Source organism: Schistocerca americana, chromosome 2 (genome assembly GCF_021461395.2).
Source record: "Schistocerca americana isolate TAMUIC-IGC-003095 chromosome 2, iqSchAmer2.1, whole genome shotgun sequence".
Taxonomy (NCBI): Eukaryota; Metazoa; Arthropoda; class Insecta; order Orthoptera; family Acrididae; genus Schistocerca; species Schistocerca americana.
Genome location: NC_060120.1, coordinates 521,386,391 through 521,530,569, shown reverse-complemented (window position 1 = coordinate 521,530,569; position 144,179 = coordinate 521,386,391). Strand labels below are relative to the sequence as shown.

The following is a 144,179-nucleotide window of genomic DNA, read 5'->3' as shown; positions in this document are numbered from 1 at the left end:
ATGTGAGAGAGAAGAAGAAAAAAACACATGAATGACAAACAACGACAAAATATAAACAAATGACACAATAACGAGCATGACATCTAATAATAAGCAAACTGTATAATAATGAAACAAGATTCACAATTCATTACATTAGCATATCAAAATACTTGGAACAAATGATGAATGGCCTAAAAAATGTAAGTTAATGATAAACAAAATAGACGAAATGGCTCAGTAAAGAGCCAAATATATACAGAGAGTAAGGGGTGAGAGCTGCAGAGTCAGAAAGAATGAGAGAGGGCGAGTGAGAGAAAGTGAGAGAAAGAGAGAGAGTTTATAGGGAAAGAGAGACATAGAGAGAGATTTTATAGGGAAAGAGAGAGATAGGGCGCACTTATTTATTGGAAAACACTATTTACGTGAGTGACGTTTTTAGAGTGAAAACGTCCGGACCCTCTGCCTAGCAGTCAGATGCACTGACCACTTAGCTAATGGGACGGATGCCATTTAGTGGATGACGTTGATGGCTCCAAGACCCTGTTCGCGAAAATTGCTATTGTCTATGGGAAGGCTGTAGCGAAATTCAGGGGTACAAAGGATCGTGACTGGTGCAGAGACTGACACTTGATCCCGAACGTAAATTAATGCAACAGATTGCGCATAAATAGGCAAAGAGATGCACTGCTATTCGATTTCTATTTAGACGAGAACCAACCGAGATCAGTAATTATTGTGAAGTATCTAGCAGTAATGATCCGGAAGGATCTGAAATCGAATGACAACATATACATAAAAAAATCAGATGCCAGGCTGAGATTCCTGGGAAGAATATTAAGGAAATACACGAGAGCGTGCTGCAAAGTAATCCCTCCGATCTCTTTTATGTTAAAACTCCTAAAATTTTTTAGACAGAACAAACGTCTACATATTTATTCTTCATATCTACAAATATTTTACGCCCGTTGCCGCTAGAGGGCTCCGGATTGTAGCGAGTAACATGGCGGTGTGTAACGTAATTATGTGAGAGAAAAAGAGTACGGGAATCGAATTTCGAATTCGAAGAGTTCGTCCACGCATGGAGCACCCTTCCTTCACCTTGACAATGCCAGGCCACACACGATCGCTGCTACATCTGCAGCCACCTGATGCCTTGGTATCAGCGTCATAGACCATCCTCCTCACAGTCCCGATCGGGAGCCATCCGATTTTCATATGTTTCCAAAACTTAGAGAACACCTTCGAGGACTTCACTTTGATGCTGACCAAGCGGTGCCAGCAGAAATAAGATTATGGCCCCACAAACGAAGTCAAACATTCTCCAGTGTCGGTATCAACAAACTGGTGTTCTCAAGGTGACTATATCGAGGAATAAATACTTGCACACGAATGACACAAATGCATAATGTTAATAACGTTTGTTTTATTTAAACAGATTTAAGAACAATTTTTGCGTGGAAAATTCGGAGATATTACTTTTCAGCACGCTTTCGTAATTCCATGAACGACGTGGCTTACAAAACACTTGTACGATAGGATTGATAGATGATGTAGAGAAGATCCACTGAAGAGTGGTGCGCTTCGTCACATAATCGTTCAGTCGATGCGAAAGCATTGCGGAGATGTTCAAAAACACTACTGGAAGTCGCTACAAGAGAAGCGTGTTGCACCTATGGAGAAATTTACTGCTGAAATTTCGTGAGCGGATGCTCAAAAGACCTTCATTGCAGAACTTCCTTCCACACACATCTTGCCAAATGACCACTAGGAGAAAATCATAGAAATCAGAAATCTTCTTCCCAAGAACCATCGGCGAATAGAAGATGGAAAGAGTGAACAGATTATGGTACCAAATGTAGCTCCCATCACACTCCTCAAAGTGGTTTGTGCATTATAAATTTAGGTGTAGATGACAAGATGGAGCTTCGAACGGGGCACGAGCAGGACCTCTGCTTTTGGCGGGTGAAGCTCTTCCTATCGGCCCAGTAGTGCTCGGCTTCTTGAGGCGGAGTTCTCCCTTCTGAATACATGTAACCAAATTTGCAGTACTAAACGTTGCTTTCCAGCTAAGCACACTCCGTATAACTAAAACAGTAGTTCTAAAATGCTTACGCGAAACAGTTGTGGAGAAGACGTACTGGAAACCATCGTCACAAGTTGTGTGCCAAAATTTACGCCTAGAGTTTTGTATTACATACCAACTCAAAGCCCTAACTGGCCACTGACACCTCTTTTACTTCATAACCTCGCAGAGGTTCTCCCAGAAATATGCAGAGTTACCGTATTCAAAGTGGTTGACTTCACTGCAGACCTAGCGGTCGAGCTGAAGTGAAATTATTTTACTGGATGAGGGTGTGCAACGGTTACGACATTGCATTTCATGCCCAACAACTGATCCAAATCTCCGTTCCGATTCTATGATTTCCCTAAATCAATGAAAATGATTCCTTTACAAGACCACTAACGATTTTCTCACAGTTCGCTGTCTAGCTGAGCTAGTGTTCTGTTACTTACGATCTGGAAGCTGACCTTTATATCGTCACTAAATTAATGAAACTGTAAGCTGTTTGTCACGATAAGATGTTTTGTGTTGCTAATTAGACCTCACAGTTCTGAATCGCGTACTATGTAATTTTGTTGGAAGTCGATGTGATACCTGATCTATATGCTAGGCAAATTCACAATTTCCATCTGGCTCCTTAAAGAGCGCCTATGACTCCGTACGAACAAGTGGTTCTTTTCATTACAGAATGAGGAAGGTTAAAAATTAAATTATGCACTTACTAGAGTTCAAACGTCTCAGTCTTAATCCTCCCCATTGGGTGAAGAACAAAATGCCACTTTATGATCTTTATCAGTGCCACTCAACTTCCTCGGGAGGTCTCCAACTACAGCTACGCGGCTGAATTTTGTTCGTGGTGATACTGATCCTAATTTTTAGCAGTTCTATAAAAGCTTGACATAATGTCGATTAGAGCGAAATATGCAATGGCTCTGTTATTATTCTAAGATTTTTATTCCATTCTATTGTTGTATTTGTCTTTACTGGTTCTGTTCAAATCCTTCATGTCCCCAGATTTGTCAAAACAAATAAATAAATAAATAAAATAAAATAAAAGTCATGCTAAGATCGATCATACGTAACTACTCTGAAAGACACATGTAATAAATATATTATGTATGCGATGTACCCACTGTAGCTGCAGAGCAACCCGTTAGTTTTATGTGCTGTAAGCTCCTTCCACGAGTTACTGATGTACATACACAACAACGTTAGAAATTATGAAGAGTTGTGGACAAACAAGTTACGATGTATCGCCATCTCTATGTGATTACATAAGCTGGTACACTGATTGTGTTAAAGCAAAACAACTACAGAGATAAAATAAAATTATAGTCAGTGTACACCTACGTCATTTTAAATTTCACCTTGAAGCACAACTAAAACTAGAATTTTTTAAAGGACATCATTTTCGCCATTGAGTGCAGGAATTATTTATTTCACAATTGAAATTTAAGCCTTTGGGCATTTTTCCAGTGGCACTGCAAAAGATTTTGCCGCAGCACATGTCAAACTTTACAATTCTCCGACATGTATACAAGCCATCGCCTAAACTAATCTTTTTCACGTTACAAATACAGACTCGTCTGATGGTTCTATGAGAACGATTGCGTACTGCGTAGAAGCTTTGTACCACGTGAACAAAACTTTATTATCACGGGAATATTGCTTCAGTATATTACTTTCCCATTTTCGAGTAATGCATTACTTTTTTCCCCAAGATGGATGTTGTTTAACTCGATGGCTATGGTAAAAGTTGTTCAGAGAGACCGCAACCAGCCGGAAATATTTTTAAAAAGGTCTTAGTTCATCGTCATTGTCGGTTTCTGGCAACTAAGCCCTTCTTCAGGTGGCTATAACTATACTGTCTCATGGTTAGGTCTTCTACATATTGTCCTGTGCTCCTGCAGTCTGATCCATAGATTGATGTTACACGAAATGCTTGAAGGTGAAATCGAAAATGACACAGGTGTACACATATTTCTTACAAGAGTCACAGCTTTAGACATGTGCTTGACAAATAAATGTTGATGAAATTTCGTTGTTCTAAGCTTCATCTAAAGAAAAACCAGTGTACACCGACAAGAAACAAGAAGGCAATGGTGAGAATTATTGAAAAACTGTCCCCCCCCCCCCCCCCCCCCCCCGGTAGCTGAATGGTCAGCGTGACGGATTCTCAATCCTCTGGGCCCTGGTTCGATTCCCGGTTGGGTCAGTGAATTTTCTCCGCTCAGGGACTAGGTTTTGTGCTGTCCTCATCATCATCCTATCATCCTCATCGACTGCAGGTCGCCGAAGTGGCGTCAAATTGAAAGACCGGCACCCGGCGAACGGTCTGCCCTAGCCACACGATTAAATTAAATTGAAAAACTACAACAAAAAATGTACACATACGCCATCGATAACCATATTTCTGAGGAAAAATAGCTTGTCTTAGAGAATACGGCTCATTTCAGAAAAAGCAGGTAATTGTATCACATGTGAAATTAAGATAAAAATAGATAATAAAGGTAATAGGAAGTACGATTCCTTCAACCGTTTCGTTACGTTTCATACTGGGTTTCTTCTCAATATAATCATGGTGAAAAGATACCTGATATGTTCCTTTGTAAGAGCTTTATTTATCAAGCCGATTTAATTAAAACAGCAGGTCAGTGCCTCGCAGAAACAGTGTAACTGTAAAGTAAGTGAGCACGCATTATAACCCACGAATTAGCGTACGTTCCTGTGTATTACGCTCACGGAATTAAGGGTCCTTAAAAGATTAGGCAATTCATTTGTTTCTGGCAGCATTTAAATATGAGAGGCGCACTTGTTTCAAGTCACCTGTAGAGATAAAAAAGTTTAAAGAGGGGGAAAAAAGAGAAATACCTGAGTTACACGAGAAATTTAATTGCTCCATACGTTTTTCGGCCAATCGCAGTATCTACACTCCTCCAGAGCTGAGATAGCGGCCGTGAGTAAGGAGCGCGCTTTCTGGGGCCGTTTCACAGCCAGTTTGAGGGCTGGAAAACGTGCCACTGCGCCGTCCGGCACCCCTATAAATCACAGACAGCCCCGATAAAGTGTTTATTATTCGCGGCGCTGCCGTATCTCACGCGAGCGCCAGCAGAGGCTGTGCGCGGTTTCAGGTTCTGCTTCTGCGACAGATCGCTATCTGCGCACCGTCGTTCAAACAGTCGCAGCGATACCGCCGCTCGAGTATTAGGCGCCGGTGCGCCCGGTTCACGCTCGCGAGAGCTGCCACCGGCTACCGGCTTCGGGAAAAAGCTGAGGGGCCTGTCCAATAAATATCCACCCATTTAAACAGAAACCTTTTCCCTGCCCTGGCGGTATTCGACCTCGTCCCGTTTACGTTTTTCTTCTCTCTCGTTGGACGCCGTTCCCAACTTTTCTGTGAGTGTTACTTTAGGGTGCAACTGAGTCATGCATATACAGGGTAGTCCACTGATTGTGACTGGGCCAAATATCTCACCAAATAAGAATCAAACGAAAGAACTGCAAAGAACGAAACTCGTCTAGCTTAAAGGGAGACACCAGATGGCGCTATAGTTGGCCCGCTAGATGGCGCTGTCATAGCTCAAACGGATATCAAACGCGTTTTTTAAACAGGAACCCCCATTTTTCATTACATATTCGTGTAGTACGTAAATAAATATAAATGTTTTAGTTGCACCATTTTTTTCGCTTTGTGATAGATGGCGGTGTAACAGTCACAAACGTATAAGTACGTGTTATCACGTGACATTCCGCCAGTGCGGACGGTATTTGCTTCGTGATACATTACCCGTGTTAAAATGGAACGTTTACCAATTGCGGAAAAGGTCGATATCGTGTTGATGTATGGCTGTTGTGATTAAAATGCCCAACGGGCGTGTGCTATGTATGCTACTCGGTATCCTGGACGACATCATCCAAGTGTCCGGACCGTTCGCCGGATAGTTACGTTATTTAAGGAAACAGGAAGTGTTCAGCCACATGTGAAAAGTCAATCTCGACCTGCAACAAATCATGATACCCAAGTAGGTGTTTTAGCTGCTGTCGCGGCTAATCCGCACATCACTAGCAGACAAATTGCGCGAGAATCGGCAATCTCAAAAACGTCGGTGTTGAGAATGCTACATCAACATCGATTGCACCCGTACTATATTTCTATGCAGCAGGAATTGCATGGCGACGACTTTGATCGTCGTGCACAGTTCTGCCACTGGGCACAAGATAAATAACGGGACGATGACAGATTTTTTCACGCGTTCTATTTAGCGACGAAGCGTCATTCACCAACAGTGGTAACGTAAACCTGCTTAATATGCAATACTGGGCAACGGAAAATCCACGATGGCTGCGACAAGTGGAACATCAGCGACCTTGGCGGGTTAATGTATGGTGCGGCATTATGGGAGGAAGGATAATTGGCCCCCATTTTATCGATGCCAATCTAAATGGTGCAATGTATGCTGATTTCCTACGTAATGTTCTACCGATGTTAATACAAGATGTTTCACTGCAGGACAGAATGGCGATGTACTTCCAACATGATGTATGTCCGGCACATAGCTCGCGTGAAATTGAAGCGGTATTGAATAGCATATTTCATGACATGTGGATTGGCCCGCACGTTCACCGGATCTGACGTCACCGGATTTCTTTCTGTGGGGAAAGTTTAAGGATATTTGCTATCGTGACCCACCGAAACCGCCTGAGAACATGCGTCAGCGCATTGTCAATACATGTGCGAACATTACGAAAGGCGAACTACTCGCTGTTTAGAGGAATGTCATTACACGTATTGCCAAATGCACTGAGGTTAACGGACATCATTTTGAGCATATTATAAATGATAAGTTCACAAAGGTACATGTATCACATTGGAACAACCGAAATAAAATGTTCAAACATACCTACGTTCTGTATTTTAATCTAAAAAAACTATCTGTTACCAACTGTTGGTCTAAAATTGTGAGCCATATGTTTGTGATTATTACAGCGCCATCTGTCACAAAGCGAAAAAAGTCGTCCAACTAAAACATCCATATTTCTTTACGTTCTACAGGAATATGTAACAAAAAATTGTGGTTCCTATTTTAAAAAACGCAGTTGATATCCATTTGACCTATGGCAGCGCCATCTAGCGGGCCAACCACAGCGCCATCTGGTTTCCACCTTCGAGCTAGACAAATTTCGTTCTTTGTAGTTTTTTCGTTTGACGCTTATTCGTGAGATGTTTGGCCCGGTCACGATCAATGGACCACCCTGTATAGTCGAAGCTGCGTGTGAGAGTCTAATAATTATACCGGCAGGAAAAGAAATAGTACACCTGGAACGACGACGTGCATCGTATGTACATCGCATGTAATATGTTGATACTGATCCGATGACGTCATATGCCACCTGTGATATAGTAGATGTACTGATAATGGTTTCAACGTCACCACAGTATATCTACCAAAGCGCCATCTGTCGCTATCGTTTAACAGGGTATGTTCACAGCTAGAAAGCTCAGTGTGGTGCAAGTGTCTAAAGCAAGCAGGCGCCAATGCCATGGTGACTCACTCTCGCTTCCTACAGCCAACTGAGTTTCTCTGAAAGGGATTAAATTGTGGCTTTCCGAGTGGCGGGATGGTCGTTTCAGAGAACTGCCACACAAATTGGACGTGGTGAATCAGTTGTGCAACGATGCTGATATTACTGATCACGTGAACATTTTCACACCCGTAGATGAGGTTCGGGACGTCCACGCAGCGCAGGCACCCAACACGATCGTCATATTGTAAGGACGGCAGTGGGAAATCGTTCAGTAACCACACCACGGATAAGCGGGCTTGTGAGCCCAGACGTGTCATCGGGAATTGTGCGAACCAATTATCAACAGTGAGACTACTGGCACTCAGTCCCAAAGCCCTTCTTACACTCAAGCCTCAGCATCGACGTGCACGGCTCGACTGGTGCCGTCAGAGTATCACTTCTAAGATAGAATGGCGCGCCTTGGTCTTCAGCGATGAAACCACGCAAGTATGGTCATCCGCGCGTCCAAGACACGCCGACCTCACCTCAGGCCTTGTGGTCTAGGGTGCAATAACCTGCAACTCTCGTTCACCTTTGGTGTTTCTGGAGGGACTCTAACCAGCACTCGGTACGTGCAGCATGTTGCTAGACCTTTTCTTTTGCCGTTCTTCGTTCAAATGGCTCTGAGCGCTATGCGACTTAACCTCTGAGGTCATCAGTCGCCTAAAACTTAGAACTAATTAAACCTAACTAACCTAAGTACATCACACACATCCATGCCGAGGCAGGATTCGAACCTGCGACCGTAGCGGTCGCTCGGTTGCAGCTTGTAGCGCCTGTAACTTGCCGTTCTTGTAACAGGATGGTGATGTGTTGTTCCACCATGATAATGCTCCCCCACTCATTGCCCGTCAAATTCAGTGTGCTCTGTGAGACGTGCAGCAAGTTCCTTGGACAGTGCGATATTCAGACTTGTCTGCAATCGAGTACGTGTAGGATGTGACGGTTCGGGAAGTGAGTCGTGTGACTCGTCAACCAACAACTGTTCCAGCGATACTTGAACAGGACAGTATTCGCCATCTCTGCGATCGGCTGGACGCCAGTGTCAGCGCCTGCGTTGCCATCCGTCTAGGCACGTACTAACATGGGTATATCAGCATGGATCGTTACCTGGTATCTCAGAACAGCTTTTTCCTTTGATATGTGAATGTAATAATTTCATGTTCTCCATATGCACTGTTGCGTCAAAAAATCTTGAGTGAATTGGAAACCTCTGAAAGGGTTTTCTTCAGACAGTGTATAATTAAAACCACTGTAATGATACGAACATTCCGATTCGCTGCCATAAAGTGAGTACTGGATCCGGCGATGCTGCAATCCCGTGCCACGCAAAGAACAGCTTTCAGCACGCACTGAAAACCTTTGTAGTTTTATGTTAAACACATTTGATGAAATCATTAAGTTAGTAATATATCATACCGCATAACGTGTAGGTGGAGAAGTTGTCGATGGCGCCGCACTATTTTTGTATCACTCCAAAATGAGTTGAGACTTTTAAGTTCAAATATGTTGGATAACACAAACATAACAATGTCAGACACAGGTTAAAACGCAAAGTCCCTCTTCTGTATGAAGCCTTACCATACTTTCTCAACTACAACTAAATGACTGTCACTGCACTTGTTACTTTCTTATTAGAAAAAAGGGAAAATAAATACCTGTTCTGTACTGGTATGTGGCAACGTCTCAAGTCTTCACTTGTAAAAAAAAAGGAAACAGAAAGCCCCCCTCTCTCTCTCTCTCTCTCTCTCTCTCTCTCTCTCTCTCTCTCACACACACACACACACACACACAGACACACACACACACACACATAGCCACTCACCGAATACAACTAAATTTCCAAACAAATACAGTTATAAAAAACACAGTACAATTATTTCCAGTATTCAAGAAGATGAAACAGATTACGTTTCAACTCATACAGAGCCACTATTAGTATCGTCAATGCAAATTTTCCTAAAGTGAAACTATAGATGTCTGACCTGTTACGAACGTACTGCAGTTCTATAAAGTAATCTTACGTCATTAATCGTATCTGACTGATATTGTTAAGAGAAAAATGCGAGACTACCCTATTACTATGTTCAAATCGCTTATATCTGAAATGAAGTCTTCCGTTAGTATGTCAATTTAGTGTCACTATCGAGCAAATCGCTCGAAATAGCTAGGTTGTTAGGAAAACTGTAACAACTTTCACATGTTCCAATGGGAGAGAAGACGTGTAGTGCTTTTATTATTGAATTTCGGAATAACTAATACAGCTTAAGTGTAATTTGTTGTTAACTCATTGAAATACTGTATGTGGGCCATTATTTTGTTCTCGTACACATACTCGCCTGTTCTGTTATCGAAGCGCCTTATCCAGAGACGTACAGTCTTTCTTCTCACCTGAGACTGTGGCAATGGCAGTAGTGGAAGATGACTGCTGATCTCTGGCCTTGGCCGATATTTTGCTGAAACAGCAAGTCCACAATATGGGGATGAGTCGTCACTTGAAGCGTTGAAACTTATAAAAAAAATTCTTCTTCAAATAGCTGCTTCAGAAGATAATTCGCTGACATGAAAGTGTGGAATAGCTTCATAGAAGATGCTTAAATGGGCTTCACTGCATTTTTTTTCATAAACGTATACACTTATTAACTGCAACACTGCGCACGCAAACAATAATTTATTTGCGTCTAGCAGCACCAGTTATTGGATATTTTCATTTTCCAAATTAATATCTATCCCTCACAATAAGTGACTTTGACAATTGCTGCACCATTCAAAGTCTGTTTTCGGAAGCACAAATGATTGCTTAACAGTCACATTTCATTTGTACCGTGCACTGCCGCTGTAGTTTGCGAGCTCTTTTCTCGTCTCAATTATAACAGATAGCTGTTATCTTCTCTGCTATTGTTTCGGATTGTGACATGTCTCTGACGAAATTCGGCACAATTCTTGTCCTTCCGTTGCCTTGACTTCTTGTTTCTTGATCATTTTCTGAGATCATTCTGTTCTTCTATTAGTCGTCTGTTCTCTTTCAGATTCTTCCAGGTTTTTGATAGTTTGTATTCATAAAACTCATATGTAAATGAAATTACACGTCCAACCATGAGTCCATGATGATTCTCTGGTAAATTCTACACTGCTCTCAGACGGTTGTTCTAAACCTGCTTTAAATGGATCGATTCACTAGATGGTTCCCTTGTTGCACTCCGCTCATTACTCTCCACATTTGGTTTGAAATACACTTATTCTTCACGAAATAGCCGAACTTTCAAACTTCCAGCTGTCCGTCTTCTGATTTTTTAATTACGGAGATTAAACTTTGCCCTACTGGGCAGTAGCGCTTTGTGCTACATTAATATTACACAAAATTTACATTTAATTTACGTGAAACACAAAAAACGTTATACCTGCTGTTAAATTTTAGTATTTGTGTATATTTTAAAAAGTAAAAGAAGATAAGTATCATAAGCAAATCAGTATTTAGATTTTTGTCCCTAATTTGCAATGGAGAAAAATTGTCACAAGGTCTCGTGCAAAACCGACCGTACCGCGAAACTTAATAGAGAAAATTTTTTCTGTCGTTCCTATGGGAAGATGAGGGCTACAAAGCTGTTGCGTTAGCAATATGGATGGGGATAGTGCAGGAGATAACCTGAAACCAACCGGTGAATACATACCTTCGAACAAGAACACACTTTTATTCGGATCGTGTTGCCGAGGATAGTTCCGGAATCGATATATGGTCGCAATATTACTGTCAAACAGTTGGCACAGAATCGAGTTTATGCCCTCTATCAAAAGCACTTCTCTTTTCATTAATGCGAGGGATTACTCTGTCAGAGGAATCGTTGAGTAATATTAATCAAGCGGTCGTATATTACTCAATTGCTTCAGCAGAACATACAGAGTTGGTCGGATGAAGTAATCATTGTGCCGTGAGGAATTATTTAATCTTTTGAGTCATTAGTATTCCACCTAGCATACAAAGGAAACCAAACATAAGAGAGAAAGAGTGATTTGGAAATGTTAGTTAACACTTACAAGTGCTGTCTTGTCAATTTTCCCACCAAAATGACTCAGGAAGGTAGGGCACTAGTAGAAGACTTTTTTTGCGGGTGAAAACTTAATCATTGACATAAATGTTTATCCGGCAGCGAAGAGGCTCTCTGATCATAATGCACAACTATCCATACCGAACAACTTAGCCGATTACAATGAAGTGAAATCATGGAAAACAAAGCAGTTAATGAAGGAACAACAGAAGGCAGAAAGTAGGATGCTGAGCTGAGCGATATGTATAATGTAACAGAGGGCATTTCCAAATTTAACGTATGAGTTTCTATCACCCTTTAACAGTTACTTTCCCAAGTATTTTAACTAGTAACATTCCATAGAATCACTTGACAGATTTTGGTGTAAAGATTCACTTTACTAAATTTTTTGTTGAGCCCTGTGAATCTCGCTGCAGGACATCATTAAAAACAAGGCGTCATAACACAATCTGGTCGCTTAGGAAATTAAATTATCGCAAATCACATGGCATGAAGTAGCAACATGATGGTGAAGGTGATATCGTAAAAAATTCAGATAGCGTAGCGGTTATTTTCATTTTTTAGAAAAAAAGGCCGCGAAAGCATGTCCAAACCGTCATACAGATCCCACAATTCAAGATGGTTGACAAGGAAATATTCAAAACTACTGGGTGTGCGATGAGTCGTATAAGGTCTGCAATTAAGGGCAATCTCTTCTCCTCCTCCTCCCTTCATGATGGATAAAACTTTGAGCTATCACAAAATATTCTGCCGTTATGGTTATACACTAAAATATTACTTTGACCGCACCAATAGAAATAAAACGCGTTTAGTCATATTCGCGAGAAAAACTCTCATACGCTTTGAAGATGAGTTATGAGGAGCATACTGGTGTTCATGTTATGCCTTCAGAAACCGCCCTTGTCAGACTGCCACAAAAGAAATGCTTACCGTCATAGTTATGAAGAGAATACTCATAAACACTTCTAACTGTTCTCTTTTAATATTCTATATTGGTTTTATGCTTTTTGATACTACGTAAGATAAGATGTTAGCATTAATAATTTTCTTTGTGTAGTTGAGATCGTTAAAAGCAGAGTATCTCATCAGCGGCCAAAATAAATGTTTGTTTTCAATTCAAATGAGCGCCAGGATCCTTACAAGATTATCATAACTGGTTTTCATCTAAATACAGTCAAGGCCGAAGTTCACAGATCTAAGAGAAATGGTATCTCTGAAAGTATTTGAACTCTCGCAAAATTAACTCATAGTACTATTCAGATTTAAATTAAATAATGTTTTAAATTGATTTTATCACTTCTGCTCTTGTGGAAAGCTGTAAGAAAAGTTAATATTAAGTCCGCCGCGTAATGGTGGCCAATTGTTGCCAGTCAGTGATCTCCGCTTCCCTCTTCTTGAGAGCTGAAAAATACTAATTATTTTGTCTTTTCAATTAAAACATTGCGATTAGTGGCTGGCATGTTCTTGAAATAATACGGTGAACGCACTTTTACACATATATTTCCATGAACAACATGATACACACCTTTTTTTATCGTCTAGTCGAAAGAACAAAAAGGACGTCTGCTAGCGTTTAACGCTACACACAATCTCTATCTAACAATAGTAACATGAGAATCAGAAAAAGCAGAAGAGCGAGTAATAATTTATCTTTTCCATCTTCTATAGTTATACAAAGATATAAATGTTTTATTTCACCCTATTCTTTACTGCGATATTGTTTATCATCGTTATTGTCTTTCGCTACCGTAGTATCGACGTTATATTTTTTGTAAATAATTTTATATTTTTTTCGCAATTGATTTTCAGTCTGGTCTGTTTGGTCTTATTCAAATTTTTATACACACTTCACACGCATTATTCTTAAACATCGCAAAAGGGACACTACACATAGAAACCAAAAAAGTGCTGCAAAAAATTTCACACACTGTGATTATGCAGTGAATAATGGCTTCCATGACATCGCTATAAATGAAATGTTACTCATCATTCGGAAACAGATACAGCTCCCTCAATCAGCATTAATTTCCGTTTAAAGATTAAAAGTTTATTGACTTTGTGTCCATCCTATTAGTGACATAACCGCAAGTGACATGTTTATCATCATTGTCAGGTATTGTTTTGTTGCACTAGTGAAATGGCTGAGCAGTAGCTCAGAAATGAATTTACAGATTCTTTAGATATAAACATTCCATCAACAAATCAGCTGCAGAATTGTAATGTTGATCAGTTAAAGTCAAAGCAATAATAAACACATATTGAATAGATATTTTGTGATTTATAGCGTACTGTTCCATACATATATGTATATAGAGTCCATACATAAATGGTTACGCAGTTCACGTTATTTAAGAAATATTATCCTCAAGAAAGGGACTGAATACTTCAACATTTTACATGGTAGGCAAAATAATACTATCCTGTAAAAAAAATTGCATGCGCCTTAAGATAGGCAACCCAATTTACGTAATCTGACTTGGTTGCTGATGATGTACGTTGAAATGCCTGTCTCAACATGCATGAAATATTTGCCGGTCCCGTTTTCTTTTGCCCACCTTGTATTATGTATTGGCCTGTGTCACATGATTTTATCCTCGAAAACATGAGTTCCATGAGGTACATAGACCGAACGTTGATTCTTCATATTATTTTTTATTTTTTTTAAATCTTATGGGACTTAACTGCTAAGGTCATGAGTCCCTAAGCTTACACACTACTTAACCTAAATTATCCTAAGGACAAACACACACACCCATGCCCGAGGGAGGACTCGAACCTCCGCCGGGATCAGCCGCACAGTCCATGACTGCAGCGCCTAGACCGCTCGGCTAATTCTGCGCGGCGATTCTTCATAATTTTACACAACATAGCGAACGAATTTGGTGCCAAAGGACACAAATTTACATTTGACTGAAACGCACTCCACGACAGATTAGCAAAGATAGCACCAAACGCAGACAGTAATTGAGACACTTAGTATTTGAATGGTAGCCGACAAAACATTGACCGTTATCGTATGCCGTAGTCCATCTCACCTTAAAGTTTATGTCCGTTGTCTACAAAGAGTAGTTATAATGGTCTTCAGAGTCTGATCAACGACAAACTTTCGTAAGAAAAATGAAGGTCAACGATAAGTATTTCGTCGACATCGCATTCATAAACAGTGAGACACATAGGAGTGAAATTTTTCCCCGTCCACTAAAGAAATCAACGCTGCTATCGACAAAAGAGACGTAGAAAAACCGCAGGTACATGCAACAAGGGTGTGTTAGGGTTTGAAATGCATACTTCCAAATTGCGAGATCAGAGTCATACTCTCTACAGCAGATCGCTCGACATCTCAGCTGTAGCGTCAGTTACGTACTTCTCACTGAGATATTTCTGTTTATTCTACTCCGCCATGGCCGGCTGGTACAGCACCCGTTTGAATTATTTGAGACTGAAAAACAGTCTGGGCTGCAAAGTTATTTATTTTAATGAGGCGTTGCACCATTTTGGGGCATCATCAGAGTGTGTAAAAGCAACTGGATATAAAACCCATCCATCGCATAACTGTATGGTGGGCATCATCATATTGTGTAAAAGTAACTGGATATAAAAACCATCCGTCGTCTGATTCTACAGGTATGACGAATGTGTTATACTTCCAGTTGCTTTTATACAGTCTGATGATGCCCCAAAAGAGTGAAACGCCTTTTTTTTTACTGAAATAAACAACTTTCCAACCCAAACGGTTTTTCAGTCTAAAAAACGGTATTTCTGCTTTCCCGACCTTTCTCCTAATTTATGATAATCAGTGTAGGTTGTTGTTTTGGATTCTGTTGCTTCTGCGTGACTGCGACTACTGAACTTATGCAACTGCTAGGGAGCTGGTGCGTGACTTTTCCTCAAACAGTCGCTTTACGTTTACGCGTAAAGCAATTTTATCGAGAGAAATGTGCGGCCGAGTTAATCACTTCTGCCGGCGCCAAATATTGCGGTAGTAAGAAGGCAGTATTTGGGGATCATTATTTTATGGAGGAGCAGCACCTCGCGTGAGCCGGCAGCTGGTGTCTGTGGGGATCCCCACCGTCGTGGTGGCGGCACTTCATCGGTCAGTAACTGGCGGGTGCATTAGCGCGCTGCTGAATATGCAAGAGCCGGCAGGAAATGAGCTCCGGGCCGGAAGGCCGGCGTAAGTGGGACGACCCACGACACCGTAACTCACGCCGCTCAGTCCCAGCCGCGCGGCGACGCGCCGTGCCCGCAGGAGTCGCGCGCTACCTGTTGGCGTAGCTCGCACGAGGCAAGTTTAGCTCTCTCTATTGCGGTTACTCCACTTATATCAGGGTTTGAGATTGAGAGCTACAGGGTGACTTCGTGCTATGTGGAGAAACAGCAAGAGATGCTCCATCAAAGGGTAATGGGCTCGTTACGTCTGATGAAGGAACTGATTAACCAAACGTTTTGACGACTGCCCATTGCGAGGGTGAATGCCACCTGGTGACGATGCAGTGATGTAACGCTGTTACGGAAGTGTATAAGCGGAACAGAGAGGAAAGGGGAATCATTCTAGAGATAATGTGGACCTCAAGTGGGAAATCCTCTGACATAATCGCTTTGACAATGGGCAGATTTTTGTCGGCTGGTGTTGGGCAACGAGGATCTCCGAATCGGCAAAGCTTATAGGCTGCTGGCGTATACTTTCGTAAGCATCTATGGAAAGCGGCTGAAGGACGGTAAAACAAAGAGTAGGCAGTAAGGTGTTTGACTCCCACATCTCATCACAGAATGTCGAATCGGACGCCCAATGGACACTCTGCGCGGGAAGCAGTCCGTGGATGATGGGGAGCTAACTGACGCAGCAATACTTCGGCTCCGATGTCTACCAGTGGAGTGGTACCATAGGGGCGTACATTCTCAACCAGTAAGGTGGTGTCACAGTGAAGAGACATTATGTTGAAAAATAGTTTTGCACCCAAAATAGTGGATAATAATATGGTGTACTGAAATACTGAATAAAACCCATCTGATTTCAGAAAAAAATCTGTTGCATTACTCGTTGAACCCCCTTCTCACAATGGTAGTGCAGCACACGTGTTTCGAAACACATCGTCCCGTGCACATTTTTGAACACGGGATTCCGAGCAGACGACCTCCATGTGTTTCCACGCCGACCCATCGACAGCGTGGATTACGAAAACACTGGGCACAGGATCGTCTAGATTGGATGAATTGAAACGTGTCGCCTAGTCGGCAGAATCACGTTTCTTGTCACATCAGATTGATGGTAGTGTCTGGATACGTTATCATCCAGATGAACGGCTGTTGGAAACACGCAGTGTGCTACCGACTCAGGCCGACGAGGGACATTCGCCTGGGCTTCCGTGGTGCACGTGGTAGCCATCAAAGGCACTGCAAGTGCTGTGGACTAGGTGTGTGTTATTGTGGATCATCTACATCTTTCATCACTTGATATCTACTCCAATGGCGAAGGCATCTTCCATTAGATACCTGCCCGTGTCACAAGGTGAAAATCATATTACAATGGTTTGAGGAACTGACAGTGAACATACGTTGATGTATTATCCACCAAAATCACCGGTTCTGAACCAGATGAAACACATCTAGTACGCTATCGGTTTTCTGCTCCACGCCCACAAATCACCGGCCTGTAATTTATGGGAACTGCGTGACGTGTGCACATACATCTGATAGAATCCATGCGGCGTTGAATCGCTGTTGTATTGGTTCTATAAGTGGACCAACATGCTGTTAAGCAAATAGTCACAATGTTCCAGCCCTGTCCTCTATGTCTGAGAATGTGGTGAGATGTACACTGACGTTCCGCCATAAAACTGCATAAAGTTTAGCGAATGACGCACATGGTAGAATGAAGACTGCTCTCACTTTCAAACGGGATAAATTCGTATGATTTTGTAATTGAAATGCGCTGATTTTGAGTTTTCAACCACATCCTAAACCGTAGCCATTCGTAGGCTATCATCAATCGCCTTTGTCGGGCGGAGTGGCCAGCGGTTCTAGGTGCTACAGTCTGGAACTGCGCGACCGCTACGGGCATGGATGTGTGTGATGTCCTTAGGTTAGTTAAGTTTAAGTAGTTCTAAGTTCTAGGGGACTGATGACCTGAGAAGTTGAGTCCCATAGTGCTCAAAGCCATTTGAACCATCAATCCCCTTTTAGTGGTAAGCATGAACCACCTGCGCCGCTTCAGCCTCAAATGAGTCGCGCCTATAGTTACTTCACCACTCCTCTCAGGCTGCTTCGAGAAGTGTATTTGACGTTAAAAGGAGTACTCCAACCTGATACCATGGTGTGGTACCTCAACAATAACAATGTCTTCAACCGCAGACTATTCGACGCGGCGGTCCCGTTCTACGAACTGAACAAGGTGGTCGAGTTTCATGGTCCGCCCAGTCGGCAGGCGTCAGCCTTAGTGCCTTTCACCACTGTGGGCACGAAAACATGTTTAGGTAGAGACCATGTGAGATGTGCAGACATTGCGACGTTGCTTTCGTGCTGCCTGTAAAATCATTTGAATGCAGCTTGGTGTATTTGAGAATGAGTGTGGCTATCCATATTACGGTGTATGCTCAGGTGACCCATGAGGTCCACTTTAAGTGCCTTCTCTAAGCCGCAGGACAATTGCCAAGAGCACATAAACTTCTCCATCCCAGACGTATATTAATTAAACGCATTATTTGTTCCTTATCTACTAGCGGTTTTCTCTCACTTTTGTACATACTGGTAAAAATAACCATGTATATGGAGTTCCAGAAGTGAGCGAGGCGTACTATATACTTTCATGGGATAGCTGTATAGAACACTACAATATTTCACACCCAGTCACGTGGAGCAGACAGGATGGGAGGGGATCGAAATGAAATTTCACGGGTTGAGAGGGTAGATGATGTTATTTCAGTGATTACGAGATCGAGTCATATTTACACAGAAATTTGCAATATGGGCCCTTTCACCTGTATGACATTGCATTTCCACTGGCCTGTGTGCATGCACACATTCGATTGCGAAGGTCGTCGTAAAGCCATAGTATCCTCTCCTGAGGCAAGATGGCCAACAATTGTTGTAACTTGTTGTTGACATCCCGGATACTGGCGCTGGATGGGGTTGACATCAGAGGTGGTTCCACATTTTTTTCACCAGGGACAAAGTTGTGAATTTTGCTGGCCACGAGACTTCCTCGGCAGCCGGTTTATGGAGACACATGCTATGTGTGGATGAGCACCACTGTACTGTTGCACGAGAGGCAGCATGTGAGAACGTAGGATGTCCGTGCTGTACCGTTGTGCTCTCAGAGTTCCCGCAAGCACTGTGAGCCATGAACTGAAGTAATGTTCGATAGCTCCCCAACCATGATGCCAGAACTCCACTGGAGCGCCAAAGAAAGTGGTACAGGCATCCGTATTCAAACACAGAGATGTGTAAACAGGCAGAGGACGGCGCTGGGGTCGGCAATGCCTATATAAGACAAGTGTCTGGCGCAGTTGTTAGATCGATTTTAGCTGCTATAATGGCAGGTTATCAAGATTTAAGTGAGTCTGAAGGTGGTGCTGTAGGCGGCGGACAAGCGATGGGACACAGTATTTCCGAGGTAGCGATGAAGATTTTCCCGTACGAATATTTCACGAGTGTACCGTGAATATCACGAATCCGGTAAAACATCAAATCTCCGACATCGCTGTAGCCGGAATAAGATCCTACAAGAACGGGCCCAAAGACGACTGAAGAGAACCGTTCAACGTGAAAGACGTGCAACTCTTCCTCAAATTGCTGCAGATTTCAATGCTGGGCCATCGACAAGTGTCAGCGTAAGAACCATCCAATGAAACATTATCCATGTGGGCTTTCGGAGCCGAACACCCACTCGTGTACCCTTGATGACAGCATTACACAAAGCTATAGGCCTCGTCTGGGCCCGGCAAAACCGATATTGCACTGTTCATGACCGGAAACATGTTGCCTGGTCGGATGAGTCTCGTTTCAGTTGTATTGAGCGGATGGATGTGTACGCGCTTGGAGACAATCTCGTGACTCCATGGATCCTGCATGTTAGCAGTGGACTGTTTAGTCTGGTAGAGGGTCTGCAGTGGTGTGGGGCGTGTACAGTGGGAGTGATAATGGACCCTGATACGTGTAGATACGACTCTGGCAGGTGACACGTACGCAATCATGCTGTCTGATCACCTGCATCCATTCATGACCATTGTGTATTCCGACGGACTTGGGCGATTCCAGCAAGACAATGCAACACCTCACATGTCCAGATTTGCTACAGAGTGGTTCCAGGAAAACCCATCTGAGCTTAAACACTTCCGTTGGCCCCCACACTCTCCAGACATAAACATTATTGAACATATCTGGGATGCCTTCCAATGTGCTGTTCAGAAGAGATCTACAACCCCTCGTACTCTTACGGATTTATGGACAGCCCTGCAAGATTCATGCTGGCAATTCCCTCCAGAACTACTTCAGACACTAGTCGAGTCCATGCCACGTCGTGTTGCGGCGTTTCTGCGTGCTCGCGGGGGTCCTATACGATATTACGCACGTGTACCAGTTTCTTTGTTCAAATTTTCAAATGTGTGTGAATTCCTAAGGGATCAAACTGTGGTGGTCATCAGACCCTAGAATTACACACTACTTAAACTAACTTGTGCTAAGAACGACACACATACCCATGCCCGAGGGAGGACTCGTCCCTCCGGCGGGAGGGGCCACGCAACGCTTAACATGGTGTCTGAAACCGCGCGGCCACACCACGCGGCCAGTTATTTTGGCTCTTCAGTGTAGCATCGCTGTGCCTCTACAGAACACTGAACAAATAGGACCTCTCTCCAGGTCACCACCATATTCCCCAACGATGGTAATCAGGAATAGCGCAGAAACACGGTCCATTTCTTGTACTCTAATGGCAGACGCAGATGAGAAGGGGTTACGATGTGCTTGGCACAAAATACTGCGATTGCCCCTTGTGGTGGTCACGAGTCGACTGGAATCCTGTTAAGTGTATGCCTGCTTTCATTTTTCAGTGCAGTCCAACACTGCGTCACTGGCCACACTCGAATGCTCTACAAATCCGGGTACTACAGAGATCGATCAGCCGGCCAAATGGAGATTCACAAAGAGGCCCCATACACACACTGTCAGGTACTGATAACGTCGCCTCAGCAGCGTCTTCGTGAACTTCACAGTGATTATTTAATATCTGACGTCGTTCACGATCCTTTCTTTACCTTGTAACAACACTACACAAGAATAATACTAATGCACTGCGGTTGACATTCTACCTGTCGCAGAGAATTGCAAACTTAATCATCTACATACCCGCCGATTGACTTTCGAACACTTCTTCTGAATGTTTCACATTTTGTGTGGCAGTGAGTTATGGAGAAAAGTTGCTTGGACACGTTTCGTCAGCATTCGCCCTTTTATTACCTGCGTACACAAATATTTTATACCGATTTACATCTGTCTAGGAAATATATTCTGATTTTTAATTCTTTGATAACTGTGCCACTTAAGTTATAAAGGAGACCGGGGAAAGATGACGAACAGGAACAAGATGATCAAGCACTTAGTCTAAGTTCATACTGTCAGGGACCACCAGCATACGAATACTACCGTACTTAAGCGTCACACTGTGGGACCGTAAAACCTGCAACTGCCGGCAGTCCTTGCGTATGTTATTGCGTACATTTCCTGCCATGTTATAATTTTCAAGATGTCCATGATGCGCTCTTGTAGAATTACAGGTAAGATACTTGGTTATATCCAATTACCTCAGCCTATAAGCGTTTCCTAGTCGCTATTTATTCAAGTCGTATTCTTGTTAACCCTACTCCACGAGACTGAAGACTTAACTTAGCCGACTGGGACAAGTTTATGAATTCAAAAACTATTGAGCACTGCTTCATTCAAAGCAGCAACAGATCAAAAGACGGTTAAAAGAATTCAGACGACGTGGACATGAATCTTATGATAGTGTTGCTACGATGGAAGCTATAGATAGTGTTCTTGTTTCGGAGCACGCCGAAAGAGAAGATTCTCCTGCTGAAGTTACAATACCTAAAGCTAACCAACAAAAACTCTTGAAGATTCCCAAGATGAACCCCAGATAGAGCAGAATGAAGGCCTAGGACCTCTAATGTTTCGTGCTTCCACTAAGACAAAACATGGTGAAAATATTTTTCATATTGAACCATTGCCTAAAAAAATCACGTGCGAAGAAAGTAAAAGAGCAAGAGTTTTAATAAGGTGTCTATTAAACAGGTGCTAGCCGATAAGCTAGAATACAAAGTGAAACAAGAAAGTTTAAAGCAAGAAAGAAGAACTTTCTAGAAAAGTATAATTCGGCGTCCCGAATGTGATTAGTCGCATGTCGACGTTTCTTCAGAAGACCGGATAGAATGCTTCAAATGCCACACATGGTAAAATGAGCACTGCTCAAACTTTGAGACTGGTAAATTGTGTACGGTTTTAGTAGCGAGATAACTTGTTTTGATTTACTTTAATTTACAACCCAATAAATCTTTCATTACATTCTGTTCAATGATAAATACGTATCACGGGTGAATTAATTAGTATACGATCATATACTTTCTGAAAATAAAAATGCTTTCAACTTCTATAAGCATTGTCAGTTTGGCCTCATCGACAAAAAATGAATTTGTAGAAATGGTTTACTGTTAACGTCATTGACTTGTCCTTCTCTCTGCCACATCGCCTACTATATTATACGTATCTCATCCCTTGCAAAAAAGGTTATGCCATGTAAATTCAAGAGCAATATAGTCTTTGATTTGATTACTGACAGAACTAACGTCATAGATTACTGACATATCAGTACTTCATCGTATCTGACTCCTTCAAGGAGGCCTCCATTTTCCGGTGGAACCTCCAGTTTCCAGGACATGCAAAATACGTCTCGGACTGAGGCTACAGATCTCGCAAGAAACATCATATGAACTCAGTGATCACTGATTATAGTTGTACCCCGCGCTTTGTCAAGACAGGTTTTGCCAATTGGTATCATGACTATCCACTGTACTATCCTGTCATAGCTCCTTCTTTAGAAGGAAGAGTTTAAGAACATCGTCAGGGACGTAGTCATTAGCAGTGGAGCAGAAAGAGATGCTAACTGAGGACGGCCAGATGTGGTTTCATCTCTAATTCGCCGGTAGTGTCTTAAACCACTTCGTTTCCTCACCCGGTATATCTGAAGCGTGATACAAATATTCAGTTGACATACTGTTCCTACTTCCGTACCGACCAAACTAGTGCAGAGCTTACGTTACTAGACGCATATTCATGAAGATCACAGTTTATAATCTGTGTCCTGCGGTCTTGACTTGGGTTTCCCGTAATTTCCATAAATCACTTAGGACGAAGACGTGGATTGGTTCCGTTAAACTGGTCATGGATGATTTCCTACAGCATTCTTGATCAGTCTCTGCTTGTAATGCGACTCTAATAACACGACATTAACTCATCGTTAAACCCGCGTCATCCTTTCTTCTTCCTTTTTTTTGCATAGTTTAAAACTAGATTTAAATCTGGAAGAATTATGTATCATATAGTGGTTCAGTGATAATGATTTTGGTCTACCTGGGAAACACTGTAGATGGATGAAGCATTGTACGAGAACAGTCGTGATTCAGTACCTAAATCTTGCAACATATGAGTATTAGCTGCCGCTCTCTTGAAAGCGGAAACAAGACAAATTTGATAGGCTAAAGCAGTGAAGAACTGTTTACATATAGCTCGAGCAAATAATCACACAGAGATACGCTGGTTGCAAGTCAATCACACTGCTCGTAAAGTTCGCCAGTTGACGTCAAGCACATGTCTCAGAGAATGGCTGCTCATCCTTTGTTGCTGGAGAAGCGCGGGTGGTAAAGAGCTCATGCATCAGACGACTGGTTGTGCAGGGCCGCCGTAAAGGCCTGCTAATGACTTCTTTAGCGAGAGGTGGTCATGCATAGTAGCGACGGAACGCGCTTTACGAGCGCTCCGCCCACCTCTGCATTCACGCTGCAGACACGTTATGGGCGCAGCAGCGATTGCCCGCTGTAAAGGCTGGCGCACTGCGTGAGGCTCGACGATATACATACAGTACCGTAACTTCTCGTCCGGTTACAGGGCACCTGGCGTGTGCGCCGCGAAGCTCAGACCGCGATACCGTCTCATGTTTGTTTCTTTCCTCCTCCTTTGCATGCCGGGCGCGAACTATCGTGGCTTGGTACCCAACAGGGTATGGAGTGAGCAATATACAGAAAGAATGATGTATATTGTGTATCAAAACAGTAAAGAAAGCGAGATTCAGAATAAAGTCTGTTTTGGAGCTCTCCTCTGATCAGTTTCTTAGCAGAAGTCGATAAAATGTCAGTCTCAGTTCCATCGTGACACAAGTTTATAGTACCACTAGCCACTTACATGTGGCTTTGCCTCAGCACGTTTACACCACATATATTGATCAGACCTTCAACCTCTACCCTCTCTTTTCCATTTCCACCTCGTCCCCCTCTGTATCCTTCTTTCCCCCATCTCTCTGTCCATCTCCTCATACTCCTTATCGCTTTCCATCTTCTCTACTCTCTCCCTCTCCCTCCCTCTCTCTCTCTCTCTCTCTCTCTCTCTCTCTCTCTCTCCACTACCTCATCCCCCTCTAGTTTTGAATAGACACCCTATGGTGATCGAACTACTACACGGAATTTTTGGAATAAATAATGATAATGGCGCGTAGAAAACTTATTTTTACGTCTATGTTTGATTATCAGTAGCACTGATAATTTCTTTGAAGTGACTGAACACGGAGCACTTAATTCTGTATGTTTGATATTGCCTAGCAGGAGGACACTATTCATTTAAAACAATACCACAGCCTGAAATCGTTTCACAATACATAAACACACATGATAAACACTTGAACTTGTTTTAGGTTACTGTAAACTACACAAATCGTAATTACTGAATTTAATGTTATTGAGCTTGCACAATGCTGAAGGCACAATGTCTACTGTGGTGCCATGAATTTCCTTGAACTATTAATTAAAGAACAATATAGATCTGCTTGTCACTAATTGAGAATCACGTTGCTCGGACGGAACCGAGTAATTTTTTACTATGGCAATGTACTGAAAAGCCACCACATCGAGCTGGATAGTAATTAAGGTGGCATAGTACCTGGCATCCGTTGCATGAAGCGGCGTCGCTGGCCATTTCGCCGTTAATTCCGACTATTTTCTCTTGTAATATAGCTACGCCGATACTCGCGCACCATAACTTTTCATTGATGTTGCAGCACATAGAAATCACTGGATATAGGGTAATAATCAGCTATTTCCTTTAAATAATTGATTACACTCGGGGAATGCAATTTAAACTACAAAATTATTGTTGCTTCCAAACTTTACACTCTGTAGAGAACTTGGTTTCACTATCACACAAACTGATTCACAAAATATAAATGTACTGGTAATGGCCTCGTTATAACAACCACTGTTCATAATAATATTCTTGTAAGTTCGTTGCTACCCAAGTGAGCTCACCAATGGACCTTATCAGTTATTGAGATCACAACACGCCGCTGAATGCGGCTACTGGTGCCTTCACACCTCGCCGTTGGCACCAGCAACTCGTCGCAATTAACACAGCATTGCACCATGCAGTGCCATGTACCTCAGAGCGGGAAACCGTACTATTTTGCCGCTCACAGCCCATCTCCGTCGAAATACCGCATCTTACAAGCCTTAGTGTCCATTTAGCTTGTAGCCATACGATAAACGAAGTCCATATCTGTTTTCAGCTCACTTCTAAATGGTCTGTTAGCAACGTTGCCGTAGCACACACCGGCAGTCACTTTTAAGCCACTTAACACTTGTTCTGCCTCAGAGCTACGCCAACTTACTTCTATCGCCAATATTACGCGTCAACCTGTACACTGTTCTCATTCTCGGGGACTCCCCCCACCACTAAACATTATTTTACATTACGCCAAGTTCTCTATTTACAATTAAACATAGCATAGCATTACAATATTCAATTACAGTCATTTTCATATATTAAAGAAATATTACATTTACATTTTTACACATAACAATATTATTTAGTTTAATTCTTTTGTTATTTCGCTGTCAGAATGCAGCACATGCCAGACACTGTCTTCCGCATAGCGTTCTTTAATTTAGTTGCCACCAGGCGGAAGCACTACCGCTTTGCCTTCGGTTCTGGCCTACAGATGGCATAAGCCTCCACTTTCTCTACTGTTGTGCCTTGACTATGCCTGGCACTCACTAGACGGCACGTTGTCACATTACAATCTCCTACTCCTCCTCCCTCTGTGCCCAGCTCCCCCTCCCCCTCTATCTGTCCTTCCCCTACCCCTACCTCTTTCCACATCCTCCACTCCCTGTCTCTGTCCATCTCTTCATCTCCTACTGCTCCCCTCCAACTCTGCCCACCTCCTCCCCCCTAACTTTGTCTATCTCCTCCTCCCCTCTCTCTGTCCATCTCTCCCTATACACTCTGTTTGTACACCTCCCCTTAGACCTCTGACTCTCTACATCTCATCCTCTCCCGATCTCCATGCATCTTCTTCCTTCTGCCCCTCTCTCTGTCCACCTCCCCCCCCCCCCCTCCAATCTCTCTGTCCATCTCTAAGTGTCCATTTCCTCCTCCTTTCTCCCTCTGTCTATACCTCCTCTCTTCTCTGCCCACCACATCCTCCCCTCTCTCACTATCCATTTCCTTCTCCCCACTCTCTCCACTCGGCTGTGCCGATATGCACACACAGCCCCTGGAATGCATTTCACTACTTCCTGCACAACACACCTGCGATGCAGGGCACTTGATAGTGCCACGTTTGGCAGCATTCCTAACCGAGGTGCGTGCGAGTAGGGAGGATCCCGGCGATATGGAAAACAGCTAGAGCAGAAGTCATTAAAAAGGGAAAGGCTAAAGATTTGGCATCACCGAAAAGCTATAGACCTACTTGCTTATTAAGCGTCTTCGCCAAAGTTCAGGAACGTTTGCTCTGTGATCGGTTGTAGGCGCACAGGGAGCTCTTGGGTCTAAACCAGTGTCAATATGGATTCAGAAAAAGGTGGTTAATACAGCTCTTCAGATTGTATAAAATTCGACAACGAGGTTAGAAATTGCGCTCATCAACCTTTGGTGGCCTGCTGTATTCGCACACCTTTGAGATGTCATGGCCCCCAAATATCTGTATGAGAGCTTCGTAGATTATTCTGGTGGACGTAGTGTCCAAAGGCTTGCGGGGTAGAACAAGGTAATCAAAGAGGTTATCAAGGGCTGTCCTCAAGGCTTCACAAGTGGTCCAATGTTCTGGAATTTTAGCACTTATCCCTTGTTATGGGTAGATGCTACTGAAGGTGTTGTATACTCAGATGACATCATAGTAATTGTGTCAGCATACTCCAGGACGAGACTTGAGGAAAAGGCCAATGACGTGCTTGCTCAGATCCAGCATTGATGCAAGAGCAACAAACCGACTAAAAAAAAATGGTTCAAATGGCTCTGAGCACTATGGGACTTAACATCTGAGGTCATCTGTCCCGTAGAACTTAGAACTACTTCAACCTAACTAACCTAAGAACATCACACACATCCATGCCCGAGGCAGGATTCGAACCTGCGACCGTAGCGGTCGAGCGGTTCCAGGCTGAAGCGCCTAGAACCGGTCGGCGGCAACGACCGGCTCCTAAATTCGGTCATCGCACTTATGAAGACTATGTAGCTCCCCAAGTAAGCAAAGTGAGTTGTTCCTCAATTTGTTGCAAACTGTACTCCTGTAGACGTGATGACGTTTTGAGTTTATATACAAGACGTTTCAAAGTCTTTGCATCAAATGTCTAGGGATGACAGATTACGTCCACTGAACAACTTTTGTTAGATGTAAAACAATCACTGACGCTTCCCGACGACGCTAGGCGTCTTTTTATTGAAATCGCTGGCTCTGGGACGACGAGATTTCACCGAACTAGCATGGTCTACTAATCATCTGTGCTGATCTAAATTCTACCTACACCAGATAATTTATAAAGTGATTTCCGGCAAGTACACCTTAAGAATGACTGTCTCTGAGAGGAGAAAGGTATTCTCGAAGCACATTAAACTCTGCCTAGACTGACTGGTTTTTAAACAATAAACTTTTCGTACGTGCTTTTCAGAGTGCCTCGAACCTGGCACCTATGAGGCGCAAAACCCATACTAAAAGACGCTTAACGTTGCAGGGAAGCGTCAGTGAACATATTGTCTAACAAAAGTTTTTGGCAATTAGGTGATCTATCGCCCCTAGACGTTTGAGGCAAAATCATTGAAGCACCCTGTGTCTGTGCCCCAACACGTATTCTCATTTGCCAGAAATTAAAACCTCACTCTCATATCTGGAACCACTGCCGAAAAAAAATGGTGTTGTATCTTACGTTCCTCACACTTTGGTAACGTAAATATGAGGAGCGTCACTTATTTTTGTTCTATGTTTAATTTTTTTAAATTCTGGTACCTAGCAAGACACGTAAGGAAGAATAAATATGTTTTGCGATGACGTTTTAACGCTTGTCAATGTTGACGTTGAACCTCCTTACAAAAATGCCAGAGAAATATGTTACAATTGAACAGAAAGGCTGCCGGAATCATCTATTACGATGCAAACACCACCAAATGGGACTCTTATGCCAGGCTGCGCTGTTGTTTCAAACTTTTCGACTGTTTACTTGTTTCGACACCAGCTGTTCACTTAAACGTGAGTGAGTTCGCACATTTAAAATAGTTTTCCTAAGCCTCTGCTGATCTGCTAGAAATCAGTGTATAGTTTCGTTTACAAGAATCGCAGCTGACCCTGTATCTGTATCGTAAAAGATGTGGTCAAAAGCTAATACGCTTTGTGGTAATAGCTTAGGCCTATAAGACGATTCTTGTTGCGCATAACAGTAAAACCTGACATGAGAGCCCTACCTGGCCGCGTTTGTTCCGCACGTATTTTTGGCAGTACACTGAAGCCGTGCTTAACTGAATTTCCCGCTAAAAATCTGAAAAACTGTCTGAGTTAACTTATGATTACAGATTCTGATCTGGAATAGAAGTAGAACCGCACTTCTGGACGTGAACTTCTTCATGCAAGTTACTTTTTGTTTGTTGTTTGTTTTGTTGTGGTCTTCAGTCCTGAGACTGGTTTGATGCAGCTCTCCATGCTACTCTATCCTGTGCAAGCTTTTTAATCTCCCAGTACCTATTGCAACCTACATCCTTCTGAATCTGCTTAGTGTATTCATCTCTTGGTCTCCCTCTACGATTTTTACCCTCCACGCTGCCCTCCAATACTAAATTGGTGATCCCTTGATGCCTCAGAACATGTCCTACCAACCGATCCCTTCTTCTGGTCAAGTTGTGCCACAAACTTCTCTTCTCCCCAATCCTATTCAATACTTCCTCATTAGTTATGTGATCTACCCATCTAATCTTCAGCATTCTTCTGTAGCACCACATTTCGAAAGCTTCTATTCTCTTCTTGTCCAAACTATTTATCGTCCATGTTTCACTTCCATACATGGCTACACTCCATACAAATACTTTCAGAAATGACTTCCTGACACTTAAATCAATACTGGATGTTAACAAATTTCTCTTCTTCAGAAACGCTTTCCTTGCCATTGCCAGCCTACATTTTATATCCTCTCTACTTCGACCATCATCAGTTATTTTGCTCCCCAAATAGCAAAACTCCTTTACTACTTTAAGTGCCTTATTTCCTAATCTAATTCCCTCAGCATCACCCGACTTAATTAGACTACATTCCATTATCCTTGTTTTGCTTTTGTTGATGTTCATCTTATATCCTCCTTTCAAGACACTGTCCATTCCATTCAACTGCTCTTCCAAGTCCTTTGCTGTCTCTGACAGAATTACAATGTCATCGGCGAACCTCAAAGTTTTTATTTCTTCTCCATGAATTTTATTACCTACCCCGAATTTTTCTTTTGTTTCCTTTACTGCTTGCTCAATATACAGATTGAACAATATCGGGGAGAGGCTACAACCCTGTCTTACTCCCTTCCCAACCACTGCTTCCCTTTCATGTCCCTCGACTCTTATAACTGCCATCTGGTTTCTGTACAAATTGTAAATAGCCTTTCGCTCCCTGTATTTTACCCCTGCCACCTTCAGAATTTGAAAGAGAGTATTCCAGTCAATATTGTCAAAAGCTTTCTCTAAGTCTACAAATGATAGAAACGTAGGTTTGCCTTTCCTTAATCTTTCTTCTAAGATAAGTCGTAAGGTCAGTATTGCCTCACGTGTTCCAGTGTTTCTACGGAATCCAAACTGATCTTCCCCGAGGTTGGCTTCTACTAGTTTTTCCATTCGTCTGTAAAGAATTCGTGTTAGTATTTTGCAGCTGTGGCTTATTAAACTGATTGTTCGGTAATTTTCACATCTGTCAACACCTGCTTTCTTTGGGATTGGAATTATTATATTCTTCTTGAAGTCTGAGGGTATTTCGCCTGTTTCATACATCTTGCTCACCAGATGGTAGAGTTTTGTCAGGACTGGCTCTCCCACGGCCGTCAGTAGTTCCAATGGAATATTGTCTACTCCGGGGGCCTTGTTTCGACTCAGGTCTTTCAGTGCTCTGTCAAACTCTTCACGCAGTATCGTATCTCCCATTTCATCTTCATCTACATCCTCTTCCATTTCCATAATATTGTCCTCAAGTACATCGCCCTTGTATAGACCCTCTATATACTCCTTCCACCTTTCTGCTTTCCCTTCTTTGCTTAGAACTGGGTTTCCATCTGAGCTCTTGATATTCATACAAGTCGTTCTCTTATCTCCAAAGGTCTCTTTAATTTTCCTGTAGGCGGTATCTATCTTACCCCTAGTGAGATAGGCCTCTACATCCTTACATTTGTCCTCTAGCCATCCCTGTTTAGCCATTTTGCACTTCCTGTCGATCTCGTTTTTGAGACGTTTGTATTCCTTTTTGCCTGTTTCACTTACCGCATTTTTATATTTTCTCCTTTCATCAATTAAATTCAATATTTCTTCTGTTACCCAAGGATTTCTACTAGCCCTCGTCTTTTTACCTACTTGATCCTCTGCTGCCTTCACTACTTCATCCCTCAAAGCTACCCATTCTTCTTCTACTGTATTTATTTCCCCTATTCCTGTCAATTGCTCCCTTATGCTCTCCCTGAATCTCTGTACAACCTCTGGTTCTTTCAGTTTATCCAGGTCCCATCTCCTTAAATTCCCACCTTTTTGCAGTTTCTTCAGTTTTAATCTACAGGTCATAACCAATAGATTGTGGTCAGAGTCCACATCTGCCCCTGGAAATGTCTTACAATTTAAAACCTGGTTCCTAAATCTCTGTCTTACCATTATATAATCTATCTGATACCTTTTAGTATCTCCAGGGTTCTTCCATGTATACAACCTTCTTTCATGATTCTTAAACCAAGTGTTAGTTATGATTATGTTGTGCTCTGTGCAAAATTCTACCAGGCGGCTTCCTCTTTCATTTCTGTCCCCCAATCCATATTCACCTACTATGTTTCCTTCTCTCCCTTTTCCTACACTCGAATTCCGGTCACCCATGACTATTAAATTTTCGTCTCCCTTCACAATCTGAATAATTTCTTTTATTTCATCATACATTTCTTCAATTTCTTCGTCATCTGCAGAGCTAGTTGGCATATAAACTTGTACTACTGTAGTAGGTGTGGGCTTCGTATCTATCTTGGCCACAATAATGCGTTCACTATGCTGTTTGTAGTAGCTTACCCGCATTCCTATTTTCCTATTCATTATTAAACCTACTCCTGCATTACCCCTATTTGATTTTGTGTTTATAACCCTGTAGTCACCTGACCAGAAGTCTTGTTCCTCCTGCCACCGAACTTCACTAATTCCCACTATATCTAACTTCAACCTATCCATTTCCCTTTTTAAATTTTCTAACCTACCTGCCCGATTAAGGGATCTGACATTCCACGCTCCGCTCCGTAGAACGCCAGTTTTCTTTCTCCTGATAACGACATCCTCTTGAGTAGTCCCCGCCCGGAGATCCGAATGGGGGACTATTTTACCTCCGGAATATTTTACCCAAGAGGACGCCATCATCATGTAATCATACAGTAAAGCTGCATGCCCTCGGGAAAAATTACGGCTGTAGTTTCCCCTTGCTTTCAGCCGTTCGCAGTACCAGCACAGCAAGGCCGTTTTGGTTATTGTTACAAGGCCAGATCAGTCAATCATCCAGACTGTTGCCCTTGCAACTACTGAAAAGGCTGCTGCCCCTCTTCAGGAACCACACATTTGTCTGGCCTCTCAACAGATACCCCTCCGTTGTGGTTGCACCTACGGTACGGCTATCTGTATCGCTGAGGCACGCAAGCCTCCCCACCATCGGCAAGGTCCATGGTTCATGGGGGGGGGGGAGTTACTTTTTATGAATGTGATTTTAATTACTCTAAAATGCATCTGACAGTCTGTAAATTAGATTGCATAAAAGGACAGTTCTCAACGTTACTCAGAATGACTAACTGTTACGTGTTGAATTTACGTGAAATTTCACTAATTGGAAACGGTTCCTAATATTTTGTCAAAAATGTTCCTTTAGGCACTACAAAAATTCTTACAACAGATTCTTGCAATGGATAACTTGACTGTACTCCAACTACACTGCAAGTGATGATCTAAAATAAATGACTGCACGGCAGTTTTCCTTCTTATTGTTATTTTTATTTAAGTCACTGTTTTAGCAGATTAGTTTTTGATTCTCTTCACAAAATTATTATGTATTGTTCACGTAGAAGCACAAGGTGTGACAATGCAAATTTTACCGAACAAGTGGGGATACGCTTTGTAAAATATCTATACATGGCAAAGGAAATGCTTCGATATTCAGTCCTTCGTTTCGAAGTAAAGTCTCTTTATAAAATCGTTTTAAAAATCATCCTACATCCTCAGGCTACACGTCATGGAACATCTCGAATGGAAATCTCTGAGCGGAACCTCGGTTGTGCAAGCTGCTCATTTCGCCATGATGAGACGACCTCTCTCTCCAAGACTCCACAACTGCTTCTTCGCAAGGCTGCAATGCGACCCCACTGTTGCCTATAGCTTGCCCGCGCTTTTCTCAATAACACAACCTTTGGAAATCAGAGACTGTGTTTCGCTCAAGTGTTCAGAAAGCAAAAATTTTTGAAATGTTAATTGTTGTTGTTGTTGTTGTGGTCTTCAGTCCAGAGACTGGTTTAATGTAGCTCTCCATGCTACTCTTTCCTGTGCAAGCTTCTTCATCTCCCAGTACCTATTGCAACCTACATCCTTCTGAATCTGCTTAGTGTATTCATCTCTTGGTCTCCCTCTACGATTTTTACCCTCCACGCTGCCCTCCAATACTAAATTGGTGATCCCTTGATGCCTCAGAACATGTCCTACCAACCGATCCCTTCTTCTGGTCAAGTTGTGCCAAAAACTTCTCTTCTCCCCAATCCTATTCAATACTTCCTCATTAGTTACGTGATCTACCCATCTAATCTTCAGCATTCTTCTGTAGCACCACATTTCGAAAGCTTCTATTCTCTTCTTGTCTAAACTGTTTATCGTCCACGTTTCACTTCCATACATGGCTACACCCCATACGAATACTTTCAGAAATGACTTCCTGACACTTAAATCAATACTGGATGTTAACAAATTTCTCTTCTTCAGAAACGCTTTCCTTGCCATTGCCAGCCTACATTTTATATCCTCTCTACTTCGACCATCATCAGTTATTTTGCTCCCCAAATAGCAAAACTCCTTTACTACTTTAAGTGTCTCATTTCCTAATCTAATTCCCTCAGCATCACCCGACTTAATTAGACTACATTCCATTATCCTTGTTATGCTTTTGTTGATGTTCATCTTATATCCTCCTTTCAAGACACTGTCCATTCCATTCAACTGCTCTTCTAAGTCCTTTGCTGTCTCTGACAGAATTACAATGTCATCGGCGAACCTCAAAGTTTTTATTTCTTCTCCATGAATTTTAATACCTGCTCCGAATTTTTCTTTTGTTTCCTTTACTGCTTGCTCAATACACAGATTGAACAACATCGGGGAGAGGCTACAACCCTGTCTTACTCCCTTCCCAACCACTGCTTCCCTTTCATGTCCGTCGACTCTTATAACTGCCATCTGGTTTCTGTACAAATTGTAAATAGCCTTTCGCTCCCTGTATTTTACCCCTGCCACCTTTAGAATTTGAAAGAGAGTATTCCAGTCAACATTGTCAAAAGCTTTCTCCAAGTCTACAAATGCTAGAAACGTAGGTTTGCCTTTCCTTAATCTTTCTTCTAAGATAAGTCGTAAGGTCAGTATTGCCTCACGTGTTCCAGTGTTTCTACGGAATCCAAACTGATCTTCCCCGAGGTTGGCTTCTACTAGTTTTTCCATTCGTCTGTAAAGAATTCGTGTTAGTATTTTGCAGCTGTGACTTATTAAACTGATAGTTCGGTAATTTTCACATCTGTCAACACCTGCTTTCTTTGGAGTAAGTGAAGCAGGCAAAAAGGAATACAAACGTCTCAAAAACTAGATATTCGCAATAAACAGATAATTTTCATTATATTTGTTTCCAAAGATACACCAATTGGTAATAAACCAAACTAACTGTGATTTACTAGCATTCAATTAGTGTATAAAACTTCCAGCCGCATAGCCGACTCGGGCGCCCTGCCATTAATTTTAGCATATTCCTCCTGTACTTTTGCAAAAAGTTTCAACGCTAAAATTACCTGTTTCAAACTCGGTGGCTACAATTGTGTGCATTAACAGTTTTTGTGTCTTAGATACAACAGAAATGTTTTCTTCCTATGGAAACCTGAGGTACACATTTTTTTGAATGTTCAAACTTTTCATCACGCGCAAATGCTGCCATCTGTTGGTCATCGCTATGAAAATATCTGCAAGCCAGTGGAGCAGTGCGCAGCAGCTCGTGACAGCGTGCAGCATCTCACGACCACCAAAACACAAGGATGTGGTGTGTGCGCTAAAGTCCACGGTCTATTTGAATATTGTTAATGTTATTTAGCACGGTTTATTATTTATTACAATACAGAATATTTCGTAATTAGTTGTTTTAGTCCATAAAATGGAGACCAGTGAACAAAGTATTTTTTGAAATTAGATATTGTTTTTGTATAAATCTTGCATCTAAAGTCATAAAAAATCACCTTAGAGCATTACCACATAAATACAAAAATTTTTCCTCCAGGAAACACTCAGGTCTGAATGGGGTAATATCGTTATAGCGCTGTACTCGTCTTCTCAAGAGCCTGCGGAACCTGTTAAAAATGTATGTAGTTCCTGGATAGTCTAAATAATGACAAGAATTTATTGACGACATACAACCGTAACAGACAATGGCGAGTAATTTAAACTGACGGTGACTGCGCAGCCGCACAGAGTAAAGGGAGTAATATTCAAAAATATTAAAATCAGGTAATGAATTTATCCTACTAAAAAAACAGAAAGCCAAACAGTACTTCACTGTACAAAATGTGCAATACTCAGTAATAATTAATATATTAAAAACAAAAAATTAATTTATACTTTTACAGTAGATACAAATGAAAGAGGAGAAGCAAATAAAATTAGCCAACAGAACACACTCGATGTTCAGTATCTGTTAATAGAGTCCATGGCCTTGATGAATTATACACTGCGAATTAATCAGAGTTACCACAATGCCTGTGATATTTCGGACAGTCTGTTCTTCAGATACGTACGCAACGTTAAGACAAAGCCAGTTTAATTCACCGGTCACCCTCAGTTAAATCTACAGCCCAACTTAAAGCTTCTGCTCAAAATCAGCCCCACAGACATTTGATAGCAGTGTAAATTAACAGTCAAACTCGCACAGAGCAATTGCATATACCCACCATATAATTCCCGTAAATATGATACCGCGTATATTGCAGGCGGGCTTACAACATGCACCCGAGCCTGGAGAGAGCCGCATGCAAAATACGTACACAAAAATCACAAGTTTAACCCCTGTTTCCACACCCGAGTAAGCACACATCACAGACTGATTTACTGAAATCACACTGGATGTGCAGTGCTTGTTTCCATCAAACTATGAAGCATGGCACCGCATTCTTCGCACACCATAGGTGCAGGGGGAGTTCTTCATAATCCTTCATAATCAGGTTCGAGTGATTATATGCAATACCGTTAAATTTTCGTTTGAAAAGACAAGTGAAGAAGCAAATATCTCATTAATAACTGTCCTTGAGAAGACTGCTCAATAACGAGACTAAAGCATGGCTATAAGTGCTCCCCAATGCTTCTCAACACTCCCAAAAGACGAAATCCAAGTTTTCTCACCTCCTGCCTATCATGGTACTTGCAGTGAATCCTGAAGCATTTTGGAATTCCTGTTTGATGGTCTGGCTAGTTGTCTGCCCATCATGCATTACGACCCTCTTCAACTGTCGGCGGTCTCTGACAGTCAACAGACGAGGTCAGCCTGTACGATTTTGTGCTGCACGCGTCCCTTCAGGTTTCCATTTCACTATCACATCGGAAACAGTGGACCTAAGGATGTTTAGGAGTGTGAAATATCGCGTACAGACGTATGACGCAAGTGATACCCAACACCTGACGATATTCGAAGCCCGTGAGTTCCGCGGAGCGGCCCATTCTGCTCTCTCACGATGTATAATGACTACTGAAGTCGCTGATACGGAGTACCTGGCAGTAGGTGACAGCATAATGCACCTAATATGAAAAACGTTAGTTTTTGGGGGTGTCCGGATACTTTTGATCACATAGTGTAAATTAAAACACCGTGCATAATGCAGCTGTTATTCACGCATCTAAGTATGTGGAGTCATGTCTCCTGAACTGTGTATCGCAGAATGATACAGTTTTCTACGTACATTCATCTGCGTCCTTGAATACTGTGTGCTGAATGTGTCACGAATACAGTTAGCAGTAACGAAGAAATGAATTAAAACGTTATGCTTCTTGAAGTAATTTTACAGCGCGAACAACGACAATGTAGTAACTGATAAACTATTTTCCTTTCACCATTTCGTGAGGGGTGTCGGAGAGAAAAAGTTTCGTAAAGGTTTCAAATTATGTGTGAAGCTAGTTGCAAGTGGTCTCATTCTCAAATACTGGATGAATAAAGTAAGGGTATCCGCGCGTCGTGGGGTACACTTTTTCGCCCCCGTCCCTTTCACAGATGGAAAGTTCTTACCCGTGTAGCGATTATCTGCAGACAGTGAGTGGTAAGTGTATCACTGTTTACTGAAATTGGTCCACTGGTTCAGTAGGAGATGTGGTACATACCTACACACATACATACCCGCATACACACTTGTATATGTATATTCATTTTTATAATACGTATGGATTGCCAATATCTTCGTACGAGACACTGTCTTATTTGCTACATACTTTACCCTATTCTGTATTCTAGAACGCCGGCCGGGGTGGCCGAGCGGTTCTAGGCGCTACAGTCTGGAACCGTGCAACCGCTACGGGCGCAGGTTCGAATCCTGCCTCGGGCATGGATGTGTGTGATGTCCTTAGGTTAGTTAGGTTTAAGTAGTTCTAAGTTGGAGGAGACTGATGACCTCAGCAGTTAAGTCCCATAGTGCTCACAGCCATTTGTAGTATAGCGACAAAACAGTTTACTTCAAACAGCTATATTTGTCGAACCTAACCCGTTAGTACGATCGTTTGCAGACTCTCTAGGTATAGTTTAAAAGCCAAGCAATGTAGACTGCACTTCTCCTGCTGCGCAGTGTCGTTCCCGACGGAATACGTAGTAATGTTTCACAGAACAGTTTTTCTTTCTTCCGAGAACTTTTCAAAGTGGAGTGCTACTAGAACTACTCGTATATCAGATTCATAAGGAGTGCGTAGACTGCACATTCATTATCGTCTCTGAGGTGGCTTAGGAGCCTCACATTTGTTCTAAAAAAGTATGATTTATTCTTAATATTTTGTTGTACTATTTGGACACAGTAAGGAAGTTCTCATATTTCGTCTGAAATAATAAGTAACATTTTACTGTCAGGAGAGTCATTAATTTGCAGCTTTTACCCTGTAGTTAATTGTGTCACTTGGACTAACAGTTGTTATTCAATTTGAAGTTTGTTTTAGCCGACACTGCAATTTAGTTAAGAGTGTGGTTGGTGTTTGCGCAAGAATGATCAATGATTGCTCTCCATGCAGTCACTAATTTAACACCGTTAATCGAAGCCAGTAAAGCTGCATGCCCTCGGGAAAAATTACGGCTGTAGTATCCCCTTGCTTTCAGCCGTTCGCAGTACCGGCACAGCAAGGCCGTTGTGGCTAGTGTTACAAGGCTAGATCAGTCAATCATCCAGACTGTTGCCCCTGCAACTACTGAAAAAGCTGCTGCCCCTCTTCAGGAACCACACGTTTGTCTGACCTCTCAATAGATACCCCTCCGTTGTGGTTGCACCTACGGTACGGCTATCTGTATCGCTGAGGCACGCAAGCCTCCCCACCAACGGCAAGGTCCATGGTTCATGGAGGGTGCGTGGAGGGTAAAAATCGATGTGTGTTTAGGTGTAGCGTCCCCATATTACGACGCAGTTACCTCGCATCAGACGGACGGTCGGATGGAGAGATAATAATTGTCTGAAAATAAGAAATTAAACTTTTCACTCGAGGTAAGACTTGAACCACGGACCCCTCGTTCCGCAGCTGCTCACGCTAACCACGGGACCACGGAGCTCCTGAGCTCACGCTATCCTTGATGTTCCTTATCTTGCGCATGGACCACTCAGTTTGTATATTTTGATTATTTTTTTCATAGTTCCACACAATTTCTTCCTGTTTTCTCGATTGATCTGTGTTCAGTTTTACAAGGCCTATCCACTGTGCCAACTTATAACTAAATCTGAGGGGGGTGTGTTATGGGGAGGTTCCCTTGTAAGTTCTGATTCGCATTAATTACGGGTGATGTCTTCTTCATTTTGTTTTGAGGTGTTTCTGAGTGTGCAGTTCGGCAGAAGAGCGAACACAAGGCCTTGCCAGCTGCCCAGTGTTACAGAAAGAAAAATCCCCGCCCGCTATTACGGAAGGGAAGGGGGGGCAGCGCACAGGGGCGGGTTTAGCGCCGGCACACAGCTCGGCGCGGCCGTTTTTGTCGCTGGCGGCGTGTACCAAGCGGAGGGCGGGTGGTGTTTACGCGTCACTGGCCGCGGCAGGCTGTCACTCGTCGTGTGATACGCGCCCTCAGCCGTCCGTTTGTCCCCTAATTATGTGTGCCCGCCACATTTGCGCCCTTTTCGATCACAGCGCGCTTTTAATTATGCACAGCTTCGTATTTTAATTAGTTTACTCTTTACCGAACCGAGACCCGCGCACTCACACACAGACACACACGCACACACACACACGAAGGCTCGCACGGTTCTGCCTAAAAATAGAAAAAAAAGAATAAATAAAAAGATAAAACAGAAGGGAAAAAAGATCGCTCCGGCAGCGCGGCCGGCGAAGAGAGCTGTTTTGTTTGCGGGCGGGCATGTCAGTACACAAAGTGCGCTGTTTTGTTACAGCGATAATTAATAATGGCGCGCGCCGCTTTTGCGGTAATTTAAATGGTGGGTGGAGGGGGGAGGGAGAGGGCGTGGAGGCCGCAAGAACGACCCGGCCGCGGTCCGCCGCCCATTGTCCCGCGACACAGGCCTCGAGAGTCAATAACGACGCCAATTCCGCCTTCTGTCGCATAATTACTCGGCGCGTCGCCGTGGAGGATCGGACAGCTTAGCTTACGCAAAGAGGCCCTCTCCTCGCGCGCCGATGAACGACGGCTGGGTGACTGTCGTCCTCTGTGGCGGATGATCGAACGACGCCGGCCGTTCCGCCGATTGACACAGCTGGCGGTAACTTGTAATTACCGGCGCTGTGTTTATGCTACCTGCGGCGCCGCGGCGTGCACAGGTGCGAAGCAAGGACTGAGACGAATCGACTCGCGGCGCGTAATGGCCTTTCAGAGTGGATAATGAAGCCTCTCTAGAGGCTACTAACAGCAGTGCTTGTACAGAGAGACGAAACGGCAAACACTACCTGACACAGCACTGCCTGCGCTCGCTAGGCGTCTACCTCCCTCATCTTGTGTACGCACAGCCTAATTGCCCTCACAGTTTCTTGTTCACTGTTCTACACTGACGATATTAATCAAAAACTTTTTTCGTTCTCCTCTACAGTGCAGTCACTGTCGATAGCCACCCCATTTTTTGTTATGTTCTTACTACCAGGAGTTATTATCAGGTACGGTTGTTAAATATTGATGTTTTTCGTTATTCAAGTGACTTTGTTTTTCCTTTCTGGATACACTACTGCAATTCAGACTTTGTAGCCATTGTCAAGTGATTCTATAGTCAACATATGCACAAAGCTTAGTACATTATTACACTATTGCAATTTATACCATAAAAAATCACACCGAGTATACTCTTTCTCTGTCCTTTGGAAATTAGTTATATTGCATGTTTACCTCATTTATATCCATTAAGTTTGCGATTACCAATATTTAATAAAAGAATGAAGGTCCTGATTTCTGTCAGTAAACCTACATCGATTAGTAAAATACATGCACCGCATATCTTGTTAGGCAACGGCCTCGCCGCAGTGGATACACCGGTTCCCGTGAGATTACCGAAGTTAAGCGCTGTCGGGCGTGGTCGGCACTTGGCTGGGTGACCATCCAGGCCGCCACGCGCTGTTGCCATTTTTCGGGGTGCTCTCAGCCTCCTGATGCCAACTGAGGAGCTACTCGACCGAATAGTAGCGGCTTCGGTCCATAATACCATCATAACGACCGGGAGAGCGGTGTGCTGACCCCACGCCCCTCCTATCTGCATCCTCAGCTGAGGATGACACGGCGGTCGGATGGTCCCGGTAGGCCACTCGTGGCCTAAAGACGATCTTGTTACCAATTACAGTACGTTAGTAAAAGCCTGAGTGTCACAGATGTGCTTTATTTATGTCATCTTAGAATTATCCTTGGCCCATGTGTAAAACTGTTGACAACTTAAATGGTACTTTCAGTTCGCACTCTAACAGGGCATATTAGTGACATTAACATGGCGATCCCTATGTCTTCAAGTAATGAATATGATGTTCTTGACGTCTTTGACGACATGCAATATAACTAATTCCAAAAGAATAATAATGGCATATTACATAATAACTATATCCTCGGTACGAATTTTCATAGTATACGTTGCTATGTTGTAATAATGTAGGCCTAATAGTGCAGAAATGTGTGTATTAGTGGCAGGATCACTTGACAATGGTTGCGAAGCTGAAATTAAGTAGTGTCTCCAGATGAAACAAAAAAAATACTGTCAAATGGCAAAAGCATTATCATTCAGAACATCTGTTGAGGTTGGTCCACAAGTTCGTAGCGCTTTCGTTTTACATGTTGGTATTCCGATCATTATGGCCTTATTTATTTATTGACATATTTTATTTGTATTTCACCGTTGGTATCTGAGTTTAAATCTGTCATTTGGAGATAGTGGGTGGAACTGTGGACGCTAGAAAATGTAGTGCCGACATCTTCCGTTTGAGTCAGGGGAGGGATGACAGTAGAGGGGCATTCACAAACGTTTGCGACGTGTATGGAAATAATGCCATTGGAGGATCGCTTTGACTTTAGTGGCTGTTCACATTCAGGAAGATCTACGAGGTTGATGAAGATAGTTTAATCGCATTAAACCACGATGATCCACATCAGGGTACTCGAGAACTGGCAGATGTGATGAACTGTGATCATTCCACCATCGTGCGACACTTGCATGCGTTGGGGAAGATTTAAAAATCGGTTGTATGCGTACCGTATGCTCTAAGCCAAGGTCACAAAAATCAGCGGATGGCCGAATGTGCCTCTCTGCTTGCTAGTCATCAATTGCTCCTGAACAACGCCGACTATTCCCATACTGTATCGTTATTGGTGATGATAAAGGATGTCTTTATACTAACGTAAGGAAAAGAAAAGAAGGGCAGAGCCCAGACAAAACATAACTTCCCGTACAAAGACCTTCGTGCATTCACGAAAGTCAATGTATCCATCTGCTGGAACAGCGACTGTGCCGTGTGTTACGAATTGCTTCCTTGAGGTGAAACCATCACTGCTGACATTTATTGTCAACAACTGCGACGTCTTCCAGACGCAATCCGGAAAACAGCTGCCAGGAAGACTGCATGAAGTGATGCTACTCCACGATAACGCCGTCCCGCAGTCTGCTAGACTGGCAAATAACACAATGCAAGAGTTGGGTCGGGAAGTCATTCCCCGCCCATCTTATTCACCTCGTCTCGCGCCTTCAGATTTTCACCTTTGCCGCTCTCCATCGAACAACGTTCAAGGAACTTCCTTTCCAGATGTCAATTCGCTCCGAACGTGGCTCGACTAGTTCCTCGTCTTAAAACCACTTGATTTCTACAGTCACGGAGTCGAAAAGCTACCCCATCGTCGGTAGTCTGTTGTAAAGGAGAACATATTATTGATGACTAAAGTCTCTTTTAAGCCAAGAGCCTTGCCGCACTCGTAACACCGGTTCCCGTCAGATAACCGAAGTTAAACTCTGGCTATCACTTGGATGGGTGACCATCCGGTCTGCTGAGCTCTGTTGGCAAGCTGGATGCAGTCATCCTTTGTGAGGGAAACTGAGGGGCTACTTGACTGAGATGTTGCGGCTCCAGCCACGAAAACAGAGCGGCCGGGAGAGCGGTGTGCTGACCTCACGCCGCTCCGTATCCGCATCCAGTGACGCCTTTAGGCCGAGGATGACACGGCGGTCGGTCGGTACCGTTAGGGTCTTCCGAGACCTGTTCGGACCGAGTTTAGTTTAATTAAAGCCTCTGTTATGTGTCTCTGGTGTGTTTATTAAACTTGTGATAAAACGCTAAGAACTTACGTACCAATCCTTTTACGTAACATCATCTGCTAGAAAAAAAGTATTAACTCTTTTTTCTCTCATAACTTCGTTTGATGAAGCTCTCCATCACCTTTCTATATGGCATCATTTCATCGCTATTTATCCCTATTTATTTTGAGTTACACTATGTGATGAAAAGTATCAGGGCACCCCCCAGAAACATACGTTTTTCATATTAGATGTATTGCGCTGCCGCCATCTTCCAGGTGCTCCATATCAGCGACTACAGTCGTCGTTAGACATCGTGAGTTCCGCGGAGCGCCCGATTCTGCTCTCTCACGGACTTCGAACATGGTCAGGTGATTGAGAGTCACTTGTTCACACGTCTGTACGCGATATTTCCACACTCCTAAACATCCCCAGGTCCACTGTTTCCGATGTTGTAGTGAAGTGTAAACGCGAGGGTCACGTACACACAAAAGCGTACAGGTAGGCCTCATCTGTTCACTGACAGAGACCGCCGACAGTTAAAGAACGTCGTAATGTGTAATAGGCTGACATCACACAGGAATTCCAATCTGTATCAGGATCCCCTGCAAGTACTATGACAGTTAGGCGGAGGTGGGAAAACTTGGATTTCGTGGTCGAGCGGCTGCTCATAAGCCACACATCACGCCGGTAAATGCCAAACGACGCCCCGCTTGGTGGGAGGAACGTAGACATTAGACAATTGAACAATGGAAAAACGTTGTGTCGAGTGACGAATCACAGTACACACAATGTGGCAATCCGATGGCAGGATGTGGGTATAGCGAATGCCCGGTGAACGTCATCTGCCAGCATGTGTAGCGCCAACAGTGAAGTTCGGAGGCGATGGTGTTATGGCGCGGTCGAGTTTTGCATGGAGGGGGCTTGCACTCCTTGTTGTTTTGCGTGTCACTATCACAGCACAGGCCCACATTGATGTTTTAAGCATCTTCTTGCTTCCCTCTGTTGAAGAGCATTTCGGCGATGGCGATTGCATCTTTCAACACGATCGGGCACCTGTTCATAATGAACGGCCTGTAGCTGAGTGGTTACACGACAATAACAACCCTGAAATAAACTGGCCTGCACAGAGTCCTGACCTGAATCCTAAAGAACACCTTTGGGATGTTTTGGAACACCGACTTCGTGCCAGGCCTCACCGATCGAAATCGATACCTCTCCTCAGTGCAGCACTCAGTGCAGAATGGGCTACCATTCCTCAAGAAACCTTCCAGCACCTGATTGAACGTATGTTTGTGAGTGTGGAAGTTGTCATCAAGGCTTAGGGTGGGCCAACACCATACTGAATTCCAGCATTACTGATGGGGGGTGCCACGGCCTTGTAAGTCATTTTCAGCCAGGTGTCCGGATACTTTTGATCACATAGTGTATATACCGCTACAGTTACCCCCTCGGCTGCTCTTTACTGTTCCTGGTTTTCTGTCCATCTTTCCTACTGACTCTCATTGATTATGAAAGGTGATTCTTTTTTGCTTTTAACATCTGTCTCAACTATTCTATCCTCATTTAGCTTTATGTCTGCGATTTTCATTTCAGAAAGGCTTCCGTAGCACCACCTTGTCACAGTCTTGGGTGCCTGAGCCTAATCCTAGGCTACCAAGTGTCCCTGATACCCAGGCGCTCAGCACCAGACGTGTCCACGTTCTGTCTACTGGAATCTCACTTTGAATTTTTCTACCCAGTTTAATTTTTGTTGTCAGTGTACTACATTACCCGAAGGAGAGACGCAGGTGCATTTTTAGCAGAACTAGTGAGCTATTTCCCTCTTTTCTTCTTTCTTCAAAATTTGGTAGCGGGGGCTGTGTGGGAGGGACTGGGTGGTTTTTTAGGTTAGAGGGTCTCAGGGAGCCACAGAAGGGGCGTCAGTCTAAAAGTGGGCAGGTGAAACACAGTAAGGTAGTTGTAGAAATGATTGGTATTGTAGTTGTAAATTGTCGTAGCTGTGTTGGGAAAGAACCAGAGCCCCAAGCCCTCATAGAAAGCACTGAAGTTCAAATAGTTATAGGTACAGAGAGCTGGCTAAAGCCGGAAATAAGTTCAGCCGAAATTTTTTCAAACTATCTGAAGTGTTCAGAAAGGATAGATTAAATGCAGTTGGTGGTGGAGTATTTATGGCTGTCAGAGGTAGTTTGCCTTGTAGCGAAATTGAGGTAGATAGTTCGTGTGAAATAGTGTGGGTAGAGGTTATACCTGACAATCGGATTAAACTATTAATTGGATCGTATTACCGACCCCCCGATTCAGAAGATATAGTTGCTGAACAGTTCAAGGAAAACCTGAGTACCATTTCAAATAAGTACCCCGCTCATACGATTATAGTCGGTGGTGACTTCAATCTACCTTCGATATGCTGGAAAAATTATACGTTTAAAGCCGGCGGCAGGCATAAAACGTCATCCGAAATTGTACTGAATGCTTTCTCAGAAAATTACTTTGAACAATTAGCTCATGAGCCCACTCGAAGAATAAATGGTTGCGAAAGCATACTTGACCTTTTAGCAACAAATAATCCGGCACAAATAGTGAGTATTGTGACAAATACAGGGATTAGTGACCACAAGGCAGTTGCTGCTAGGTTGAATACCGTAACACCTACAACCATCAAAAAGAAACGCAAAATATAACTATTTAAAAAAAGCTAATACAAATGCTCTTAATGCCTTTTTAAGAGACAATCTTCACTCCTTCCGGTCTGATCATGTAAGTGTAGAAAAGTTGTGGAATGTTTTCAGAGAGATAGTATCGACGGCAATTGAGAGATATATACCACATAAATTAAGAAGTGATGGTACTGATGAGCCATGGTACAAAAAAGGCGTCAGATCGTTGTTGCAGAAGCAACGAAAAAAGCATGCCAAATTTAAAAAAACGCAAAATCCCCAAGATTGGCAAAGTTTTGCTGAAATTCGAAATATAGCGTGAACTTCAATGCGAGATGCTTTTAATAATTTCCACAACGATATTGTGTCTCGAAATCTGGCAGAAAACCCAAAGGGATTATGGTCATACATAAAGCACACCAGTGGCAAGACGCAATAAATAACAACGGTGAAGTCATTGATGACAGTGCCACTAAAGCAGAGTTATGAAACACTGTTTTCCGAAACTCCTTCACCAAAGAAAACGAAGTAAATATTCCTGAATTCCAATCAAGAACAACTGCCAAGATGAGAAACATAGAAGTAGATATCCTCGGAATAACGAAGCAGCTTAAATCACTTAATAAAGGCAAGGCCTCCGGTCCGGATTGTATACCAGTCAGGTTCCTCTCAGAGTATGCCGATAATATAGCCCCATATTTAGCAATTATATAAAACCACTCGCTCACAGAAATATCCGTACCTAAAGACTGGAAAATTGCTCAACTCACACCAATACCCAAAAAGGGAAGTAGGAGTAATCCGATTAATTACAGGTCTATATCACTAACGTCGATTTGCAGTAGGGCTTTTGAGCATATATTGTATTCGAACATTCTGAAGTACCGGTACCTCGGAGAAAACGATTTATTGATATGCAGTCAGCACGGATTCAGAAAATATCGTTCTTGTGAAACACAACTAGCTCTTTATACTCAGGAAGTAATAAGTGCTATCGACAGGGGATGTGAAATTGATTTCATATTTTTAGATTTCCAGAAGGCTTTCGACACCGTTCCTCACAAGCGTCTTCTAACCAAATTGCTTATCTACAGACTATCGCCACAGTTGTGCGACTGGATTCGTGATTTCCTGTCAGAAAGGTCACAGTTCGTAGTAATAGAGGAAAGTCATCGAATAAATAGAAGTAATATCCGGCGTTCCCCAAGGAAGTGTTATTAGCCCTCTTTTGTTCCTGATCTATGTTAACGACATAGGAGACAATCTGAGTAGCCGTCTTAGATTGTTTGCAGATGATGCTGTCATTTACGTCTTGTAAAGTCATCAGATGATCAAAACGACTTGAAAAATGATTTAGATAAGATATCTGTACGGTGCGAAAAGTGGCAATTGACCCTGAATTTAGAAAAGTGTTAAGTTATTCACATGAGTACTAAAAGAAATCAGCTAAATTTTGATTACGCGATAAGTCACACAAATCTGAAGGCTATAAAGTCAGCTAAATACTTATGGATTACAACTGCAAATAACCTAAACTGGAACGATTCCATTGATAATATTGTGGGTAGAGCAAACCAAAGACTGCGATTCATTGGCAGAACACTTAGAAGGTGCAACAGGTCTACTAAAAAGACTGCTTACACCACGCTTGCCCGCCCTATTCTGGAGTATTGTTGTGCGGTGTGGGATCCGAATCAGGTGGGACTGAAAGATGACATCGAAAAAGTATAAAGAAGGGCAACTCGTTTTGTATTATCACGAAATAGGGGAGATAGTGTCAGAGACATGATACGTGAATTGGAGTGGCAATCATTTAAACAAAGACGTTTTTCGTTGCGACGGGACCTTCTCACGAAATTTCAATTATCAGTTTTCTCCTTCGACTGCGAAAACATTCTTTTGGCACCCACCTACATAGGGAGAAATGATCATCACGATAAAATGAGAGAAATCAGGGCTCGCACTGAAAAATTTAAGTGCTCATTTTTCCCGCGTGCCGTTCGAGAGTGAAACGGTAGAGAGATAGGTTGAAGGTGTTTCATTGAACCCTCTGTCAGGCACTTCATTGAACCCTCTGTCAGGCACTTTATTGTGAACAGCAGAGTAATCAAGTAGGTGTAGATGTGAAGACAGTCGATTTCTACATAAAGCTGAGAACTTCCTGTACTGCTTGTATCGTCTGGAGAAAGGACAGGTTCTTCATTGTTTTAGAGTACCAACTAAACGCAAAAAGAGTAATGGTACCATCATCATTGTAGAAGAGATGATGTAGTGTCCCTCTGTAAGTAGGGCTTAGAATCGTACGGTAACAACGAAAATCAACGGGGCACTGACAGACAAAACTAAAAGAGGACAGTGGCTGACACGGTAACTTACGGTAACATTACAATCTTATTATGGACTGTCAAAAGCCAAATTGTTCCACACCGTGCCCAAAATCAGTATTATGGTACACTGCATAGCGCTACACATATTTTAGTTTCTCACAAATGCGTTTTAGGCAAACCCGATTCATCACATTTAAAACATTTGCTGTTCAAAGTAAGTGGTTTGTCACTTCGTTCTCTATTCCCAGCCGTCCCCGCCGCCCCCGCTGCCCCCACCGCCCCCGCGACCCCCGCTGCCCCCACCGCCGCCGCCCCCGCCTAGGTACAGTACTTGTGACACTATTGTCAGTCTGTTGGAGATCACGTCCACTCATGTATCCAGCTCAGATTCCTTGGAATTATGGGTTATTCCTACAATAATATCTCCCAGTCATGCGGCTAGAAATTCCATAACTTTGATAAACATTATGAGCAATTTGGGACAATTGTCTGTCATTTAAATTTATCCCACGTCGAGCCACTCCATCGTCTATACGACTTTCAGTTTCTTGTATCTATCCACAAATACTGAGGAGCAGCTACTGCAGCGGCATGCCCAAGGATTTCTCCAGAAGGGCGTCATTTTCTTTACTGTACATCAAGCAGACGAGCACTCCACGGTGTTAGGTGTCGATAAAAGTTCTAACAACCAGCTCGAAATATGGAGGAGGTAGGAATAAAAGTACAGATATAACAGATATAAACGTGTAATGTTGTGCATTTATAGAAATGAAGTGGGAGTAGCAGAAGTGGAAAATCAAACAGATCGGCTCGTGCCAAGATAGTTTGATGTTATGATTGAAGGTTATAGTCAGTGATTTTTGACCGATAGAGTAGATAACGAAATTATTAGAGGGGGAATAACAGTACAGTTAAAACAGACTTGTACAGAAAACTCAGACATACATTCGATTACCATCCGGACAAATAGGAATATGAGTTGACGACAACCACAGGTAAGAGCAGACCGATGAAGAGTAGGAGGAAAGGAGAGCATCAGCTTGTTGAACAGCAACATGAGGAACAGTTAGTTATAGACGATATGAACAATTTTTTTTACTTAGCAAGATTGTATAATTTTCCCATAGCAAAGGACAATGAATGACACTGTTTGGCGAAGGTGAAGAGAGTTATTTAGAGTTATTTCCATTAAAAGACCAAACTATACCATTTTCATCGTAAGTAGAAGGTGGAAGTTAAAATCGTGCCACGTATTCTTCCGCGTTTGTTGTTACCTTATTGGAGCCTCCTTCCCGCTGAGCGTTAATTAAGCAGTTTACGGTACACTCATGTTGCAACCCCGTAGCTCTAACATGATATTACTTTTTGCGTGACGTGTCTTGCACTGAATATAGCGAAGATAACGGCTCCTTCAAGAATGAGTATCGTCTCTACCTAATATAGCGCTATTTTGTTTCCTATTTTCTTACTGAAGTCGTCATTAATTTGTACAAACTACTTTTTTTTTTTAAAGTAGGGAAGTTTACAACTTGAACTACCTTACTTATTTTAGGTACTTCATTCCTCAATAAAAACACATTTACCATCGGCCGATCATCACTTTTTATAAAATCGTCACATTTCACAAACATACACCACTGTCGCCTTCTCGTCTTGTTAAGAGTAGACAATTTACCTGTGCCCTGTTTTTCTTTCCGTGTATCTATACACTCGAGAAAGTAATTCCGATAAATTCAGGCATAATTTGTGCAATCCGCCTTGTCGGTAGCAACGGACTGTAGCTAAAACTTTCTCGAAGGCATTAACAAAAATCTGTTTCTCGCTGCTTTTCAACGATTTTCTGCGCCTATGTTTCACTACAGAACACGAAGCAGCTCTATACTTTTCACAGCGCATACGAACGACAACATCTCGTAAGTACTATTGGCTACACAGTGAAAGCGACTGTCCGTTGAAATAAGCATAATATGGCTTAAACATTTAACAAAATGGTTGCAAGAAACTAAAGACTTCCGATATTTTAAGGTGTCTTATCGTGTCATTCGTGAAATAAATGTAAGTACGATCTCTTTCCAATGGCGTCATTACATTTCTTGTAGATTTAGTGCACTCCAGGTCCAACCGCTGAGTTCAGTGAGCTTACGTTTGTTTACGTTAGCAGTGTTCTTAAGATGAACCAAGTGTTCTCGCCACACGACGGTAGAAGATCTCCGACAGCTGGCCGCGCTCTGCAAGCTATCAAACACAGAGCGCAGAAGACGGCTGGCTGTCAGTACTGCCTGAGCGCCATAGTCGCCTTGGACTGCGGCAACACGAAAGCGTTGCCATATAAACGTTAACAAAAAGCCGTTACTAGCATTGCAATAGCACCAGTCTACAGAATAATCTTCGAGGCCAACAGCCCTTGCTGCAACACTCAAACAGATTCACTTAAATATGGTTTACTTACCTCTCTTCGGCGCTGAACATAGAATTGCTTATGAGTTTGGGGGAGACCCTGGAAATCCGTCGACCGCAGTCTTTATCCGAGTGTGTGGCTCGTTTTCAAGAATTACAGCGTGCCACATTTTGTTGGAATGTTTAAATCGGGCAACACTAAACGGCAAAATATTAGACACAGTACTACGCTGAGCGCTTGTTTTGTAGCATTACTCAACTTAACCTCTAGAAAATCACAACCATCCAGTCGTTCTCCCTCGTTCCTAATCTGCTTCTGACTTCTTACAAGCTTTGAAGGGTTGTGGAAGGGTTGTTTATGAAGACAAGAATGAGACTTATAGATAACTCTACAAATCTGTACAGGATACAACAGTACTTTTGTAAAGTTAATGTCGTAAACACCACAGATCAATAAGCAACAACCGCTTTGTCCAATAACGAACATTTTAATGAGAATGAGAAAAAATAACGAATTTTAATTCAATACAAACATGAATTACATATAACGTTGTCGGTAAACAAATAGCAGTCCTCGGTATCACCTGCATTGTGATCATCCATTGACAGGTGGCACGCCACTCTCTCACTTTAACAACATTGTCAGTCAGACTAACAGTCATATTTTAGGACATTATCTCAGTGTTCCTCAGTACTATATTTGCTGTGCGTGGTCTATGTGTGGTTAATAATTTTTGTACATTAGGAAATTGTGGCCAGAATGCTCATGTGACTGCATGTGTAACCTGTAAGAGAGATTGTAATCGGGGGGGAGGGGCGTAACGGAGGCGACCAAGAATAGGAAATGAGATTAATTGGGGGCCATAAATGTTGAGCGCTGTAACCTGGACGTGCGAGTGATTCTGGGAAACAGTGTTCTGTGGTTCTTACCTGCAGAGGGACTTCTGAGCGAATCACTCTCTTTCTTCCGCTTAGGTCTGACAGAAGAGAGCCAGTTCGCAAAACGTTTTACCTGGGTCAGGCGGCACTCCATCGTGGAAGACGGCCGGATGGCAGAAAGTAGGAGGAGGAAGTCATTTAAGAGAGACTGCTGTAAATCGAGCTTTTGTGCAAACGGTGGGAAGGTCATAAAAGTCCACACATTCTCATGTTAAAAGAGTGGACGATACGGACAGTGTGTCTGGCGTATGTGCCTACTGGAGGTATGTCTGTAACCCCGCCCCCCCTGACGCCAAGAAGTCGCCAGGTTCTTTTTTAGTGAGCGGCAGAAACGTATATTTCACAGGTACCATTATCTGGGAAGTTAACAGCCTGGAAATGGTCGGCCCAGAAAGATTAGTCAATCTGTAAATGAGGGACTATGGTCCCATCTAGGTAGATGCTTTTTGCCAAAAAATATGGCCATGCTTACCATGAGAAGAACGTCTCTCTAGCCTAAAGTTTTCTTTTTTGAGGCAAGAGAGACCTGGACTCGCTGAATGGTTCCTTCAGGATATTCAAAGTAGAGCCTTGCTTCCACATCGTGGGAACACCAGTACCGTGTCTGGATTAGCAACCAGGCCAACAGAACAGTCAAGAGGGGAGATTCAGTGACTAGAGGAGAGAGGCTTGGTGGAAAGGGGTGGTGATTCTTTGAGGTCTTCGTCTTCTGGTCCTCCCCTGGTTAAGAACTTCAGGTCTTTAACTAGTGGGTGAGACTTGTGGTCTATATCTTCTGGTGGACTAAGAACCTGTGGCAGTTAACAACTGTATCAGCAGTGGAACTGCTTGTCACCTTGGACGTATAATGTGTCATAAGCGTGAACTTATCCGTCCTGACTCTGCCGTTTGACGTTTGACGATTCCAGTACTCACCGTCGGGCCTGTGAGTCAAATTGGTTTGGCCATACTACCAAACAGGTCCACCTCACACTGAAATCTACCGGGATTCAGGGCTCTGATAGGGAAGTTCCCCTCGTTCTGATAATCAGAACGCCAGACCGCGAAGTTTCCATATTTTTGTGGGCGCGTCAGAATATTTAAGCCGATGCAGCGACCGTTCCTCGCCCACAGTGCGCCGTTTTCTGCTGTCGCTTGAACCAAGATGAAAGGATAAGTACTGCCGCACTGCCTTAGGATTGTTAAATAATAATCACAACTCCCTGTTCTCAGGTGAAACATAGTTTGTGGTGTAGTTGATCGTAGTTGATTCCATTCGAACAGAGTTGGGCCTCGCTGTGGATTCGTGCTAACAAAGTCAGATTGCGCTGTAAAAGGGATTAATTCAGGGGATTTTGTATCGCTTCCACCTCAGTGTATGCTTTGCCTAACTAACACTATTCCTTACTTCATTTGTGCTTATCATTTTTGTGTAAGATTTATCAGCTAGTTGGATCTACTAAGGGGTTAATAAAACTTTTCATTATTTTGTAAACTTAAATTCGCCACTGTTCTCATTCATACTCCCTCAGCTGATCACTATTTTTGTTTTACTGTAGTGGCATATGAACAGCTTCAGTCAGACCCATATTTATGATTTAAAGAGTGCGAAGGCTTGCACTGTATGTATGGCCCAGCTCAGTTCTGGTCACATGTCGTCCATCAGCAGGGTTCAGGATGAAAGCGAGTTTCGTCTCGATCTTCTCCTTTCGACATACTCATGAGCTGAGAAGAATTTATGGCCCATTACACGGTCAACAGACTAGTCTGCTTCGGAGGGACGTGAGTATATAGTAAATAGTTACAACAAAATTCTAATCTGCTCCTCCTGCAGGTATGTAGTCAATGTACGTCTTTGAATTACGAAAACAACAATTATCTGGAAGAATGAGCGGTATTTGTTTGTCAGCTACTTCAAAGTGACAAAAATAAAAGGAAGGAACTGTACACGATTCCAAAAGAAATTCGTTTGAACAGATAAACCACACTTTCGCTAGTAGTGGTAGGTTTTTCGGTTCCAAGGTAAGTGAATACATCACAGGTTTCTGTTATCTGGTTGAAGGATTAATTGCAGAAAACTTTGAATTACATCTGCAATGACGGCGTAGGGACGTACTTAGCATCCCTTAAGTACTACTAGTATTTCAGAAAGAAGATTGGGCCAATCCTGAAGTACATTATTAAGTGAGGCAGCTCCTCTTTCTGCCAAGATCCGTCAAGCGTTATACCCCATTTAAAAGTTACCTCTTTGTTCTTTGTCACTAAGTGGTGTGACAAACAGAAGTATCTTCATTGCCAGAGATGGTGCTGTCCTTTCTGGTGTAGGCTGTCGTCTGGATATCATAAGCAATCTTGAAGATATCATACCTTTTAAAACTTGCTTTCGCAGTGGGCGAACAGTAATGACATGAGATGAACGAGCTTCTTTCAACAGTGCAGAATGTCTTTAATGCATAGTAAGAGCTTGAAATTGTGGCTGTTCCTACACTTACTAAACCACAGATGTTTCGAAACCTATCCTCAGACAGAGTGGCGAAATCTGATACTGATTAGCTTATAGATATTCCTTAACTGTTACCGCTAAGTATTTAACCAATCTTCGAAAGCATTAAAACGAGTGGTGCAGATATACGTATGGCGCAGCGTGCTTAACTATTTTCCAATACTAGTCTGCGTGCGTGAGTAATTCGGATCGTTATCTAAATCAGTTAACTGCGATTTTCTAGTCAGGATTTTCGAATCCTGAGGACCGCTGGATGTTCCGAGAAGCAATACGCGCTGTCAGTGAGGTAAGAGAGATTTGTTAATTTTAATGCCTGTGATTTGATGAACATTGGGGCATGAATCACAAGCTACATGAGAAGTCAAGAAGGCGTCGAATATCAGCTGTATTGTATGAATTGTTTCTGATTTCAGACTGTCAATCAAGGATTTGCTGATAAAACTAGCTCGACAGTCCACATTGAAAATACTCCGAGTGAGCATAATAACAACTGCAAGTTCTATATTGCGAGAAAGCGCGATTCGTAGATTTAGAAGATGGAAGACGGGAGCAACTTTCTGTCCGAAGTAGATTTATGGGATCTATCTGAAAGCTAGAACTGTCATTTTTCGTGTAATTGGGTTTGTGATGGCCCCATTCTATTACACGGACAAAAGAAATTTCCCTGCTTTGTGCCGTTCTTAATATTATTATCGTAGCTGGTGCACAATAAACATCAATTATTGTGTTTCAGTACCTTTATACGATCACAGGTTTTTGTCAGAATCTGTAACCTAGTGACCCGGTTCCTCACAGAACTCAGAGTATGCCTTTGCTTTTCTCGTTGGTTCTATGAACATGCTGGTTTTCAATGACAGTGAGATGCAGCTATAGAAGAAGTGAAACCCACAGAATTAGATTCCCGTTTGATATTCTACGTAGTATGTGCCTCACGCACTTCCACGTCCAGGAATTCCATTAACTTCAAAATGTTGCCTTCCGACAATTATTGATCCTGATTTGGTGAATCGCCCAGAGCTTACATATGTCGTCATGGAATGTGCAAGGACACGTTCATATGCACTAACATTTTCATGCAGCCAGTAAAGACAGTCTACGAAGATGGCAATACTTCTGGCGAAACTATTCGAATGATTCTGATTTCACTGAGATAATCAAGGCGAGCTCGGATTATCCGTGTCTCAACCTGAGGTTTCATTTCGTGCCTTCTTAGGTTGACGCTGTTGTTGGGATAGCGATAACGAGTAGTTCCACTCCTCCTACGAGACGCCCTCTGAGAATGCATATTTGTTAATTGTTAACAGGGAGTGGTTGTCTTCGATGAAGGATTTGAGCTGCTAGCAGAAACGTGGCTTTCGACCTCACCTGAATAGCGTTCCAGTTCAAGTACTGGCAGCATAATAGAATCAGTGCATGGGGCCAGGGACCGCAAGGGATTGCGAATTCTGAACGCCTGACTGTGGGAAGAACACCGAAAGATTGCTCTCAATCTGTTTCGCCGCGTTCTGAATAGCAAGTTTTATTTTGTCTGAACAAGATGTTCAGAAATAGTCTGAAAAACTTCCAAGGATGTTGCAGGGTAGGTTCTGTTGAGAAACAATGGTTAAGGAAAAATTCGATACGTTGCACTACGTCTAAGTTAATTGAGACTGAAGTTAGCCAATCACGCCGTTGTGCATGTAAATTCAAGTGGTCCGCCAGATACAACTAGTGTCAGCTGTTCTCATAGAGTAGATGATAGGGCACAAGACTGCTCAGTTTTTGGCTCAGGTTCGATGCTTAACTACAGTCCAGTTTTTGTTTCGCTCTGTTGTTCGGCTTTAGGAAATCGAACGAAGAACACGTCTGGCGACACCGTTTCTGGCAGGCAGCTTGAATTTGCGCGCGACGGCCTGATTGGCTAACTTCAATGCTAATTAACTCGCAAACGACGAGAAGTATCCATTTTTTTCGTAACATTTATTTCTCAGTACAACCTACCCTGCAGTAGCCTTACAGGCTTCTCATATTGTTTCTCACCACCCTGTATACTCTTACCAAGTCACCATACTGCTGTAATAATCAGCATACCAATATATTTTTTAAATAACATCTATTGCTTACTCATACTATTTAAAGTAAACTCAACATTTTAAATTTGTGCAGTACAAATGTTCTCATACAGTAATGTCGTAAAATGAATAATCAAAGAGACAACAGGACACGAATAGCACAAACGTCATTTCTAAGCAGCGTGTCATCACCAAGTTCATTAATCATAGTTGTAAATCGTGTGTAATTACTCTCTTCCGCGCTCTCTTTCCTTTAAGACTGTACGGCGTGTCCTCGTCTGCTGTCGCCAAAGAGGGTTAAATAAATGACGCAGAACATCGAAGTACTCGACTGTTGCAGAGATATTTTACTCCCTACAGGCAGATTTTGAGCTACTAATGGTCAACGGTGCAGCCCATGAAGATGGCGTGCTTACCGTATACACGTATTTCTCTTACTGCTCTTCACTTCACTACTGCTCAGCTCAAGAAACGTGACTTTTTCCCTACCGGAAGTTCTTAAAAAGGCAGGATTCAAAGGTTTCGGCTCCAAAGTGATGCTGGAAGTAACGCGGATTAATATGCAATAGCGTCGCTTTCTCCACTAACAACAACTTAATAGACTCTATTGGCACAGAGTAAACACAACGAAATATATCCGAAAGAATACAAACATGATCCACAGATAAAGTAAAACATGCAAGCATCCGCGACAGTTATAATTTTCTGCTAGAATTTTCATGGAAAATGTTGTTTTTGCTGGCCTTTATCCCGTATCTTGACGGGATCCGCATATAAATTTATGAATCTGGATGGTGGCTGTAGCCATACATTCCTCCCACCAGAGCTTATCTTTTCGCGCCGAATGTTTTCCGTTGTGAAAGTGTCAGACCGTTTTCTAGATATACCCGAATCGTGTAATTGAGTCGGGACGCAGATACTAGGCATGTATTCATCTAGTCAGATGTGGGAAACCGCTAAAAACCACATCGGAGACCTTCGTCGTTAATCTGACGGGTGAATTCGATACGAGATCGACGCGCCTTCTCGAATCTCGATAGCAACGTGCTAACGAGCGTATCTATTCCAGGGGTCGGCATTTTCATGGAAAATAAGGCAGGAATACTAACAAATCTCTGCAATGTATTAAGTGCAGGTATTATTATACTATAATTTTGTATGTCAGTTTCAAGTGTTAACTATGACGTACTTACAGATGCAAAGTTGTCGTCATCAGCACTAGTGACAATGAACATCAAATAATTTAAGAACAGAAGATATTAATCATACTTAAGGCTTTACATTGTTGTTCTATTTTTACTGATAATTCGACTTACAAATAACAAAAATACTTAGTGTTTCTACGGCGCCTAGTCACAACTGAGAACGAAATTCGTTTATGTAGCAATGTGAACGACTTTCCACAAAAACTGCAGTGTTATTACCCCATTTACCACTTACAGTCGAAAAAGAAATGAGTTGAAGTATAATTTGTACTTGACTGTGAGTGAGCAGTCTCAGGGGAACATAAAAATTATTAAAAAATTTCTCTCCCGCTAGTAACTGCAGAATAACTTTGGAGAGACGCATCAAATTTCGACTATGGCAGCTTAACTCCAGTGATGGATTTCTTACTGCAAGGATCCTTTCAAAATTCAAAAAATATATATCTATTTCCAGAAGCAGCTCCATTTTTTCTGCACTGTATATAAACAAACAACGGAAAGTGGACTATTCATTATAATAGCTCCGCGAACATTTGCTGCTTTTCTTCCACCATGCAATTCGCTTTCATCCTGTGGTGTTACAATTAACCAACAGAATTCACGAGCACATTGTTCAGACCCTTGGTTCATTAGTTGCTGCCATTCTCCTGGATAACCCTTTATCTCCGATCAATCGGAGAAGCACTTTGCAATTTACATGCCGTCAAGGCGAAAAACTCTTAGCCTCTAAGTGAAATATTGTTTTTTATTGGGTTAGTGCGTAAGTTCGTAGACTGTAGAAATCACTGTGGTCTTGAGGTGAAGAACTAGTCGAGCAATGTCTGATGCGAATTTTAATCCGGAGAGAAATTTGAGAATGTTGTTCCGTAGAAAGCGGTAATGGTGAAAATCTGCGGGCGCAGGATCAGCTGAATAAGGTGGGCACGGCACGACTTCACGACCCACCTCCAGTACAGTGCTTCTTGCCAGTCTAGCAGAAAGCGAGTGCGCGTTATCGTGAAGTAGCATCGCTTCAGGAAGTCTTCCTGGTCGCTGTTCTTGAACTGCGTCTGCAAGACGTTTAAATTATTGACAAGAAATGTCAGCAGTGATGCTTACACCTCGGGGAAATAATTTGTAGTACAGCATGCCGTTACAGTTCCGCCAGAACCATAACATCACCTTTCGTGGATGCGCGTAGGTCTTTGTATGGGAAGTTGTTGCTTTGTTTGGGCTCAACCACTCCTTTCTTTTCCTTATCTTAGTATACAGACACCGTTTATCGTCACCGGTAACTATACAAGATAGGAATGGTCAGTGTTATTCACAAGCCAGTTAATGAGCAGGCAGAGATGCACACATGAGGCCACCCGCTGATATTCGTGATTTTGGCTTAGAGCATACCGTGCCCATAAACCCGATTTTTCAAGCTTCACCGTTGCATCCAAATGTCGCACGATAGTGGAACGATCACACTTGCCAGTTCTCGAGCACAATGAAGTGAATCATTGTATATTAATTAGTTTAAACGATCTTCATCATGCCCCGTATGTCTTCCTGAATGTGGAGAGTCACTAATGCGTAAATTATCCTCCTTAAATCGTGAAAACCATTTTTCTGTTGTACTTTTTCCAATGACATTTTTCTCATTCATGGTGCAAATGTTTCTGGCTGCCTCCGCTGCTGTCACCCCTCTACCGAATTCAAACAAAAGAATATATCGAAAATGTTCCGATTTCTTCACTTGGCTCTCCATTTTCTACCGTCCAGAGCTCCACTCTCTATCTCCAAATGACAAAATGCCAATACGTCGACTCAAAAAGCAACAGTGAACTACAAATAAGAAATGATAATTGATAAAAAACAATATTAACCGGAATACGAACATGCAAAACAAAAACCAACTTGTGCGCCAACCCAATGAGTGTAAGACTCACTTCTACTGCCTTTTCAGCTTTGTCAGAAATGTATATCTTGGAGTCAAAACGAGTCTTTAGCTAGAAAGCTTTTGTTACAACTAGGATTTCCTAACTATAGCTAGAATTTACTGCTATATATGTTGCAAATTTAGATGAAATTCGTTTTAACTTTGAGCACTAATTAAAACTAGTTTTAGCTACATAACCTTGATGGGGGAAATAATTCATTCAAAGGCAGCTAAGTCTTGATTGAGATTTAAAAAATGCATTATTGTTGTTTAATAAAAATAATCATACACTACAGGAACATTTTGAAGCATCGTCACAGAGCCAAGTGGACAGTATACTTAAAAAAATTGAAATGAAAATAATCTTACACTGAAAATATATTAATTAGCCTGATACATTTAATGAAAGTAACTTGAGTCTGAATAAAACGCAAACATAACATAAAAAATAAAAGAAGGGCAAAAGTAAGTTTACATTGCTTGTTATTGCATGGCAAACTATTGTGGCAATTCAAGTTACACAGGTCGTTCCTTCAAGAAAAATAAAATAAAAAAATAAAAAACAGCTATCTCACACTACAGCGAACAAATCCTTGGCCTGTTCCTAAAGCTGCTATCTTGACAACAGTTCTTAAAAGTAAATTTGTCTCTGGCACTTCTTCTAGTAGCAACAATTTTTCTTTGGATACGTCGAATTCTGACCTGAAACAGCAAATTTAGGTAGCTTATTTAAATAGCGATTAGCTTCTACGCACTACGCGTACTACAACAAAAATATTTAATATTAAAACATTTCCAAATTACTTGCATAGTTTGTAGCATTAAACAGTGGCACAGTATCAGTGCTTTGAAGCAAGGGGCCAGTGAATGTGTCTGCCACGACACTCGTCCCTAATTATTGCAATTAGTTCAACAGTACATGCATGCAATACAGTTTACAGAGTACTCTGTATTTCGTTGCAGTCATGGTACGAACCCTATTCATTCTTCTAAAGAACCACTTTCTGTCGACATCAATAATTGGTATAATTATACAAACACTGATTTCTGCATGAGTGTCTATTGAAGCCGAAGCTAATTTTACTCACTCGACCTTTTTTGTTAAGTTTTCATGAGGTTTTTGTGTAGCTCCTGTTATTTGAGATTGTCGATTCGCATTATCCACGACTTCTGGTTCTGCGTTACTAGCTGGAATTACTTAAGGCTTTGCATTCGTACTAAATACAGCTTCTGGCTCTTCCATTATGGCTGCAGATGTAGTCTGTGACAGTCTATTGCTACTGGCTACAGTCATTACCTCCTGTGAGTCAAATAATAATCCCACTGAATGAGGTACCTCAGTTTCTTCATCTGTCACATTAATTTTATTTAAAGCCTCTTCTAGATCATATTCATCTCATTTTTCCTTAATAACATCTAGAGTCAAGCTCGAAGTCACAAACCCTACTCGCGGCTCTGTACCAGATCACCTAAATCTCATAAAATGCTCAAAGCAGAGACCTTTTGACAAATTAGTAGTACTGTTGTTTCGCATCCACGAAGTCGACATTTTTTCGTTGTGTTAGTTAGAGCATTCAACAGATACTTCGTTGATTTTCCGTGAATCAGTTTACACTTGGACGCCGGCCGAAGTGTCAGAGCGGTTCTAGGCGCTTCAGTCCGGAACCGCGTGACTGCTACGGTCGCAGGTTCGAATCCTGCCTCGGGCATTGATATGTGTGATGTCCTATGGTTATTTAGGTTTAAGTAGTTCTGAGTTCTAGGGGACTGATGACCTCAGATGTTAAGTCCCACAGTGCTCAGAGCCATTTGAACACTTGGACGAAGGTGAAGCCATCTCATTTATGACAGAATTAACAAATTCTCTGCCGTTGTCATAGTGTAAAAGGCAAGGAACATCAAGTGTTAAAAACATATCTGTTAACTGATGTGGCATTTCCACGACGCTCTTGCTTAGCAGTGAACGTAACAAAACAGATTTCTGTCAAGTGCTACTGATACACCATTATAAAACTTAAATCCACGATCTTCCTGCGTTTGCCTGTCGATCAAATCAATTTGGCAAGGACTGTTCATTTCCGAATGAAATATAGGTCTCGAAGCAAACTCCTTTTGCTTCACACTATTCTCACGCTGATATGTTTCGCACGTAGACACATACATATTTATCATCTCTATTGTTGTGTCTGCACAATTCTTGACGTTTCAGTTTTTCGTCTTTCTCGGCCTTCATGATCAGCTGCCACATCAGCTGCATCAATAATGTTCACCTAAATGTAAGTAGCACTTCACAGACTCTTTTTTTGTCACTCACTTTCGCGTCCCAAGAATATCAATAGCCTTGAATCGATGTAATCCTATGCACTCTTTCTGTCTCTCTTTTTGTAGCTAATTGTGTTTCTTTAATTTCGTCCACAGATTTATCGTAAATATCTTTTGTCATCACGTTGTAGCGGTTTTCTTTATTTTCGTGTCCACCAATCTGCGATGTCCTTTTCAAAAAGTTTCTTTCCATTGCGTTTCTTGAGGTGGATCTGCCATGACAAATGCGTACATGTCATGCGCGCGCTTGCCGGAAAACTGAGCGGATGTGCGCACACGGGAGATTTGTCGACCCACTCGCGCCCCCTGAGCGATGAGACGCAGCTAGACCAATCACAATCGTTCTAATATGTCACATGTAAGTTAAATGAACCTTGACCTGTGTCGAAACAGTTTTGACTGAGTCATTTTGTCAAAACGGGTTTTGTCTAGTTAAAATCAATATAATCCAGATTCACCTAGTGAGAAAGCATTCTAACTAAAAATACGTTATCGCTGGATAGTATACAATGAGTAGATTCATCCTTGAGGTACTATTCTGCAAGGTCTCAAATCTCTAAGACTCCCATAACCTTTACACTAGGCTCAAAACGTCTTCTAGCCATACATTTTCTGGGGACATGTGGACTCTTCGAAGTCAGTGTGTATCAAATAGGGTAAATAGGATGGATGTACCAACATCTCGTACTTCAAATCCCTCAGTTTTCCTAAGTAAGTGGAATAGCCTTTCGCCACCAAATTTTTTTAGCGTAGTGAGTAAATGTGTTACCACGGAAACTATTTTATTCGTAATTCAGACTAGCTTTTGCGTTTTTTCCCCCTTTTGTGCAGCAGACTTGGATCGTGTATCGCTGTTACTTCTTACCCTTTGTAAGTCAGCAAGCAGTATCTGTTATGGTGTCTAGAAAATTCTAATCACAGGCTTTCTAGCATATGAAAAGTGCTTCGCCTCTTTTGTTATACCTAAATATAACATTTCAAGAATTCGGTGGTGGAATGTACAGCTGAAGACACCTTTTATAAGCCGAAGATGGTCTGAATTTACCAAAACCGATAGGAAAAGTAAAAAATTAACTCAGCTTTGTATTAAGTGATGTAGTCCTTAAAAATGAAGAAGCAGGCTGCTTGTAAATCTTCTGCAACTTTGAATGAATTTTCTGTAGCAATAAATTGTCCAAAAGAAAGAATTTTGTGACAAAAGGTTATTCCAGTTGCTTTTTAAATGGCACACATACACACACACACACACATACACACACACACACACACACAACACACACACACACACACACACACAGAGAGAGAGAGAGAGAGAAGACAAACAAGTGATTTAAAAGTAGTATACACAAAATCATTGCACAGATCCAAATGACACTTGAGAGTCTGTATTGTACAATATGTACTGATATAACAAATAGAAAATTTCATTAATATAAAGGTTGTCTTTGTCCCAGGCCGAGAAATTTTTTGTCTATGCTCTTAGTATTATTCGATAATATTCGAATAGAAGTTGCTTTGGCGGAGAAAAGGTCACGTTAAATATTGTCTGAACTAGTAGAACTACCTACTGTTTGTGGTCAGGCGTCTAGAGTGTTGACCCCCACTAAACCAACTCTGTTCCTGAACCAACAACGGTGTAGCCCAACGTGAGAGGTCTGCGACCGAGTTCAAACAGCCGTGTTTGAATCAACATGCAGGAATTTTCACATATGGTCAAAAGTGACATGTAAGAGAAGCACATTCTCATTCAGTTATTGGGTCGAAAGCGTATAGTTAAAATAATCTGGATTTTTTAGCCAACGTCTTATTGTCAGACTATGATCAACGTGTGCCCTTGGTCTTATTGAAGCCCCCAGACCTGACACAGTAGCTTCTAGTAAAATCGACTACGGAGACCATTGGATCATGAAGACTAACATACCACGGTTGACTTCGTGCTTCCTTAGTAACTGCGAGAGAACATTGCTGTCAACTGAAGAATACTCAGAGGACAGTTTCCATTCTATCACAGTTCCAATTTTTGGATGAAACATAAAATGAATGACTACTAAAATGGGATACGTAGGCAACAGTTAATTACCGAATGAGGCTGTCTAGTGTCTGAGACTCGACTGTTATTCATTCAGGAGCATCGATGCTTAAATATTGCTCCAACCATCTTCACTAAAAGTTTTTCCAAAATTATTTCAGGCGAATGCCGGGAAGAAATCTTTAAAAGGTCGCTTTCGTTTTCCTCTCTAAACCGCGTTCGTGGTTCATCTCCGATGACTTCGTTCATTTCACATCCACATCTACACACACACTCCGCATGCCGTCTTATGGTGCGTCTGTTCGAAATGGTTCAAATAGCTCCCAGCACTATGGGACTTAACATCGGAGGTCATGAGTCCCCTAGAACTTAGAACTACTTAAACCTAACCAACCTAAGGACATCACACGCATTCATGCCCGAGACAAGATTCGAACCTGCGACCGTAGCGGTCGCGTGGTTCCAGACTGAAGCGCCTAGAACCGCTCGGACACAGCTGGTGCGTCTGTAACAGCGCAACTCTTGAAAGACTCCTCATGCGCCGGGATGCGCATGTGTGCGATCGCTAGAGGCCATGAACAAAGAGAGAAACCACAGACAACTAAAAATCAGTACTTAGTGGGTCGTATGAATAAAAACGAGAGCATTCTCCAGAGTAGATGCTCAGAGCAAGAGCACATTCTCAGAGAAAGTTCTCAATTTTGTATGAATAAAAACTACGAAACATAATCTTTGACCCGGCAGTACTTTCTTACTATCTCCCCTCCTTATTGAGTAAGTTCTCACCAAAGAGATTAAAATCCAATATCTTTGGTTCTCAGTTTGTTTTCATTTGCGTGTGTTTGTGTTACGAAAGTTTTTCTTACGTTATTTCTGTGCCGAAATGGAAGATTCCGTATTAGCCTTCGTGAAAAATATGAAACATTATCCTGCTATAATCAGCAAATCACAAACTCCTGCCAGCAAGAAGGGAGAAGGCAGATAGTATGAAAGAAATACAACATCCTTACAGGCCTAGTTTTGGAAAAAACATTTCAGTCGGGCAGATTACGAAAAAGTTGCACAATATGAAGTCGCGCAACACGTCGAAGACTGAGGTAAATAAGACGGGCAACATTAAGATATCACTGCAAAATTGGGAACAGGTGTTATTGAAGTTTTTAGACGGAGATAATTGCAACCCAACTATCCACAGAATTCCTGGTAAGTCCCATTCTTTCTAGTTTATGTGCTTAATCTATTGAAATTGTGAATCGGCGGAATATTTTTAACGTGTGAACACGAAATAATGTTTGGTAAAGTTCGTCTGATATTTGACCACTTTTCTGTAAAAGTATCACAATGTACTGTGCATGAAACAGGACAAACCCTACCACGGTTCTGCGTAAACATGCTTGCTATATATACCAACTAGAAACTGAGTCGTGACACACACTACTATTATTGTTTTTTATTATTATTATCATCATTATTATTAGGAGCTTGTGCGGTACGTGGTTCCACATCTGCTATCATCTCTTCCCCAGAGAGTAGTTTGGAGGTAATTGTTCCCGACTGTACATTCTTCGAACCACAAACAGTTTTGCAGCAACCGCAGATTCTCACAGATCCGATGGGTCCAGAGGGAGTGCTGAGCACTGAGAGCAGAATTGTTGGTGTAAAATTCATAATGAAAGTCGACGTAATATGAGTAATCGATCCTTATATACCAATGGGAACTCCATATCTCCTGGACAGCGTTGGCAGTAAGTTTCAATGCTATGAAGATGTATGGAGAGGTGAGGTGTTGCTTAATTGGCGTAACAGACGGCAGAGGGCTTACCTATCAGAGGCAAGGCTGGACCTTTTGGAGAAGAGATGGTACATGGGATAGGGGATAATGATGTACAGTCACTAGGATCAGTGATGTTAAGTTTTCAGGTTGGGGGCAAAACAGTTCGAGGGACGAGTGAAAGTTTTGAACCTTGTTGGTGAAGGAATGTGCACGATCCTAGGTTTTTCCTGTATAAACATAATGCAATAATTTGTCTTTGGCAACAAATGATGGAAATCAGTGAGGCATTGTTCCAACCTGGAGAAAGTTACTGCCAATGATGTACTGTCACAAGGTTCATCTGCCAAGCTAGATAAAAGGATGATGTTTTGTGTCCAGAAGCCTCATTCCCATACAGGAAATACGCGCTGAATGAGTCGCTGGAGGACAGGAACTGGAGTCTAGCCGGACAAGCCAGATATTACCTAATGTTATCTAATACTCAAGTGGTATAGGTTGGTTCTGTAAATTCTGACTGTAGTTTCTCCTTACAGTTTGTCCACCACATCGTTACTTCCTGTACTCTTCCTGTAGAAAGGAAAGCTGAGCACATTCACCACGCATGGGTTGAAGCGATAGAACGGATTGAGGATCTAAGTACGGAGATGTCAGATTGTACAAGCTTGTGATTCTGCACGTTTGTCCACAAATGTCGTGTAGGTTTATTTGTGTTTATTATACAATGAATAAGTAAAAATAAAAAAGACTGCATTATTGGCTGGGATGTCCCATGGGGTGGGTTCAGCCGCCTGTCGAAAAGAATGCTTTTTCTCAGCGAACAATGGCTTCTTTCTTTTTGGATGTGTGAAGGTCTTTTCGTTGTAGGGCGGAGATGACTATAATGGATGAAAGTATTGTGTAGTGCAACGTTGTTTGGAGTCACGCTGTTAGCATCGACGCATGTTTCTGTAGTCCTCACGGAAGTGTAACGGAGTTGCTCAGATAAAAATTAGTCCGTTCCACTGTGACAGGGTGCTACAGCAACCAGTTTCGAATTATTCCAGAATAAAAACAGTCTTCGTTGCGAAATTATTTAATATGAATGATGCATTTTACCATTTTGGAGCATCATTAGACTGTGTAAGAGTAACTGCGTATGTAACACATCCGTCATGAAGCATGTAAAATGGAAAATAGTCGCAACAGCAACTGGGTATGTAATCCATCCTTCATAAAAACATATAAACTGCAAGATGGACCTTGAGCGCAACACCAGCAGTTATAGCAGAGTCAGCTGGTGTGCTCAAGATGCGCCTTGCATTTTATAAGTTTTTATGACAGATAGTGACATCCAGTTATATGACTTTACGCTGGGTGGGTTACATATCCAACTACTTTTACACAATGTGATGATGGCCCAAAAGTGTGAAACACGCTACTGATATTAAATAATTTCGCCACCAAAACGTTTTTAGTTCTGAGAAAATGCTCAGATAAATCAACTGGAAATGATGAAAGAAAGGTAACGTTTTTTTCACGAAAATGCGTTTTTATACTTAAAGGACCGGTAATGGAGGTAGACCGTCCAGCAATTCTACAACTTCCGTCGAGTTGTCTCGCATTGGATAAATAGGATAATGAGAATAAACTGAGTGAGTTAAGAAAGCCCATGCAAGCAAACTCACCTCGCCCTCTGAAGAAAGGAAGATAAGTTTTACGTCCCATCGGTAGCGCTGTCATTAGAGACGGAACATAATATCGGAGTACGAAAGAGTGGGGAAGGAAATAGCTCGTGCAATTTTCAAAGGAACCATCCCGACATTTGCCTGGAGCGATTTATTGAATTCCGAAAACCTGACTTGGATGGCCGGATGTTGATTTGATCATTGGCCTCCCGAATGCGCCCAGGCGGAAGGAAGTGAACAAGGAGCGGTACGAAGTGCCTTCCACCGCGCACTGTACAGTCACTTGTGCAGCACGTGGGTGGATACGGAAAGTAACGAGAGGACATTCCGGCAAGCAACTGTGGCTGCTTCAAGGCGACACTGCAGGGAGAGCAATGGAGGCTGGCGGCCTGCACGGGCAAGTGCAGCCATGGCGAGATACGGCGCCCAGTGCGGAACCTGCTCATCCCGCGGCAGGCGTGCGCACTGGCGGACACGGCGCATCCCGGCCGCAGTGCGCAGGCGCACACCGCCAACAGCCATTGGCCACGCGCTGAGGATGCGCCCGCAGATAACAGCTCGCTCATCCCTGCCGCCGTGTCTCAGTCTCAAAATGGCTGCCAGCCGACCGTGACGGCGGGCCGTGAAACTGTATTAATGTATTGCCTCTACTTGTAACCGAGATTCCTACGCGCGAAACCTACGGGATCAGTTTTGTTGTGCAAGTCACCCACCTTGTCCCGGAGTGCAACAGAGTGCTTAGTTTTTCGCTAACCATTCTTTTACGCTACTCAACTCTTTAAAATTCCCTTCATCTATCTGCTCATGTATTACGTAGCTGTATTATGATCCCTGTATTGTACTCGAGTTTTTCTTCGCATCTGTCCTTCGCTATGTAATAATAAATGAGTGAAGACTCTATCGAGTGAAGAATGTATCCATACTCAGCGATATCTGCTTAGCTTTAATAATGTCTTCATGTTTCTACTTGAGAAAACTGGTTGAAATTCATATTCCCTAGTCATCATTGACACGTTTTCCATTCATGATACATGTGTTGGTTCAAATGGCTCTGAGCACTATGGGACTTAACAGCTGAGGTCATCAGTCCCCTAGAACTTAGAACTACTTAAACCTAACTAACGTAAGGACATCACACACATCCATGCCCGAGGCAGGAATCCAACCTGCGACCGTAGCGGTCGCGCGGTTCCAGACTGAAGCGCCTAGAACCGCTCGGCCACTCCGGCTGGCTATACATGTGTTTCACAGTAATAATTAATTTTGATGATTTCATTACACATACAAGGCGTATCATAATTAATAATTAAAAAGCACAGACTGACACGAGTTAAAGAACAAGATGGGTCTGTAAAGATCTGTGAACGATCTCGAATATAAAATAAAGATTATTTTTCGAACGAAATACCTCTACTGTCCTTCACAGTCCATCAGAACTACAACACACTTCTGGCATGCATTAAATACATTAAATGTAGTCCCAATTGCGAGTAAGGACACTCATCAGCTGTAGAATGAAATGACGACAATGAAAATTTGTGCTGGACTGGTACTGGAAGCTGGATTTCCCGCTTACCGTGAGCAGTCGCGTTACCATTTGGCTATCCGCTCACGACTTATGTAGGTCGTCAACCATCTGCCTATGACCCGTACTCGTATATCCATTATGTATATTCCCGCACAGGTCAGACGTTGTGCTTGAAAGTCGCTTGCCTGGTAACGGCAGATAAATAGGTTACTGTACTGCCTGAGCACTGCAATATCGTATATATACACTTATGACACGGTTGTAAATCTGCTAGAAACCGTCAGCACAGGCTTCTTGTGGAATCGCTTGAAGCACAGTGGTCACGCGATTTGGATATCCGCGACGTTAACAGGAGAGACCTGGTGCTACCAATGTGACTCAGAGACAAAGCGACACTAAATATCATGGTGTCCATCATCATCCCCGCTCCCTCCGGTAGAAAAAGGCCATCAACGTCGTCTTACTCTTAGATTTTGTCAGACGATCTTTTTTGTTTTTGGGAGGCGGAGAAGACGATGATTACGTCACTGACTGTCGCTTCATCTCCGGATCGTATTGATGGCACCAGTTGTCATCTAACTGTGATGATATGATGTCTAGCAACGCGTGACCGCGGTGCTTCGAGCGATTCCACAAAAATCAGTTTGCAACAGCTGTACAACCGATGTCAGAATTGCGTTGTAGCTAATGTTGATTACTTTAAAGGTCAGTAAAGGTATTCTGTTTGAAACTATCGTTTCGTTTACTTTGTGAGACAATTCACCGAATTTTTCAGGCGCACCTTGGGATACGTATATTCTCAGGATACAGGTGCACTGTTTGAGTCGTTTACGAGATTATGCGAAATAAGTTATTAATAAAAGCTGCCCCATGATCCGTGCTAGAAGCAGGGACGATTCGTAATCCATCTGCTACGACTTACGGGAACAGTTAAAACGCAGCTGGGAGATGTAACGTAGTGGTGTGATGGTAATGACAAACATTGAATAGATATGCGACACAATGTCTACTGTGTGTTGGAGGGTTTAATGTGTAGTAGTAGCAAGGCGATGAGAACATTAGCACAACACCTTCTGTTTTTAGTACATTTCTGTAATTAGTGCCCTGTCGTAGACGTAAACTTCATCCACAGGCCCTGGCTGCCGCATCGGCTCCGACCGACCGCCGCGTCATTCTATGCCGTTATATATTGTACCTCTAGTCATTTTTGACATTTTGTACACTTTGACCGCCACAAACTAATCGAAAGACTGATAATTTAACAAAAAAGTTTAGACTGTACGAGTATTTAAAGTTGCAATTGTTTGTTCATTATTGAGCATTGCCCTAGGGTTTGACAAGTAACTTCCACGCAGCTTTTACCGACTTACCAATCTGTTCGGTAATGTGGTACGTTGTAAATTACAAATAGCGAATAAACTAGAAAACTTGATGACGCCTCGCAATTTAAAACTGTTTTATAGACCAAGACTGCTACGAGAACAACTCCCCTCGTGGGTAGTGCAGCGCTCGAGCACACATCAGGGACTCCGCAAAAGCGTAGAGGAGTTAGCTACCAATCTGAGAAAACTTGTGATCCGTCGTCCAGAGATCTCCGTCTTCATAAACAGTGGAATCATGACTGTATTTAAATACCGCAACATGCATCTCCTTTGCCTAAATCGAGCAACCGAACGACTATGACAGTTGATGTGTAGTGTTTATAAATCTAGAGACACGTCATCAGACTTCCGGAAAAGTGTCATCCACATCATCTGGAAGGCAGCAAGAGCAGGTAAGACCGAGAGCTGTCGCACTATTAGCTTAACGGCTGATGCGTTCAAGTTACTAACAAGAATAATAAACAGAAGAATGGAAAAAAATGGAAAAGCCGTTAGATGACGATCATGTTGGCTTTCGGAAAGGTGAGGGTTTAGAGAGTCAGTTCTGATGTTGTGACTGGTAATGGAAGTGAAATTTGAAAAATTCAAGAATTCATAGGATTTTTCGATCAGGTAAAAGCGTTCGGCAATGTAAAATGATGTGCGATGTTCTAAAAATGGTTCAAATGGCTCTGAGCACTATGGGACTTAACATCTGTGGTCATCAGTCCCCTAGAACTTAGAACTACTTAAACCTAACTAACCTAAGGACATCACACACATCTATGCCCGAGGCAGGATTCGAACCTGCGACCGTAGCAGTCGCGCGGTTCCGGACTGAGCGCCTTAACCGCTAGACCACCGCGGCCGGCGATGTGCGATGTTCGAAATTCTGAGAAAAATAGGGGTAATCTACAGGGAACGGCGGATAATATAATGTACGTACCAAGAGGGAACAATAAGAATGGAAGACCAAGAACTAAGTGCTCCGGTTGACAAGGTGTGGGACGGGGTTGTAGTCGTTCCACTAACTTTTGTCTGCTCCTTGAAGAAGCAATGACGGAAACAAAAGGGTGGTTCAAGAGAAGGATTACAATTGAGAGTAACAGGCTGTTAGTGATAAGCTTCGCTGATGTTCAGTCCGGAACCGCGCTACTGCTACGGTCGCAGGTTCGAATCCTGCCTCGGGCATGGATGTGTGTGATGTCCTTAGTTTAGTTAGGTTTAAGTAGTTCTAAGTCTAAGGGACTGATGACTTAGATGTTAAGTCCCATAGTGCTTAGAGCCACTTTTTATTCGCTGATGAGATAGCTACGCTCTGAGAAAGTGAAGACTTACAGGGCGTCTTTAATGGAATGAACAGCCTAATGAGAATAGAATATGGATTCAGAGTAAACCCTGGGGACCACGAAACAGATGAAATTAAGAAATTGTGCTACTTTCGAAGCAAAATGTACAGTGGCTGAAGGACGATTAGAAAAGGTAAAGAGAGTATTTTTAGCCAAAAGAAATCTGTTAGTATGAAATATGGTCATTAATCTGAGGAAGAAGTTTTTGAGAAATTACTTTTGGACCACAGCATTGAATGGTAGCCAATCATGGACTAAGGGAAAACTGGAACAGAAGAGAATAGAAGCGTTTGAGATATGATGCGACAGAAAAGTGTTGAATATTTGGGATCAGAAAGTTCTCTGCAGGGTCGGCGAAAAGAGGAACATATGGAATACTCTGACAAGAAGAAGGGACGTGATGAGAGGACGTCTGTCAAGACACCTGGGATTAACTTCCAAGCCGGCCGCTGTGGACGAGCGGTTCAAAGCGCTTGCAGTCCGGAACCACGTGGCTGCTACAGTCGCAGGTTCGAATCCTGCCTCGGGCATGGATGTGTTTGATTTCCTTAGGTTAGTTAAGTTTAAGTAGTTCTGAGTCTAGGGGACTGATGACCTCAGATGTTAAGTCCCATAGTGCTTAGAGCCATTTGAACCATTTGAGTAACTTCAAAGTACTAGATGGAGCTGTAGAGGGTAGAAAGTGAAGGGGAAGATTGAGATTGGGAGGCATCTGACAACAGGACGAAGAGCGCAAGTGCTACTCTGAGACGAAACGGTTGTCACAAGAGACGAATTAGTGGCGGGCCGCATCGAAATAATCAGAAAAAGAGTAAAACAGTTTTAAAATATTTTCAAGAGCGTCGTAGCACCACTATCCTTATTTAGCAGATTCTCGTGAAGTCATTTCGGGTGGTTGCCTCAAGTTGAACGTTATTACTTATTCCAGTGACTAATCGGCAACGATGTAATAAAAAAGAATGTGGTCATTTCCACTGGTTTTACTAATGAGTAGTTGCCTGAGCAGATTGGCCCGCAATCTGCTACCTTCGACAGAATCCCGGCTATAGACCGGAAGCTGGGGCGAAGTGTGGGCTCCGCGTAGTTTTGTGTCACGGCTGGCGTAGCAGCGTGAGGACAGCTGAGGCGGCCCGGGAGCTTCTTTGCAGGCGGCGGTGAAGAGAAGGGAGGAGAGCAGAAGAGAGGCGAAGAGGCGGCGGCGGAGCGGGGCAGCGATGGCGGGCGCAGCGAGCGGCGGGGGGCGGCGCGGCGCGGCGCGGCGCCGGGTCGATACGAGGCGGGGGGCTCGGCTCTCCGGCTACGCGCGCTCCTCCTCAGACTTTTAAAACTTTTGTCTGCCTCCCGCGGTCCTCTCCGAGGCGCGCTGCTACGCAGCGACTTTTGTCAAATCTGCTACTGCTCTGCGAGCGGGAGCTAAGTAGGCGGTATCCAGAAGCACGCAAATCATTACTCGCCGCATGAATGTCGCTCTGCAGAAACTCTCCGATGGAAGTTCATCACTGGACCATCTCTACAGTTGGTGGTGTAGCACCTTTTTTTTCGAAAAGCAGTTTCGACTATAGTTTCAGTCATGGAAGACATGTTTCTAAAAAGAAAAAAAAAAGAAAAGAAATGAAACATGCGAGGGTGTTCAGTAACTAATGTAACACATTTTTTTTTTTTTTCTGAAAGCAGATTGCTTTTATTCAGGATTTCAATACATACATCATTCCCCAAGCTCCTGGGTACAAAACCATATTTTTCAACACAATCTTCGTTAAATGCCAGCTTACTGTGAGGGTGTCATGTCCGCATGGTACCACTCTACGGGGCGATGCCGGAGCCAACGTCTTGCTGCATAAATAATCTCTCCATCATCCACGTACTGATTATCGCGGAGTGCGTCCTTCATTGCGCGGAACAAATGGAAATCGGAAGGTGCGAGTTCCGAGTTGTAGGGTGGATGAGGAAGAACGATCTAATCAAGCGTTGTGAGCCGGAGTGGCCGAGCGGTACTAGGCGTTTCCGTCTGGAACCGCGCGACCACAACGGTCGCAGGTTCGAATCCTGCCTCGGGCTTGGTTGTATGTAATGTCCGTAGGTTAGTTAGGTTTAAGTAGTTCTAAGTACTCCCATAGTGCTCAGAGCCATTTGAACCATTTGAGCTCCTTTCGGGTGCGCATACTCGTGTGCCTTGCAGAAGGAGAAGTTCGTTGGCATTTTTGTAGCGACGAACATGCTGCAATCGTTTTTCTGATATCCTGACGGTAGCACAATACCCTTCAGAGTTGATTGTTTCATCATGACGGAGGACATAAAACAGAATAGCCCTTTCAGAATCCTAGAAGACCGTCGCCTTGACTTTACCTGCTACAGGTGCTGCCTTGAACTTTTTTTTCAAAGAAGTGGTGTGGTGCCTCTCCATGGATTGTGGTTTGTTTCCTGTTCGATGCGCTGAACCGATGTTTCATCACCTGCGACGATATTCGACAAAAAATTTTCGCGATTAGTTTCGTAACGCTCAAGCAATTCCGAACAGATGGTCCTCCGCTGCTCTTTATGGTACTCTGTTAGGCGATGAGAAACTCAGCGCGCGCACACCTCTGAGTACTGGTGGACGAGTGTGTCAGCACTACCGACAGAGACATCCAGTTGAGTAGCGAGGTGTTGACTGTGATCTGTCGATCACCTCGAAAGAGTGTGACCGCACGCTCCAACATTGCAGGAGTCACAGCTGTAGGCGGGCGGCCAGCACGCGGGAGATCGGACAGGTTTTACACAGCCTTGTTGCGATAGTAACAGACGCCTCTCCCAGTGACTCACTCTACTTTCGTTCACTGCCATGTCTCCGCAGACATTCTGTAAGTTCCTGTGAATAACTGCGATGCTCTGGTTTTCCGCCAAAAGAAACTCAGTGACACCTCTCTGCTTGGAACGCACCTCCGTTAGAAACGCCATTTTGTACACTTCGTGTAGCACTGCCACCTATAAGAACTTCATGAAACTATAGGAATGAAGCAAGAATATTCCACGATGTCCCACAACAAATTAGGCGATTGGCGAAGAAAATGTGTAATTACTTACTGAACGCCCCTCGTATATCACGCTACACTACACATCAAAACAAAACTGTCAGCAATGATTCCTACAAATCCTATACCCTCCTACACATATACAACAACAAAAAATGAATATCTTAAATTAGCTTCTGAAGCGAAATTGAAACACACGAAAAAAACCGTAAGCTAAACGTAACTAAACGTACGGTTCTCGAGGTCTTCCTTACCCTTTATGCTGCCTAGGGAAAGGAAGCTGCAATCAATGTCTCTCTCCTCACTGGAAGACTTGTCTGCGATGTCTACCCGGTTTCGTCACATGACGCTAAAATACTCTTAAAAGTAAAACACTTTATCGTACCCCTATTTCCGAGACGTTAATGGTTCAAATGGCTATGAGCACTATGGGACTTAACTGCTGAGGTCATCAGTCCCCTAGAACTTAGAACTACTGAAACCTAACTAACCTAAGGACATCACACACATCCATGCCCGAGGCAGGATTCGAACCTGCGACCGTAGCGGTAGCGCGTTCCAGACTGTACCGCCTAGAACCGCTCGGCCACCCCGGCCGGCTGAGACGTTAATGGATATGGAATTTCGCGTGATATTTGAGCAAGTCCTTGCGGTTCCATATTATTCTTTTTACCTCCTTCCTTCCTCTTCGGGAGTGGTATCGTTACCTACGACAATGAATCTGTTGCGTCATTAAATGTACGAAGGCGCCCCAGGTGCCCAATATTCGTACGCGTATGCAGTTGTGAATCGGAATTTATTGGTGATGTCATTTCAGTACGAGACGTTGTACCGAGTAACGAACTTTTTTATCTTACCCGTCACCGTATACATAATTGTCACCATCGCCAATTGACCTACATGATATTCTAGTAACCTTACTTTAAACTGCCCCATTTTCTTCTGCTCTGCGAGGGCCTTAGTGTTAACTCGCTGTATGCGTTTCCACACGTCTTTCGTCAAACAATGAAGGCATTTTCCTCTCATACACCAGATATTAGGGCTGCAGACACATGCTGTAATGTGTTTTTGAATTATACGCTGCTACCATACACGGTAATAAAGTATTATGATGGCTATTGATGTAATAGCTCAAAATTTTTCCGATTTTCTCATGTATGCATTCTGTCGTTCACTTAGCCTGTGGATCTAGAGTCCTCATCCTCAGCTTGTACATGTGTAATTAACTACATAACTCCTTCATCAGCTCTCACTGTTCCGGCGTAACGAAAGCGCCGGCACGAAGATCAAGAACGATACAGCAGAGAAGGCTGTGAGACGACGTCAGCCAATAGTAGGCTGAGTAGAACCGCACCAAGACAGGAGCGCCCTCTATCCGAAGAGAATATAAGCGTAACTCCTGCCAGCCTCTGCCAGACAGTAGAGGACGCGCGCTAGCAAAGGCACTAGCTGCCCCTAACTATAATCCACGCTCTAGAAGAGAGGCACTGGAAGGGCCGTGATTAGTGGTCCATATGATCTTCAGCAAACTACTTGTGTGGATATTGTGTATAGCGAAGGACATTGATTATTTTTGCATGTCCCTGTTTGCTTGCGGCCCAAAGTTAAGTATTGTCAATCTACTTTATTGTAATAAAAACCATGAATGTGATTTTCTCGAATTGTTGTATAGCTATCCGAGAAAGCAGCATTCTTTAGGCACCCTGTAAGAGATGAGTGGGCAGGACACGACACTCACATATAGCTGGAACCCTGATCTGTGATTATCTACCCTGGAACACCGAACTTTAATAACCAATTACTTAACATCACACATGCTACCACGTCTTCCTGTTTGTCTGGAATAGTGATCGTCACATTACAGCAGCGAAATGATCTATAATAGTCACAACATAGCAGTTTTCCACTTGTACCTGGCTGAAGTGTCCCGGTTTACCCATTCCGGTTGTCTCAAAGGGTTTAGTTGCCCTTGGATATTTCTGTAGTGTCACCTGACGATGACGTAAATCCACACACTGCGCACGCTGCACACAGTTTTTCAGATACTGAGCCATGTCTTGTTTTCATGATCTACACCAATAACATGCAGATAATCTCCAATCTATGGTCCTATGACCTCCGTGTTCACATAACACATGATGATGCGCTTGCTTTAACACGTCCTCCCATAGAGTGGCACGAATTAATATGCACTGTCGAAGACTCACTTCCCTACTACGAGGTGGTCCGTGCAAAAATAAAAACTACTTAGGTGATTGGGGTAAACCTTTTTTATTTTTCGGCGTAGTGTCCTTTCAGACCTATACCCTCCGTCCGACGCTGTTCTAATTTGTTGATGCCTTCCGAATAATAGGAAATGTCCAAGTCTGCAAAATAGGTATTAGTTGCTGCTATCACCTCCTCGTCTGAATAAAATCTTTGTCCCGCCAGCCATTTCTTCAAATCGGAGAGCAAATACTAGTCCGAGGGAGCCAAGTCTGGAGAATAGGGGGGATGCGAAACGAGTAGGAATCCAATTTCCATTAATTCTGCGACCAAAACTGTTGAGGTGCGTGCTGGTGCATTTTCGTGATGGAAAATGACTTTTTTGCGGTACAAACGCGGGCGTTTTTTCTTTTTTTTCGGTTCGGTTTTCAAACGGTCGAATAACGATGAATAATATGTACCTGTAATAGTTTTACCCTTTTCCAAATAGTCGATAAGGATTATCCCTTGCGAATCCAAAAAGACAGTCGCCATAACATTTGCGGTCGAAGGAATGTCTTCGCCTTTTTTTATGCAGATTCTCCCTTGGTAGCCCATTGGTTAGATTGTTGTTTGGTCTCAGGAATATAGTAATCTATCCATGTTTCATCCACAGAAACGGCGCTTAAAGTTCTGTGGATTCTTCCTGAACAGCTGAAAACCATCCTTGCAGCACTTCACTCGATTCCGTAAAATCACTGATTGCTGTGCTGCTATCCTATCAGACACTATGTCTGTTTTTGCAAAGATTCCGTTTTTGGTCAAGCGTGAGCAATCGCGGAACCCATCTTGCGGATAGCTTTCTTATGTCCAAATGTTATGCAAAATATTATGTACCCGTTCATTCGAGATGCCCACAGCACCAGCAATCTCACGCACCTTAACTCTTCTGTCATCCATCACCATATCATGGGTTTTATCAATAATTCCAGGAGTCGTAACGTCCGCAAGGCGTCCACAACGTTCAGCATCACTTGTGCCCACGTGGCCACTCCGAAAATTTTGAAACCACTTATAAACTGTTCTACTTGAAGGTGCAGAGTCACTGTAATGTTTATCAAGCTTCTCTTTAGTCTCCTGAGGAGGTTTTCCTTTCATAAAGTAATGTTTAATCACTACACGAAATTCTTCTTCGTCAATTTTCTGACAATCACTCGACTTTCTTGATTCACACGATTGCCAAACACAAAGAAATAGACCAATATGGCTGAAACTTGGTGTGCGTTCTTTCCAAAGAAGCTACCTACTAAACATGACCTCGATGCGCGCCTGTGGTGCCATCTCTCGGACCTTGCACGGACTTTTCAAACGCCGGTCGTAACTCACATTCATGCACCATAAACTGTGTTTCCATTCTGAACATTCTGCAGTCTGCATCAGCAGCTTGTGCTCTCTGCCGTTCCACAGGACTATGACACAGTGGTCGTATTGTCTTTCTGCTAAACCCATCTGCATTACCAGGCTTCCTGTCTGGTTTGTGAATTACCTGTAAGTCATCCTCATGATGTAAATGTACTTGATGAATCGCTCAGACCTAACAACCATTTTAATGCTGTGTGATCCGACAACATATTGAACTTCTTGCCATACAGATACCACGGGATGTGTGTATTTCTCACCTTATTCAGTTTTCGTGTAGTGTAAGCAGCTGGATGCTCCTTACCCTGCACTTCCTGACTTAAACACAACCCATCACGCGGCTGCCAACATCAAATGATAAAACAAATTCCTTATTGTAATCTGGAAGTATAAACACAGGATTAGTTGTAAATAATTATTTCAATTTTGCAAATGCGGGTTAACATTCTGCTGTGAAATATCTGCAAATCCTCTAACGAACTTCCTATAGTAATTAGCAAGACCGAAAACGACTACAATTCCTTATTTGTCTGTGTTGTTGGGAAACTTCACACAGAGTGTACCAATTTCAGATCAATTTCTACTCCATCACGACGAATTATATGTCCTAAGCAATTCACTTCTTTTAAAGCAAAATGACATCTTTTTGCTTGGGATCAAGCGTTCAGAAGATACCCTCTGAAAAACTCATTCAGCCATTCATTGCGCTTGTTCTTCCAATATCCTTTGCAAATACATTGATATCGTCGAGGGACTATATCGCCTCAGTTTCAACCCTCTCGAAACGCCATCCAACAACCGCTGAAAGGTGAGTGGCGCATTTTGTAAATCAAATATAATTCACTGATCTGGTCACGAGCCCAAGGAACTGTAAATGCTGTCTTTGGTTGGTCGTCCAGCAATAAATATAATGAATGATATCCACTTTTCAGATCTACACTGCCCCAAGCTATCCAGGATTTCCTTAATAATCGGCAAGCAGTGATATCTTGGTATCATGGTATCTTGGTATCATGATCGTATAGTATTTTCGTAATAATGTCGTCATTCAGTTGTTGGGTAATCAATGCGGTGGATTTTGATACACAGGTTACTTATCTCCCATTGGAATCGTTCAGTGCTTCTCAGGGATTGCCGGCAATGGACCTCAAGGATTAAAGCAATCCTCAAACTTTATCAACAACTTCTCCATTGCTTCTCTCTCCGTTACTTCGAAGTTGTCCACTTTCGCATGTAACGCTATCTTTCGGTTAATTATGGCTAAGGTCCAGACTTGACCTTTCTAGATTATCCTCACCCTGAACATTTCAGTTGGCAACTAACAACCCTTGTGACAAACTTACATTGCCAGCACCAAAATTATTCACACTGACATGGAATCTTGTATCTGCGTAGAAGAGTTCTTGAATAGTTTTCTGTTGACTACTGATGACTGTTCCAACGGGATTATCCGTGAATGGTTGACAATGAAAGAGGATCCAAGAAGGTTTTTTACTGTTTTACTGTTGTAGTGTTTTACGGTTTTCTTGATGTCAGGCATTGGTGTTCTGCTTGTGCAATATCCAATGAATGGGCAGCTTAACATTCTTCTGAATGTTGTGCCAGACCTGCACGAGGGCTTCTAATCATCTCAGGCGTGGAGATGGGATATTGTGGGACACTGCTGGGACCAGAAAGCCATAGCGTGTTTGTACTCCGAATACATCCCATAATTATTTGTATTGCCTGACTGAGTTGTAAGTTTATCTTCTTTGTGTGAGCACTATTGATCCAGGTCGAACACCAGTATTCAGCAACAGAATATGATATGGCTAGCGCTGTCGATCTTAAAACATGGGAATTACCTCTCCATGAGAACATTTTTTCTCGTTTTTACTTTAGACACCAAATTTGAAAGATGTTGCTCGTAAGTTATAGTTCTATCTAATGTTCTATCAAGGTATTCTGGTGTACTTCACTGCGCCAAGCCTTGGCCCCCGAAACTGACGTCTGGTTTCCAGTTAGCCTGTTCGTAGCGTAGATGAAAAGCATATATATCTGTTTTCTGAGGAGTTAGCTAGAGGCACCATTTACTGAAGTGTAGATCCGTATACCGTAAGTACCCATGGCTAACAGGTTAGACGAGGTTTCCAACTCCGGAAGCTAGCAGTGTATAGTAGTCGAACGTTATGTTGTTCTCTTTCTTTTCTACTCACAGATCATGATCCGAGCTTCTGTATAGAGACGTAAAGAACTTACCTGATGAGTAGGTAGGTATTTCGTTGCGTCCTTCAGCATAAGTGATCATCTCCTGAGGTAAGGATTCTAATATTCACGTCCCTTGACGGTACAGTTTACTTTACTCGCTACTTAGCAACACTGTTAACTGTCGCTGGAGACTACACTTCTCAGCGCACCCAAATACCTCGCATCAGAGATCAAGTATGTGTCGTATCATCATGATGGCCACATGAGCCCTCATCAAGTATCCTAGCTGTGCCGATTCATAAAACAAAGCACTAGCAAACTCATCTGTTAGTGCTGTCCGCCTCTGGAAAAAGCTATCCTGCATCCTGCGCACAAAAGAATACCCTTCTGCATTCAAGACAATATTAAAGCACTTATAACTTTTTCATAGAAAATTAAACTTAAGATCATCGCACTGAACCACCCCCCCCCCCCCACCCCACCTAGATGCGTAGAAGCAGACCGCCAGATCTTAAAACTCAGTACTGTATCATCATACCGCACACGTGCACACACACACACACACACACACACACACACACACACACACACACACACACACAGAGAGAGAGAGAGAGAGAGAGAGAGAGAGAGAGAGAGAGAGAGTTATTCAGCTGCCTGCAGTACAACCCACAATGTTATAGAGGGTCTTCATAAACCACACGCGAGATTTTCATATTCTTTCGCTCGCTACGCGCAAACTATTAGTCCTACGGAAAAAATGAACAGGACAATTTAGTGGGAAATATAATGTACCTAAATTTTGTACTGGGACACGTTGCCGCTAGAGCAGTAGTTTTCGACTTATTCAAGAAAGTTACCTTCAAGGGCAGCCGCACTCCGACACTCGGCTCCCGTCGGTCACTAGATCTACATACTATAGAAGGCATTCGCTCCTACCATTGTGCAAATATTTCCGACTGCAAGATTTATTTCGCACTTTCGACCGTTTTTGGTCTTCGTCGACTGACCTTATTACGTCACCGGCTTAGTTGAGCACTTACAAATTGTGAAACTGACGTTTGTGTAATCTTTATCTAACACTCTGGTGATTTTTAAGCGCATAAAATATACATTGCACGTCAGGCCTTCTGGCAACAAAACTACTGTGCTTGTTATGATTAAATTTGCATCGCATCGGCAAGGTAATTAGTTTTAGCGTAACATTTACAAAGCTCCTTTTTCCTTCATTACCGTCACGGGCACGTTTAAGTTAATAATGTTAACGAACTTGTCGACTATGCTGGTGGTGTAATAGCCCAATCAATAGACACCAAAAAATACAGGGAATAGTTTGTACCGTCGGAATTTTTTTTTATAGCGGTAGGAGTGAGTACGACGAAGAATATACCAGAAATCCTGACTGGTGAGGGATGAGTGTGGGGTGGAGGTGCACTATGTGACGACTTTCGTACGTTTTTCTTGAATAACCCGAAAACCGTTGACCTCCAACGAAAACGTATCCGAGTGCTGAAAAACGCATGTCGAAGCCATAGCAACATTAAAAAATCCAAAATTCACCGAAGAGCACGAAAATCACACGCAAACGTTGTTAAAATTCCGCAACATAGTCTGTGAATGCAAAACCACAACAAACAGTATTCCATTCTAAAACACTGTAAGGGATCAACTGCTCCTTACGTACTGAGAACAATATAACTTTGCCTCACCCTGACCATAGTAGGTACCATCGATAGTCGAGCGCCCAGTGCGTCAGATCAGTCTGTGTTGAGACTCCGAGCAAGTAAGTTGTTGGCTGCTAAGCGAGCAGGGCGGATTTCGGCAGGACGACCGACCGCGTTTACAGTTGTTTAACGACTGTGTGGGCCTGACCTCCAGCAAATACGTAAATGGCGTTAACTGAGTGATTTCTTTGATGTGGATAAGTGTTCATTTGTGCACCGTGATTATGCGAAAACCGCACCGGACAGCCGCGATTTGGATTGCAGTGAGGATTGTGTATTCAGTGCCACATGAAGGATATCGGCGTGTGACGACATTAATAGGCGACCTATGATGAATTAACCGTTATTATTTTGTCAGACAATGGGAGTAATTGCTTCATTCGTGCTTTTTAGACAAAAGATATAGAACATTAACAACAAAGTATGTACAAATTATTTATTGCTACTTGAATCGTAATTACCTCTGTTGGATTGGTACGAAACAACTCCCCTGCAAATATTAACCGATCAGCCTTTATCAAATGTTCAAAAATGTTCAAATGTGTGTGAAATCTTATGGGACTTAACTGCTAAGGTCATCAGTCCCTAAGCTTACACATTACTTAATCTAAATTATCCTAAGGACAAACACAAACACACACACACACACACACACACACACACACACACCCATGCCCGAGAGAGGTCTCGAACCTCCGCCGGGACCAGCCGCACAGTCCACGACTGCAGCGCCTTAGACCGCTCGGCTAACCCCGCGCGGCTGGCCTTTATCAGTTGCACACGACCAAACTATTTCAAATTGTTAAACTATAATCCATTACAATGAAATGGATACCCTTAGCTGCACGCAGGTGTTGATATAAGTCAACAGGGACAGCTGAAAATTTGTGCCCCGACCGGGCCTCGAACCAGGGCTCTGTTGCGTACAAGCAGATGCTCTATCCAGCTGAGCCACCGAGGACACAGAGAATAATGTGACTGCAGGGACTTACATCTGGCACGCCTCCGCACAAACAATGCCCGAACTCTTACGGGAATCGGCAGTAAACCCGCGAGTAATGAGTATGATGGGCAGGGGAACTATGAATATAGTGCGGAACAATAAGTCGCAAATGTGGCTCTCGCGGGAGGCGTGCCAGAGATAAGTCCCTGCAGTCGCACTACCCTCTGTATCCTGTCCGAAAGAACAAAATGGCTCTGAGCACTATGGGACTTAACATCTATGGTCATCAGTCCCCTAGAACTTAGAACTACTTCAACCTAACTAACCTAAGGACATCACACAACACACAGTCATCACGAGGCAGAGAAAATCCCTGACCCCGCCGGGAATCGAACCCGGGCGCGGGAAGCGAGAACCCGAAGGAACAGATACCACTTCATATATATAATCCATTAGTCAACAACGGTGGGTTTAATAGGGAGGGTTTCAACACAATGAAATTTTACCAAAGCCAGCCGGCCGAAGTGGCCATGCGGTTCTAGGCGCTGCAGTCTGGAATCGCGAGACCGCTACGGTCGCAGGTTCGAATGCTGCCTCGGGCATGGATGTGTGTGATGTCCTTAGGTTAGTTAGCTTTAACTAGTTCTAAGTTCTGGGGTACTAATGATCTCAGAAGTTGAGTCCCATAGTGCTCAGAGCCATTTGAATTTTACCAAAGTCAACAGGTCATTTCAAACATAAAAGCAATAAAAACACTACTTATACCGAACGATGAGTTCCGTAACAGAATTATTTTCCCAACAGAAACATTGAAGGAGCTAATGTGGTTAAGGGACTCGAAGGGAAGCCATGAAGGAGACGCATTAGAAGAGCCATTTCGTGGTCGCGTCTTATTCCGCAGCCTGAACCAACTACTGCGTCGGGAGAAACAGCGACGGAGGTCACGCCTGCTGCTGGTTGCGTGTAGTTGTCTCGCGCTGTAACGACTCTTAACAGGCTGCCCGATCTGCTTCCTGAAGCACGACCCGTGTCACTGTAGCTGCTAGACAACTACTGAGCACGCTATTACTGGTTGCTTCAGTCACCTTAATGTTCAAAGTCATTATCAAAGGGACAGCATAATTTATTTCTCGCTGGGGTATATCATCTCGTGTGGGTGGAGATTCAGACATACGAGGGTTGGAACTTAAATAGAGGCAACTATTTATTCACAACCGATACAAAAGAGCTACATGTTTGCACCTGTTATTACACATGTTTACTTTCCAGTCATTGTTGGCAACCGTTAGTAAGTTGTTTCAGTAGTTTCCTAACCTTGGAAAGAGTGAGTTTCCTTTATGGTTCAGTGAAAGTTTTATTTTTTTCCGCTTTAACATGAATTCACGTGTGCTATGGTGTTAATCAAAGCAGATTATCTAACAGATTCATACAGCTTCTGTTATCGTCATTATCACCATTTTTCCAAAATTAAATTCTCTACAACTTCTCATGAAAACTTTTTGCAATCGTCTGGAATTTAAAAAACAAATTGGGCCAAGTTAATAAATTAACAATTTTACGAAATGACATCCTTGCTTCTCTGGATGTCCTGGAAAACTACCGCAGATGTACGTCTGGGACATGTTTTATTAGATTCACCGGATGAATAACAACAAAATAAATGGAAATCATGCTTTATTTTAACATCGTACAGTTATGCTATTGCTTCATATTAGCGAAGTTGCTAAATTTCAGGCAAAATCTTTTAAGCCGTAACTCCGTAACTAAACATTTGCGGACCTATCTTTATACGAACTTTTTTCTTTAGTTTTACTTGTAGAATAACATACTAAAATATTTGCATATCTTCGTGAATCGCCCAGTATTTAAAAGATGTTGCAGGCAAGTGGCGGTTTTGAAGCGAAGAACTGCTTTTTCACTAAAATTTGAAGGCCATGTACTGGGGAAAATACTAGAGGAAGGGATGTTATTAGGCGTTCTGTAGGGCTACAGGACGGGCGTATAAGGATGGGCTTTGTTGAGTGGAAACTATGGAGATGAGCGTAGACGTTGGGGTGGATTCTAGGAAACAGAAAGTGAGAAGGAGATTAGGACATAAGCAGGGTCATAGTATAAACAGGTAGGGGATAGGGAATGACATATAGGGAAAGGGGAAGAAAGCAGCCCTGATGTAAGGTGGGATAGTGAGGGAACGGCTGGAGTTAATAGGATGTACAAATATCGGGGAGAATTTCGTTGTCTGACAGGGAGTATGAGTGTGTACAAAAATGGTTCAAATGGCTCTAAGCACTATGGGACTCAACATCTGAGGTCATCAGTCCCCTAGACTTAGAACTACTTAAACTTAACTAACCTAAGGACATCACCAACGTCCATGCCCGACGCAGGATTCGAACCTGCGACCGTAGCAGCAGCGCGGTTCCAGACTGCAGCGCCTAGAACCGCTCGGTCACATCGGCCGGCTGAGTGCGTACAGCTGTAGGGTGCGTAGAGTGTGTCGGCATAGCCGCTGCAGCGTACCAAAACTGGAAACTATTAGCAAAACAATACCATAGTTGAATTCTTGGTGGCAGATGGTGTATGATATCCGGAGGAGTTGAATTTGAGGGACGAGAGGCGGAAAGTTTTGATACGATAACAGAGGATCCATGTTGAGGAATGTAAACGAGTGAGTTAAGCAAGACTCAGTGACAGGAGTCTGATGGAGCGATATCCTTGTAACATTGACATAGGAGATGACAGACCGGACAAGGACATCTTGTGGGTGCAACAGCAATATTCGGTCAGTTAGTCGTTTTAGTCTATTGTGGGTTCTTTTGGATGGGTAGCATGTGAGGTTCCTGAACCGAGTGCACGCTCAGATGAAAATCTGCGCTTGCCGAACCTCTTTGGTTTCGTTCCTTAGCTACGGCTCCCTGATTCCTCATGAGGTGGCGCCTTCGCGGCGCTTCGAGCGGCATTTATGCGCGCGCGCAGCAACCCAGCGGCCTGTCTCCTCGGGTCGAGTAACTGGAAAGGATTTTCGGATTGTGGCCTGGGCTTGCTTGACGGTGACGTCCGATGCCGGGATGTGGAAGGCAGATGTTTGCTGTGGGGACCGTGCAAATGCCAGTTGGAGAGTCGCCGCTTTCCTTCGTCTGTGTATCACCGAGCCATACTCTGGAATTCGATTAACCCTGCTTCCTGCTGTCTTACAAGGTGGACATCCGCACGTTCACCGTCCTAAATTCTCCTGGGCTTGGTGCAGGAATAACGGTGAGCATCATGCTGTTAACTGTGCGCCGCGGTTCGTGAAACCCCCTGAGTTTAGCTGTTGAGTTTCGTTTGGTGTTCTTGCCGTAAGCTGCTCTGATTTATTCTGCTGGCCGCTGATTGACCGATGTCATTTACGTGGATCAGCATCCCAGTACTAAGAACGTGTCCAAGTTAGACATTGACTATCATAAAAGCTGCTCCTCAGACATTTGTTGTGTGTGAACTATTGGTGCGTGTATTTTTCTGAGTTTCGCATATTTCAGCTTTTCTTTTTGTCAGTTTATTTTCATCTGTTAAAATTTATCTGCACTAATATTGCGTGCCTTTTTTTAAAGTTCAGATATCTGCAATTCTTACATTAATGTCATGAAACCCTTGTGTGTCGTAATTTATTTAGCTGCGTAAATTTCTACGCTGCTAAAGTACTTGATGATCGAAAGCACTGAGTTACCCGCCCTCATTTCCCCTGTAATATTTGAACCCATGTGCTATTTTCCACTTTTGTTAAGTAAATTTAACGTATTACCTGTATGTGCGTTTTAGAACCTGTACTGAATTGAGCAGTCGTTCTGTGTGTGAGCCGAGCTCAAGGCGGTTACCATGTGCTGGTTAATACATGATTTTCTTCAAATTATTTTGAATTCATATGATTGTGCGCGTTGACTTGCTAATGTTGACCTTTTATTTTAAGACAGGTACAGGAGTACTTGTTGTCTTGTATATTCTGTTATTTTCAAAATTCCTTTTAAGATCAAAGTGTATGTGTATTGGAATCTTTGTAACATCGATTTGTAAGTAAAGGTTAGGTTAGGTTAGTGTTTAACGTCCCGTCGACAACGAGGTCATTAGAGACGGAGCGCAAGCTCGGGTTAGGGAAGGATTGGGAAGGAAATCGGCGGTGCCCTTTGAAAGGAACCATCCCGGCATTTGCCTGAAACGATTGGGAGAAATCACGGAAAACCTAAATCAGGATGGCTGGAGACGGGATTGAACCGTCGTCCTCCCGAATGCGAGTCCAGTGTGCTACCACTGCGGCACCTCGCTCGGTGTGTAAGTAAAGAAAAGGTTATTTCAGTTGATGCCTGTGGGGCGAATTTATAATGTTATGGAATTCAAGGTGTTGCTTGTTTATAAAATTCTCTGTACTATTATCAAAAAAGTAATTTTCACTTTGGCTTCTGCAATAAAGAAATGCTTAAAGATTATTTTCTTCATGTCCAGCACCTTACCCCTCCCAGATCCTAACCCCTTATCACTTCAGTTTCCATATTAGTTTACAGGTATTAGTCCGAGGTATTTTAGTGTGTTGGGTAGGAGTATAGGTCGGTCATAAGCGGACAGGCAGAAGTCATGGAAAAAAGCCTTGGCTGTCCGTCCCATAATTAATGTGTAGGTTTTGGAAAGTTTTACCTTATGAAGCCGTTTGGTACACTAGGAGGTAAACTACTTGAAGAATAGCTGGAGAGATCGTTGGGACATCTGAACTAGATGCTGCTCAAGGCGGGTGTAAAATGAATGTGCGCAACAGAGAATAACAAACGCTAAAATGAAGATTTGGTCCTGTCTGACTACCCCCTGAAGCAGATCTTAGGATCTCTTAAACCTAACTAACCTAAGGACATCACACAACACACAGTCATCACGAGGCAGAGAAAATCCCTGACCCCGCCGGAAATCGAACCCGGGCGCGGGAAGCGAGAACCCGAAGGAACAGATACCACTTCATATATATAATCCATTAGTCAACAACGGTGGGTTTAATAGGGAGGGTTTCAACATAATGAAATTTTACCAAAGCCAGCCGGCCGAAGTGGCCATGCGGTTCTAGGCGCTGCAGTCTGGAATCGCGACCGCTACGGTCGCAGGTTCGAATGCTGCCTCGGGCATGGATGTGTGTGATGTCCTTAGGTTAGTTAGCTTTAACTAGTTCTAAGTTCTGGGGTACTAATGATCTCAGAAGTTGAGTCCCATAGTGCTCAGAGCCATTTGAATTTTACCAAAGTCAACAGGTCATTTCAAACATAAAAGCAATAAAAACACTACTTATACCGAACGATGAGTTCCGTAACAGAATTATTTTCCCAACAGAAACATTGAAGGAGGGAATGTGGTTAAGGGACTCGAAGGGAAGCCATGAAGGAGACGTATTAGAAGAGCCATTTCGTGGTCGCGTCTTATTCCGCAGCCTGAACCAACTACTGCGTCGGGAGAAACAGCGACGGAGGTCACGCCTGCTGCTGGTTGCGTGTAGTTGTCTCGCGCTGTAACGACTCTTAACAGGCTGCCCGATCTGCTTCCTGAAGCACGACCCGTGTCACTGCAGCTGCTAGACAACTACTGAGCACGCTATTACTGGTTGCTTCAGTCACCTTAATGTTCAAAGTCATTATCAAAGAGGCAGCATAATTTATTTCTCGCTGGGGTATATCATCTCGTATGGGTGGAGATTCAGACATATGAGGGTTGGAACTTAAATAGAGGCAACTATTTATTCACAACCGATACAAAAGAGCTACATGTTTGCACCTGTTATTACACAAGTTTACTTTCCAGTCATTGTTGGCAACCATTAGTAAGTAGTTTCAGTCGTTTCCTAATCATTACAATATAAACATAAATGAATGATGAAAGCAACTAATCCCACTAAATGAGAAACGTTGTTCCTGCTTATATATTTATTGTAGATTTTAAAAAAAACCTTATATTACATAGTTTACATTTCTTAAGTAAAATTACTAATCGATTGCCCAGCTCTGCTCCTTATTATGACTGCGCGATCTAATATCAATAATGCGAAATGACTGACATCATCTACGTACCAAACACTAGAAGACACTACTTTGAAAGATGATCTACGGTGGTGTGGAACCTCAGTGGAAATAAACTAACGTAATCACAGCTGTTTAGCGTTATAGACCTAATAAGCCGAAGCAGTTTGTGATATCACCGCATGTACTGCGTCTGGTGCGTTGGCGTGCTGGTTCTCGTACACGTCTGCGTCGATGGAAAAACTCCAGCCACAAAAATAAAATCTCTTTCAAACACTAGGGCGGCAGAGGGCGGTCCTCTGACTAATATACTCTAATACTGCCTCCTCCTCTCTGTGTTATACAGACGAGAAACGCGAACTCCCAGCCTCAAGGGCACAGTTCAGATAACGTCTCAACGTAAGTATAGGCAGAGGAAGTGCTCTCAATTACTGGACGCTGCGTACTCAACGACGACTTCCAACCCGGAGGCGAAGTCCAGAATCGTATAGGTTCGCAACAGTACAGGGCCTAACTGTTCTAACTATAAACTCTCCTGAGAGCAAAGACAGCACGTCCGTCTGTCCCAACAAAGCTGATACCGAGCGACCGTCACACACGGGCGCTCACAACGGAAGACCTCGTCTCTCCAGCGCCGGCTTCCCAGCAAGGCCTGGCTCCCCATCATCGTAATTCCGAAAAGGAATCATATTCCTGAAACCACGGAATATTCTCCCTCTCTACAGATTCTTCCGAACACCGACCAATCATATTTTAGTCTTTCGTCGCCCAGCGCGGAAAGTGTCCGAGGAAAAACCTATACTCGTACAATGGTACGCTTCTGAGTAAAAATCCCTGGAAATAACCCAGCCTGCGTGGCTTCCGAGGTGCCGCTTCTTCGTTCCTCTCACCTGCGTCCAAGATTTTTAACGTTAGGAAGTATTATCCGGTTATCCTTCCGGCCTCTACTACAATAGCGGCCGGCCGTCACTGTATTGTGCCCCAGAGCTCAGGTGCCACGACGTCTGTCTAGATACTTCCTGTGTTTAAGCAGGACCAACACCTGTGCGGGATTTCCATCCAGAGTTTGAGTTCTGCCTGCCGTTTCATCTCTACTGGCGTTCCAACCTGTACTAGTATAGGCAATCATTCATTACGCCGGTTTTATAATAAAGACACTCCGTCACCTTCCATGCAATAAGCGTTAACAATTATTTAGAAGACATGCGTGACGCTGTCAGTCTCCTTTGTGTATTCATATATACGATGTACAATCTATCAAATAATAACTAATGTCGTTGTAGATCACGGCAAAGTATGTGGATGGGTGCTTGTAAGGTGCGAAATTATAGCCACCTTACAAGTTTCCATATTAGTTTGCAGCCGAGTGTTAGTCTGAGGTATTTTAGTGTGTTGGTTAGGAGTATGGGTCATCATGAAGGGACAGGCAGAAGTCATGGGGACAAGCTTTGGCTGTCCGTCCCATAATTAACACATAGGTTTTCGACAGTTTCACCTTTTGAAGGCGTTTGGTGCACTAGGAGGTAAACTGCTTGAAGAACAGATGGAGAGCCCGTTAGGATATCATAACTATAGGGTAAACGGATAGAAAAGAGGTCTCATCAGGGCAGTCAAGGAGATGAAGAGGTGGAACTTGTCTGAACACATCGGCAGTGTAACGGTTATAAAGGAGAGGATGGAGGATAGAGCAATTTTAAATAATGTAAAAAGATGGACTACTTGTTAGGAAGTATGGAATAAGTCCGACATAATTCCGAAATGCCCATGTTTAGAATTCGAGGCTGATCCCGGAATGCCATGCGTAGTCTTTGTCGGTTCAAAGCAGCGTTATTGAGAAGAAATGAGTATAAGAAGGAGAAAACATAAATAAAGCGTGAGTCAGCAAAAGGCTAGGTAACGTCTGGCAGTAGAAAAACCCAGCGATAAACGTAGGAACGCGGTCGGTTCATGACGGAGCGAGGCGTACGCGCTCGGCGGCCGTGGGGGCCATCTCCTGCGGACGAGGTGGAGCGCTCCAGCCTCCACCTGCCGCCGGCCAGGCAGGCTCAATTAGGGCAGCGGCCAGCCAACTGGGCGGGCGCGGCTTTTGTGCGCCTCCGTGGCCGCGGATGCCAATCTCGCTTAACGCCTCACTTCAGCCCGTTCAATGGGCGCAGCGAGGTCTACTTAAAGCTGACCGGCTGCCAACGTCTCCACCAGGCGCTCTAACCGCGTCTGAGCCTACCCAACCTGCAGCTCATTTTCTGCTCCGTATGCTGCAGAAAGGTAAAGTCTGCTATAAATAGTGAATAGCAAGCAGGCCTGTACGCTTATTGTCTAGCTGCTCGTCAAGCATTTACCGTGATGTAGGCTGCTCCCGCGTCCTCTTTTTCCGAGTAACGCGAGCTTGAGGGATAACACCACTACAGAATTTTCGAAAACCCATTTTTAAAATTGATTTAAAAGATGTTTTGAATCTTCTAAAATATGACGCAGAAGTCTAATCCCTCGAAAAAGAATTACGAGCTCCTCCTGCAACGCCTCGGATGACCCGAATCGGCCTACCTGCGCCAACTCCCTACCCCCTTTGTAGTATGTGGGTGTAGCTAGAAATATTTCAGAACATTAACACGCTAGCCTGGCGCCAGCAAGCGCCAGTACGTGTAGGAAAAAGACAATTATTCCGCTTAGAATCTTGATTTTTGTGTGCAGCATCTTACACAATGAAGCGCCAAAGGAACTCGTACAGGCATACGTATTCAAATACAGAGATATGTAAACAGGCAGAATACGGTGCTGCGGTCGGCAACGCCTATATAAGACAGCAAGTGTCTGGCGCATTTGCTAGACCGGTTACTGCTGCTGCAATGGCAGGTTATCAATACTGAAGTGAGTTTGAACGTGGTGTTATAGTCCGCGCAGGAGCGATGGAGCACACCATCTCCGAGGCAGCGATGAAGTGGGGATTTTCCCGTACGACCATTTCACGAGTATACCGTGAATATCAGGAATCCGGTAAAACATCAAATCTCCGACACCGCTGAGCCCGGAAAAAGATCCTGCAAGAACGGGACCAACGACGACTGAAGAGAATCGTTCGATGTGACCAAAGTGCAACCCTTCTGCAAACTGCTGCAGATTTCAATGTTGAGCTATCAACAAGTGTCAGCGTGGGAACCATTCAACGAAATACTACTTCGTCAAGTGTTCAATCACTGCATAATTAACAACTTCGTGATAAAATACATTACAAAAATGTAGATAATTAAACTAACACTAAAACAAGATAACGGTTATGGTATTGTAGGGGCCGCCATCTACACGACTGGAAACCCCTACTAATTAGTCTGGACCTGTTCGGCGTCGTTAGATGGAATAAAATTATGTTCAAAATTATTCCATTTATTACTGAGAATACAACGCGTTGCTGTTTCTTCTTAGTTGACTGGCGGCTGTGTAATCCGGAGAAGGGTCTGCAGAATCTAATAGTGGACTTACAGCTGCCGAGCGAGCTGCACCAGCTCGAAGGGAAAGTCGATGACACCGTGATACGCGGTTTTGCCGACCGCTGGCGAGGCAGGCACTCCCCGTCAGTAGCTCAGCTTGGAGATAGCAGTAACCACGACGTGTTTTGTTTCACACGCTGATTCGGGAGCACTCAGTCCGTTCCAAATCACTGCCTGCGTTATCCTCTCAGGTGGACCACTCTTTCAGATGCTGTGTAGTATTGTCGAAGCTGAACCTGGCCCGCCGGTAAGGTAGGCCTTCCGACCCATATGACTATGGAATTTAGGAGAGCATCTGCCCTGGACCAGAGTCGTGTTGGCAGACTCTCGGACCATCTACCAGCGCTGGCTACTGTGTTGTCAGCTGTGGCCTCAGATCACTGAACGTCTCGCAGGGCAGCAAGTGCAAGACCAACAGTAGAGCAATCTCACACACCAGATGTTACCATACCACAACAAGAGAATCGAGCGCGAACAACATGAACGCTATTGATTTTACAGATACAGTTCCAAAAGCTAGTAGGGGTGGAGTACTGATGTCGCCGAGGAGAGGCTCTGCTCTACAATGGCATTCGTAACGACCGAATTGATTTTGCCCCTCCCGAGTCGTCAGCGATCGAGTTCTGCTACATTTGCTTAACGAATTTGTTACAGGTTCATTATTGCTTACTCAACTCCTGCTAGATGTTGTTGTGTTCTACCTGGTGTCTCTGCACTGATCTAACTATTTTCTGCTGAGTCACTCACAGGTCCCTCTTAAGGGTGTCGAGGTGTCTGTCTTCCTGCCCCAGTAGCGTTGTTGAAATGTTTACGCTGGACGACTGGCGGCTGGCCAAATTCCCACGTGATTCAGTAACGTCAGCTGACTTATGACCACAGCAGTTGAGTCCCATAGTGCTCAGAGCCATTTGAGCCTCAGTAACGTCAGCTGTTCGAACTTACTCTCACGTTTGCTCACTAATTTTGTCACGTAACATTGTATGGGGTGAACTATAACATCACAGAAAAACTTTCAAAGATTATTCTGGGATACCTTCTGATTAGTTTGGTATAAGGGACCAACGGTCTCTGATGGCTCATTACAGAGTAATAATGTAATTGTGATTTATTCGGTTTGTTCCCGTAACCACCCTTGTTTCTATGAAAAATACCTTGAAATCAGCGAAAGAACCTGTAATATTCATACACAAAAGCGTACAACATAAAACATAGAGTAATGCTACAACACTCAGATGAAACGATTTACTGTGATGTGGCTGCCGCAACTGCCGGAACAATTCAGATAGCGCCGTTGTGTCCCTCTTCCACTGCACTCGGCGATTCCGCACATGAGGTGCATTTTGGCAAGTTCTTCGTCTCCACACATATCCACAATGCTGTTGTGTCTCACGTACAATTAACACTGCCGCAACAGAAAACCCTAGACAGAACGGAACACTAACGAATGCAAACTTGAGGGCAGTGAGGTAAAAAGGATAAAGCGGTAGGAAGTTGTTCGAAGAGCGGTAAGGTGCCGGGATCAGAAATTATGTTCACTAGAAGAGCACATTATTATCAAAACAGTTAAATTCTTTACCAATGGAAAATGCAGAACTTAATAGTGCGAGCGCTGATGACAAATGAATAAGGCCATTAATGCCAATGCTCACCACATCAACAAATAAATTTTTTGAAATGCACGAAAACAAGATGATAATTAGAAAAAAGAAGAAGACTAGATCGCCGCTCGTTGTCGGGCCCAAAACCAAATCACCAAACTAATTTGAAGCAGTATCAGAGAGACTTGTCGACTGCCATACGGCATTACTTTTTAACGATTACAGGTCAAGAACATCAACTGAGCAAACCAATAACTATGCATAGCAACTCTACAAATGGCTTAGGGACGAATGATAAATACAGACCAGGGTGAAGCCAAAAAACTTAAGTATTTAATTTTACAAACAAAGTTGATTCAGGGATACAATGCCTTGGCCACAAAGAACAGTTTATGGCGACACTGGCCGACTTCAAGTCTACTGAATTTCATTACCAAGAACTTTAATAGCATTCAAAACAGGTACAGCGTACCTACATAAACGGCTGGCAGCCATGCAAACAAGCTTTTTAACTGGTGAAGGTGGTTTAGGATTTACATGATATTTGATTAAAATACAAGAAATTGAATAATAACCATTTTGAGGGATCTTAAGCTTGCATCAGAGCACATCTCCGCCGGCAGGCAGGTTATCAGATTTATTAATAGAGTAAACTTTGACGCAGTGTCAGATGAAACCACTAGATACAAGGTGTTAAGCTCGTGAGAGCTTCACAGCAAATCGTTTAGTACATACAGGGTGCCACTAATGGACTAGGCGAACATGCCAGCTATGTTCCGCCCAACCGAGGGCTCACACCTCCTAGGCAAAATCGGCCTGCAGCTCTTCACTTCGCAGCCAGCATTTCCCCTTGCTTGCTGAACAACTCCCTGTATCAAAGTTTGCCAGTGCCCTATTTTGGATAGGCGTCCTCCAGTATCCCAGCAATGGGCCAAAGAGGTACACAGGGCATATACAATCCATTACTGAGGATGAAAGATGTCACGAACGCAGCAAAGAGGGCATTACTGTTATCAACAGCAGTTGCCTTCTCATGTCAAGCGTGTGTGACGGATATCAAATTGTTGCAAGCATTTATTGGCTTATGTAACTAATATCATGAACTTGTAAAGGGATTTTCTGGAATTATACAACCATTAACTCCGTTGCTGAACAAGGAAGTTAAGTTTCAGTGGACACTAGAACGTCAAGTAGATTTTCAGAAACTGAAGGAAATGCTCTTCTCAGATCCAGTGTTACTGTTCCTTGAGTTCAAGAAGGAATTCATAGTTTCCTACAATGCAAATGTGTTTTACTGTACTCTGAGTCAGAATTACAATGAAAAGGAACGCCATGTCACTTGCACCTCAAGACAATTCAACGAGGCTGTGAGACATTATTCAACAACTGAGAAGGAGATGTTGGCAGTAATGCATGGCATTTATTATTTTCGTAGTTATTTTTAAACTAGGAAATTTAAAGAGGTAACAGAGAAGATATTTTTGAAGTGGTTGTTAGGCCTACAACACCCTTTAAGTCTATTAATGAGATGGGCACTCAAATAAAGTGAGTTTGATTATCATATCATTCACAAGCCATTAGTAAAGCATATGAACTAAGATGCCCTAAATATAAACAGAGAGGTATCAGTATTAGGTAAAAGTCAAGGCGCAGGCACAGAATGTCAACTATTTAAAACACAACCTCATATGATAATGCACAATTGTTCACTACAAAGGTTCATTAAGTGCAGTCCATGCATCACGGCATTCGAGAGTGGAATGGTAGAGAAGTAGTATGAAAATTGTTCTATGAACCCTCTGCCAGACACTTAAGTGTGAATTGCAGAGTAACCATGTAGATGTAGATGTAGATCGCGGTTCCTGCAATGCTCAGAACTCAAGTATCACAGCAAGCAAATGATCATATATTATCAGGTCATGAGGATACAAGCACTAAGGATAAATTAGTTGCAGATAGATTTTGGTGGAAAAGACAGGGAAGTGAATGAAAACAGCATGCCAAAAACTACATCTCATGTGTACAGAGAGCAAATTTAAGTCAACAAAAAATACAGATACAGAGGTTACCAGAAGCTGAAAAACTATTTCATATGGTAGGACTTGATGAGCTAGGACCTTTCAAGAAAACTAATACATACTCATGATGATAGATCATTTTGCGAGATATGCAGTAATGGTCACAGTTCAAGATCAGAAAGCTAGCACCATCACATAGACGATGCGAAACTACTGGTTACTAAAGTCTGGCTTACCAGAGAAAGTACTCACACATAAAGTCGGTTCAAATGGCTCTGAGCTCTATGGGAATTAACATCTATGGTCATCAGTCCCCTAGAACTTAGAACAACTTAAACCTAACTAACCTAAGGACATCACACAACATCCAGTCATCACGAGGCAGAGAAAATCCCTGACCCCGCCGGGAATCGGACCCGGGAACCCGGGCGCGGGAAGCGAGAACGCTACCGCACGACCACGAGTTGCGGACACACATAAAGTATTAACTTTGTGTCCGATCTGATCAAACAGTTATGCCATTTACTGTGACTCAAAAAGTTATATCTCAGCCCATTCCCGCTGCAAGAAAATGGATGAACAGAAACAGTTCACCACACAGAACCTAAAATGCTAAACATTTACACGAATACCCAGCATGTAGACTGGAATATTAATTTCAGTTTTGTAGTCAGTAAATATAATTCAAAAGTTCATACAGGAACAAGTCTTTTTCCATATGACGTGTGGAAGATGCCATCATCTTTTGATATAATTCAGTCAATATTAGGGACACAACGTGGATCGCTAAAACAATTTGCAAATCAGTTAAGTTTTGCAGAGGGCAAAATGTGCCAACACTAAGGCTTTTGAAAATATTGAGCATCATGCAAGTGAACTGCAGCAATACAGGATAGGGTAGTTGGCACTGCTAGCAAACCCTTATTCCTGAAACGCCAAAACAAAGATGTTCTTATCAAAGTATCAAGGACCAAAGCACTTCATCAAAATGACTTCATCAGTAAATACAAAACTACAACTAGTGACTACAGCACCTGTAGTCCATGTCAGTAGAGTGAAGTTGTTTAAAGGAGCGATTGATGCACTTCTGCAGGTGCTTTCACCATTACCAGAGAAGCAGAAGTTGCCTAACAAAAAATGGCTCTGAGCACTATGGGACTTAACATCTGTGGTCATCAGTCCCCTAAAACTTAGAACTACTTAAACCTAACTAACCTAAGGACATCACACACATCCATGCCCGAGGCAGGATTCGAACCTGCGACCGTAGCAGTCGCGCGGTTCCGGACTGAGCGCCTAGAATCGCTAGACCACCGCGGCCGGCAGTTGCCTAACAAAGGAAAAGCTACACATGATGCCTCATGTAAACTTAGAGCTAAGGGAAAATATGGTGAGTCTAAATTTTTTTGTGTACATATATTACACTGAGATATACGTTAGAGTAACATTATTTTTCATTTGCTTGTCTTTGATTCTGTAGGTATACACTGAACTAAAGAAGGAAGTTAACTAATGATAATTCCGGGAGTTACTGAGCTAGTTTGTACGTCACCATACAATATCCAGTGGAATCGATGTTTGACAATCCATCCACATTGGATTAAGTGGGGCACCATCATCAAATGTCCAAAAGTTATTGGTCTCGAAATGAAAAAACCCTCAAGTAACTATGTCCATAGCAGATCTAAACAACCGTACCAAGGTGGCCGTGCGGTTCTAGACGCTACAGTCTGGAACCGAGCGACCGCTACGGTCGCAGGTTCGAATCCAGCCTCGGGCATGGATGTGTGTAATGTCCTTAGGTTAGTTAGGTTTAATTAGTACTAAGTTCTAGGTGACTGATGACCTCAGAAGTTAAGTCGCATAGTGCTCAGAGCCAACCGTACCAAGGAGAATGTTATCATTTGTCCAGCCAGGATAGTCAGACTAAAGAACAAGGATGTTAAATACAACTATTTCTTGGGCAAATTGGAGCAGTAGAGTGTAAAACTGAAGTACAAACCCCACAGCGATATTTCTAGAAAATTGGAGACCACTGCATTTACTCTATATTTTCACTGGAAACAGTGATTGTTAACTGTCACAGAAACGTAAATTTCATAGGGAGAACAAGATTGGTGTTTAGAAACAGTGGATTGCTTATGAAGGGAACCAAGTGTGACATAGCTGGAACATGGTTTCATCTTCCAGTTACTATACAGGAACAACAATGATTACGTTTTCTCGACCAACGTTTTATTGGCCAGCTGAACCATTGTGCATATTACCTGTATGGAAAGTGACCTTCCTTAACAAAACCTGGGATTCCAGATCGTTACACTCTTTAGATGAACAGATAATCTCAGAATAGGGAAGAATTTCAGTTGCTCAGATGCTGCAATATGTAAACGATGTTATGAGAAACGCACAAGCAAAACATAATAATTATTGTGTGTCCCCTGTAGTACTCATTTGCGCAATTTACTTTGGCTTAAAACGCAAAATATCCCATTTAGACGAATCTCCAGCGCATCGAACACCCATGGAATGACTACATACTATTGTTAAGCAGTAAGAACAGAAAGAGTACAGTGCATTAATAGTAGGAAATAGACCAGAAACATGATGTAAAGTTAAATAGTAAGGTTAACACAAACCGAGATTAAGAGCTTTATGGCATGCCTCATGAATCAAGCTAATGGTTGAAATCTGAGTAATATGAATTGGAAATACAAAACATGTACAGCTTAGTTTAGTAATACATATGAAGAGTAATAGTTGGGACAAATTTCTTGAAGAAGAGGGTGTAGCGATGCAAGGGGTACCAAATTTGTCATAAAAGTCCGTCAATTACTCAACTGATAGTATTTTTCAGTATAGGTATTTCGTTCATTCCTAGCAAGTATCAATTTGTGGAGTCATCGTCCAGACACGAGTTGACAGTAATCTGAATCAGTTTTAGCAGACTAACAGTTTCTTTCACGGGATAAAATTTTGTTTACTATGAAATACAAGTTCTTGAAGTTTATTTAGAACAGGAAATGTTTAATTAGTAATTGCATGCCATAATTTATCTGTTTAAAATAAAGGTGTTTGCATTTTTGTATGCATGTAAAAAGTGTGAATTTATGTGCGGCTTATACTCTCAAACGAGTTACCACTTAGAGTGCTAAAAGTGCACGAGTATAGTTCGCTGACCTGTACGGTGAATTTCATTTTGCGATTTTGAGCCGAATAGAGACAAATCCAGTTTCATTTAGACTTTACGTGAGATAGACACATCACGTTATTACAAAAAGTCGTTTAGCCCATCAGGGAAAATTGAAACCTGCGCGCTCGATTTGAAACACGTTGTAAGATAGCGCGTGAATGAGCTTTCCATTAAATCGAGTATAATAATTGCAAACATGCTTGGACTTAATGCACGAAGTTTGAAATTACTTTTCGATACAAATACTGATTTTTGATGAAACGAACCGATAATTTATTCAAAATATAGAGGTTGTGTTTTAATTAGGACACATATCACCTTGTTGATCACGTTGCTTAGCGACTCTGTAACGCAAAACAGTTCATTCACTAGAACGATTTGCAACGTAATAAGTCACATTACACATACAGTTACACAGAACTTGCTGATCAAATGAGAGTATAAGAGTGTCTTCTTTTCCAGAAATGCCGATAAACCAAAGGTTTCAAAAGTTAAATTACGAACTATTGTGTAACTTCATTGATATTGCATTTCACTGACGAACACTTTTCTTATTGATAAATGAACATTAATTGCAACTAGATTTTGAATACTCACCAACAATGCCAAGCAGCAATTCACATTACAACCAGTAATAAATTACAATATAACTGAATGGGCACTACTTCATTGACACCGAGTAATCACCTTCCAATTATAGGATAAACTGTGTGAAGTGGAATTATTAAAATCTTGTGGAAGTGTAATAAGGTTTATGTGAACACTTCTATCATACATCATTATTTCACATTTACTGGACAGATTATTAGTCGGAAACGAATTTACCCGCAACAGATTGTCCCACGCCACTGTTTGACTTTTATTGTGACTCTTCACAAGAGATCTCAAGAAGCTGGGACCAAGAAACAAGAAAAGAAGAGACATTGGTATAGGGGGAATGTTATGCCACAGAGAAAAAAAGTAGAAGAAATTAAATTTCTAATGTATACGCTAGCAGAGCCACAGGGAACACCAAGCAGAGGTGATGACATAGCTATGCAGCAGTAAGAAACGGTCTATACTATAAGTGGGTCATAGGCACAAGTACACATTTCTACATTGGCACCAGTCGACAGGTACAAGTTCCACATTGAGCAGAATGTCCACTGAGAGATATGGAGAGAGAGACAGAGATACATACATTATCTCCTGTTACATGGAGCAACAAGTTATACCTCAGATGCAACAACACCTATCAGAGTCTTGACAGTGCAATTATTACCCTGTAACAACAGCAGAGTCAGGATTAACGATCGCTAGCAAAGAAGCAGGCCACATTCAGTCATAAGAAACAGAGCCTCAAGTCATTGCCTCCCAACCATCTCCATAAACACCATAACTCCCCAGCTCTAAATTCATTTTATCATTAGGATTGATGACATTTGTGACAAATCACTCAATTTAGTGATTATTACAGTGTAGTGACACGCAGTATTTGATGTTCCAACACTTCTCTTGAACATGTTGCTTGCCATTTCCAGGATGACAACATTCAAATAACCACAACCTGCCACTCATGAAACTGCACATTGGCCACGTACCATGTTGCTGGTGTGGACAACTGAGGGTCTTCCAACGCCAATATATCTCACAGTGCTTATCACACTAACATCATAATCACTGCTGGGTGAGAGGGCAAACCTGTGCCTTCGCTGCTGATCATCACTGAAGGCACTTGCAGGTGCAAGGGCCTACCTGTCTGTTGGGCCCAGGATCAGCCAACTACACAACTTCTGACAGCACAATAAATCTAGACGGGTCACCACAGGCTATCGTTATCTTCTGGAACAGGATCGAGGATGCTCTAATGTAGTGTGATTCCATAATCTCAAGCTATGGCTTTGCTTGCCCGATGGCAGTCTGCAAGACTACAGCTGAACAGCTGCTGTAGCAGCCTTGACTACGAGAATGGCTGAGGAGTTAGCGGAATTCCTCCATGTCACTGGGATGAGACATCAGCCAAGGCTGCCGAAAAGACACAGAATTGTAAATTTGAATGACTAAATATTAACTTGCTAATCACATTTTATTAACGCTAAAAGATGCCTACAATACCACCCTGAAAAAGTAGAGGTTTATCTTCTTGGCAAACTTACAATAAAAAAGCGTTTAATATATTTCTTGTCTGTTAAACATACAATTCTATTTAAGCGAGAATCATTAGGAATAAGATATGTTACTAACGACTGGTACTTCTCATAACAGCCGGCCGGTGTGGCCGAGCGGTTCTAGGCACTACAGTCTGGAACCGCGTGACCGCTACGGTCGCAGGTTCGAATCCTGCATCGGGCATGGATGTGTGTGATGTCCTTAGGTTAATTAGGTTTAAGTAGTTCTAAGTTCTAGGGGACTGATGACCTCAGCAGTTAGGCCCCATAGTGCTCAGAGCCATTTGAACCATTTGAACCTCTCATAACAGACAGATAGGCTACAGAAAGTAGAGATAACGCAAATTACAAGTAATGCTAAACACATTAATATAAGAGTTCCTTGAGATAAAATATTAAGACCAGTACTGTTTTTTACAAACATCAGTGACTTTATTAACAGTGTTAGTCATGGAAAAAAATCTCTTTGTTGCTGAAAGCAACATTCAATATTACAGCCACTGAAGAAACAAGAGAACCCTTGTAGAGAAAGCAGATGAAACCCTCAAGGAAGTTTAAGTTGGTCAGTATGCAGTGCAGTTATATTGAACATGAAGAAATCAAATGCTACTGATTTCGCTTTGTAGAGGGAAAGAAGGTGTTGAATTAGGTCACCTAACAAACACAAAATTATTATAAAGTGATACTGATTGTCATTTGAAGAGATATGATCATGTCTAGGTTCTGGTAAACAGAATTTCATCGTCATGTTATGACCTTATTGTCCTATCATCAGTATGTAACAACCAGTGTTTTTTAGTTACTTACTATTGATACACTACTAATTTTTTGAGTATGCAATCCTTTTATGGGGAATAAATGCACAAAATGTGAACACATATTTCGAACCCATACGTATTGTAGTGAAAAATAGTAATCTGGTTCATTGCAAAAATATGTGAGTACACCAAACAATCGGATAAGCACATCAAAAGATGGCTTGATAATTACTGCATAAACTGCTCTGTCCCTGAGCATGGAACAAGATCTGCACTACACTTAGATTTTCGAAGAAGTAATAAACACAAAAAGCAATACATTTTCTACCAAGGAGTAACAGTGTATAATAAATTACCTAATGAGATTAAAGAAATTACTAGCCCAAAATTATTTGAGAAGATAATCCAGAAGTACCCTTATGTAATACATTTTATGCAGTGAAGGATTTCTTAAGGAACACAGGGTAGAAGTCTGCTAAAAATGTAGCGCAAATAAATAATAGCATCTTTGTCACTTAACAACAACTTTCCGCACTACAATGTATCTTTTTCTGGAACACCGAACACCAAAGCTATGCAACTGATGATAGTATCATCTTACACTCTTTCTGCGCTTAACATCTCTTGATCCAATTCTGCAGGGAAGGAAATGGAAAATGGACTACTCAAAGTTATGGTCATGACGTTTGCTGATAGTGCGCATACAGTGTGTTTATAGTAAAGGTGTGTAGCAAATTGGCGTTGAGAAATGAATGAAACAAGTAGAATTAGACTTTTACTTTATGAATTACTTTTTAATAAGGAATACACTTTATTGTACACTGGAGATAAACTGAATGGTGTTATCTGTTCTTCATACTATTTTCTTTGGTCATTTAATGCGTGGTGATCGCGTAGTGATTGCCAGTGCTCGCAAAAAAAAAAAAAAGAAAAGGTTACACAAAGGAACTAACATGTTGGATTTATTAATGATAAGCCTGCAGTTATTTACAAGGGTATCGGGTTCTAAAATGTGTCTAGGGCGCCTTGCAATGGTTCTCGCGGCTCCCCCCATCTGAGGTTCGAATCCTCCCTCGGGAATTGGTGTGTGTGTTGTCCTTAGCGTAAGTTAGTTTAAGTTAGATTGAGTAGTGTGTAAGCCTAGGTACCGATGACCTCAGCAGTATGGTCCCACAGGAACTTACCAGAAATTTCCAAAAAAATAAACGCACTACTCGCCAACACAATGATCTCTCACCATGCACACCTTTTCAATGCATGAAGTGAAGTGGCCACCGTGATCTGCTACAGCCTGCAACACATAGGCTGAAGGTTCTAAGACAAACGATCTCCTTCGAGAACAGAAATGCAGTCTTCCCTCTATCGACAACCACTTTAAAGTGTTGTGTGCACTCTCACGAGGTCTGTGCAGAAATCTGTCCAGAACCAAGAACTGATATCAACTGTCCTCCTAGTTATCTATCCATACCGAGTGCGTCCCCCGTTCTGAAAATCCACGCAATTCTAGAGCGCCAATGTCAAAGGCTCTGCAAAGTACCGACCAATTGTATATCTGTTAGCAAGTCAACACTCTCCCCCATACGCTGAAGTTTTTAATGATAACCAATCGTTACACAACCAGGCTTGCAGCTCTAAAGCAATTTTAAATTCTGACCCGCTTTCGAGTCTGTTCGGTGCTTTAGCCAGTGCAGTTTCTTCCATTTCTGCACTTCTCGAAAAATAGCATCTTGACTTCCTCCATTCTGCAATTTGCTTAGGAAAGCCAATAAGGAGGCCTCTTACAAGATTTTAGGCCACCTTACATTGGCGACAGAGAAACGGCCAGAGGGGTAAGAATTTTTTTTCACAAAGCAGACCATCTAATTCTCACAGCATGGAAGGGTGTTTATCAGTCTCTGATTGCCTCTCGCATAAGGTTCCAGGAAAGCAGGTTCTCGGAAAAAAATGTTACTTTGAACTTTATTTGGACCAGACATCCTTGCTCGTAAAAAGAGGTGACTGTCTACCAAGTGCAGACGTTCGTCATCCCACATTAAGTATTTCCATGATGGAAGATTTGGATGCACGTCACAAAGAGCACGAAGTATTAGGTGAAACTGGCAGGAAAGAGCTTGGTGATCACCAGTCGTCGACAATAGCAAGCTCTGATGCCCCGTAGCTGCTTCCTCACAGTCGCTCTGTAAACGCAGCCTCGAGCCACTCACTGGGTCACCGGCAGGGCTCGTCTGGTTTGATTCATCGTGCACTCAACAGAACTGCTGAAAAATTCATGCAAAACCTTCACAAAGAAAAAGGCATTAATATAAAGTTAGGTGGCTTCATCTGGAAATCACTGACATAATTCATTACAGATCTTGTAAGTAGGCTGTTTAGGTTTTTTTATTGGTAACGCCACCTCTGTATGAAAATCACTGGCTGTGCTGTGTGCAGTCTGTGGCTGCTTTGCATTGTTGTAATACTCGCCATTGTAGTGTTAGGCAGCTGGCTGTGAACAGCGCGTAGCGTTGCGCAGTTGGAGGTGAGCCGCCAGCAGTGGTGGATGTGGGGAGAGAGATGGCGGAGTTTTGAAATTTGTCATGAACTGCTATATTTATATATGATGATATCAAGGTAAATACATTGTTCGTTCTCTATTAATATCTTTCATTTGCTAACTATCCCTATCAGTAGTTAGTGCCTTCCATAGTTTGAATCTTTTATTTAGCTGGCAGTAGTGGCGCTCGCTGTATTGCAGTAGCTTGAGCAGCGAAGATTTTTGTGAGGTAAGTGATTTGTGAAAGGTATAGTTTAATGTTAGTCAGGGCCATTCTTTTGTAGGGAATTCTGAAAGTCAGATTGCGTTGCGCTAACAAAATATTGTGTGTCAGTTTAAGCACAGTCTTGTATAATTGTTGAAAGGGGACGTTTCATATGTCGACCCTTAGCCTAGGATACCTCACTGGAATCTTCTGATTTTTTGTTGTAGTTTGTGTATTTAGTGTAGCTTTTGTTTATTGCTAGCGCGTAATTGTAGAGAGAATCCCCTTTGTAGTTGTAGCCTTTCATTGTTGTACAGTAAAACAGTTGTGGCATGCATATAGATTTGCACCAAGTATTTCGCAGCTACGCTTGCAATTAACTAGATATTATTTTCAGTGCTATGTTAATGTGTTCTCCTATTTTTGCACTTCAAATTGTGCTTTTCTGTGTTATCGTGTGAAATATTGTGACAATTATGGCGTGTGAAAAACGTAACACTAGGCTCCAAAGTAAATTGAGAAATGATAGTGACGACGAGCGTAGCTTGCCAGCACCACTGGGTAATGAATTAACTAATGTTCAAAGTAGTAATTTGGTAATTGCGCATAGGGAAATGGAGCGGGCGGCAAACAATGGTGTAGACAGTGAAACAGGTAGTGAACAGGGAAGCGTTATCGATCGATTGGTCGGCAACAGCTCGCCCCAGGAATCGGGAATGACAGAACACAATATTGCAAATACTACAGACTCAGGTTTTGGGTTCTCACCGTTTTCTCAAATGAGTCAAGACACATTTTCCGCTTGTCAAAATGTGAATGTTGCCGGTGCAAATTCACTGCCGAAAAGCACTGAGGAACATGTTTCAGACACCAGTGCATTGTTATTACAATTAATGCAACAAATGGGACAAAAGCTTGAAAAGTTAGACGCAATGGAACAAAATCAGAGACAAACACAGCAAAAGTTAGACACAATGGAACAAAATCAGAGACAAACACAGCAAAAGTTAGACACAGTGGAACAAAATCTTCAAAAGTTAGACACAATGGAACAACACCAGAGACAAACACAGCAACAGTTAGACGCAATGGGACAAAATCTTCAAAAGTTAGACACCACACTTGAACAAACACGTGAAGATTTAACAAGTGAGTTACATAACATTGAATCGAAATGTCAAAAAGTCTGTAATGACATAAAAACACAAATTTGTGAGCATTTTCAACCCATTTTTTCAAGGCATGAAAATGTATTACAGAATCACGAAGCAGCCATAAAAGAACTGCAAACCATTGTTCATGAAAATCACAACACCTTGCAAGCTAAAATTGACTCAGTTGCATCTACCGATTCGGTTACGCAACTTGCAAAAACTCAAGAAAACTTAAAGGACACAGTAGATACGATTTCAACACAAATGGACACTCTGAATCTTGGTTCAGAAAAACACGCTGAGGAAATGTGTTCACTATCGGTGAAAGTAGCCGAACTTTCGGATAAGGTCACTAACTTATCTACAAAGGTAGATGATGATCTGAATGACACAAGACCCGTAGCCTTCACTGACACAGAAGAGTATGAACAAATTAGAAAATTCAAACAAAATCAAAATCAAATCAATACACAGTACAAAAGAGAAATCCGGGAAGTGCAAGATCAGTTGGCACAAGTAGTACAAGAATTACGTATTTCAGAGGACACTCGCGCCCCAATACGGGAAGAGGGACATAGAAATACGGAACAGCCACAAAATAATAACACAGCGCATTTCGGAAGTTATGAAAGAAATTGGCAATGTGCACCGAATTTTGAGATGGAACGGCCGACACGACCTAACAATGACCGATATGCGACTCGCCGACATGATGACTTTGACTATAAGCTGTTCATTACTACACGTAAATTCAAAACATTTAAGAATTCTGGCAACGACATTCATCCACAAGCATGGGTCCATCAATTCTCTCATTGTTTTCCTCCCAACTGGTCATTAGAGCACAGATTAGAATTTATGTGTGGCTACTTGGAGAATGAACCAGCTGTAAGAATGCGATCGGTAATTCACGATTGCCACAGTGAAGGAGAGTTTTACCATGCCTTCCTCTCAGCATATTGGTCTCAAGCCACACAAGATCGAGTAAAACATAGCATCATAATGATGAAACGTTTCGAACAATCTGAGTTTTCCAGTCTTGTGAAATATTTTGAAGACATGTTGCATAAGAATCAGTATCTTTCAAACCCATACAGCCCCTCAGAACTCATCCGCAATTGCTTAATCAAACTCCCTGAACATTTACGACATATTATTTTGGCAGGACGTTGCAAAGACGACATTGAAGCATTTCAGGGACTGTTACAAGAACTGGAAATTGACACTGACAATCGCGGAACGCAGGAGCACAACAATTACAGATCACATCCGTCGCAATTCCGCGATGAAAGAAATAATAACTGGACACGACAAAGCTATTCTCACAACACATATCGTGACCAAAACAGACACCACCCGTACGACAACCGTTGGCAGAGTAGTAATAATTACAGGGAAAGATCACCTCTCCGCGGTAGTGACCATCACAGAGACAATCAGAGAAACAGACAATATGGGAATCAAAATAATTATTATTACGGGAGACAGAATAACTTTAGACGCAACGGTCCAGCGCGCAGTTACGATTCAGGGAGAAATTCTCCACCACTTAACCGACAAGAAAGAAACTACAGGAACTACCGACATGACGATAGACGATGTGATCGTAACGACAGACCTGAATTGCATCAGAACTGGCGGGACTTAAACAGGGCAGGGCCCTCTCGTCACGGTGAATTTGTAGAAGTTAGGTCTCCAAATCCCAATAACGACCCGCGCCAACAAAGAGACAATAGGCAATGACTCACACCGCTGGCAGCAACAAAACGTACTTATGAAACTGATGACGCAGCTGCCGTAGCTAGTAATTATGTAAAAATGGAAGACATTAGGGACATCTTACTCCAGGAACACGACGTAAAACTTAACAACATTGCATATCCTGTGATGCACATTACTGTAAATGACGTAAAATTTACGGCAGTACTTGACTCTGGCAGTCCCATCTCAGTAATTAGTGAAACAGCCTTTAGCAAATGCAACAAATCGAACGATTGCCCCACACTTCCGTTACGTAAGATTAAATTACAAGGTGCAATCTTTGGAAAAAGTGTAGATGTACGCCAACAAACCAACTTAGAATTCTTTTGTCAAAGCCACAGCTTCTCTATGAGCTTTCTTATTGTTCCATTATTGTCGACGGAAATTATACTGGGAGTAGACTTTTTGAATGAATACGAAGCAATCTTAAGCTTTCACGATGCTGAAATAAGTTTAGAAAAAGAAGGTAAGTCAGTAGCTTTGAAATTTGAAGATTGGCTCTCAAACCATGACGAAGAAATTAATCGGCTTTACCTCCTGTTAGACAACAGTTCGGAATTTTCAACGGAACTTGACACTAACAATCACTCTGCAAGTACTGACAGGGATGATGTCGACGGCATATTTAAAACTAATAAGTTAATTCAGAATAAAATTCAAACAATTGAGAATTGTAATGACACTGATAGGCAGGACCTTTTTGAGATTTTACAAGCACATTCCACAGTTTTTACTCACAAAACAGGAACAATCAAGGGATTTCAATACCAATTTCGTGTTCGTGAGCATACTAAATTTTGTGTTAGACCATATGTAATTCCAGCACATTATAGGGACCGTGTTAGAACAGAAATACAATCTATGCTCGACGAGGGCATTATTGAGCCTGCAGTAAGCTCATACAACAATCCATTACATGTTGTTGAGAAGAAAAATGGATCGATCAGGCTTGTCTTAGATTCGAGACAAATCAATACGATCATTATTCCTGAAACAGACAGGCCGCAAACGTTGGAAGAACTTCTTCAAAATTTTAATGGTGTAAAAGTGTTGTCTTCCATTGATCTCAGATCCAGCTTTTATCAGATCGAACTTCATCCAGAATGTAGAAAATACACAGCTTTCCTTTGTTTCGGCGTTTGTTACCAGTTTCGGAAACTTCCCTTTGGTTTGAACATTTCTTCAGCAGCATTTATTCGCGGGCTAAATTCCATATTACCTGAGTTCTTAAAACGTCACATCACCTTATATGTGGACGATATTCTAATAGCAGAAGCTTCATGGGAACTACATAATCGCATCCTCAACAGTTTGTTACGTATTTTTGCAGAATCTGGAATTACAGTTAACTTGGAAAAGTCTGAATTCGGTAGAACAAAGGTGAAGTTTTTGGGACATATTATTTCTTCTGAAGGCATTCAGCCGGATCCTGAAAAGTTAGAAGCAGTCAGAGCCATTCCAGTTCCATCCACAAAAAGACAAGTCCGCAGTTTTCTAGGTCTCGTAAATTTTTACCGTCGTTTTCTGAATATGCAAATTCTTGTTACACCAAAACTTTGTTCTCTCACTGGAAAAAATACTATTTGGAACTGGGACGAACAAGCACAATTGGAATTCAATTCTTTGAAAGAAGCGTTACTTCACGCGCCAATCTTAGCTCATCCAGATCTGTCACAAGATTTCTGCCTTAGCACGGATTCTTCTAAAGTCGGTCTTGGTGCCCATTTATTTCAAGAAGCCATAGAAAATGACACTACCATTCAGAAAACCATTGCTTTTGCTAGCCGAGTGCTAACAAAATCTGAAAAAAATTATTCCGTTACTGAATTAGAAGCTTTAGCTATCGTTTGGGCATTTAACAAATTCCGTTTCTTTCTTTCTGGTAAGCACGTAAAAGTATACAGTGATCATCGTGCATTACAATTTCTTATGTCTTCAAAATTAAATCATGACAGGTTAAAACGTTGGGCATTGTTTCTGCAAGAATTCCACTTTACAATAGTCTACATTCCCGGCAAGGAGAACATTGTTGCGGACGCGCTGTCACGCGCACCGGCTGGGCTTGAGAAAAGTAACACACAAGGCAACCTCGAGAAAAATTTCAGTATTCTTTACATTCAGAAAGTCGCCTTTGAAAACTTCATCACCTCATCTTTAAAGGACATTGCTCATGAACAAGATAAAGATCCGATTTGGAAAGACATCAAAAATAAATGGCATGAAAAGACATACACTCAGATTCGGCATTATTTCCTGGTTAGAAACAACATACTCTTCAAGCGCTGCACTGTTGATGACAAGCTATGGGTACTTTGCATTCCAGACGATTTTGTTAATAAGCTCATTTGGTACATTCATTTCAGCTACGCACATTTTGGTCCACGAAAATGTTATCATATTCTTCGAACGACTTGTTATTTTAACAATATGGAAAAGAGAATTCGAAGAGTCTTGTCTATTTGTAAACTTTGTCAAAAGGCGAAACCATCTACTGTCTCACATCGTGCTCCGTTATTTCCTATTATTCCTTCTAAATTAAAAGAATTTGCTGCTGTTGATCTCTTGGGACCGCTTGTCAGAACATCTAATGGATTTTCGTACGTTTTAGTCGCTGTTGAACTTACTTCAAAATTTGTTTCTTTCACTCCGTTACGTAAAGCCACTGGACGATCTGTATCCAACGCCTTTGTTAAAATTTTCTTACGTGATGTTGGACACGTTAGCAAAGTCATTTCAGATAACGGACCTCAATTCAGATCTGCTGTTTGGTCACGCATGCTTCGCAACCATAAAATCAAACCTGTTTTTATTTCATTGTACTCACCACATTGTAACCCGTCTGAACGGATTATGAAAGAAATCAATAAGCTTTGCAGACTTTATTGTCATAGAAAGCATCAGCATTGGGACAGATATTTACACTTATTTCAAAATGTGCTGAATGAAATGCCTCACGACTCCACTGCTTTACCACCTACTCTTGTACTGAAGAATGAAGAACCACCGAACAGAATCAGAGAGCTTGTACCTTTCCCGAATATACGTAAACTTCGACACAAAGACATAATTGATTTGGCTCTTAAAAATATAAAATCTGCAGCAGACAAAAGGAGAAAACTACACGGTAAAGCAAATGCAAAGAAGTTGTATATTGGTCAGAAAGTTCTCATTAAAGCTCATTCATTGTCACATAAGAAGAAACACTTGAGTCACAAATTCTTTACAATGGACCTTACAGAATCCGACGTATACCACATGATAATTGCGTTGAAGTTGAAACTCTGCGTACTAGGAAGAGTAAAGGTTTACACCACATTTCACATGTAAAACCGTTTATTGAAAGATAATCTGCATTTTAACTTAGTCTTTGTCATAAAATTTTTCGCTTCACATTACTAATATGCTTTGTCAGACTTAGAATCTGTTAACATACAACAATGTTTGAAGTTAAATATCCAATCAAGAACCAAGAGAACTTATTTAAACAGAAATGACGAATGCATTGTTATAGTGAACAGACGTTACAGTGTTATTGTGTGTGTACATTCTTGCTTGTTTGTTGCACGATTACGTAACGACTATAAGGCTCACATACTTAGAACATTTACCAGTACTGCTAATGAGATTTTAATGCAACATTTTGGTTTATTTGAAAATACATTCTGAATTTAAAGCGCTTTCTGAGAGATACCAGATGACACAGAGGTTAGTTTATGTGACAGCTACACGATTTTTATCACGACGCTACTAATGAGTGACAATTTACAATGTTGCTTTTGCGGTGTATCTGTTTTATATCTGCACAGTTTTCTGAATTCTTCTGGAAAGAAAAACATGTTTTAGTAGTAACTTTTGTGGTATAGCAACAATGAGACAGCCTTTTTCGTGGCACAACAATACGTTACTGTACAGTACTTTCTTCATCACGCCAATAAGCGTAATAACTACGATATCTATACGCAAAGCATTTCACTTTTGTTTATCATGAGGTAAGTACATTGGCTTCTGCAGAACTTAGCTTTTGGAGGACGATAACTACGACACTTCCACAGAGATTATCTTACAGCAAGATGCACATTTAGCGCTGCAGGACACGCATTTCAGTGATTAATGTTGTACTTAAAACATTTATTTTTAAAGATTTTTGAATTACAAAGAAAGTTTTCCGTGATACATTTCATTCCATTGCTGTAATATGTAACACCTGAGGGTATAATTACATTAATCCTCAAGGGGGTACACGCCTACTTTGTGTACCATGTGTGTGGCAACCACAAGGAGCCCTAGCTAATATGGTATTTGCTTATACAACTTTACACATCGGTACCGTATTTCTCTAACACAAAATTACACAGCTATCTGATCATTTAACTGAGAGATAAACATTTTTTTTTACTACGTCAGTGACACATGTTTACGCAATTACAGAGTTGGATTACTTCACACTTACGAAACTGTATTTTGTCTGTACTGTGTGAACTGTTCATATTTTTTCGGAACCATTGTGATACTATGAGAGCTTTGAATGATGTATTTGGTATGGATTCATGATTTTTAAAGTACGTTTGAGGCAGATGACACTTTTGACATGAGCAGAGAATTTTTTTAATTATTGGAGGAAGCTACGACGATTTTGAGATTTGACTGAGGTGTTATGATGTTATTTTTACGACGACGATGTGTATTATGCTGCTGAGGTATGTTTACGATTAATAGGCTGAGGCTATATGAGTTATTTGATTATGCTTCATATTTATAATGACGAAATATTGACGAGTGTCGATGGATACGTATATGTGTAATAAGGTAAGGAGTAATGAATAGTGGATAGGGACTCTTGACTTGTGAAAAAGGATGTTGGAAACCAAGAATCGTACTTTAAGAGTTATGAAATGTGTGTAAATGCATGCATGTATCACAATGCCGGCGAAAATTTTTTGGACAACGTTATATTCATAGGATTTGCTTTCTACAGATTTGCAACGCTAATTCTTGACCTGTGAAATATTTTTATGTGAGACTGTCACTGTAGCGGAAACTGGTGTCGTAAATATTTCCGTAAGAAAGTTAAGTGACCACCTGCACGTAATGCGTCGTGGGCACGCAGCTGTGTCAAACACCTGGAGAACAAGCCATTAGGGTGTGCCTTTCCGGAAGCACAGGTAGAAAAAAAAAGAAAAAAGGCAGGCCTTTATCCTCGCCATTGGCATTCCTTTAGAGAAAATATTGCAAATGCGACACCCTCATTACTTCCATTAACCTTGCTATTGACATTCCTTTGTAGAAAGCATCGCAAATATTACACGCTCATTACCTGAAAACATATGATTACTCGTACTTTGTGCTAATTACTGCAATGCTTATGAATTGATGGGAAAGATTCGTACATCTGCACACCTGATTATGACAAGTGTCTTTCTATGAGAGTTGAGAGCTACTGACTTACGAAATGCCACATGACTATTAAATGATATTTTTATGCTTTGCTTTTCGTAGTTGCTAATTTCACTTGATATCTGGTTTCCAGCTGTGTTGCAGCATTGCTTTTATAAAATAAAATGCATTTGCTAATGTGAACACTTTCTGTCAACAGATCTATTAAATAATTATTTTATGATCCACATTCTTTAAAAAAGGAGCACTTGGAAAGGAAAGAACAATAAGAAGGAACTAGTAACAGTAACACATAATTTTCTTTTCAAGTGCATGGTAATATTTCTTTTTACAATCAGTTGTTTTGGTGCACCACTTTAATTACATAGATATTAAGATGTGAAGATACATTTCCCTTATCTGCATTGTTGTTTTTACTGTAATATTTTTTTCTGCTTGAGCTTTGTCATGTATAGATATAAGTTTTATATTTTTTATATTTTTTATATTTGCTGCTGCTGTTTGCCAGGCATAGTGCTACTGAATTTTAAATTGTGTTACTCTGTTAAGCTAATTTTACTACTGACTTATTTTTCTTGCTACTGTACATTGGCTCATGTTAGTTGTAATGTTGCATTGCTTGGTAATTTATATTTACTGTAGCTTGCTTTGCAATTTTCCATTTTTTTTGCATTGCTGTTTGTGTTAATTTGTTATGTGCTGCTGCATTGCCTCGTCCCTTAGTTTAGTATCTGAGCTCAGTAGATTTAAGTTAGCTTAAGAGGAGACTATATAAGAAACTAACTATTATAAATTTATAAGAAATGCATTGAGAAGCTATCAGAAAATGGTCTGGCAAAATAAAAAGGATACTGTACAGTGGAGAAAAACTATTATTGACAGAGGATGTGAACAGAATACAGAAAGCAGAGAGAAAAACTATTTTTGACAGAGGATGTGAACGAAATACAGAAGGCAGGCTTAGATAGGACTTTTGGGAATAATGATGAATGAAGGGAGATCTCCAAGAAGCAAAGAAAGTTTTGTTTGCAAAATACTGCAATGAAACAAACCCTGTCCTTTCCTTTTGTGTTATCCCACTATGTGTTTGGGTACCCTTGTGTGTCTTTATATGTTTACCTCATCAGACTTTTGTTGTAGAATTTTTCTCATACTCAGCTACATGAACTATGATGAGGAATACTGTTATCCTCAAATATAATTTGCGTTAATAATATGTTATTTACTTTGTAAAGATGTTAGACATTATTAATTCTGTTTTGTTTTAATGCTCATGCGTAAAGTTGATGTTTCAAAAGTTATTCTGATCTTTTATGTATTTACTTATGTCATAATTCCTGTAACACTGATGTATATGTTTATTTCTATTCTTTTGTAAAGCCCCTATTACTACAAATGTTATCTGTATTATTACGTTTTTAATGATGTTTTCTTTATCTTTGTAATTGTATTCTCATGTTATAAAATTGTAATTGTCACCAGTTCATCAAATTATTAACTTGTAAGTTACATTTCACTGCACACGTTTCTGTTGGTCATAGTATATGGACTATATGTGAGAAGTAGGGGCTGATAGTGTTTACACGTGTGTTAATGATTCGGCAAGGGACTGGATAACAGCATTGTTGGTTCTAAGGACAGTTCCGAAAACTTTGTGAGTGCACAAGTGGTGGTTTATGGACTTGCTATATTATCCGCAAGACTCTTCAACGGTGATTGTGCACCTGCACAGTCACAACAGATGGCTGCTGGCTATCTCTCCAAGGACTACAGTGGGTCTGCATCTTTGATGACCCACCAGTACCATTATCTCTACAAGGACTACAGTGGGTCTGCATCTATGATGACCCACCATGCCATTATTTCTACAAGGACTGCAGTGGGTCTGCACCTCTGGTGGCCCACCAATACCGTAATCTCTACCAGGACTACAGTGGGTCTGTTCTGTGATGACCTACCTACCAATATTCTTCAAAATGTCGAATGACTCTGCTGTGGGTTTGCTATGTTGTGGCCCATTACCTGTCTGCATGTCGTGAGTCAGCACTGTCTATCCGTTGGAAGGACAACACTACTTCTTCAAGACTGCATGGAAATCCACTACTTCTATGTGCATTTTCTTTTACTGCTCAGACTTTGAGAAAAACTCTGCATTTTTACTGTGATGAACAATGTGGACTGTCTTTATGGACTGTGAGAAATTTTTAGCTTTTGACCAACATTGTATCAATAAGCGTGTGCATTTGATTTCTTTGTTATTGTAATTATGAAAAATTTTTTTCAAATCTGTATTGGCCACTGCCCAATCCAATTTGTAAAATTTTTTGTGGGGAGCATGGGGGCTATGTAAGTAGGCTGTTTAGGTTTTTTTATTGGTAACGCCACCTCTGTATGAAAATCACTGGCTGTGCTGTGTGCAGTCTGTGGCTGCTTTGCATTGTTGTAATACTCGCCATTGTAGTGTTAGGCAGCTGGCTGTGAACAGCGCATAGCATTGCGCAGTTGGAGGTGAGCCGCCAGCAGTGGTGGATGTGGGGAGAGAGATGGCGGAGTTTTGAAATTTGTCATGAACTGCTATATTTATATATGATGATATCAAGGTAAATACATTGTTCATTCTCTATTAATATCTTTCATTTGCTAACTATCCCTATCAGTAGTTAGTGCCTTCCACAGTTTGAATCTTTTATTTAGCTGGCAGTAGTGGCGCTCGCTGTATTGCAGTAGCTTGAGCAGCGAAGATTTTTGTGAGGTAAGTGATTTGTGAAAGGTATAGTTTAATGTTAGTCAGGGCCATTCTTTTGTAGGGAATTTTGAAAGTCAGATTGCGTTGCGCTAACAAAATATTGTGTGTCAGTTTAAGCACAGTCTTGTATAATTGTTGAAAGGGGACGTTTCAATCTTATAATTAAATGTTTCCCTGAGACATTTAAGTCTCTTCATTATCTACAATAATAATCGAAGCAGAAGAAATGAATTAAAATTTGTGCTGCTACCGGGACTCGTACACGGGTCGTCTTGCTTGCTAGGCAGAAATGCTAACCATTACTTATTCATTAAAAGCTGAGAATTACAAATCACATTACGATTAGCATATGAGATTCAACAATCCATCAATAGACTTGTGTATCTCGGCACCACAACTCAAACGATACCATTCTGTTATTTTCTGGTTTTCCCACAGTACCTCCATCACTACCATTCAATGTAAGGGGGAAAAATCAGAAGATACGAATTGAAATTTGTGTTGGGGAGGGCACTCAACTTAAGTTGTTTGCGCATAAATGTTGACTCTCGCGCTGTGGTGTTGTAATGGTTAGCATTTCTGGCTAGCAAGCAACAATACCTGCGTTCGGGTCACGGCCCCAGCACAAATTTTCATTCATTTCTTCTGCTTCGATCATTATTCATTACAGTTATTAACTATTTTCATTAAAAGATGGGAAGTATAAATCACATTATGATTAGCATATGAGATGCACCAATCAATCAATAGACTGTTGTGTATCACAGCACCACAACTCAAACGATTCCATTCTGTTCTTTTCTGGTTTTCCCACAGTACCTGCTTCACTTCCATTCAATGCTGAGTTCCAAACGTATATTCTCAAACAAAATTTCCTGAAATTAAAGCCTTTGCCCAATACTGGGAGACTTCTACTGGGCAATGGTGTACTCTTTGACTCTTCTACACTTTCCTTAATGTCCACCTTGCGAGCCATCGGAATGAGAATTCTGGCAGCGGCATGCAAGTTCTTGTGTGCTGGCACCATGGTGTCACTCGTGAAAAATCGCTTTCGTAGATACAGATAGTACAATAATCCTGCCCCAATTATTACCAAAAGTAATTTTACAACTTTCTTAACAACTTTCTCGCTGGAAGTTTCTGCAAAGAGTAACAGAACACTGTTTCATCATCGGCGACATTTTTCATTACACAGAAGAAAAAATTTCTTACGCTAATTTAATTTTTATCTCGGAATGCTTTTATGTTTTTAGGATAAAATATGTGTCTCATGAGCCTATGAAGTTTGAGAATGTTCACTCATTTTTTTCCAGCGCAAATGTGTTAGTGCTTCTGGCTTTTTCCACCAGTTGAAATAAAAAAATGGTTTACTTGACAATTTCTTATAACGTCAGTTATTTTTTTCGCAGTGACTGGGGAATATTTACTATCGGAAAAGACTCCGTCATATTACAGACTAAATAAACAGTAGCCTAATTTTTTGGCCGGCAGCTGTGGCCGAGCGGTTCTAGGGGCTTCAGTCCGGAACCACCCTGCTGCTACGGTCGCAGGTTCGAATCCTGCCTCGGGCATGCATGTGAGTGATGTTCTTAGGTTGTATTGTATTGTATTGTATGTTAACCGCGGACCTAGAAACAACGGAGAGGCTCCGTCCCCGCCGCAGCCGCAGTGGTCCACAACCCGACGATGACTACCGCAGTCCACCCCTCCGCCGCCCAACACCGAACCCAGGGTTATTGTGCGGTTCGGCCCCCGGTGGACCCCTCAGGGAACATTTCACACCAGACGAGTGTAATTCCTATGTTTGCGTGGTAGAGTAAAAAAATGGTTCAAATGGCTCTGAGCACTATGGGACTTAACAGCTATGGTCATCAGCCCCCTAGAACTTAGAACTACTTAAACCTAACTAACCTAAGGACATCACACAACACCCAGTCATCACGAGGCAGAGAAAATCCCTGACCCCGCCGGGAATCGAACCCGGGAACTCGGGCGTGGGAATGGTAGAGTGATGGAGGTGTACGCGTACATGGAGAACTTGTTTGCGCAGCAATCGCCGACATAGTGTAACTGAGGCGGAATAAGGGGAACCAGCCCGCATTCGCCGAGGCAGATGGAAAACCGCCTAAAAACCATCCACAGACTGGCTGGTTCACCGGACCTCGACACAAATCTGCCGGGCGGATTTGTGCCGGGGACCAGGCGCTCCTTCCCGCCCGGAAAGCCGTGCGTCAGACCGCGCGGCCAACCGGTGACCTTAGGTTAGTTAGGTTTAAGTAGTTCTAAGTCTAGGGGACTGATGACCTCCGCTGTTAAGTCCCATAATGCTTAGAGACATTTTTTTGTTGAATTTGTACAACCATTTGAAATTATCACTAACTGGCGGTGCTATAAGTAAGTGGGAAGACCTTAACATGCCTAGTTTTGTGACGACCGTCGTACTACTATTATTGCACTATTATTGCAACTTTAGAAGCATGGTCTGCTTTTGTTTTCAGTGTGAGTACAGGGTAGCAAATAAAGCGAAGCCGCTGCAGAGCATAATAAAATTAGAAGGCATTTTAACACTTCAGGGTTGGTCGCTTGGTTGCTTTTGAGTAATAACCGGAAATGTGGGGATGGCAGTTTGGGGTGGCGCAGCGACGTTCGAGCACCGGGGCGGCGGGGGAGGTGCTGTGGGCGGCACGCCATGGGCGGCGGGTCGCGCCACGGCGGCTGATGCGGCAGATAGCCGGGCTGAGTGATGGCCCGGCCGCCCAGTCGCCGCGAGGAGTCGGGTGGCAGCCGGTTCCACGAACGCGCCCTTTGATCTCCGGTCGCTGCCGTCGCGCCGTTTGCGTGCGGACCCTCAGCCGCGGTCACAGCCTGTGAAATGACTACCGTTTTTATGTCACGACCCTGGCTTGTTTCGTTGGCCGCAGGGGTGGAGTCACAGTCACAAAACATAACGCAGCTAAGAAATTTAAAGCAGGATCTTCTGAAATTAAAAAAAAAAAGACCAGAACAAGAGCTACCAAGTACTGAGCAAGCATTTCACTGATTTCTAATAAATAAACACTACACTTATCCGCCTCCAAAACCGATTCCAATGGATTTCTTACTTTTTGAAGGGTTACCAGAATTTACTTTTGCTTGATTTTTATATTACTTATTTCACCCACTTATAATCATTTCCTGTGGTTATGTTTTAACTTGTGTTATGACTGAGCCGGAAATGCTGTAGTCTGTTGGGTCCTCAATATACACTGACCAGTCACTTTAATGTAAACAACTGTCAAGACCCTGAATACCCACATTTTAGAGCATGCGCCGCTGCGAGACGTGCAAGAACGGAGTCACTGAAGTTCTGGAAGGTACCGATAGGAATACAGAGCCGTAGCGACTCCGGTGCCGTGGCCAGCTCCGATAGGCTTCTTGGTTGAGGATCTGTGGCGCGAACATCTCGACTAAGGTGATCCCACAGATTCTCAAATTTTCAAATGTGTGTGAATCTTATCGGACTTAACTGATAAGGTCATCAGTCCCTAAGCTTACACACTACTTAACCTAAATTATCCTAAGGACAAACACGCACACCCAAGCCCAAGGGAGGACTCGAACCTCCTCCGGGACCAGCCGCACAGATTCTCGATTGGGTTTCAATCCGAAGACTTCGATGGCCTGGTTGGGGGGGGGGGGGGGATACAGTAAACTCTTCCTGGTGGTCTTCGAGCTACGTACGTACATTGTGTCAGCTGTGCCCTGCTGGTATGTCCAATAGTGTCGAAGGAAAGTAAACAATATGTAGGGGCGGACATGGTCCTCAACGATAGATACTTAGTTGTGTTGACCATTGCGCCTTCCACGATGACGAGATCACCCAAGGAACATCACGGAAACATTCCCCAGAACATAACGCCCCTTCCTCCAGCCTAGACCCTTCCGACGATTCAATGGGCATCTGACCGATGGAGCACAAGACATGAGTTACCAGAAAAAGCCATCTGTCCCCGCTCAGTGGACGTCCATTTGCTCCAATGGGTTGCAGTTTTCAGCCTTCGTCGCCGTTGAACAGCAGTCAGCATGGGTGCATGAACCAGGGGCATGCAACGGAGGCCCATACGCAGCAACGTTCGCTGAGCGGTGGTTGCGGAGGCACTGGTGGTAGACGCTGGGCACTCATTTTCTCAACAGTTGCTTGGTTATTCGCCCGTACACATCTCCGCAGCCGTCGTCTACTCCTGTCACATACGGCCCTTGCTGCACCACTGTCGGCTTAGCGCCGGTTTTGGATTATTTTTTTCCTTTGTTGACTTCCGATTCCCCCCACCTGCTCTACAGCACAGACAAAAATTAAACAAACAATGGTGAGAGAACAAACAATATAAAAAAGGCGATAAAACGGTGACATTGTTAATAACAGTAAAATGGTGGAAAGTTGCGAAACTAAAAATACAAAAACACGGCGTTGACGATGCGGATGAAGACACAGGAAGGAGACACGCACGATTGAAACACACGGCGACGGTCTGGTTTCTGTACGCACGACATAAATACACAACTAGCGCCAGTATGGTGTCTGTTCACATCACTGACAGGGGATCGGTTTTGCAAAGTGCCATTTTTCTTTGAATGGTATTCTTTAACACGGCGCCACGCGAACGTTTTACACACTTAGCCGCTTCGGAAATGCTCGCTCCTTTGGCCCAAAAGTCTTCGATCATGCCCTTTTGGACGTCAGATAAATCAGTTAGTTTCCGCCTTACGACAAATACTGCACTGCTTTCCGCGTCCCCAACGCGCCTTACGTAACTTCCGTCGCTAGTGCTGCCACCTGTCGTCTGTGAGTGGTTATTGCACGTTGACGTCGAACATAGGCGGTGGTCACACTAATGTGACTGAAGCGTTTGTAATTCCTATACCACTGTTTGCTTAATTCGGTAGACGTAGCAGAAGACGTTTGAATTTGGTTGCTGTCGGCAGAGATATAGCAAGAGGATGTCGTGGGTCTCTCCATTATTGCCACAAGCAGCGAATAGTCTTTCTTGACTCGAAAAGAGCGCAAGTAACACTTGTCTACAAAAAGAGTAAAAGAGCAGGTACACAGGGTTAACGCAAGTACCGCTTACGTCAGTTTATTGCGGCGTGCTGGAGGGTATGCCAAGCTCAAACATTATGAAGCTCCTGGAGAAAAGCTTTTCTCGAAGAACCAGAACGGATTTTTGCGTGAAACACCGCCTGTATTAGTCGTACACGACATTTTGCAAACAATAAATGTACTTGAACAGGAAGATTTCGTCTTCTTACATTTCCAAAGGGCAGTGGACACTGTGCCACACCGTCATCTACCAACCAATATTCAATACATCATTGGCTCGAGTACATTTGTGTAATAGAACCAAGTACGCTAAACGGAGCGGCAATTTTCCAAGGAAGCGAAACTATTTCGCCAGTTCGAACATGATTGGCAGCACAATACTTCTGTGTTCACAGGAATCGTCACTAAACAAACGAATACAGGTTATATTACAGGTATCCCCTGCCAATGCCGGCCGGTGTGGCCGTGCGGTTAAAGGCGCTTCAGTCTGGAACCGCGTGACCGCTACGGTCGCAGGTTCGAATCCTGCCTCGGGCATGGATGTGTGTGACGTCCTTAGGTTAGTTAGGTTTAATTAGTTCTAAGTTCTAGGCGACTGATGACCTCAGAAGTTGAGTCGCATAGTGCTCAGAGCCATTTGAACCATTTGAACCCTGCCAATGCCTATGCACTTTTTCCATCGTTGTGGCTCAGCAACCATCTGTGACTTGGCGCTGTTGCCCCACGTAGGGCTACTAACCTTGTAAGGTGGCAGAATAATTTTTACCACCTAACGTAATTTTATACCAAGAAATCGACTCTACTCATTAAGCTGATACCCAACAAGTCATACTTTGCTTAGAATCATATTAATTGAGTAGCACGAAGAGTAATTAATTCATGCATGGCTCACATGATCTTGGTGCTAACAAAACCAACGGAATTTGCGTGTTGATAGACAAGTAGCATTTCTGTAGCACTGGACTGTAGTGTAAGCGAGTCTTCCCAGCCAAACTGGGTACAGCGACATGGAACCCAACTTAAGTAAGTCACAAAGCCGCAAACCCTCACTACAGGAGATCATTTCGGGATGTGACCCGTAAACGCCACATGGAATTTTCGGCAGAGACAACCTCACTGCAATGAAGCACCCTTGGGCGAATCTTCTGACTCATACCTGTGCTGGAGTAAATATCTCAACAGGCAGAGGATTAATATGGGTGGTCTCAAAGAACACAGCCCTTCCATTTCTGAGGAAACGTAAGAACTCAGAAAGTACGTCATCACCTAGAACGAAAGAGATGTGACACTCACATGTATAGGGTGTGAGACCCACACCCTCCCTGTGAAAACCTTTCAATTAAAGAAAGCACTCAGGAACACAGTGGGAGGCCATTTTCTACACGGAAAGAAGAACAACAATGTGACTCACTGGTATTTTGGCGAACTTCAGAAAAAAAATTGATAATGGCGAGGACAATTCATGATATTCATTACTAAATGAAAGAATGGTGAACGCTCATTGGACCAGATGAAACTTGCATATGCCCCAATTAGTTTCTGAAACTTCACTGGGCAAAGAAACGACGTAAGTTCCAGCAAATGCTCTCATTGGTCGACACTAGGTGTGGCAAGAGGCGAACCCACACTGTGGTGGGGAAAGTCTGCAACAATATAGGTAATAACGGGTGAGTAATTCAGGGCACTCTCTTCGTAGGAGTGAAGTATGCTGCACGGAGAGCATATCGCTCTGTAGTGGATCTCGAAGAGACATCTTGCTGTGAGTAATTCAGATTGCTGTACACACTGGTACCTCCAATACCCAGTAGCACGTCTTGCATTGACGCATGCCTGTATTCGTCGTGGCATACTATCCACAAGTTCATCACGGCAATGTTGATCCAGATGCCCCATTCCTCGACGGCGATTCGGCGTAGAGCCCTCAGAGTGGTTAGTGGGTCACGTCGTCCGTAAATAGACCTTTTCAATCTATCCCAGGCATGTTCGATAGGGTTCATGTCTGGAGAACACGCTGGTCACTCCAATCGAGCGATTTCGTTATCCTGAGGAAGTCATTCACAAGATGTGCACGATGGGGACGCGAATTGTCGTCCATAAAGATGAATGCCTCACCATTATGCTGCCGATATGGTTGGAGAATGGCATTCACGTATCGTACAGCCGTTATGGCGCTTTCCGTGATCACCTGCGGCGTACGTCGGTCCCACATAATGCCACCCCAAAACAGCAGGGAACCTCCACCTTGCTGTACTCGTTGGACAGTGTGTCTAAGGCGTTCAGCCTGACCAGTTTGCCTCCAGATATGTCTCCCTCGATTGTCTGGTTGAAGGCATATGTGACACTCATCGGTGAGGAGAAGAATCCTGAGCGGTCCATTCGGCATGTTATTGGGCCCATCTGTACCGCGCTGCATGGTGTCGTGGTTGCAAAGATGGACCTCGCCATGGACGTCGGGAGCGAAGTTGCGCATCATGCAGCCAATTGCACACAGTTTGAGTCGTAACACGACGTTCTGTGGCTACGCGAAATGCATTATTCAACATGGTGACGTTGCTGTCAGAGTTCCTCCAAGCCATAATCCGTAGGTAGCGGTCATCCACTGCAGCAGTACCCCTTGGGCGGCCTGGGCGAAGCTTGTCATCGAAAGTTCCTGTCTCTCTGTATCTCCTCCATGTCCGAACAACATCGCTTTGGTTCATCCCGAGGTGCTTGGACACGTCCCTTGTTGACAGCCCTTCCTGGCACAAAGTAACAATGCTGACGCGATCCAACCGCGGTATTGACCGTCTAGGAATGGTTGAACTACAGACAACACGAGCCATTTAGCTCCTTCCTGGTGGAATGACTGGAACTGATCAGCTGTCGGACCCCCTCCGTCTATTAGGCGCTGCTCATGCATGGTTGTTTACATCATTAGGCGGGTTTAGTGACATCCCTGAACAGTCAAGGGACTGTATCATTGATGCAATATCCACAGTCAACGTCCATCTTCAGGAGTTCTAGGAACCAGAGTGATGCAAAACATTTTTTTATGTGTGTATAACACTGTGAGCACGCTAGAGTAAAAACTGTTTTGATAAATGTTCATGTATTTATTTTGCTTGAAGTTAAGTCCATCAAGATTTTCTTGTGATCTTCCTAACTGCATAGGATTTTCCTTCGTCACCAAATACACAACCCACTGTGTGTGGTGATCATTTTCATAAAAATATTTAGTACAGGTAATAGTTCGTTTGTTTGATCTAAAGTAGAGGTTACCCCTTCCTCATTGACATATTTTGGGGTCATATATAACAGCTATTATTCTGATGTGTAAACTTCAGTGTGTCTAGGATCTCCTTACCTGGCAGGGCCTGGGTTCACAGGCACTTTAAACATGTTAGATTTATCCGTGCATGGCAAGTGGTAAGGACAGATCATACCAAACCAGGCGAGGACGTTAGAACCTTGAGAGGTTCCATGCCCTCTTTTGCATGTCGCCTCTCATTTTCATCAATTTTATTAATGTTTTATGTCATTGCACAGTGATAACAGGCCGAATAAGGTTATTGTAATGAGAATATTTGTAATGAGAGCTCAAACTACTTTTCACTTGATTCCTATGCATGTTGGGTTATTTTCCTCGGTGGCCTGTGCGAGGCGATAGTAGGGTGTTTAGCAATGTTGGTTTCGCTCTTTCGTTGCGAGGGCGCAGGGCTTTTGGGATCTGATCTTGTCGGAGTCGGACGGTCTTGCGACTTAGTCGCACTTTTTCGGCAGAACTTAGAATTCTCGGACAGGTCTCGAAGCCAGGGGCTGAAACAGAGTTTCTGCACAGCAGAAGTCGACGCCTACACCATCAGAACGCTGCCTACCAAAGACCTGCTACAGATTTCAGGATTGGTAAAGTATTTTGTGACTCCAGAACTGTAGGACCTATCAATTTTATACTGAAGTCCTCAACAGCACGCGCGCTCACTTTGCTACAAGTCCACCTTGCTTGTTTCTCCATGTGATTCCATTTGAGCTCTCATTACTAATCGCATTACTGCAGTGTGGTCGGGAAAGTAATATTTGATTCATTAGGACCTCCAGTCATTATGGTCAATCTATTGCATCACAGAGAGTAGGAGCCCATTATTCTCAAGCCATTTATTATACTCATAGTAGTTCAGTATACCCCATCCTTTAGCCTACTGTTTGTGTCGATAATAATGTGCCTTTACGTTCTGATGTATAATAAATCTCATTGTAATATTTAATCCGCATATCATTTCGTAGATATATGCAGAATCCCATTTCCTGTTGTTTATTATGATAAAGTTCTCTTTTTTTCTCTGAGTACCGTAGATTACGATTTTTGCTAAATTATTGTGAGTCTGCACTCCTTATTTCGGCAACTAGCAGCGTCCACCATCATTTCCTTTCATTACCATTGTGCTCATAATTAATTAGATGGTAGGTAAGGAGGGAGTCGAGTACATGTCTCGTTCTCTTGCAAAATTCGTTGGAGTTAAAGAGGTACAAACTCTTCTCCACCCCGGCACCTCGCAACCTCTTGTGGATGTCTGAAACGTCACTCCTTTCCTCCAGAGAAACCTCACTAGCCTATCGTTGCCCATGTTTGCGCGTTTCCGTATTGTCTTATCGATGTCCACTAGCGTACTCGCAAGCTGTAACAAGCAATGCTGCAACGTACCACCTATTGGAAGCTGCAACATGATTTGGTGGTGGTAGACGATGTTATAGTCTATCTTAACGCATATGTCTAACACATTTCAGACTGCTGCTTTGCAGAAGTTATAGGGGGAGTTGCAATCAATACCGAACGAAATAAATAACAATGAGTATACCCCAAGGTGGCGTAATCGACTGTTTTCAGTTTACATAAACAATTTATAATGTAGGATCAGCAACACTTCTCCCACTGACGATGCTGTTGTGAGCAGGATACTATCAACGTTGTACGTTCGTAAGGAACTGTAATAAGGCTTTGAGAAAGATTCCGTTGATGTAATGAACGGCATCTCTCTTTAAGTGTCGATATATGCAAAATAATGCCTATAACAAATGGAAAGAATCCGATAGTATATAATTACAAAGCATATGCAGAAATTTGTAATAGAATGGTCATGTGATGCTAATATTATGGAAAGTGAATAGAAGACAGACGTTTTGTAAGGTTTCTGATAAAATGCAGTGTATCTGTAAAGAAAATCGAATATAAGACGCCAATACTATCAACTTTTATTTTTGGAACATTCACAACTGTTATGCATCATTTTTACGGTAAGCGAATCAGCCACACTTGTAAAACATCTTTATAGACCGAAGTCTCGCATGACAGAAGTTGCTACACACTACCACGGTTTCGGGGTCTTAGCCCCATCATAAGGTATTTCTGAAATTTGGAATAAAACAACAGTTGTAACCCACTCCATTAAACAATTAAGAAACTTTAAAAAGTTGAAGGTAAACATTTAGAAACTGAAAAAATCAGATAAAATGATTAAAAAATATCTTAGCTAACAACAAACCCCGACTTCCAATCATGGCCTGGGAAGATGCCTCTTGTCCCAAAATTGCCACTGGGAATGCATGCACACAGTTCAGTCAATATATTATGACCACCTGCTTAATAGCTTGTTTTTCCGTCTTTGGAACGAAATACATTACTGATTCTTTGTATCAGGGACCCGACAGTTTGTTGGTAGATTTATGGAGGTATGTGGCATTAGATGTCCACGCAAGATCATGAAATTCGCGTAAATAACCGGCCACTGTTTTGTGTACGGGGTGATGGCGCACGATAGAGCCCCAGATGAATAGGATTTACATCAGGAAAATTTGGTCACCGAGTCATCAACGTGAGTTCACTACAATGCTCCTCAGACCACTGTAGCACGGTTCTGACTCGTAGATACCGACAGTTATATTGCTGAAAGACGACACGCCGTCGGGGAAGACATCTAGCATGAAGGGGTACAGGTGGTTCGCAGCTGTCAAAGTGTCTTCAATTACTACCACAGGTCCCATGCAAGCGCTGTAGAACGTCTCCCATAGCATAATACTGCTCTCACCAGCCGGCACCCTTGGCGCGCTGCAAGTTTCGAGCCACCGTTCACCCCGATGACAACGTGGAGACGACTACCGACCTACTGTAGCAAAAATGTGATTTACCCGAAGAGCCAACACTTTTCCGTTATTTGCCGGTCGAATCCAGATGGTCCCGTGCCCACTGCAATCGTAATTGATGATGTCGTTGGATCAACATGTGAACACATAGGTGTGGTCTGCTGTAGAGCTCCATGTTCAACAATGTACGACGAACCGTGTACTGTGAAACACATATACGTGCACCGATATTGTGCTCTTTCGACAGAGATGTCACCCTCCGAACCCCATGTTCTGTGAAGGGTTGCGGACGTCCAACCTTCTAGCGCCTAGTGGTAGTCTTACTGCCCTTCTACCTCTTTCCATAGGTGCTCACGACAGTAACACGTGAACATTTGACCAGCTTCGCCGTTTCCGAGATACTCGTTGACAGGCTCTGCATGATAATAATCTGCCCTCCGTCAAAATTACTTATCTCAATGGATTCCTCATTGCTGCTCACATCTTCGCTAGGGTACTCCCCACGTCCGTGTCTCCTCAGCTTACATGTGCCCGCAATGCCACCAGGTGGATCCAACGTTGTGGTCATCAGTGGTCATAATGTTTTGGCTTGTCAGTGTTTAGCCACCATACAAAACTGGGCAGAAGCCACGCGCTGGTGAAAGTTAAAGTAAGGATCCTGCGTTGCAGATAGCGCAAATCAGCTTACAATCTGATATGGCGAACCACAAAAAAACGGAGACTAAAATTGACAAAAAGAGCAAGAGCATTGCTGGCCAAGAGAAATGTTTGAGTATCATAAGCCTTAGTCTGAGAAAGAAATTTCTGTGAATGTACGTTTGGAGCACAGCATTCTACGGCAATGACCGACCCGCGATGAAGCATTTAAGATGTGGTGCTACAGAAGAATATTGAAAATTAGTTAGGATGATAAGGTAAGGAATAAGGAGGTTCTCCGCTGAATAGATGAGGAAAGGGATATATGGAAGAAACCGACAAGAAGAAAGAAATATGTTAAGACATCAGGAATAACTTCCATGGTACTAGAAGGAGCTGTACAGGATAAAAACTGTAGAGGAAGACAGAGACTGATATACATCCAGCAAATATCTTACGACGTAAGTTGCAGTCGCTACTCTGCGATGAAAAGGTTAGCACAGGAGAAGAATTCGTGACGGGCTGCATCAAAAAACTCAGACGACTGTTATTAAAAAATTAACAAATAAGTAAAAGTCCACTCAGCTGGTTCGTTAAAATTTTACAGGTTTCACCATTCTCAGAGATAAGGTTCCAGGAACACTTTCTAACTTCATTGATTGAATTGTTGAAAGTAATCGTTATGTAGAGCCGACAAGGACTACTTTGAAGGCAACCGAAATACACTATTGGCCAGTAAAATTGCTACACCACAAAGATGACGTGCTACAGACTCGAAATTTAACCGACAGGAAGAAGATGCTGTGGTATGCAAATAATTAGCTTTTCAGAGCATTCACACAAGGTTGGCGCCGGTGGCGACGCCTACAACGCGCTGACATGAGGAAAGTTTCCAGCCGATTTCTCACACAAAACCAGCAGTTGACCAGCATTGCCTGGTGAAAAGTTATTGTGATGCCTCGTGTAAGGAGGAGAAATGCGTACCATCACGTTTCCGACTTTGATAAAGGTCGGATTGTAGCCTATCGCGATTGCAGTTTATCGTATCGCGACATTGCTGCTCGTCGAGATCCAATGACTGTTAGCAGAATATGGAACCGGTGGGTTCAAGAGGGTAATGCGGAACGCCGTGCTGGATCCCAACGGCCTCGTATCACTAGCAGTCGAGATGACAATCATCTTATCCGCATGGCTGTAACGGATCGTGCAGCCACGTCTCGATCCCTGAGTCAACAAATGGAGACGTTAGCCGGACAACAACCATTTGCACGAACAGTTTGACGACGTTTGCAGCAGAATGGAATATCATCTCGGAGACCATGGATGCGGTTACCCTTGACGCTGCATCGTAGACAGGAGCGTCTGCGATGGTGTACTCAACGACGAACCTGGGCGCACGAATGGTAAAACGCCATTTTTTTCGAATGAATCCAGGTTCTGTTTACAGCATCATGATGGTCGCATCCCTGTTTGGCTACATTGCTGTGAACGGACATTGGAAGCGTGTATTCGTCATCACCATACTGGCGTATCATCCGGCGTGATGATATGGGGTGCCATTGCTTACACATCTCGGTCACCTCTTGTTCGCACTGACGGCACTTTGAACAGTGGACGTTACATTTCAGATGTGTTACAACCCGGGGCTCTACCCTTCATTCGATCCCTGCGAAACCCTACATTTCAGCAGGATAATGCACGACCGTTAATAGCAGGTCCTGTACGGGCCTTTCTGGATACAGAAAATGTTCGACTGCTGCCCTGGCCAGCACATTCTCCAGATCTCTCACCAATTGAAAACGTCTGGTCAATGGTGGCCGAGCAACTGGCTCGTCACAATACGCCAGTCACTACTCTTGATTAACTGTGGTATCGTGTTGAGGCTGCATGGGCAGCTGTACCTGTACACGCCAACCAAGCTCGCATGTACACGCCATCCAAGCTCGCATGTACACGCCATCCAGGCTCTGTTTGACTCAATGCCCAGGCGTATCAAGGCCGTTATTACGACCAGAGGCGGTTGTTCTGGGTACTGATATCTCAGGAACTATGCACCGAAATTGCGTGAAAATGTAATCACATGTCAGTTCTAGTATAATATATTTGTCGAATGAATACCCGTTTATCATCTGCATTTATTCTTGGTGTAGCAATTTTAATGGCCAGGAGTGTATATAGGAAATTTACGCTGTAAGCATGAAGCGCGGTATCCTTATACACCTAAAGCTTGATGCTAAGCACTCGGCTTGGACAGCACGTCGTAGCCGACACACCTCTTACATGACTACTGAGACTTATTGATCGTTTCATTGATTGTGGTTCGCTGAGGGCGAGAGCAGTACGTCAGTAGACTGGCGGAACCCAGGGTTGGAGCTTTCATCACTGCCATCACCGCAGACGTTCGTGACTCGCCGTCGTTTGGGCGCTGGGTGGCCGGGGCTCGTCAGGGATGAAACATTGAGGAGCGTGGCGTGAAACACCTCCGTTCTCTGGCAGGGAGGCGGGGTGAAAGCGCGATCCCTAAATATTTGAGGGCGGTCAGGAAGCCGCGCATGCATCATGCAGAGGCCTCACTGCGCTAGAATACGACGTCATTTGTGCTTCTGAGACTTCGCGATTCAGACGAGATTTCGATGCATCTTCTGAGCGATGTAGTAAAAAGTCACACCGAAAACTTGTATTGAGAAGGATTTCGCTTACTTACATGCCTGCGACGTTTGTGTTAGTCTATTCCTCATCCCTCCGTTAGTTAGTCAATATGCTTCAGGCTTGTTATGGGCCGCGTTTCTACTGAATTATTGTTCCTGGGCTACAGAGGAGAAGAGAGATACACAGTGAGAGAGGCAAAGAGAAAATGTGTGCACGAAAAAAAATTGAAATTTGTGGTAAGGTCTTATGTGAGACCACACTGCTGAGGCCATCGGTCCCTAAGCTTAACTACTACTTACTCTAACTTAAACTAACTTACGCTAAGGACAACACACATATCCATGTGCGAGGGAGGACTCGAACCTCCGACGGGCGAGCCGCGCAAACCGGCCAACCGTGTCAGGACGCCCTTGTCCGCGCGACTACCCCGAGCGGCTGAGTGTGTGTGTGTGTGTGTGTGTGTGTGTGAGAGAGAGAGAGAGAGAGAGAGAGAGAGAGAGAGAGAGAGAGAGGTCACGTGTTGTTTAAAGCAGTTGCCCACTCCTCCCAAAAAATTATGAAACAGACATATTGTGACAGTCTTGTTCTCATTTTCAGTTGACATTTACCGGTAATCCCACAGTAAGGAGACGTTATTATCACATTAATTATGAAAGTTTGGAAGGTTACATGCAGTCTGCGTTGCCTCCATCCATTTATACTAAATTTATCCACCACATGTCATGACCGGCGATAGGCAGGACACTTTAGTTGCATCCACTTAAAGCCTCATTACATTGATTTATTATGGGGAAACGTATTTTGTAAAATTTCAGTGGTCGTGGTAAAGGGGCTAGTAGTTCTAGTCTGTGTATATGTGACAAATGCATAGCCCGCACACTGCTCTGAAAGCGGCAAGTGTGTCACGGCCACTCAAAGCTTGGTGCTGGCTTGCGTGTGTCAAGTGGCCACTGAGAGAAGCTCACGGAACCTACCAGTCCTTGTCATTAAGTCGGGGTTAGCGGTCTGTGGTACGACTCGCCTCTTGAGATGGCCAAGGGCAACAGTTTCAAGTGCTCGCTGGGACACCACAATCTATGGGAAAAAATATATGTCATGTAATTTGGTTTGGCCTCGGGAAATTCTGAGGTGTTAAACTACGCTCTGTAAGACGTCGTGGTCTCCTGACCTTCATTGCTTACATATTCCGCCCTCACAATCATATTCCACACATCAAGACGCTTCATTCGAACCCAAACTCGATAAGATAAGGTCAATGTTGTATGAATTCATGTAAACAATACACAAATGACAAGTGCACACTGGGGTTGAGATACTCGAGGCTGGCGTACACACACACATTCAAGACACGACGGTCACAAGAGCTTTTAGTTCGGTAGAGGCACACTGCACGCCGAGAGGCCGGTCCCTTCAGAGGACGATTGTACCTATTTACGTTGGACGGCGACCACCCGTGGAGTGGACAGCGTTTGTCCAAGTGAAAGGGGAGAACGACCCCGTGTTCGGCTTAAAAGCAAATTTCGCTACATTGTGTGGGAGTGCCCAGCCCACGCATTCTTTAGAAATACAGCACGCAGTTTCAGAGGTTTTCACAGGGAGACAGCAAACGCCAAACGCCGATGCTACAGATTTCCGGATTGGTCGCCTTAAACGAAACGTCATTCTCCCGTTTTAGAAGAGCAATGTTGATTGGCAGACGATATTCCTGACGCCTTGAGCGGAAGGAGTAATGGAAGAGACTGAAAGATATACCCCTTCATGTGTGGTGTGGAGAGGGGCCGTTCCTTTGTCACTCTTGGAACGAGAACATGTAACGAGAGCGTGTGCGCTCGTACGTGTACTCAAAGAGCAAGGAACAAGTCTCTCCTCAGTACTTCACTGGGAGAGCACCTCTGTCGAGAGTGAATCGGAGTGCGACTCTATATTGAGTCCTTGCGATTAAGCGTTGTTCACTGTGTTGGCCGCCACAATTATTGTGAGGTGTGAACGGACAGAGTTATAGTTAAACGCCTGCGAGTGAATTTTTGAGTTGCATTGCGGTGGACTGGTTATCTGACTGGTGTACCACGCCAATAGTTAGACTAGGGGCGAATAGCAGTCCTGGACTCCATCAAGGCGTAGGGAGAGTTTGATTGGCTAACTAAAAGTGCCACTGTGATTTCTCAGAATTTCTGCAAAAAAATAATAATTTTCGTTAGTTTCATGTTTTTCTTACACTATCACTACTCCAGTACCCAAGTATCCCACTAGTTACATAAGAAATTTTGTGAATTTTTGTGTCATTTCCTTACACCGGACGACTCCAGAAGAGTTTTTCAGGCATTTCTCTTTAGAACGTTAGGAGCGTCTGTCTGACTTCTGTAGTAGTGTGGGGGTGGAAATTGCATCTTGCAGGAGCCAGAGGGTAAAGGGTACATCTCAGATTAATCTATTGCGCAGAATGACAGAATAGCACCCACACACTCACAGCTCTGATTCACCCATTACCGGCTGACGTCAGACGGGAACTTCTAGGACAAACTTGCAAGGAAATTGTTCTCTAATTGGCCAGCAATGATGATATTCTGAGGTGGGGATTTCCTAAACATGGTACTGAGACGCTATTGGTGGAAAACAATTACATTTTTCCTGATTGGCATTTGCATTCAGACTGGTGCAAACTGCCAAATTGGGAGCTGGTGGAACAAAATGGAACACTCTTGAGTTGTTGGTGGATGGAGACGTCATGGTGCTTGGAGGTGTCCGAGTCCTGTGAGCGAGATTCTGAATTTCCACTACGACCATGGTCCTCCGACGTACCGTCATAGCAGCGTGGTATGAATATACAGCAGCACGGCTAACTAGATGTGGTTTAAAGTTATACTGGAAGCGTGTCGTTGCTACGCCAATGTTAAACCCGATACATGCCTTAGTATCATTTGTTGTGGTATGCAATCGACCATTGGATTTTCTAAATTAATCGTTGGACTGAAGTGGATTAATGGTTTAATGTGCAGCAAAGGATATGGTAGCCATTCCTCCTCTTGTCTATCTTGTTAGTTGACGTCATCAATTAACATTGTTTTTCTGTAGAATGCTGATGCAAACCCTTTGATATTGTGTAATATAAAAATAATCGGTTTATGTTTCATTCGCAACTTATTTGAAGGTGGACATAGTACTCTGCGACTCACTGTTTTATTCTATTGATTGAATGGATAGTTATATAGTTGGATTACTGCGATTTCCCACTTTATGATTCTGTGTTGGAGCATTTCAAGATAGTAATTCCGTAGCTTAATTAGCAGTAACATGGAGTCTCAAGGGGACTGTGACGGAGTTTGGGTAGGTCCATTACTCTGATAGGTCTAACAGTCTGACACACACCGCGGGATATTGCAAATTGATTTAGCGTCTTTGTGTTACGCTGTAACTGCTTTGTTAAGTAAACATTCCTGTACTAAGCTCATTTAATTTTTCATCTGTCTGACGTCAATTAACACTCCATGTTTTGTATACGAACATTACTTTCCTACAGTTACAAACGGTCGCTGTACATAGCACTAGTTTCTACACACAGCACGTGATGAATGGACTCTTACTAAATTTGCGTTTCAGCGCACGATGTCACCCTGAAGATGTCTCAATAGAAGATACTTCTTTTCATGAACACATACTTGGAACACAAATTTACCTTCATCATACACTGATTTATCAGCAATTCAGGTGCACCATGCAGGAAGTTACTGTCGTTGCCATACGTAGTAAATAATATGTTTTCGGATTTCTAGTTGACTAAGCTGTTCAAATTTTTAGATAGAATTTTGATACTAACGCTGTCGCCTTCTTCACGTGGTGCTCTTATGTGCTTTTACTGTCTGCACACCGCCAGGCTCACAAAATGTTGACTTGATTCTAGGCAGGCACCACACATAACACTACCGATCCTGCTCTTGAAGCAGATGATGGAAGTAACGTATATGATGGAATTTCTAACGAAGCTGGAAACCTGAAGACAAACAAAGGGCCATTTAAAAGAAGCCAAAAAATCTGGTAAGTGTGGGACGTTGGTTCATACAGGAAACAACATGTTATGACGACCAGTTGCAGATTAATAGAAGGCCTGGCAATTACGCGTTCCGACTTATTTATGGCATCTTCAGATAGGCCTACAAAGAAAATACAAAATTACCTTGTACACTATATAGCACAGTCCAAAAGTCACCAAGCACAGGATCAGGTCGATTTTGGTTTCTTTTGGACAGTGATATGTACTCTACAAGGTAATCTACTGCCTCTTTATTTTGCAGTACGTAGATTAGAGGCATAAGCAGATTATTCGCCTTGACTGCCGTTTTGGCTGTCTTTTGGTTTTTTTATTTCAATAGGGCACTGTGTGAAGTCTCTTAAAACTTGACAAGAGCAACTACTCATGGAGGTCTTTTATTTACTTTAAACGTGAGTTACCGTGTACTTAACAGTATTTTATATCAGTAGGATATTTTTAAAAAATTTTTCCTATTTTGTGTATTGGCGTCTTTGATGGGCAAGTTACTGGCTTCTGAACCCTTTCAGCTGTTATATCCCATTTGTTTTTAATTTATAGGGGCACGACACGATGTTCTTAAAATATTGACAGGGGTACTTTGCCTGCTAAGACATTTGCATGGACGGCAGACTACCTCTTTAACACCTGTTGTGCCAGTAAGCTGGTTTTAATATTTTTCTTAGTAAGTTTTACCAAATCGGGATCATGCCATTTTTAAGAAAATTTTGTATTTTCCTTGTAGGCCAATCTGGAAATGCCTTAAAAAAGGCGAAACGCGTAATTGACGAAGTACAAAATAATAGTCTATTTTGCAGCCAAGTCTGTTTATCTCCTCAAGCACTTAAGTTTCAGTTTTAGTGGAGGGAGAGACACGGTTCATAATGGTGGATGCCGCTTATGCCAGATCGCAATGTCAAGCTTGGCGACCGACACGATGCTACTTGCAAGGAACAGCTGTAGTGTGCTGGCGTTGGGTTTCCCCCTTTTCCGTCGTTATCAATAATCAAAACAATACGCCATGTTTTAAACGCGCTCATCACACTAATCTTCACCAAAACATATAGGACTACCTAAGATGTATTTCTCACACATCAGGAAGGAAAAGTGCCGCTGTTCACGCGGGTAGAAACCTCTCAAATTAACCAAAATGAAGAATCCCTCGACATCTGGCTAACAGGAATTATGCATCTTTTTCCTACAACTCGTGTTCCTTCTGCCCTCTGTGATAACGACCGTGCGCTCATATTACCACTGCGGCATTAACGACTCACTTGTTCCCCACCCCTCCAATACCGAAAGCCCGCCAGGAAGTAGGTGCGTACACTTTGAAGTCGGCCCCTTAGACCAGGTATGGGCACGTCCCATAAGTTTCATGACTTGGCCTAAAAACTGGACTACTCTTTGCTGGTTGCCGCGTATTCGTCTAGTAAGGTCTATTGTATTATTGAGACTCAGTTTGCCTAGATCTAAATCTACATCTACGTGATTATTCTACTATTCACAATAAAGTGCCTGGCAGAGGGTTCAATGAACCACCTTCAAGCTGTCTCTCTACCGTTCCACTCCCGAACGACGCGTGGGAAAAACGAGCACTTAAATTTTTATGTGCGAGTCCTGATTTCTCTTATGTTATTGTGATGATCGTTTCTACCTATGTAGGTGGGTGCCAGCAGAATGTTTTCGCAATTGGAGGAGAAAACTAGTGATCGAAGTTTCATGAGAAAATCCCGCAGTAGCGAAAAACGCATTTGTTTGAATGATTGCCACTCCAATTCACGTATCATGTCTGTGGCACTATCTCCCATATTTCGCGATAATACAAAACGAGCTGCCCTTCTTTGAACTTCTTCGATGTCATCCGTCAGTCCCACCTGATGTGGATCCCACACCACACAGCAATACTCCAGAATAGGGCGGACAAGGATGGTGTAAGCAGTCTCTTTAGTAGCCCCGTTGTACCTTCTAAGTGTTCTGCCAATGAATCGCAGTTTTTGGTTTTCTCTACCAACAACATTATCTATGTGATCGTTCCAATTTAGGTTATTTGCTTCGCCAATAGCAGCCTGCCGTGGACTGATTGGACTGCTCATTGTGACAATTGTGTACGTATCTCTCTACTTTGGTTTACTCATTGCTTTGTTAATAAGAGTCCTAAACTTCTTGAGCGTCTGTCGCATTAACTGTATGTCCGTGTCTAAAGTGTAGTTAAAACTGAAACTCCTCCCGAACAGGCAATGAAGGCCCAACGGTACTGACCGGCCGCCGTGTCATCCTCAGCCCATAGGCGTCATTGGATGAGGATATGGAGGGGCATGTGGTCAGCACACCGCTCTCCCGGCCGTATGTCAGTTTCCGAGACCGGAGCCGCTACTTCTCAATCAAGTAGCTCCTCAGTTTGCCTCACAAGGGCTGAGTGCACCCCGCTCGCCAACAGCGCTCGGCAGACTGGATGGTCACCCATCTAAGTGCTCGCCCAGCCCGACAGCGCTTAACTGCGGTGATCTGACGGGAACCGGTGTTACCACTGCGACAAGGCCGTTGGCAAAGTGTAGTTAGGAACTGGTTAAATAAAACTATAACGCAAACAAACAATAGAACACCATCGTATAAGTCCATCACTATATTTGCATGCTTGCTGATTTTTGGTTTACAGACTTTAAGCCGTAGTCCAAACACATTTCTATAATTAATGTTTCGCCTTCAATTCTGGAGTCTGTTTCAGAGGTTGTTGATACTCGCTTATCGATTTGTCCCCCGGGTCGACTTCACTGGCGCAATGAGTTACACAATCGTACAGTTTTAAGCGGCGCACATGCGTGGAAATGGGGTCTTGCTTTGACTTCTGAGGCGAGAGCGAAGAGTGCACTGGTGAGGGAAGGAGCCCTACTTGTGTTCGGTTCAAGTGCAGGCTTCCACGCCCAAGAAGACAGGCTGCGGGGCAGGCAGTCTTGTAAACACCACCGCCCGAAACACACACACTAGAATGCAGTATGCTGTTGCTGGACCAACAGGTCGCGTTGCGCTGTGTGTAGTTCGCACCGAGCTGGAGGCTATCGTCTCCGCCGTCTGATTAACGCTGACAACTCGCCACATACTCGATTTCCAGTAAAGTTTCTTCAGATTAACTCAACTCTTAAATTCACTTGGCGGTTACCATGTCTTGTGCCAGTGATAAACTATAGGCCGTTATTTTGAATTTCTGGGCTACAGCGTGGAAATGCCGGTAGCGTTTATGGACTGTGTGGATACCAGTGTGTGCTCTGTCAGCAATGGACTATAAATACTCGTTCCCTCTCTGTATTAAGTGGGTGTTAACCAACACGGTCGTGATTTGCTTAGGAGTTAATTTTTCTCTTCAGTTATCCGCATCCCTTTGCTGGCCATACTGTGAATTTATATATGATTGGTTTGCCTTATTTTAATGTGTAATTTAATTGTACTTCTCTCTCTGTTGTAGAATCCTGTTGTAATTGTATGCGTTAAGCTGATCTGGCTCGGGGCAAGGGCACGCTGGCGGATTGTACAAATAGCTGTCTGTGAATGTTTACTTCAGCCAGGTGTGACCGATCAGATGCCATTTTCTTGAATGCGTACCACTAGACCTGTACTGCTAGGTAAAAAGCAGCGCCAGATGTAAATTCAGCAACCAATTGCTTTTGTTAACATTGCTATTTCTCAGTGTATTTGTGTTCTATCAGTTGTTAATTACTAAGAGTTTGGGTTAATATTATTATTTTTAAATGATAAAACTTGAAGAGATAGTGTAAAGTAAATGGTAGCTGCGAGCCGTGCGTTGTAGTTCTGAATTCCTTACGGACTGGCGTACTAAGCTGAGATTTGGGGTGCAAAATTTTTGAGTAACTAAATGCCACTCTATGTTCGTCTTAGATAACTGATAACTTTTCTTGTAGCAGGCCTGGAACAGATATGTAGATTTCTTTTATAAAAACAAAATTTTAGTGGCTGTTTAAATTAGTAACTGTTTTAAAGACCAAAGGCCGTTGTCCTTCTTAAGAGTAATTTGAAAAAACTTTTAACTGTTTAAGTTATTAATTGTTTGAGGGCCAAACCCTCTGCCCTGTCGCAGGACTTGCTTCAAAATATTAATGATCCAATGGAATCATTTGTGAGACAAAATAAAAGGTTCAACGACGTCTCAGTGGCTCATTGCTGAAGGATCCCTATAGCCAAGAAAACCTGCTCCATGTTTAATTACCGTCTTTCCAGTTATAACGTCTAGGAATGCAGCTACAACTTCAAACGAGGTCAGAAAGCTGTTCTTTTTACACGTAACCACGCAACGGTACCTTGGACTATGGTATAATGCCAATGAACAAAAAATCACAAATGACGCAAATACCGGATACGAAAATCTGCACTGTATGAGCACTTTGTTGAACTACTAAAGCATCATTATACCAACAGTTACATAGCAGATTAAAGTTAAAGAGCAAAGGAATTGATTTAAAGCAGAGAAGCCGCACTGGAAAGCTAAACAAAGCAAAGTATATATACTTTTTTAATGTCGAGGGGTGCAGGGAACTGCGTGCACTGAGTAACAAGGGGACCTTACGTCGCAGCCCATTTCGATTGCCTTCATACTTACAGGATTTGGAAGTCTGTGCCATGACATCATTTTCTGAAGCAGAAAGGGGCAGTTCTAAAAATAACTCGAAAAAAAGCCTTTGAGGGTTAGGTGATTTACGACCGCTGTTATGTATGAAACATAAATTATCTAACGTGGTAACACATTGAGCAGTAGAGAACGTAACCTGAAAGTTTTGCTATTGTAGAATTACTTGTTCCAATCTCGCTAGTAGTAAATGTTTGTACTATTATTTAAATTCCATATTTATGAACACATGGAAATGTTAATTAACAAAACTTTAATCGTAATTTTTAGTGAAATGTCATCCTTTTATTGTTAAATACATCTAAAATTATAACGAACCACTGTTTCATGCAGACCTGTGAAATGATAGTAACTACTTTCACTAACATGTAAATTCTGTATTAATTAACGAGTGGAAACGTTAATTAACAAACATTTAATCAAAATTTTTCAGTAGAATACCACATTTTTATTTTTAATTACTTGTAGAAAGGAAGTAAATTAAAATTTGACACAGGCATATGAAGTACTCTAGTAACAACTGTCTTAACTATTGTTTGAACTCCATATTTTTTAGGAAATGTTAACTAATAAATGTAAATATTAATCAACAAATCTTTATTCATAATTTTACTAAAATACCACATTTTATTTTTAATCAGGTACTGACATAATGAAAAAGAATTAAAATATGTTATAAATGTCGAATGACCTTTTTGTTAACTACAAAGGTTGTACACTTCAATAACACTGTTCTGTCTAGAAATAGAAAAAAAATTATTTTTCTACGTGATGTTTCGAACTTTTTTACCAAATTTTAATTTATTCTGAATACTTACATTTTCAGGTGAGTAGTAAATAATATCTAAAAGGTAATGTTTTAATTAAAAATTATGTTACAATATTTGTCATTTAACATTTCTATTTATTAATAAATACAGTATTTAAATTAAAGTAAGAAACGTTGCTATTTGTGAGATTCAAACCAGAGAAATACCAAAATGCGTGTGTGCGCATGTTCAGCAGTTCCTACTAAACTGCTGGAACAATTTCGGCCAAACTGAGTGCAAATACGGCTTGCTGCATGAGTATCGGCACTGTATGGACTAGAATGATCAAAGAAGTGTTTTCTACTCCCAACACATAGGGTGCCATGCACAATAAGCATGTCGTATGGGTAGTATTGGCATGCCTTTCAGGGGCTACACGGGCAAATGTGCACGACTGAAAAAGGCGTGGGCAGTAGTTGGAGAAAGGGAGGAGGAGGAGATGGACAGAAAAAGGGGTGATGAGGGAATGAGGGAAATGACAGAGAAAGGAGCAGGAGATGGTACAGAGAAAGGTCAGAGGAGATGTTTAGACAGAGGGGCAGGAGGGTAGATAGAGGAGGGAAGATAAGGTAGACACAAAGATGGGAGGAGGAAGAAATGGACACAGAAAGGAGCGGGAAAGGAGATGTGTGCAACATACGTGTCGAACGTGTATGTGGACGTAGCTGTGGGCCAAAGGCTGTTTTGTTTCTAACAGCACTCGAACCTCTCCTAGGGCAAAGGCAATTTTTCAAGTTTTTTTACGTATTGTGTCATATTGATTTAGAAAATTTATGTCTGGGTACTGACCTACGTAAAAGTATAGACGAAACGGAAGAGCACAGAGCAGTTTGTAAGGTGAGTTTGTAAAATGTAGCGTACTCCTTGTACGCCACAGAATCTTAGAAAACCGATAAAGTGCCAATGCAAGCAGATGTTAGCAAGGAGATGAAAATTGGCCGTGAGAGCCTGTCTCGCGTGACTGAAGCAGAAAATTTCCGGCAGTTTCTTTTGATCACTGTGGAACTTGGTAAGTATCAGGGTACAGTTTAAAGCATTTTATTAGAAGGAAGATAAAAATGCTGTATAGGCTTCGTAAAATTATGGTATGTTACGAAAAACGATATGGGGACAACTGATGTTTATCTTGCTCGTGCCCCGTTCCGAGTAAAACTCGAATCTGGAGGCCTATACAGTGACATGTGACCGCAATAGTTCACGTTACATTGTTTGAACATGGTACATCAATCTACCGAATGCTGTAGGACATTATAGCAGAGATAGAAGTTTATTCAAAATGAATAATCCTGTGTGTGTGCGACTGAAACTTGATTTTGACAAGAGAGATTGTCTGGTCTTTGCTGCTATTTTCTTACCATTCGAGCTTGAGGTTTGACTCCTGCTTTTCTCGAAAAAATTTCAATGTCCTACTACTTCTGCAAAAAAGAAGTTACCTACTTCCCCCATATTGCAGTTTTACACTGCACTTTTAGACTACTTTGGAGTTTTGAATTTTTTCTGTTATTCTTACAGAGGGATTGGTTAGGTAGATGACATCGTTGTAGCCATATGGGACTGGCATCTATATATGAGAGCGATTGGCCAAGAACCAGCAATAAGCAACTACTATTGTAACTTTAGGAATTGAAGTTATTTGCTAAATGCCAACGACCTTTCAATCCTTAGTATATTTGCAAATTTCCTTTGTATTTCCCATGACAATATTTCAACTCTGATAAAATTTATTTGGTTTATGGTCCTAAAGTTTAATAAAAGACATTTTTAAGCTTCAGAGTCTGCCAGATGATGCAAATTGTCAAAACTAGAAGCATTATAATAAAATTATTAGTAATCTTTCGCAATTACAGAAAAATTACTGTAAATTTTATTTGCCTTCAGTAGCTTTTAGTTTGGCGTAGATGTAATGTGCCTACTCTATTAACATCGAAAATTCTGTGCAAGTTCCAACTTACGCACTGACATTGTTTTCCATATAAGCTGTGCAAATTACCTTAAATTCTAGCTCCAAAATAACATATACAAATAAGAATGTTGAGCTTCAGTACTTTATTCCGATGCTTGCTACTTCTGGACAAGTACTGGCTGAATTACATCTTGATGTTACATGTAACACGACGAACAACTGCTATCGAGAATTGCTGAATGATATCCTGTATTGGTACACGCCCATCTATCATCTGTCCATCTGTAAAGGATAGTTGCACCAATCTTTAACGCTATTATTATGGCGTTTACGTGTTACTGCATGATATTCTTGACAATTTTAATACTGAATCAATAGCAGAAATGTGTATGTGTGTGGTAACAAAAGGAGGACGGAACTGATATGATACGTGAGTGTTGCTGAAAATTATTCGATTTCAGTCACGGGTGTAGTCATCGTATATGATTCAATGCCACAATGACAGTTCAGGAGAAAGGAGCACACACCGCTAAGACAAAAAGGAGAACTATGCCAGTGCGTAATAACTGCAAAGATGTGAACCGGGGAGAACCTGGCCATAGTAGAAGGAATTTCCCTGGTATAAAAGTAGGTGATGGTAAAAGACGTAAATTCCGATCGCAGCTTATTTCTGTAGCAATTTGATTGATGGGTGCACATAGTTATACCAAGGAAGATTAGTACAAGCCAAGAGTTTGTACCTCCACTTCATTCGCTTGAGAACGAACAACGGATGAACCAATGAGAATAAGTCATGAATGAGCGAGACTGGTCGAACGTCGCCGTAGAGTGTGCGTCCCACAGCGTGCTGCTGGCTGCTTCTGCTACCCGGTCCCAGGGGTAATCCCTTGATTTTCTTGGGGCTCGTTCCATTGTAGCCCAGAGCTCGTAATCTCATACATCACGTGCCTCTAGAGTAATCCTGCCAAAACAGCCTGGGAGAATCTTACTCTATGGACATTGGGTCAATATTTGTTTTCCTTAGACACTTAAATTTTCAAAAAAAGCATTTTTGTAGCCACCTGCTATACCCTTTCAACTTTGTTCTTTACCGGTATCGTTTTTATAACCATCATCACTGGAAGTCTAAACAGCAATAGAAAAATATAAGTAGTGTACACAAATAAAAATAACGAAAAATCTCAGAATCAATATGTATGCGACAGCAGTGCGTACGTAACACGTTTCAAAACGCCGCGCTTAAAGAGTGGTTTTTCTGGTGCTCATACCTCGGTGAAAAAAGGTAGGGTCAGGTGTTTTGGACAGCCCTTGTGCTAGGGATCATTTCTATATCTAAAAGAAGAATTGTATTAGTGTCACTATCCTACAGTATAGGGTCAAAGTACGACTATTTCATACATCCTCCCGCTTAGGCAAACGAAGGAAATCAATTGATTCTTTTTGCATTTCATGTGGTCTGCAGTGGGGTTGATTGGGGTTACGGGGATACCATTACATCGTGCACAGAAAACGGCTGAAATTTTTATGATATGCTCCTAGAATCCCGATCTCGAACAGCCCTGAAATTTTTCTTCTTACCTTTATGCGTTTCCGAAGTTCAAGTTAGCCTAGTTGTACAAGTAAAATAAACACGGTAATTCCGGTGTGAATACGACACTGAGAACTTCTGTGACGTGTAAATTTGAGAAAGATTTTTTAGATTAAGGAATATTTAAATTTTTGGCAAAACAAAGGAGAATTTGAAAAAAAAACCATGAAATTTTTATTAAAACCGAAAGTGATGGGCGTTATGGCATAAGAAAATGCATCTGTAGATCCAATTTTAAACACGTCACAATATTCAATGAGAATATTGTTTCTGTGGAGATGGCGAAGGTTGCAGTAGAGTTCACGAAACCTTTCTCTGTGGGAAAGTGCATAGTAGACCTATCCAAACTCCATATGCACCAGTTCCATTAAGAGTTTGCGAAACATCGTTTCCCCCTAATACTAAGTTACTTTAGACAGATACAGATAGTTTCACTTGTTGGGTGAAGAACTGCGACCCATGTGAAGTAATGAGATGCCACGGAGAAGAATTCTACAGGTGTTCATATGCGGCCGATCATCGTTACGGTATTGTTTCACAGAACATGGTTACCAGACTAATGAAAGACGAGGCGAAGGGGCCACCAAAGTGGAGTCTGCAAGTCTACGAACAAAAGTTTATGAGTATCGCGTATTGGAAGGTGCCACCCTGAGGCCTGTTAAGGGTGTGCATCGTGAGGCACCGATAGCCCTCTCTACCGAAAGCGAGTTGCAGTGCCTGTACAGCGGCATTCGCGGTGCTACGCCGCAGCTGCAGAAGATGGTGGAGCAAACTAATATTCGATCGAGAGGCCACAAGATGTACACTGTGGTGCAATCTAAAGTCGGCCTGTCACCTCATGACGATAAAAGAATCATTTGTGATGACTGGATGGAAACTCTCCCATATGGACACTATTCACTTATTGAGAGAGGGGGGATGGGGGGAACCTGAGTGACAGGAACAGAATTAGACTGGGTGTAAATGTTTGCTGAATAGTATGATGCTTTTATCGTAGCGTAATTAATTGTGTGTGTGTGTTTGTGTGTGTGTGTGATGTAAATATCTGTTTATTTATTTATTTATGAACAACTTCTGTACGAGGAATGTGTACTGAGTACACATGTAAATATATACCCTGTAAAAGAAGTATCTGCGCACCTTATTCGTCATTAAGAATTGTACTTGTAAAATATTTGCACAACATGTCCATCGACAAAAAAAAATGTACATCAGAAATGTGTAAACTCACCTTGCATGCCATGTAAACAGAACAGTTTTTTTAAGTCTCACGTGACGCTAGCAGCCCAAGTCTGATAAGTTTTTAAGTGTGCATTTATCATTTATATATACACTACTGGCCATTAAAATTCCTACACCAAGAAGAAATGCAGATGATAAACGTTTATTCATTGGACAAATGTATTATACTAGTACTGATATGTGATTACATTTTCACGCAGTTTGGGTGCATAGATCCTGAGAAATCAATACCCAGAACACCCACCTCTGGTCGTAATAACGGCCTTGATACGCCTGAGCATTGAGTCAAACAGAGCTTGGGTGGCGTGTACAGATAGTACAGCTGCCCATGCACTTCAACACGTTACCACAGTTCATCAAGAGCAGTGACTGGCGTATTGTGACGAGCCAGTTGCTCGGCCACCATTGACCAGACGTTTTCAATT

General features: G+C 42.5%; 1 protein-coding gene and 2 pseudogenes across 1 annotated transcript; 1 reads left to right on the top strand and 2 right to left on the bottom strand.

Annotated features, from left to right (window-relative positions):
- The first annotated feature begins 40,341 nt into the window (after nucleotides 1-40,341).
- LOC124597088 lies at nucleotides 40,342-40,459 on the top strand (annotated as a pseudogene).
- A 7,368-nt stretch (nucleotides 40,460-47,827) lies between these two features.
- LOC124594141 (homeobox protein Hox-B3-like) lies at nucleotides 47,828-118,022 on the bottom strand. The gene is made up of 2 exons (XM_047132497.1): nucleotides 117,682-118,022; nucleotides 47,828-47,939 (listed from the first exon to the last, which is right to left on the bottom strand). Exons 1-2 carry the CDS (start codon nucleotides 118,020-118,022, stop codon nucleotides 47,828-47,830), a joined length of 453 nt encoding a protein of 150 aa, XP_046988453.1.
- A 17,982-nt stretch (nucleotides 118,023-136,004) lies between these two features.
- Nucleotides 136,005-136,122, bottom strand: LOC124596995 (annotated as a pseudogene).
- Between the last annotated feature and the right edge of the window lie 8,057 nt (nucleotides 136,123-144,179).

Coding starts and splice junctions, on each gene's coding strand:
- LOC124594141 (XM_047132497.1), bottom strand. CDS start 118,022: ATGTTTTGTGACTGTGACTCCACCCCTGCGGCCAACGAAACAAGCCAG. Junction 47,940..117,681: donor CTGCCATCCCCACATTTCCG/GTTATTACTCAA, acceptor GATCTCCAACAG/ACTGACAATAGTGTCACAAG.